Here is a 122,658-nt window from a genome sequence, read left to right as displayed (position 1 = left end):
CCATCATGCAGCTTCTTCAGCTTTGGGATGCAAAGACGGGTTGCTTTTTAAACTACAGTCTCTCTCCATAGCCAACCCGTTCATCTGTGTAGGTAGGTCATCCTCGTCCCCCATTCCGTGCCTCTGGAGGAGGAGACCCACCAAACTTTATGCAGGGACAGACTGGCTTGACTTTTAAGGTCTCTGGATCGGAGTCCTTCAGTTGTACGCATCTGCTGCAAAAACCAGCCCTTTGGGAAGGGCAGCACCAAGAAACCTGGTTTGTCCAGCACTGAGGAGAACCCCAAACTCTGGTCTGCCCCAAGGAGCGAAGGAGACGGTGTCAATAACCCACAAGGGAAGAATTTGGGATGGATCCATTCACAAGTGTCCAGGGTTGGGTGGGCTACACAGGGCCCCCAACTTCTCTTTTTTTTGCCCAAATTCCCCCTCAAGGCAGATTCCGCCCAGGGGGCTCATTCCAAACGTCGGTCCCGTCTTCCCTCCGCAGGTGGGCAGGGGCCCAACACCCAGCCTGACACGCGGTTCCTACCACCCTGGCCGGGTGTGAAAACGTCAATGCGCCCCATTCACCGGAGCGGGGTGGACCAAGGGCGGCGGCGGGCAGGGCCCAGCCGGGCTGCGTCGGCTGCTGGGCACGGAGCTCAGGCCGGGGAGGGAGGAGGGAGGGAGGCGAGGCAGCCCTGCACGTGGGGACGCTGCGCCTTGCGGGTCGGGGCTCCCTTCTTGACCGCCTTGGCGTGGCCTCTTTTCGCCGCGGCCTCCTGGGCTCTTCCGAGACACCCGCGTCCCCACCCTCTCCCTCGACAGCCGCAGCCTCAGTTCAGACTCGCGGCGGCGACGACGCACATTCACATTCACACGACGCGCGTTCCACGCCGGCCGCGTGCGAGCCCAGGCCAATCAGGGCGCGGGGAGGTCCCGCCGATCGAATAGGGGGCGGCCTGGGCCGGTTCCGGACAGACAGGCCCCTCCCACGCCGGGCTTCCCCCCCGCCCCCGCCGGCGGGGCCCGGGCGACAAAGGGAGGGAAAGCCGGCCGCTTGGACCGAGCGCGCAGGCGCAGGACCGCCGCCGTCTGAGGGAGGAGCGGCGTGGCGGGCGCGCGCGCGCCTCCTCCTCCTCCTTCCCCCGCCCCCGCCTTCTCGGTCGCGCGCCCAGCTGGCCTTTCCCTCCCGCCCTGCGAGGAAGGCCCGCCGCCGCCGCCTTCGCCGCCGCCGCCTTCGCCATGGTGCTGGAGTCGGTGGTGGCCGACCTGCTGAACCGCTTCCTGGGCTGCTACGTGGAGAACCTGAACAAGTCCCAGCTCAAGCTGGGCATCTGGGGGTAAGCGGCGCCGGGGGCTCCCCCCCCCACAGCAGCCTGGCCAGGTGCAGCGCCCCCCCGGGGCCTGGCGGGTCGGGAGGGGTGGGCAGCCCCGGCACCCCCACCCCCGCCCCCACATAGGGAGCCCCTTCTCCCTGGCTGGCTGGGCTCCCCCTTTCCCGGGTCGCCCTCTGCAGAAGGAGCCTGCTGGAGGGAGGGGACTTGTACTATCGTGGCCCCTCCCCCAACTTCAGGGCAGTGGGGGGGGCTGAAGGGGGGCAACCCCCCCAAATAAAAACAAAACCAGCCCAAAGCCTAAAGCCAGGCAGACCATAAGCCCAGGGCCATCTTTGGGCCCGTCTCGTTTTGTGGCCTGAAGCAACAGCCAACGCTTGTGACTCCTGGCCGCCTTCCAAGGAGCCGCCTTTCCACCCTGCAAAACTTGGTTACCTTTTCTGGAGGGCAGTTTGGCGGTTTGTGTTTTGCTTTCCTGTCAGCTTTGTCCAAAAGTTGAGTTCCTCCCACTCGAATTTGTCCTGATTAGCAGTAATAGTAAATATAGTACAATACACAACCACTTACGCCATATTTTTAATTCCTATTCCCAAAACTTGGCCCTTTTTTCTTGGTTTGTGTTCTTTGGACAATCTTAAGTTCTGCTATGGAAGAAGTCTGACGTAGCTTTTGAAAATACAGTGTTTTGCTCTCGTGCTAGATTTCTTCTAAGCACCCCGGCTTAAAAGTTAAAAGAATGTTATCATGACATTTAAATTGGATTACAACAGAAAGAGCACTTTAATGTCATTTGTGTTAGTCAGAAGAACCTTAGGAGGAAGACTTCTGGCATGTACAGAACTAAAACCAAAGTTGTTGCTTTGGTTGAGATCGATTTCTCAGTGACTGGATAATCCAGTTTTCCCAGTTACAATATAATCGGAAACATTTTCTTTTGCCATTCTTTGCATTGGAAAGTCTCCAATTAGAATCCTTATACCTTGAAGGTGGTTTTCAGTTGTAAGGTATTTACTTCACTTCTGAAAAATGGGCCAGGCATTCCTCATTAACTGCCAGTTCTATTTCCTCTTTTGAAAACGGACTCCGGAAAAAATATATATCTTAAAGTTAAAAATATATCTTAAAGTTTCCTTAGGTTGCATAAAGTCAAAGCTTCTTGTAAAAACGACTCTTGCTTTTATGGAGTCATTTCTGCGGAAAGTGTGTTTACTTTCTGCATTGGATTGAAACATCTGTTGGGTTGAAGCAAGACCAGGGGAGGAGCAGGGAAGGGCAAGAAAGAATTGAGGGTTGCCTTGAAAAATCACCTGACCAGCGGGAACTGCGTGTAAGTTTGCAGATCATGAGATAGCAGAGTTGTGAAACGATAAGGACTTGAAATCAGAATGGGTCCTTTCAGGGTCCCTATCGAGGTTGGCTCAAGGCTTTTCGTAAAGATGGTTTGCTTTTAAAATCTGTTTGCCATTGGTTAGAAAACGGTATTAAAAAGATAGGATGTGTTGGTTTTTTTTACAAAATGGCAGTTTTTCTTAATTCCTCCTGCGGGTTTGTGATAAGAGCTAAATACACAGTGCAAGGACAGAGTGCTTCAGACTTTGCCCCTTCATAGTAGCTTCCCCAACTTTTATTGTGATTAATCAGCATATTTAGTTTTTTCCAAAAAAGTTCATCCTGTATTTAATCAAGATAAGCGGCTGATAGTTTTCTCTGCTCTTTGTGGCTTTAGCCATCGTTTAACCTCGCACCTGTGGTCTGGCTCCACTCCTCACCAAAACTCCTAGAAAGTCTGCCTCTGGTTAGAGATAACGGATATGGGGAGAGCTGTAGGTATCTTCTGATTCAGGCTGCCAGAACGCGAGGGGTATCCCCAAGAATTGAAAAGTCCATGAAATGCGCCTTTCGTTTCCACTCTTCAAGCAGGAAAAGAAAGTATTTCGAGTACACAGCAGTTTGGTTGCAAGACTCCAAGTTTGTATCTAAGCTTCAAATTGCACTGCTGTTTTTTTTTTTTTGCTTTAAAACCCATGCCGGGTGCAGTAGGAAGTTGCACATTTCTAGACAATTGGCCCCGAGTCAAATATTACAATAAAATTAAATGTTAGTCTTTCCCAGTAAAATTCTGGTGTTTGTTTCCTGCCCAGACTGGGGAAGCTCTCAACCTCAGAAGAAGATTAAAAACTAAGTAACTGATTAATGTTAACTTTGTTTTTCCTCCTGGTCAATGACTTATTTGTCACTGCTCAGTTTATGGCAACCTCCAAATTTTGCTAGTGTTGCTGCTGTTGAAATTAGCATGAGAAAGTGAACACAACTCTTATACTGCGGGACTTTGTTTCTTTCATGGTTTTATAACAAGAATGAACAAGCCTGGAAACCAAATGTTTCTGCCTATTTCATTCCCCCCTTTTAATTTTCTGTTGCAATCATTTTTTTTTACACTTGTTTTAGTTTTTAGTTTGTCTTCTAAGACTAACAAGAAGAGAGCAGGCTACAAATATTGACAAATGCATAAATAAACCAACATTCCATAGTCACCAAATCTGCTCAATGCTCGTCGCTGGGGAGCCATTCCCCTTCCCTGACATTTAAAAAAAAAGTCTTGCTTTTGTTTGTGGATGGTGTCACTGTGGCTGTGTAAATACCAGCTTTTGTGATTAGGTGGATATGGTGGGAATGTGGCTCATCGATATCTCTTTTGTTTGTTTGTTTTATAGGCAATGTGTCCCTTGATAACCTCCTAATCAAGGAAAATGCTCTGGTAAGCAGCCTGGGAGTTATTGGCAAATTCTTTTCATTACCTCCATGGACCCAAACTATGATTTGCAAACTTGACAAGTATAAAATCCAATCTGGGTCAGTTCACCAGGACCAGAGCTTTTGGACCTGTGCTGGAGCCCATACGGGCTTTCAGCTATTCTAATATTATATTAGTAAGTAGTTAAAGCAGTTTAATCCTGGATTTTGGCAGTTTGCCGCTTTGAGGGTCACGCTGTGGGTCTCGTGGGGTTGAAGAGATGCCCACCCAGATCGTCCTGCAATGAGGAAGTGCCAAGCCAGAGCAATCCCTCCCCAGGAGAGCTTCTAGCACTTTCTCTGGCTTCCCATGGTAGAGCAGGCATGTGCCACGTTGCCCCCCAATCTTCACCCTGGCCTAATTGATCTCTCATCTGTAATGAGACCAGGCAGAGTTGAGAGCAGATTTATGAAAAATCTACTTTGTTCTCACCAAAAATATGTGAGTCATCCCCTCCTGCCCCTTGTCCACCACACCCTAGTTGCTTCTCTGAAATATGTTTCCACTCTTGCATGAATAGGAAGGAAAAAAATCCCAACCCCAGGACTGGCTTTTCTCACCCAGGGATCGCAAACCAACTATTGCTATAATAGGGCAGCTTGAAGTGGTTGGTCCCCTTCCCTGCTGGGACAAAGCCTGCCTGACCTGGCCAGTAAACTCTGACTATGATGGGTCAATGCTAAAACAAAGTCTCTTCTTTTTCTTGATTAGAGTGAATTGGACGTACCGTTTAGAGTAAAGGCTGGTCAAATAGGTAAGTCCTTCGTTCTCAGAATGGTTTTTGGGTGGTTCTGTGCATTCTCTGGGTCTCCGCTGGAAAAATACCTGGAGATTGAAGCTGGCCAACCTTCAACAGCCGCCCATTTTCCAAAACAGGCTTTGTAGACTTAGCTTCAATCAGGGATGCAACAATTTTACTATTGTTAGTTTGTTTCCAGGCACAGACCAAGTACAAATTGTGGAATAAGCAATAAGGTGCATGTGAATATTGTTGTTACAGGCAGAAGCCAGAGGCTGGTATAGTCAGTATCTGCTTGCTGATTATTTAATGTGCTAGCAGAACACATGAAACCTAAATAGAGATATTTTGTTTTTAGATAAGCTCACTCTGAAGATTCCTTGGAAGAATTTATACGGTGAAGCAGTCATTGCATCCCTAGAAGGCTTATATCTTCTTGTTGTCCCTGGGGCAAGTAAGTTTCTTGGGGTTAATTTACATTGCTCATTGGACCTGTATGGGGTAGATGCCCTGCCAAACTCCCTATATAGGATATATGGCCATAGAGCCCCGTGCAAAGCAGAAAGCTCTCAGCTGTTTTGAGCATAGAATGTCATAAATATTTCCACTTTGAATATTGATAAGTCTTTGAGGTTTGAAATGTTTTCAAAATGCTTGAAACAGCTGTTTTGTACTCAAAATAGAAAAGTGGGTGAAATTTCACACTCGGAACTAATTTGAAATCAGACATTGTTCAACCTTGAGTTCCTGGGGTCTTTTACAAAGTATCTATGAAAAGTAAAATGTTAGTTGAAGTAAGCTGATGCATAGCTGACTCTCTCATCACAATCCAGGACTTTCTAGGATCGAGTCCTGTGTGTATATGGAACCTGGCTGCTAAGTGAATCTGCATAGAATTACACTGTCTGTCCTTCTTCGTTGGTAATCTTACATAAAGCATCCTTCCAGCAGGCCGTGGTTACCCCGTGCCATTGGTCTTCTGTGTGTGGTTTGGATGAAGAAACTTGCATGTAGAAGATCAGGAATATCCAATAACAATTGGATGCTAAGAAACAAATCATACTGAAATTCTGAGCTTGCCCCAAAATACGATTCTTAAATTCTACTCTCTGGAGATTCTGCTCATTATAACCACGGGACTCATAATCACAGGAAAGGGGGGCTGCATAGGTGGATGTAAAAAGAGCAGGATGATCGTCTGATCAAGATGCAGGATTGAATAAAATATGACTTCCTTATTGTTTTTTTCCTTGCAGGCATTAAATATGATGCGGAAAAAGAAGAACAATACCTACAAGATAACAAGCAAAAAGAGTTGTCAAGAATTGAAGAAGCCTTACAAAAATCAGCAGAAAAAGGTAGATTATTTTTAAGAGATGAATGTGAGTGATGTGTTCAAAGCTACTTCAGAGTCCTAGTGAAGCAGAGCGATCCTGGAAAATCCCCAAAGGCAAAACAATTGCATTTTTATTAATTTTACAGACGACGTAAAAAAAATCTCATTTTCCATGCTCTAGAAATATCACCATACTGGGAATTTTATGCTTTCATTTTTGTCCTTTACATTGTCTTCAGACAGAAGCCCCTTGTCTTGCATAGTTAAAAACCAAATGGGGCATAGGGACTGTTCAGTTAAAGCATGGAATATCCCTGTAAAGTGAAGCTTTCAGCGACAAACGGGGTCGTGGGACACAGTTTTGTTTCTTGAATTGCGTAGGCGCTCTCTTGTCTCGGTGTTCAAAAACATGTATCAGTTCAGCTCCAAGAGCTGCTTCTCTGCTTTTGAATGTGTGCTTTTTGATTATGCTGTCATGTGGATGAAGGCGCTCCTTCAGATGTCATGCACGGCCTGGAGAACATTGTGCGCTCGCCCGGTGGGTATGCCTGCTTACGCACTCTAGTCAAGCAGTTGCGGGTGGGTGGGTGGGTGTTGTTGAATGGCTGGATTGCAGGTTAGCCGCCTACATCAGGGATCTCCAAAGTTGGCCTCTTTAAGGCTTGTGGACTTCAACCCCCAGAATTCCTCAGCCAGCCATGGACTCTCCGTTTCTGAGGGCAAAATCTTTTATGATGGACATTTGGGAAAAAGCAATGCTAGTAAAATATCTTCTCAACTCGGATTGAAATTGATTAAGTATTGTAATGTTTCAGCTTGAAGTCGCTTTGAAAATTAATCTTTGTTAGCTAGAAGATTAATCTTGACCACTGAAAGGGTTCCTCTATTTCATTTTATCTACGCTTGCATGAAAAATGTAGAAACACCTATAAACAATGTAGTGAATATTTTTATTGCAGGCACTTGTGGAAATTTAATTTAACCGTTCTGATGAAAAATGATACTTTCCTCCGTTACCTTCTTAATTTTTCTTCCTTTATTTCTGTTGCTTGCGTTATAAGACTTTCCTAACTTTAATTTATCCTTTTCCTGTAAAATTGCTTACATTATGAAGGACGTAAGTCTAAAAAGACTAAAAAACATTTTAAGAAACAATTTAAAGCTCGTGAGCACTCAAAAGGTACGTACAATGAGCACAACTTGCTGAATATTTCTGCTTGCTGCTTCTTTTTTTATCAATTAATTTTAATAATTCTGCATTAATATGTGTGACTTTATCTTTGCCAGTATTGTTTTCATAAGAAATGAATGTAAAGAGAAAAAACAAAAGGAAAACGAACAAAGCTTTTTCATGTTGTACATTGTGTTGAAAAGAGGACTGCAGATTTGGAAAAAATGTCCTCATAGCACTGGGGAGAAAATGGTTCATTTAATACACAATTCAGTTGTGTGTTCTGTTTGATATTCTCCATGTTGGCTATTTCTCAAAAAATATAAATAATCTATAATAAAGTTTAGCCGCTCTTTGGAGTTTGTTGTATGTTTTAATAAATTAGGTTAAGAACTAAGATCTTGCTTAGACTTTGCTGTGTAGCAAAGAAGATGAAAAAAAAGAGGAAATGATCAGAAGTGATGAAATCATGTGTTTAATCATGTGATATAATCTAAGTGTTTAATTGAAGGAATGCCATGGAAACTAACTTACAAATTATTGTTTAGATAAACCAAAAGAACAGAAGAAAGATACTTTCTTGGAAAAGCTTGCAACCCAAGTCATCAAAAACGTACAGGTCAAAATCACTGGCATCCACATCAAGTACGAAGATGATGTAAGTGGCCCGGAGGCTGTGCAAAACTGACCTAGAGTGAGAGGCAGGAGCGGCCTCTTCTGTGAAGAGCTGGGCTGCCTATCAAAGGATCGGGACAATAGTGTCCATAAACAATGGCCCAAATAGAAAATAAAATACGAAACACATCGTTTCTCGTAGAGGCTGGCAACTTTCCTGTACAAGATTTACAGAAGGTTGTTTTTGCTTCAAAATATGTGAAAAGAAAGGAATTGCAAAACAACTAAAAGCTGTATTTCATTTGCTAGCACCCATTTTGGATCTTATGCAGATTTTTTTTACATGCAACTAAACTGCAAATGCATTTATGTTATGCATATTCCTTATGAAGTATTTTCTTCTATACTTTAGATCACAGATCCTAAGCGACCGATTTCTTTAGGAATGACTCTGGCAGAGCTCAGCTTGCAGGTAAGGGAAAGGGGCTTTAAAACTTCCTGTTGGGCTGACGAAAGAATGACAAATTTATTTTAGGCTGTGTTTATTTTCACACTGGAAACCATTCTTAGAGACAAATGTTACTTAATGACTGTGGAACCCCCATTGCAGCTTTATTAACAGTGGGGAAATTAGTGGGGACGGTTCAAGAGACATTTCTAGCGGTGAGACTTTGACTAAATAAATCCCTTCCAGGTGCGAGAAAAACTTGACACCTAAAAGAAGCGTGAAGCCGGCAAAATCACGTTGATGTCTTTTTTCATTTCCAGACCACAAATGAAAACTGGACTCCTTGTATTTTAAATGAGGCTGCAAGGATCATCTACAAGGTACAGCCGCCCTTGGGTTCAAGCACAGCAATTTCTCTTGGGTAGCTCCTAGAGGTACTCGGAAAAGCACATTCAGGGACGTGAATTTTAGTGGCCAGGATGCTTAATGGCCAGGGTTGCACTCACCGTGGCAGGGCTTTTGATCTCTCCTTGCCCTGTGAATAGTGGGGGGTTCTCTGGGCCTCTTTCTTCCCCCAAAGCTCAGATACTGGTTTTTGAAGGCTGCCTTGGGCTCCGGTCTTCTGAAAGCATGTTTTGAGGCTCCCTCGAGCAAGCAGAACACCTTCTTAATTGGCTGGCAGCCCAAGAAGCGCTTCTGGCAGCTCGTCTAGATCAAGGCAACGCTCCCCTCAAACCAAGTGGTTCTGGCTGGCTTTGTATCCGCCTCGGTAAACGCCTGTCCTCTGAAGCGCTTCTGCCAGGGCTCCTCTGGCTTCGTTGCTGCCGGAGGGGTCCTAGGTGCTCACGGTTGCAGCCCCTCACCAGCTTCCCCTTTTCTTTCAGCTTCTGAGCCTGGATTCCCTCAGTGTCTACTGGAATGTGGAGAGCGAAATGTACTACCGCTCTTCCCGAGAGCAAATCTTGGTAATTGAAATCTTACTGCACTTTATATCTTTGCGAGCCGCCTTCTTCCCGCCTTTTCACTGAGAAGGTTGGCAGAGCAGCCACCTAGGATGGGATTAGCCACCGGGGAAAGAAGAAGCTTCCCCTTCGGGGAGTCTCCTTGGCACAATGACACCCCCAAAGCCCATGGCTGGTTCCCTTCTCCTTAGGCTGGGCAGCCTTAAGAAGAGAGGACTTCAGTTCCCAGCAGGCCTCAGCTAGCATTGGACACTGCCTTAGATAGAGGGAGGATTTAATAGGCAGTCACTTCCAATCAGGCAATTTTGCAGTGGGACGGTGGCCCCTCAAATACAACCCCTGACTTTTTTTTCCTCCATCGTTTCCTCTGATTGAGGCAAGAGAGAAATGAGACATTCTAACGCGTTTTCCTAATTAAAGCATCAACAGAACACCGGACCCATCGCCGGGTGGGCCTTTTGCAGCCAAAGGGGCGGATGTTGGAGGCGATGCCTGGAAGTCCAGGGAGGGGGGTGCCCGGCACACGGGGGTTCTCTGGGAGGAAGACAGCATCCAGGTGGAGCTCTGGTTGTGGCATGAGCCCTGCCTCCTTTGCTTTGCCCAGAGCATGTTGTCCTACGCATTTATCACTGAAATCCTTGAACGGTTGTGGGTTTCTTGCCATACACAGGAGCGGTTGAAGAAAGGAGTCCCTTCTCTGAGCCAAGAGCTTCCTGGCTACCAGTACAGTAAGTGAGAAGGACAGAAACCGGAGGGGGCCAGAATTCACCCCTGGGTTGGAAGAGGGAACAAACCTCAGTCCCCCTGTGAGGATGAAACGGGGGAGGGGGGGTGGTTTCTGCAGGGACTCTCCGAAGCCGGCCCCCAGGTAAAGAAAACGGGTGTGGGGTGGGTAAGGCTCTCTTGGCCGCGGAGTTGTGCTGGGGAAAGGAATTTAGGCCAAGAAGTCTAATATTCAGAGAGGAATAGAGACAGGAGGAGGAGAGGACAGGATGAAATAAATGGGTCAGGCAGCATCCGTGTCGTATCTTGTGCTGAAGTGAGTCCTTTCGGCACAGCCTGCTGCCTGAGCATCCCCTACGGGAGTGGTGATTCATAAGCCAAGGTTTTGGGTACAGCATGAGAAGTATCCTGGGCCAAAGCGTTATCTGTATAAACCCAACCAGTAAAGAGTGAAGTAGCATATTTTAATTCAGCAAATTTTAGCAAGGGTTTTACTTCAATTTTTTTTTATAGAGTCTAGTCCCTAATGTCTCTTTCTCTCTTTTTGAAAGTATTTAAACCCGTGTCGGCTTCTGCGAAACTCTACCTTAACCCTCATGCTGAAGAAGAACGGGAAACTCCCAAGGTTGACTGTGCCATGGAAGTCCAGAGCATCGCCGTTGAACTCACCAAGCCTCAGGTGGGGGGGGGGGGACGCGTGTCACCCACTCGGATTCCTCCACGGGATTCCCACCCCCCACCCCCTCCCAGGAACTCTGGGATCTTTACAGTCGTTCGAAACACTTGATGCATCTTCCTCAGCAATGCTCAGAATTCTGCGACTCTCTGCTTAAGATTCCTCTTGTTTTTTCCCCACTTCATTTAGTACCTTAGTATGATTGATCTCTTGGAATCCATTGATTACATGGTCCGAAATGCCCCGTATAGAAAATACAGACCCGGAGTTTCTCTCCACGGGAATGCCCAACAGTGGTGAGTTAGAGGTATTTCTGTGGTGCTTCTGATCGGGTTGCAAGGGTTCTCCGGGGCCGCAAATGGCAGCCTTTGGTGAACCCCAAGGGAGAGGGGCGGAAAAGTCCTCCTGAGCAAGGGGCGTTTTCCTGAGTACTTGAAAACATTGAAGGAAGAATTGTTTGGTCTGCTTTTTATTAAGATTTTGCAGTGGAACAATCGAGAGCCTGAGCTCCTTCAGTTGAGCAAATGCTGGGCCTAGAAATTCTTGCCTGCAAATATCCTGCCTGCCCCAGGTCTTGTCCCTGCTAGTTCAAATGGTTTCTTGTTTATTACTCAGGGCTCAATAATGTGACTGTTTCTTACAGGTGGAAGTACGCAGGAAATTGCATTCTTGACCTTCACATTAAGCGATACGCACAGATGTGGTCGTGGAATCATATAAAGAGCCACAGGCAACTTCTGAAAAGCTACAAAAACATTTACAAACTTAAACTGACGCAAGCCAAATTGTCAGAAGAAACTCAGAAACAAATCCAGGTATTTGACCCTAGAAGGGCTGGCACCTGCAGGCCAGAGCCTTAGCGGGAGGAGGAGGAGGAGGAGGAGGGTTGGAGGAAAGTCATAGGAACTCCATGTTTCTATGTTGCTCCACAGGACTTGGAGAGGGCTCTCGATGTTTTCAACATTGTTTTAGCCAGGCAACAAGCACAAACGGAGGTAGGTTCCCCTCCCCCGTCCCTCTTATAAGGGTTTTAAAATAGTCCATTTTAAACAAGAAGTGTTTTAATTTAGAAATGGCTGCACTGACCATCAATAGAAATACTTCCAGGGCAGGTTACATCGTCAGCAGAAGTGTTTAGAAGTATTTCTAAAAACAGCCCATGGAGAAGCTGCTTGTAACAAGCTAATACAACTTGGTGCCCTTTGCAAATGATTTGGTTTGAAGGAATCCTGCCCTTTTATTTCTTGAGCACTGATCCTAAACGGGCTATCGGCATACATACCTGACGTTTGCAAAATGGCCGTTTCCGGTTACTTTTCTTACCATTTTAGTGTTTGGGGGAATTGTTTCGAGTGTATAAAGAATACATTTCTTTCTGTTTGCTGAGCTTGAGGCTGGTGAAAGGGCAGAGCCTCGGATCCCTTGTCTCTGATTTGTAGGTTGTGAGGTCAGGACAAAAACTCTCCAAGAAATCCGCAGATAGGGAGAAGAAAAGTGGCTGGTTTTCTGGCTTTTGGGGCAGGAAGGAATCCAAGAAGAAAGACGACGAAGAAGAAGAAGAAGGAGACAAGTCGGTCCCTGAAGGTAAGTCTTGCACCTGCCCAGCAGCCCCGAGGCTCCAGAGTGGCTGCTTGCAAAGGACTGAGCATCCAAGCGGGATGCTGTCATGGAAGGAAGCTGCCAGACAGAATGGAAACAGCCGAAGGGAAGGCAAATGAGCCCCGGGACCAGCTCAGCCTCCAGCCTGCCTGAGGGGCAAAGTGCCAGCCCTTCCTTCCACTTGGAGGATCCTCCAAGGTAAAACCTTCCCCCCTTCCTGCAGCAATCGATGACCTCATGACCCCCGAAGAGAAGGCAAAGCTGTTCACCGCCATCGGATACAGCGACAGCTCCCACAACCTGGCTTTACCCAAAAAGGTAAGTACGCCCTTCGGTTAAATCTGGACCGTCACAGAGGCAGGTGAGCGTCTCCATTTCTCACCGGTGAAACTTGCAAGCGGGCTGTTATTCATCTTTCCCACCCTGCTTGGGAAGGGGAGCCCCCCCCCCCCCGAGTATCGTGTCTGCCTGACACTTACGACGAAAACTCCCCATTCATGGATAACGGCTAATGTTCTGCAATGCTTTTGTCTCCCGTTTAGTACGTGGCTCACGTGGTGTCCCTGAAACTCCTAAGCACTTCCGTTACTATTAAAGAGGACCGGGATGTCCCGGACACTCTTAAGATCCAGATCATTGATTTAAGCACCAAAATCTCGCAGAGGCCGGGTGCGCAAGCTCTGAAGTAAGTGCCGGTTCCACAAGTCAGTTCCAATTTCATTATGTGCGTTGTGTGAATCTGGGCTTCTCGGTTTATTTGAAAGGGTGGTGCCTTTGGTATCATTGATGACAGGCCTGTAACAGTTTGGCAGAACAAAAGCAGAATCTCGTCGGGTTTGGACCCTCTTCCTATTCCTGGATCCATTGGGCTGTTGGCCTTTTCATTTGTTTTTCATGAATTGGACAGACATTTTCCCCTCTTTAAGGCGGAACCTCGCACAGTTGCTTCCTTGTAGTTTGGGGAGGAGGAGCCAGTTGCCTGTTGATCATTTTCAGGATAGAGGCAAAGCTTGAACACTGGTACATGACGGGCTTGAGGCAAGAGGACATCGTCCCGTCTCTCGTGGCCTCCATTGGGGGTGCTGAGTCGTCTCTGCTGGAAATCAAATTCGAGACCAACCCTGAGGACAGCATGGCTGACCAGAGCCTCTTCGTTCAGTCGCAGCCCATAGAAATAATCTACGATGCGGTGAGTGGAATCGGCGCAAAGTGCTTCTCGGTTCCCAACATTTGACCGTCTTCCTTTCCCATTTCCCTATTTGCAGTTCCCTGAGAGAGAGAGAGAGAAAAATTAGAGATACAATCGATTCTTCTTCTTCCCCAGAGAACAATCAACGCCCTGGTGGAATTCTTCCAAACTGACCGAGGCCTGGACCTGGAACGCCTAACCACCGCCACCTTGTCCAAACTGGAAGAAATCAAAGAGAAAACCGCCACAGGTGTGTTTTAGATCAACTCCAGGTGATTAAATGGCCCTTTTTGGCCCTGGGGGCAAACGTCCCGGTGCAGGGGGGGGTTTCCCATTGCCCCCCCCCCGGGGGGAGGTAGTGATGTGTTTTAAGCAGAATTCTGCTCCGGTGGGGGAAGGGGAACCGGCCCACCTCGGCTCCGTTCTGTGTCCTGTCTTAGGGCTGATGCATATCATCGAAACACGGAAAGTTCTTGACCTGAGGGTGAACTTGAAGCCTTCCTACCTTCTGATCCCACAAACTGGCTTCCGCCGTGAACAGTCAAACTTACTTATTTTGGACCTAGGTACTTTCCAGGTAGGTCCTGGTGAGCTTTCTTAAAAATTGAAGGCAAGAAATTATCATATTAAAGCTTGGTGGAAGAGAGGAATGGGTTCCTCTCCGGTGTAACCTAATCCTCTCGGGGGCTGATGGATACAGCCATGGACACATTTGTGAAAACTGCGCGGCAGCTGCAGTTTAAGCAGCAGAGGACCTTCTCATTCAACAGCTGAAGAGCGTTGGCCAAGGTCACCAGCAGAACGCAAGCAGTTCCTTGGAAGAGATCATGGACAAAGCCTACGACAAATTCGATGTGGAAATTAAGAACGTACAACTGCTGTTCGGCAGATCAGGTACGATGCCCCTAAACCCAAAACGTTCTCGACTGCATATCAAGTGGCACACAAATGGTACAGTATTTCCTGTGTAAACTTTTTGAAATTCGAATTTATTTACTTCTCTGGAGTTTGGCAGACACGCATACTGAATTTTTCATATTTTTTGGGGGTGGTATCACTAGGGCTTACTAGACCTTTATGCATCCATGTTATTTATTATTGTGCTACAGTTACCAAAATATTAGCAACTCTTTAATTGTTTTGGTCACCACACTATAAAAAAAGGATGTTGAGACTCTAGAAAAAGTGCAGAGAAGAGCAACCAGGAGGATGAGGGGACTGGAGGTTAAAACATATAAAGAACGGTTGCAGGAACTGGGCCTGGCTAGTCTAGTGAAGAGAAGGACCAGGGGAGACAGGAGAGTGGTCTTCCAATATTTGAGGGGCTGCCACGGAGAGGAGGAAGGGGATAATGCTATTTTCCAAAGCACATGAAGGTCAGACAAGGAACAATGGATGGAAACTGATCAAGGAGAGATTCAACCTGGAAATAAGGAGAAACTCTGACAGTGAGAACCATCAACCCATGGAACAGAAGTTGCCCTCGGAAGTTGTGGGAGCTTCATTGCTGGAGGTTTTCAAGAAGAGACTGGACTGCCATTTGTCAGAAACGGTGGAGGGTCTCCCGCTTGGGAGGGGGGTTGGACTAGATGACCTATAAGATCCCTTCCAGCTCTGATTATCTGTTATCTGTATTTTAGGGGAAGATTGGAAAAAGGCCCGGTCTGAGCCCGCATCTTTGCTGCACATATTGCGTCCCATGGACCTGTGTGCCCAAGTTGCCAAATCAATGGTGGAGAAGGACGTCAGAATGGCAAAGTAACGTAGTAATTTTAAAAGCTGTAAATATGGTCCAGTTGTTTCGTGTTTCGTGTAAAGGTGGAACAGGCTGCGTTTTTGTGGCTAGGGAGCTGGCCTTTTATTCAGTGTGCTTGTTGCTGCTACAGATCTCTCAAAATGTTGCTAGTGTAGCATCCTGGGCAGGAGTGGAAATTCATGGCTCACTTTTCATTTTGGGTTTTTTGGGAAGAGTTATTTTTAATCACGACACACTGAAGCTACTGATCAACGCCATGAAATTTACTTATTCAAATCTTCTCAGGACCAGGTAGCTGGCCAGTCTCCCTGGTGACCTTCCAGTGTTTTTTTTAAAAAGCTTTCCAAATGTACCTTAGCATTTCTTGGATGTTTCTCAAAATCATCACTCTGGGCCCAATTGAAAGAAAGCCGTGAGCTGGCGGTTCACTTCATGTCCTTGTAGCCCGAGATCAGTGCGTTTGTTTGTAAAAACAAGATGTTAATTACATTTCCTTTGATGGTGCCTTCTGTGCAGAGCGTGCCAATTTCACAGCCCTGCTGGGTTTTGGTCTGTGTGTGTGTGTGTGTGTGTGTGTGTGTGTGTGCTACCCCTTCTAGATCAAGACTGTAGCAGAGTTATTAGCAACCTAGTTCTGTTTCTTCTACATCTTTTATATCCTTAGGTTTAAAGTGTCAGGAGGGCTTCCTTTGGTTCACCTGAGAATTTCTGATCAGAAGATCAAAGGCGTTCTTGAGCTTATTGACAGCATTCCCCTCCCACAGAAACCGGAAGTTTCCCTTTCAAGTGCAAAGGTATCATGCTCGTTGTACGTTTGGGGAAAGTGCAGTCAGCAATTAGCATAATTATTGGCATTTCCAAGACACAGAAAGGTTAAAAGTGTAATAAACAGCAGTGGAGCAGTCATGCCAGCTTGGCACTGCGGGGGGAACATTCCAACCCGAAGTGCTGCCTGTAGAATAATACGAGCCTATAATCCAGTGGTTTCTCAATGTCTCACATTCTTTTGCAGGCCCCTGCCATTCCTGTGGTTCCTGATGGAAGGAGGGACTTCCTTGGGGCCACACGGTTGCTGGAAGAATTAGAATCAGGTAAAAAAAGAAAAAGAACGAAAAAAAAAGGAAGGACATCCAAAATTACAGCAAATCCAGGGCGGTTTCTGCGTCCGGCTATTTTAGAAGGCATCCTTGTGGCTCAGACAACTTTGTGTTAAAATCTTGAAATGGGACATTTTTTAGAAAACCAAGTTATGGTACATGGAAATCCCCCCGCCCCCCCCGGCAAATGACTCTATAAACTCTAATTTTATTTAAATATTGATTAATTAGTCCATGCCAAAGTAAATATGTTGATGCCCATAGAATGTCCTAATTGCACTTTTCTTTATTCCTTAGAATCTGAGGATGAATATTTTGATTCTGAGGATTACCCCCAACAATCAGAGAAAGTGGCTCCCCCTCCAAAAAAACAGCTAAAGATTGAGGCCAAAACTGTTCAGGAAGAGCTGACAGACCTGCAATTAAAATTTGAAATTAAGGAGGCAAGTGTGGTGCTTTTTTCCCGCATTACTTAGCGACCGAAGTTCAGTTCCCAAATTGAGGACTGCCTGTATCTGAAGATGCCCAGATTTCAAAATTCAACAAGCGTCTCTCTTATTTAGGTGATTTTAGAACTGACCAAGCAGCTGCAGAGAGAAGAGACAATACTTGTATTTAACGTGCAGCAGCTCGGGATGGAAGCCATTGCTAGGACATTCGACCTGAGAGCTGAGACTTACCTGAGAAAGATTAGCCTGAATTATTATGAAATTCAAGGTAATTTGGTTAATCAGTTAAGCAGTTACCAAAATTTACTTTGGGGCAGGGGGTGAGAAAGAAACAATGATTTGATTTGTGTCCTTGATAAAAAAAAAAACTTTCTACCCCCCCCAAATCTGAAGTTTTAGTCTAAAATAAAAAATAAAACAAAGCAAAAGGTTTATTGGATTTGTTTAAAAGTGCTAATTATAGGAAAGACTTAGTTTTTTAAAAAAAACCAGGTAGGTTTTACATAACCCGTCATTTCTTAGATGTCGCGTATTTTTGTAGGTAAACGGCAGCAAGTTCATTTGATTAGTTCGTCAGACGTCTCTGGATTAGACCTTTTGAAAGTAGAATATATCAAGGTAAAGAAAGGCCTTTATAAAAAAAAGGGTGACCAAATGATGCGTACTGAACTGCATGCGCGAATAATTGCTTTTGTACAATAGGAAAACTGTGTTTCAATTTTTAGTCACCTATTGATGATGTTTCCCCCCCAGGCCGATAAAAATGGTCCAAAATTTCAGACCGTTTTTGACAATACCGAACAAAGAATGGAGGTAAGGAAAATGGAAGGAAACTCCTCCTCATCTTAATTGTAAATAATGCTTCTAAAGAAAACGCCCTCAACTCCCTACCGAGAGAGCAGGTTGGGTTGGCTTTTGAGCAGTGCCTGACTTTTGATAAGCTCTTGTTGCTGCTCTTGACCACGTCCAGGAAGGATGGCCCCTCTCTTTGCCCCCCCCCCCCCCCCCCCTTCATTTTGAAATAGCCTGCTGTGTCCTTAGCCTACTAAGTCAGGTGAAGAAGGGGCCTGGAGTCCTCTTGAGCCATCGTGAGGTGTCAGGTGACATTTCAAAGAAAATCCAGGAAGGGAGAAGCCAACCTGCTTTAAAGCGGGATACCCTTACCCTTGAGAAAATGGCTGCTTCTCTTGGGGATGTTGGCCTGAGACCCATGTATGAAGTGCCCAGGAAAGCCAGGGTGAAGGAGGGCCCTGTTCCTCCCCCCCCCCCGAACCAATGATGTAATCCCTGGGCATTTGAGAAGGTGGTTCTGGTGGAGTGGTGGGTGAATGGGAAGACCTTGCTTTTGAAGAGGTGCCTTTGCCCCCCCGCTCTCCCCCAAACCCCACAGGTGACCTTCTCCTCCCTCCAAGTGGTGTTGCACACCCAGGCTCTTCTCTCGGCCCTGGGGTATCTCATGGCTGTGATCCCAGCAAGGGAGAAGCAGCCAGCGGACCTGCAGAGGCAGGAAGAAGAGACCCAGAAGGCAGCGTCTCCTTGGAAGGAAGGTAACCGGCAGCCGCGCTTGGGCGCCATTTTCTCCCCGTTCAGGATGGGCCCTGGAGCAGGCCCACATCTGGCTGATTTGTTAAAAAAAAAATCTCTCTCCACAGTGGCAAAACCGAGCAAGGACAAGGGTGTGTTTAATTTCAAATTCTTTGCCAAGATGGAGGCCTTCTGTTTGAACGTTTGCGATGAGAAGAGCAATATTGCTGAAATAAAAGTTCAAGGTAACGGGAAAGGCCTGTTTTAGTCAGTTCTTCCAAGCGGTCAAGAACGTTCTCTTGAGCTTGAGTTATTGAAATAGGTCCCATCCATTGGGGACCTTGACTGCATCCATTTCTGATTTCTCAATTCTGATCTATAGCCGAAGGCCAGTTAAATAGACGCATTTCCGGTGGTTTGAAACGAAGGCGGGAGGGAGGAAACGCAACTGGTCACTACGAGCGGCCCACAAAGACAGAATGAGGTTAAGTTCCTCGCCTTTTGTCCCGATATAGTCGGTGGCCCAGACCTTAAGAAATATTTCTACAGCAGCTTCAAAAACTGCTGTTGGAATTTGAATAACACAGTAAAGGTTAGTCTATTTAGTTAGGGCTCTGTGATTTCATTTGCAGCGTTCTTAGCAAATAATTAACCGTTTCTTCCCTTTCAGGCCTCGACTCCTTCCTTTTCCTGCAGCCCAGTCAAACTATTCTCTTCGCACGGCTGAAAGATGTAGTTGTGATCGACGTTGACTCCAGGACAATTCATAGAAAGGTACAGTCACTACTAATCTGACTGCAAGTCAAAACTCTGACATTTAGGCCCCAGAATGGCTCTCCTGTATTCGCGACCAAGAGACGCCTGCAGGAAGTCTCTTCTCCAGTGGTTTGGAACAAGCAAACCCGGCCCGAGTCCATTGGCGTATTCTCCACGTCCACTTTGGCTTTAGCGCTGCTGTCTTTAAGAACCAGCGAGGGCTCCATGCACTTGTCGAGCATTGCAGGCTCGTCTTTTGGATGCCCGCCTGGCAACTACCGATAATCCAGCCTGTGATACATTTGCTTGCCCACCTTCTAGGCGGTTTCCATAGTCGGCGACGAAGTCTTCAGTTTCAACCTGGCCTTATATCCGGATGCAACTGAAGGAGAAGCTTATACGGATATGTCCAAAGTAGACGGAACCGTGGCTCTCAAAGTGGGCTGCATTCAGATCATATACCTACACAAATTCCTCATGTCCCTCCTGGTAAGACTGCCAGCTGCGAGTTGTTCTGTTTTTCACATGGCATGGAAGGAAGTCTTTCTGTTGGGATGCAAAAAACAGAGAATCTCTCTCTCTCTTTCTGTGTCATATGGGTAACAGGAAGCTTGTTTAAATACCACCGTTAAATATCATGGCCTGCTGCCCCCTTGGCCCATTCCTGACCGGCAAACCTCTTGCTTTGTCCCAGAATTTCCTCAGCAGCTTCCAAGTCGCCACCGAGGCCTTGAGCGCTGCTACGGTGCAGGCTGCCGAGAAGGCCGCCACCAGCATGAGGGACTTCGCCCAGAGGAGTTTCCGCCTCTCCATGGACATCCACCTGAAGGCCCCCGTCATCATCGTCCCGCAGTCTTCCGTCTCTTGCAATGCGGTGGTCTTTGACCTTGGGCTGATTAAAATACAGAACCAGTTCAGCCTGGTGCCGGCGGAGGACTGCTCGCTGCCCCCCATCATGGATAAAATGGAGGTGCACCTCACCCAGCTGAAGCTGTCCAGGTAAGCCCGTTTCCTCTCTCTCCCCATGGAGCACGGCGGGATCGGGCAGGGCTCCCTTACGTTTAACCCCACGATAATCGCGGGATTTCCTCTAGGACAATCTTGCATCGAGCGGCTTCGCAGCCTGACATTCAAATTCTGCGCCCGATTAATCTGGAGCTTTCGGTCAGCCGTAACCTGGCCGGGATGTGGTACCACAAAATACCCCTGGTGGAAGTCCGAGGTTACCTCGATACCATCGGCGTAAGTTAATTTCTCTTCTTGTCGTGCGGCTGGGACGTTTCTCCCAGGGTCCCCATAGAGGGGAAGCCAAGAAAGACATTTCTCCTTTTAAAGGGTCAGGAATGGCAGCTGCCCCCGGTTGGCTTCGTTCCCATTCACCAGAGGCTGCGGGCGGGAGGGGGCAAGGGGAATCCTTCATTGTACCTTCCTCCTCCTGTGAGGAATTCTTGGCTTTAATGCTCTTATTCATCCCAGTACGAAGAGAGGTGCCTTTTCTGGTCTACATCCTTAGATGGACGGTGGTTCTATTGTCAACAGTGGTTGCCCTCATGGTCTCGAGGGGACCCTTCCCTTTTGCCCTGTTGATGACAGAAGCAAGGAAAATCGGGAGGGGGCGGCGAATGATAAAAGCTGTGGAGGCCCCTTCCCAAAAGGCAGATGAATGGAGTTGTGTATTGGACGGGCAGGGTTGGAGTTAGTCCCCCTTGTTCCGTGGCAATTCGTTCCGTCTGAAGAAACGTGGAACCTGCTCCTCTCTTTAGATTATCCTGAGTCAGGAGGATTTAAACGTTCTGCTTAAAGTTATGAATGAAAACCTGGCTGAAGCAGACAAAACCGACCCTGGGGCAGAACCAGCAGCGTCGGCGGAAGGTAGGAAATCTTTGTGTGCGTCCCTGTCCCCAGGTTGCGTAGTTGGAGCGTTTTTCCTGCGGGGAGTGTCGGAGGGAGCTAACCTGCCAATGCTCTTCTGTGGACAGGCAGGCGGGTGGCAGCAGACAGGGAGGGGCTGGTGGCCTGATCCAGGCTCACAGCTCATGACTTAAGCTCTTTAAATTAAAGAAGCCCTGGTCTTGCATCAAGGGGGGAGCACGCCTTCTTTAAATGGAAGTCTCTTGTTTTGGAATGAGCAGGCAAGGCCAGAGAAACGGTGCCGTCGGCTGGAACTCCGAAATCCAGCATCTCGGAAGAAGCCCTGACGGACGATAGAACCAGCCTGCTGCTCAACTTCGAGATAAACAAGGTAGGAATTGCTGTCTCGATTCAGTTGCACTTACCCACGGATCCTCCTTTTTTAAAATTTATTTTAAATATCGCTTATTTGCTTGGCAGTGGAGCATTCAACTTCTGCATCAGCCTGCAGCAGCAGATTAAGCCTAATTCAGACCCAATAAGGTATCCCGTTTCCTGAATAAGTGCTGGCAAGAACAGCCTTATTTGCGCTCCTTCCTACGGCTCCTTTCTGGCTTCATCCAGACTGGAAGAGCGGGTTATTGTTAGTGGTCCACCAGTTGGTTCCTTCCCAGTGGGCTTTCCGTATTTCTCTGGAGAGCCTCTCCCCGCCCTTCCAGGTGATGCCAACAGCTGAACTTGGCAACGCTCCTGTTTTGCCCTCTTGTGGGCAGGAGAGCTGAAAAGGGACGGGGGAGTTAGCACCCCCCTTGCCCTGTTCTCTCCTGGCTGGTGAGGTGTCTCAGGACTCCTGAATCAGAGCCCACCTTAATGGTGCCTCCATCAGGACAAGTCGAGGTCATAACTCTGTTCTGATTAAAGGCTCTGTTGACTCCAGAATTTTTGGCGTATTTGTGAATCTGGCAGACCTGAGTTCTTGTTTCTTCCTACAGCACATCCCTGTCCTTGAAGATGGCTTGGCAAAATGGCAAATGGAGATAGACAACTGAAATATGAATGGCTGGTGGAATTTTATGTCTCCATGCTACCTTTAATCTACTTTATTTTCCCCCTTTCAGGTTGTAGTAACATTAACGAAGCAAGTAGAAAGGCAAAGCTTTCCTTTATACAGGCTCACAGTATTAAAACTCGGAAGTGAAGGTAGAATTAAAATGCACGATATGACTCTTACGGCATATCTTAAGAAAGTCCAGATGAATTGCCTTGAATTCACTGGTAAGTCATATTTAATGAAGGATTTCACCAATAAATGTAACTCAGATTACACGCAGGTTTTTAGAGGACAGTGTTCTAAATATTTCAATTTTGTGGTCTGAATTTTTATTCTTATTCGTTGTGCAAAGCTCTATTTGAGTTTTAAGCATTTTAAAGAGTCTCGTTTAACTTGCTATTTTTCCATAAAGACTCTCATTTTCCATGTTCCTCTAATTATAAAATTTAAAATTTGGATAGTTTAAAAAAGACTGTACAGAATGTCTGCAGCTAGAATTGTGAGAGACTGTTACTCTTGGTTAGTTTTGACTAAAAAAATCCCTAAAGAGAAAAACTAACATTGAAATATACGGTATAACTTTGTGAAATAATGATTATTGGAATGTAAATTTTTAATACTAAAACAACCCAGATTCTCCTCCTTAGGCAGGAGGACTTCATCAAGCTTATGAAGCATCTATTTATATGGATAATTTCCAAGTCTCTGACATTCTACCAATTATTCTTTTGAGGAACATCGCATCAATGAAGAAATTACCCTCCCTACTGTATCAATCCACTTTTCCTTGCTTAGGGGCTCCGTTGTCAGTGAGTGGCTTTGGCTTACAATGGTTTAAGTATGAATTGTATTCTTTCTTTCTACAGATTCCAAAGGAGATCCCTTAAATATTATTAGTTCTTCCGATGAATCTGGCAAACATCTTCTCAAGATGGAATATGTTAAGGTTAAGCATTTCTTTAAAACTAAAAATTACTGTGGGGTATTTTGAGTGGGTGCTTAAAACAAAATTGGCAGCGTATATTTTATACAGAGAATCAAAGTGAAATAATGCAAATTGATATATGTCACAAAAAGCCGAATGGAATCTTAGTTGCTAGAGGTCTCTGCTAGAAGGCTGGATGGTGTTGGCCTCTGTCTCTCTCATGACCTGCGTCAGTTACATGCGGGGGGGGAGGGGGCTCATCTCTTATTTCTACACGGGGAGGGCAGCGCATCTTCCTTCCCCCTTTTCTCTCTTGAATCAAACGGTGCCCGGCTTGGTCTCTTCTGTGGCATTTCCAGGGGTGACGTGGTGTGGGGCTTACTCTACTGAGATAGCAGCTTGCGGAAATAGTTAGATGTTGAACCCGGGGCCGCCTGCAGGATACAGTAAAAAAGAACAAGGAGCGGGCACGGGGGTGGGATTGGACCAAGGGGAGCTTTGATTGCAATGCTGTGTCCCACACCGTGAGTTTTTCAACCGCACGTCCCTGCCGGAACTTATCAGTTTGCGTGAAGATGTGTGTGTGCGTTGCCATTTGCTGCAAATTGAAATGGCGATTCTCGTTTAGGCCGCTGTGGATGGTCCTCACTTTGACACCGTTTACAACAGAACAAAGCAGCTGCTGAATGTGAGTATTAGGACGCCTTATACTCTCTTAACTACCCGGGGGAGGGTGTCCTTTTGAGGACAAATGCTAGTTTAACTCAAAGATTTCAGATTCCAAATGGATTTTTAAGCCAAATAACTCCCATTTATCCTACAGGGGCTGAAGGGCCTTTTTAAACGACAGAAGGAATGGAAATCTGCTTTCACACCTCCTTCATTTATCTCCTTCCTTTTTTTCAGGTATCCTTTTCTTCGTTAGACTTACTTTTGCACACCGAAGCCTTGCTTTCTATCATGAATTTTTTCACATCTGCCTCAAGTGGTCTCGTGCCAGCTGAGAAGGGGGCTGATGTAGAGCAACCACCAGAAGACCCCAAAAGAGGTGTTTCAACATCAGGTATCGGAGGGCCGACCTCTCTCTCTCTCTCTCTCTGCCAATTCTATTTAATACTGAGGAAACAAGGGGATCCCTTTGGATCTCGATGAGCTGATTAAATCCATTAATTTAAGAGAAGTATTTCGAATTTCCAAGTTTCTTGGCGTGGGTTTGAAGTGTCAGTGTGTTCCCTGCCACAAGACTGGGAAGGAGGAAGAGGAAGAACATGGCTGGGGATAAAGGCTCACCGCGCGGACCGATCTCCTCCTGTTCCTCAGGTGCTGCCCCTGCAGCCAGCCCGGATGACGCGTTTGACTTGAAGCTCACGGCCAAACTGAGTGCCTTTAACATTTTGGTCTGTGACCAGAAAGCTGATATTGCAGATATACGAATTCAAGGTAAGCACATTTGAAATAATGCACGGGAATTTAAAAAAAACTAAAATTCAGCTCCCCTCCTTCCCAGTTACTTTATTGCTGTAGGATGGGGTCCTTCTGGTTCCGTCCTTGGGCCAAATATACTTCCTATAGCAGCAAGAAAGGAGAGCTAGTAGTGGACGAAGTGTAAATTCCCTGAGAAAAACCCCCCGTGTCCGAACTCCCGTCCTCTTTTAGTTTGCCCCTTCTTTCTTCCCAGGCATGGAGGCCTGTGTGTTTACAACAACAAAGCAGACTGAGGTTTTCGCCCGGCTTCGGGATTTCATCATCACCAACGTCGATCCGGAAACGGTTCATAAAAAGGTGAGTGTGGCATTGTGAGTGCTGAAATGATGGAAGCGTTAGGAACAGAAAAGTGCACCTGAGTGCACAGAGAGTAGGATTGCACGCTCTGGCCTGTTCACACGTCGCCTTTTCCCCTCGAGATGGAGAAACCGAATTGGAGGGCAGGGCAATTCCTAGTGGAGCTGGAAGCTTCTGAGGGGCAGAGCCCGTTTTAGGTCACAGTCCGACACCCCAGGGGCCCTTTTTCCTTGCTGAGGGGCAGACCAGACCAAACCATGATGGGTGTTCTGTCTCACCTTCCTTCTTTCTCAAAAGATGAAAGGGTACAAACTCACACAAACACACAGGCAGGCGGGCTGGCTGGCTCGGATTTCACAGAGTTAATTCTTTGGAACTGATAACGTCCTTGGCATTCCAACACGCTCTGCCTGCCAAGTCCGAACTGATAACAAGTAAAAAGCTACTCCCAGAAAATCACAAGGCAGACCATAAAATCATTCACAAAGAAAACCTGAAGGAAGAGTAAACTTTGTCCCGTACAAAGTTCCAGCCGACAACACACCCACTTTTATCCCCCTGTGGGCTGTGGCTCAATGACTCAGCTCACTCTCTGACCCTCCCACGCCTCCTACGTTGCTGCTCACGTTTCTCCCCACGAGGCTGCCTAGGATCAAGCCAACATTCTTCCTCTTGACTCCCTGTCAGGGGCTGCTCCGATTAATGCCTTCCTCCTCCTGATTAATCTCAGGCTGTTCCTCTCGGTTGTCTGATGAAACCTGAGGCATTATCAGGGAGGAAGGTCCTGGGGAGGAAGGCAATCCCAGTTCCTCCTCCTCATCGTCCAAGTCCTCTTCCTCTAACAGCACAGGCTAGGGAATCGGAGCCACAACAATAGGTGATATCGAAGAGAGAGAGAGAGAGAGAGAGAGAGAGAGAGAGGCAGGCTCATGGTGAATCTCATCTTTGCAGACAGTCTCGATCCTGGGAGACGAAGTCTTCCGGTTCACGATGTCCCTTTATTCTGATGCCACCCAAGGAGACGCTTACATGGACACGTCCAAGGTGGATGGCAAAATGTCTCTGAAAGTGGGCTGCGTTCAGATCGTCTACGTGCACAAATTCTTCATGACGCTTCTGGTAAGCGAGCTGCTGCTTTCTGTTAACTTGCATCGGTCTTTCCCAACCTGGAAACATTCAAGATGCGTGGACTTCAACTCCCAGAACTCACTTCATCTCTCAGCCCCGGAAGATGAAGGGAATTCTGGGAGTTGAAGTCCACGTGCCTTCAAGTTGCTAAGGCTGAGAAACAATGGCCTACATTGCCGTTTTCAAACGTCTCATCACAAATGGTACAAAAGAAGAAAGTTGATCCCGTCAGTGCAGAGCTTGGTCATACCTTCTTCTTCCTTTACATTGTGACACTTGAGAATGAGATGGTTGGAAAGCTATAATGCTTGTTTTAAACTCTCTTTCTTCCTCACCTGGGGGATCCATGTGCAGCTTCCTTTCTTGACCTCCGGGCGGTGCTGCTTAATCAGGCTTGTACTTCTTCCCTTTCTTAGCATTTCCTCAACCACTTCCAAACGGCCAAGGAGGCGCTGAGCGCTGCCACGGTCCAAGCGGCAGAAAAGGCCGCCTCCAGTGTGAAGAAGAGCTTTCGCCTCTCGATGGACATCAACCTGAAAGCTCCCGTCATCCTCATCCCTCAGTCTTCCGTGTCCAATGATGTCTTGGTAGCCGATCTTGGCTTAATCAGAGTTTGGAACGAATTCACCCTGGTCTCCAGAGAGGAGGAGGAGGAGACGCCGCCTCCAGTGATTGACAAGATGGATATCCAGCTCACCCAGTTGAAGATCTCCAGGTATGTCCGTGGTGAAGCTCTTTCCCCAATGGCTGCCCATTGCGGGCTTTCCTTGCCTGCGGTTGCCGTGGGGTTTCTCCTGGCAGTGGGAACACTTTCCTGCAGCAGAGCAGCATTCCTTGGAGGCTTGACGGAGACCCTGCACGGCTCCGTGAGGGCGTCTGAAGTGCAACTGGTGGCTTTAGCCGACTCCCTTCACTTTGGGTTGAGAATGCAAGCATAAACCAGAGCAAGTGGCAGTTCTAAGCCAACCGCCTTGCCTTTCTTCCCCCCATCAGGCACAGGGAGGGCAGGGTAGGGCCCCTGTATCGAGCTAAATTGTGTCAGGGCAGGACAGCCTGTTGGACTGGTGGCTGCCTCAGCTTTAATCCAAATCCGGCAATGGGAACGGGGTGCCTGTTGAAAATGTCTAACAAACCAAAGCAGACTTGCCCCAGTGAAGCTCCACGGAAAGGCCCCTGTGGTGGGGTTTGCATCAGACCAGCGGTGGTCCAAACCTTGGCCACTTTAAGACTTGTGGACTTCAACTCCCAAAATTCCCCTGCCAGCATCCCAAGTAAGTGAGCTTGAGGCCTTGAGGGGCTATTCCCAGGGATGCCACGCGCTGCCGGCTTACTCAAAGGGCCACCCTGGGACTCTCCATCTGTTCCCCTTCAATTTGTAGGACTGTGGTGGGCAGCAGCCCTCAGCCAGACGTTGAAATTTTGCAGCCGGTCAATCTACGGCTGTCAGTTCAGAGGAACTTGGCCTCCGATTGGTATCTGCAGATTCCAGGGATCGCCATCCAAGGAGACTTAAAGGCCATGCTGGTAAGGTCACAAAAAGAGCCACCATCTCTGGGGAGATAAGCTGTGGATTATAATTATCACTGGAGTTCTGGTGGAGGTTACACCGATTTTGGCCTTGAAAGGAGCTTTGATTTTCCAGGCAGGCTGATCTCCGCTTAACAAGTTGAGGGTTTTTTACATAAGGTTTTTTTTTCTTTCCCTTCTGGGTGGAAGCATTCCTGCCTGTTTTGAACACAATAGAAAACCAACAATTTCTGCCTTTTTTGACAACGTTGCAATCACTCTGTGTGTGCGTGCACACACACACACGCACATTTGCTACTAGACACTAGCTAATTCATTCAGACCCATCAGAAGGACAGGCAGGTATTTCCTATCTGTGCTGGCAATGCAATGCATTTTCCCCCAGAGTTTGCAATCTGGCCTTTGGAGGTGTTTATGAAAAGTGTTGTGGGGAGACCTTGTGCTAGCCTAAGATTGATCTTTCGTCTTTGCTTCAGGTTGAGAGAGGGGGCAAAAAAAGCCAAAATGGGTAGCGTTGCCGGAGGAAAGCAGTTTAATAATAGACGCTTCTCTTTGCAGATCTCGCTCAGTCAGAACGACTTGACTTTGGTCATGAACATTTTGCTGGAGAATCTCAGTGAAGCCGTTGCCGATCCTAAAGTCACACACACCTCATTGCCAGATGCTCAGAAATTTAAAAAGCCCAAAGTTGAAGCTGTGGCCGGCCTGGATGAAGGTACATCTTTCCCCAAAGCTCAGCGTTTAATTCAAGGAGTCGCAAAAGGCATCGCTTGGTTGTTACCGCCATCAGAATGAAAGAGTTTGGGGTGTTAGCTCAAAACTTAGACATGAAAGTGGCTGGGTGACTTTGGGCCATTCACTCTGCCTCGGCCAGACGACCTCACAGGGTTGTCATTGTTATGGATAAGAGAAAAGTTAGATGGGTATGCTCCCTTGACTTTGGCAAGAAATGAAGGTGGAATAAAAAGAAACGGCGTAACAGTTTACGTCGGTCTTTGGCTCTAATAAAGTTTCCATTCGTGAAATGAGATCAAACAGGGTTGGCACTGAACGGAAACGAACGACCTCCGATACCCGTCTTCAGACAAGCAATAGGCTGCTTCTAAACCCCCTCCTCATTTCTCAATCCTCCAGGAGCCCCTGCAGAGGAAGCACCTGGTGAAGCCCAGCTGAGGAAAAGTGTGTCCCTGATGTTTCATTTTAACTTTGAATCGCTCTCCGTGGTTCTCTACAAGGGCGATAAGAACCAGGTTGGTGACAGTATTTTTGAAAGGCGGTTTCCTAGTGAAACCCGAGATACAGCGTTTAAAAAAGACCACGGGCCAACGAGATCAGTGTGGTCCAAAAACGGAGAGTTTGTTCCAAAAAACACGTGTGAAATTTTATCTTTGAGTTCATTCCCCATTTGTGTGTGCCCCTGCATATACGTGCACACACGCACACACGCACACTGTTGATCACTCCTCCAGCCTTCCCTGCCCCCTTCCAATTCCTGGCCCCTTCTGCCCCTCTCCCCTCTGATATTTGGGGGGGCTTTCTCTGTTGACCACCTGGGCATTACAACATCAAAGTCTTACGACTGTTTTTCGGAGAGAAAGAGATTTCTTCGATGTTATTTGAATTGGGTGGTTTTAATAGAAAACATTTCTCCCTCTGGTTCTTTCTCTGCCCAGACTGGGAGAAGCCCTGAATCTCTGGGCTGTGAGACTTGATCCCTTTATCCTGGGCATTTTTATATCTCGTAGAAATCTCAGCTTTCGCTTCACAATAGCCACTTACGCCTTGGAGAACTCCGGCTGCATTTCATGAGCTCATCGGGACAGATGTTTTCGGACGGCTCTCTGGATGTCAGCACTAAGATGGAAACTTGCACCCTGGATGATCTGAGAGAAGGGGTCGAGAAAGCAACCGCAAGGTCAGCTGTCCAGCAGTCATTTGAAACCCCACCTCTCTGCCATGGGCGCTTTGCTTGACACACGTGGTCAGCCATTCAAAGAATCCACCTCTTGCACAGAGGAGATTGGGGAATTTGTTTGAAGGTCTGTTGAATACGAGGCCTCGCAGATGGTGGCCTTCTCACTAGAAATTCCAGGAATCATAGCCTCGGGGTAATTGGAGGATACACAGCTGGATTAATCTGTTCCAAGTTCTTCCATAAGTCCGACCGTCTCCTCTACGGATGCATTATCTGTTTTGCAGGATGCTAGCCAGGAAAGACGGTAAAGCCGATAGCGTCATGATCGATATCGACTACAAGCAAAACAAAAACGGGAGCGACATCGTGGCTGTCTTGGATCAGCTGTATTTGTGTGCCAGCATGGAATTCCTGCTGACAGTGGCCGACTTCTTCATTCAGTCCGTGCCTGCAGCCAAACCGGCAGAAAAACCAGCCCAGTTCGCGTTGAAGCCGGCTTCCCAGGGAAAGCCCGAGAAAGGTCGGCAGACGGAAGGAATTCTGCACGGCTGTTTGAATATCCTTGATCCTTACTCCCCGGGGCAGCTTTGCACTCTTTAAGACCACGGGCTTTATTTTCAGTTTAGGCCCAGATGTGTTGCTCCGTGGTCAGAGCGGAGGTGTCAGAGCAGGGACTTGAGTGCAGGATGGCTTCATTTTTATTAGCCATGGTGATGGTGGTGTGTGCTGTTACCCTGTGGTGATGACCTTTTCCTAGATCCCTAACCTGGATCTAAACCTTTACAGCTGCAGCTGCACGACCGAACATGTCAGTGGTAGCAAATATCTTGGACCCAGAAATCGTGTTTGTGGCCAACTTGACCAAGGCCGATGCGCCTGCCTTGGCGGCTTCATTCCAGTGCAGCTTCATGCTGTCGGGGGGCTCTGGGGCGCAGCAGATGACCGCTCGGGTGGTGGACGTCAAGGTGCTGGCCTGCCCCTTCCTCCGGGGGACGGCAAAGAAGGATGTCACCACGGTGAGCCCCGTGCTGGGACCTTCCCCTTGGCAGGGGGCTGCTTTCCTGCCAGTAGGAAGGGGGCATTGACCCCAATATGCTGCTGGTGTTCTTTTAGGTGGTGCATCCATGCTCTTTGACTGTGGAAGCCGCGATGGACACTTCTGGAGTGCAAAGCGTGGATGTGAACATGGACACCTTGATTGTGAAAGTTAGTAACAAATTGCTGACCCCGGTGCTTAGGTAATGTCTAGAAAACTCTGCGGCTGACTTGAGAACTACAGCGTGTAGAGTAGAAAGTCCACTATTCCAGGGAGGATCCCTGCAATACACACACACACACACACACACACACACACACACACACACACTCACACAGAGTCTGAGCCTTCTGGTCCTCCATAGTAAAAACGTCGGTTTGATTTTATCAGGAACAATCTCACCATCACTCCGAATTTATATGTAAATAGCAGCTCTTCAATGCAAGCTGATACGTGGACCCCCCTTGAGTTCATTCAGACTTTGACAGGGAAAGTGGGGTCCTGTGGCTGGGGAATTCTGGGGGTTGAAAGGTGTCGGGTTAGAAAAACGCTGGCCTACAATTACTGCATATATCATAACCGAAACGCTCAGCTCTACTGTCCTTTTTCATTTTTAAGGTGTCACCAATAATTCTCAACACTGTAATGACTATCCTGGCTGCTATGAAGCGACAGGACCAGGAGGAAGAATCTGAAGGGACCCTTTGCAATCCTGTGGACCTCTGGAGCATCAAATCTGTTGACGAGTGCCAGAGTTGGTTCCTGGGCGTCGACATGGCCACAGAGGCCACGGAAGCCTTGCTAGCCAGCGAGCAGAGTGCCAAAAAGGAGCATTTTGGGGTGGAGGTGAAATCGGTCCAGGTCACCCTGGAGTGCGGCTTGGGCCATCGTACCGTCCCTTTGCTGTTAGCAGAATCTGCCTTTTCTGGAGCCGTGAAAAATTGGTCTTCTCTCATGTCAGCCCGAGCTGATTTGACACTGGAGGTATGTAAACAGGGCCGATCCCTCTGCGTCTGGGGCTTGACCTCGCAGTGGGTTTCCCTGACTCTGGAGTTTGTTAGTTGGGAAGAGAGAAAGCTCTGGTGTGCTTCAGCCTTGTGTTCCGTCTTGCATCCCAGATGAATTATTACAACGAAACCCACGCTCTCTGGGAGCCTCTGATAGAACAAGTGGATAGAGAAGGACATCGCTGGAACTTAAAGCTGGAAGTAAGCAATCGTCTCACGTTCCTTTTTAGCCCTTTGTTTTCTGCGCGTGATGAAAATGCAAAGGGTGTTTTTTTTACCATGCTTTGGGGAAATTGGTGGTCTGGAACTTCGTTAGGCAGCGGGACATTTAATCTCCTTGTTTCAGTTGGTCCTCTGTCGCACAGATGAATAGTTTTTCAGTACCAGAATCAATATTAATTCAATGCAAGCAATTATGCAAATGTTTTCTCTAATGTTCAAATAGCTGAAGAAAATGCATTGTTCTGCATTATGTTTAACACTAAAACACCACATATTAAATGTATTTAAGCCAGTGCTTCCCAAACATTTTCCTTCATCACTTTATCAAAAAGTCCTTTTTACGCACTGTAAATAAAACACCAACTGCACAGGAAAACATAGGGGTTTGTTTGTCACTACCCAAAGAAAAATCACTTTTATGCAATTTTGGGTAATTTACTCAGGAAATACTGCTTTAAGCACCGGGAACTTCTAAAGTAAGAATTTGCTTCCCTTTAAAATCCACATTTGCCTCATTGTGCTATTTTTCTTCCCACAAGATTAAAGGAACGCTTTGTCTCCGTTCATAGTTCTTCCTTTTATTTTGGGGGAATAAGCAAGTTCCTAATTTGGGTATAATGCTTCCTTTATTCTAGACTTTCATAGATCAGGGGATGAATTACTGTCCAAGCCAAACCTGGGACACCAAACTGGGCCTCCGCCGGGGTTCCGGTGGGCCTTTATTGGTCTTTTTCCTTTTCCTCCGTAGATGAAGACAAACCCGGAGCAGGACAGGGCCCTGTTGCCAGGAGACGACTTTATCATTCTACCTGAACCCCGGCAGCTGATTTCCATCTCTTCCAAAGACACCATGAACATAACAATGTCCAAATGTTGCTTAACGGTCCTTAATAATCTAGCCAAGGTGAGCGCGATGAGAGAGGAGGAAGAACCCTTCCCCTCATTCGGTTCAGATAGAATTCTCCCCTCTTTTAATTTCTTTGATGGGTATTTCACCACCCTTCTTCAAGTAGTAAATGTTGGCTTTGTCCTTAGGGCTTCTCGGAAGGAACCGCTTCTACTTACGACGCTACTTTGAAAGACAGGGCTCCTTTCACAGTCCGAAACGCTCTGGGAATCCCCGTCAGAGTCCACACCTGCAGAAGCCTCCAGGTGGTGGGATTCCCTAGAACGGATACTAGCCTCCACGAGCTCGGACTTGACCAGAGCTTAGAGCTGGAATATGCCACCTCGGAGTCCCTGGACAGAAGAAGGGTTAGCATCCTCCGTCGCCAAGACAGCTCTCTGCTAACGCTGAGCTTCGGTAAGGTACCCCAGCTGTCCATTGCTATAATGGTACGTTTTGTTTCTTGATCCCTTTTTTTCTGTTTTGTTTTTTTCACTCTTAAGCACTTTTTACGTGTAGTATATTTGTGGTCAAGCAGCGGAGAAATCAGGAGGTTCGGGCAGTTCGAATGAGTATAAAGATGGACTGCACGCTGAAGCTCCCCGCAAAAACCTGAGCTACGAACGGTCCGGGGAAACGAGCGGGAATTACGGAAGCATTCATGGCTGGGATGGGCGTGGCTCTCTTGCAGCTCCCAGGCTTTTCACGCGTTTGACCCCTCCCTGGGGCTCAGCCTGGTCATCTCCTCCCTCTGTGTTGTTATAATTAGTGGGGTTTTCCCCCCCTTTTCTGTTATTTTTCAAAAAGGAACAATCAGTCAAAAAACACTGAGCTTTGGGAAAATGAAATAAGTGTTTCCAAATGATTGAATGATTTTCAGACAAGAACTTTTTAAAATGCTTCCTTTGAAACTAGCGTGGTTTACCACAGTTCTGTGACAATAAAGGTTTCATTTTCCTTGTAAGCCGATCAAGTTACATGCCTTAGCTGTAAGCTCCTGGGGCACGAATTATAGTTGAGTTGTAAGCTGATTTTATGTTTTGCAAGAAACAAAGGTGAAGGGGTAACATAAAGAGTCGTGTTTTGATGCCAAACAGGGCCGGAAGGCTACAGTGAGATCTCGGCTGTCCCCATAGCCAAGCCAGGGCGGAGGCTCCATAGTGTGAGAGCGCCCCAGAGCAGCTCCTCCAACTCCGTCGTGGTGCAGATCGATGCAGAAGAAGGGAACAAAGTGATCACCCTGCGCTCCCCTCTCCAGGTAAATCATGTCGTTGTGATCCTGCTTCAGTGCGTGAAGCCTTGCACATCCCACTCTCTTCTAGCACTGATGATGTTCCCTAGTCGGGTCACGAAATGTCTGCAAGAAACCCACCAAGCCTAGAGACCATCAAGAACTCTACAATTCAACCCTGAACCACAGAAATTCTCCTCTGTTTTAACCATTAATATATTCATGTATTATTCATATTTATTTTCCATTTCAGATTAAGAACCACTTCTCTGTCCCGTTTATAATCTACAAGTTTGTTAAGGATATTAAACAACTGAAGCCTTTAGGCGTGTCTCTTCCAGAAGAGGAATTTCATGTTCCGTTGGATTCATATCGGTAAATATTTCACTTGTTCAGATACTTAAGCGGTTCTATTTATTGCAAAGTATTCCAAGAGTTTGGGCTCCCCCCCCCCCATGCCAATGTCTTCTGCTTTCTGTGATGGGCTTATTAGATGTCAGCTGTACGTTCAGCCAACGGGCACCTTGAAAGGACAATATGAGCCATCCACAACCTACATATCTTGGCAAGAAGAACTGCACAGGAGTAGCGAAGTTACCTGCATGCTTCAGTGCCCGGCCAGCGATATCAGTTTCCTGCCACTCCGCTTGAAAGCCACGGCCGAGCCTGATGAGCTCAACTTCATTGCGACTCACAAGGAGAACTGGGAGCCGGCCTACCTTATCCATTTCTACCCCACGCTTACCCTGCAGAATCTTCTACCTTACACTTTGCAATACATCCTGGAGGTACGTTAGTCAAGAGGGACTCTGGTGCAACTCAAAAATGGGCCAGGGGGTTTCAGCATTCAGTAAATTCCTTCCTCTTTTTGTTTTTGCAACACATCAAAGTTTGTCTTTCTTCCACAACTCTATTGGCTGATACTTAAACTTTGCCCCGACTGCTTTTAACTCTCTCCATCCTGTTGAAAGGGAAATAGTTTTAGAAGCATTTTAGAAATAGGGTGGTGATGAACTGAACAGCATATTATTTTCCTCTTTAAAAAAAGAAAGGGGGCCAAGTTCAGTGTATTCTAGGATACAGGTAGCACCTGTATCAGTCCAGGTGGGTGCACAAGAACGAAATCATGAGCAGTTGTGTCTGAGGCAAGTGTAGGCCGTCTACTCCAGATGTCTCCAACCTTGGCGACTTTACAGCTTGTGGACTTCAGTTCCGCAACCAGCGTGGAAGCGGAGGTCTTAACGCCTCTGAGGGTTGCTGAGGTGGAGAAAGGCTGGTCTAGCTGAAGCGGACAATCTTAGCCAGGAATTGCGCCGAGTTCTCGAAATTCTGCCCTGATTGATGATGGAGAATTCCTGTTGCAGTTTGTTTTTCATACTCTGCCTGGAAAAATTACGGTCCTTTTCTACTTCCGCGCTGTTACAGACAAAGGGTGTCCCCAAGTTGTTTTGACAACGTTTTAATTGTGCCTTGCCAAACCTCAGTGGTCTAATTCCGCCTCAGGGTCCCAAGAAGGGCTTTCCCTCCACACCAGCCCCACCCGATTCTGCTCGCCGTAACGGTTCCCAATGCTCTCCGCAGGGCATGGCTAAGGCCCACGAGCTGCACGAAGGAAGCGCTGCCGACGTTCTTCACGCGAGAATCGGCGGGGAGCTCATGGAGCTGATCCTGCTCAAGTATCAGGGGAGAGACTGGAACGGGCACCTGCGGGTCCACGATGCCCTGCCGGAGTTCTTCCCGGTCTGCTTCACCTCCCAGTCGGCAGAAATGGCTACGATGGACCTCTACGTCCACGTCAGGAAAGCCAGCACCCACACCACCCTCTCGGTGTACAGTCCCTACTGGATCATCAACAAGACCTCCCGGGTCCTGCAGTACCGCGCCGAGGATGTTTACGTGAAGCACCCGGCAGACTTTCGGGACACTGTCTTGTTCTCCTTCAAGAAGAAGAATATTTTCAGTAAAAACAAGGTAGGAGGCCAGGCTTCCGCTCCACTTGCCTGGAGGAGCTCTGGGCTTTGCAGCTCGGGTGGTTTTCACTAATAGCGTCGTTTGCAATTTGGAAAGGTCGGGCTCCATCTGCTTATAAAAATTGCCTGTTTCCCTTGGCTAATAGCCCACTGTCTTTGAGGAAGCTCCTGTACATCTAATCAGCTTGGTATTGATTCGCCCTCTAGACAGTGCTGGGCTAAATGTTCCCTAATTAATTTTATAGCTTTATTTTTTTTTTTCTTATTTGGTTTTCCTGATTCGCACTTTATTGCAGGTTTCCCCCCTCATTTTTCTTCATGGGAAATGGGCAATTTGAATGCTGCTTTGAATGGATCTCAATTTTCTTTGTTTATGCCTGCAGCTATCCAAGCATGGATCCCCTCTCTCTCCCTCACTGCCGCCTCAGCGGCGAATGAAAGTTTTTGCCTCTATCTTTTCGGGTGGTCAAGAACGTGCGAGATCTGATTTCTTTGTGATTTTCTGACAGTCGCCACTTGCGGCTGGAAACCTTTAAAGCATAATTGCAGCTGCTGGTTACCAGGAACAGACACTTGATTTTCAGTCCTCACATCCGTCTTTCCTCCCTTTTTATCTAGATCCAGCTGTGTGTCTCCACCAGTACCTGGTCAAGCAGCTTCTCCCTGGATACAGTAGGAAATTCTGGCTGTGTGAAGTGTCCAGCTGGCAACATGGATTTTCTGGTACTGTTGGATTTTTGCACTTGCTTCCTGCTTTGACTAATTGCCCGTGTAGGTAACGGAATCCTTTCCCCGTCCTCCTCCTTGAGGGGATGGGGGCAGGGTGGGGTGGTCCTTGGTCAGGGGAGCCCGGTTCCCTCAGCCTGGCAGCGGGCAACCACAACCATCCCTTCGATCGGCACAAGCCCAACCTGTCCTAAACTGGGTCAAAATACGCATGCTGCTGAAACATCAACGGTAATGTCCTCCTGCAGGTTGGCGTTACGATTCAAATGAGCAGCTTCAACCTGACTCGGATCGTCACTCTGACGCCCTTCTACACCATAACCAACACGTCTTCCTTGGAACTGGAATTTGGAGAAATGGGAGCGGACGGATCGTTTCCTACCAACAAATGGAATTACTTCTCGCCCTCAGAGGTAGCCTGGGGAGGCCGGGCGTGTCGGCTTAGCTGGCTTGCTCTCCGTGCTTGTGTTTTCTGAAATCAGGGCTTGTTCAGAGCTTCCCGCTGTAAAAGAGGGTTGCCGTGTTAGCGGTTGAGGGACCAGGAACATGACCTGGAAGGCGCTCTCTTGTTAAGAATGATCCTTGCTTAGGATTGCTCCCTGATTTAATCCGGTCTGCACATTTGGACCGAGATCAAAGTGCCAACAATTGATCACCAAACTTCACGACCTTCCTCTACAGCTAATGGGGAATCTCCAGAGGGCACCAGGCTGGAGAATGTGCCAACTCCCAACTTCTTACCAGAGATGAATCAAAATGATTGGCCCGCTTATTTCTTTATCTAACCCTGCTCTCTTTTTTCCCCCGCTAGTGTGTGGCCTTTTGGCCTGAAAATCCATCTGGCAAGCTGTGCATCCGGGTGAGCGGCTCTGAGCAATCCTCCAAGCCCTTCTTCTACAACCAGCAAGATAATGGGATGCTGCTGAGCCTGGAAGAAATGGTAAGATGGCAGATACGTTGGTCCTTCTCTTTTAAGGCACTGAATGCCAGCCTGGGGGCCTGGCAGGCCTCTCCCCCTGACCTTGTAGGTGGGAGCCATGACCAGGAGCAACGGCAGGAGGGGGCTCCCTGCCACTTCTGGAGCGCCAGTGAAACTGCCAAGATGCTGCGGGCATCACTTCCGTTCCTTCCCACAGAATACGGGCATCCTGGTGAACGTCAGCGTGGCCGAGCATTCCGTGGTTATCAACGTCTCCGATTATTACGAGGGGGCGGCCCCTGCCCTGGTCATCAATCAGACTTCGTGGGCGACTCTGAAGTACCAGCAGAGGTAGGTGGGAAGGCACCCGTGTCTTGAGCAGGAGGTGGCCGCTGTCGTAGAGCGCGGGTCGTCATCCCAGGAGTTTCCCATGGGTGTTTTTTAATCTGTGCAGCGGCCTGCAGGAAGCGATGGAACTGAAGCCGAAGGAAGTTAGATTGTTTGCTTGGGCAGATCCTACAGGGACAAGGAAATTAAGTTGGAACTATGCACAAAACACCGGTGAACTTGATCTTCTCAAGGTAATCTGTATCGTAGAACAGCCCTGTCAGTCTAGCGTTTCCACAGCGGCGTTGAACTTACAGCAGTCTCAGTCTTTGTATGCCACTTCCTTCCTTCCTTCCTTCCTTCCTTCCTTCCTTCCTTCCTTCCTTCCTTCCTTCCTTCCTCCCTCCCTCCCTCCCTCCCTCCCTCCCTCCCGAAAAAGCATTTTTGAATCCTAAAGCCTCATGCTCAAAATTGGAAAGCTCATAATTTCAGAGCCTAGCCACCCATTTTCAGCAATATTTATGTTACCGTCTTCAGTTCTTTTTCCTTGCTAACCAGCGAATGACTGTTTTTAAAGCTAAGCTAAAGGACCCCCAATTTTAATAAAACATCACGCAAAGGGGTGTCCATCTTGCTGCTTACCGTCCTTCCCCTTCCTCCTTCTTTCCTGCCAATTCAGGACGAGTGTGGTCAGTTTTCGTACAACGCCAACACCCCCGTCCACTGGGTCTCTTTCCTGGATGGGCGGCAGAGGGTCCTGCTGTTCACAGAGGACGTGGCCTTGGTGTCCAAAGCCAGGCAGGCCGAGGAGATGGAGCAGCCGGACCAGGAAGTAAACATCGCTCTTCAGGGCCTCGGCCTTTCCCTGGTCAACAACAACAGGAAGCAGGAGATCTCTTACATAGGCATCACCAGGTAAGGTTGGTCGTGGGAGGCTGCAGGTAATAGCAATAGCCCAAACTTATATATATATACACCGCTTCGCAGTGCTTTACAGCCCTTCTCTAAGGGTCGGCCTCTTGCCCCCAACAATCTGGCTCCTCATTTTACGCACCTCAGAAGGACGGAAGGCTGAGTCAACCTGGAGCCCGGGGAGATTCGAACTGCCAAATTGCAGGCAGCTGGTTATCGTCAGCAGAAGTGGCCTGCAGTGCTGCACTCTGACCACTGCGCTACCGAGGACCCATCACGCTTTTGCTGCAAAGCATCAGCCGGTTGCATTTCCCTAATCAAATGCCTGTTTTGGATTCCTTTAATATTAAAAAAAAGCGCTGCTGGAGGCAGATATGGGAGGTTTTTCTTTGACTCTTAAGTGACATTCGGTCTTGGTCACATTGCAGAGAAGCATCGCTAACGTAGAAATTAAATAATTAAGAGAGATTTCCTTTGACGGTGCGCAGTATATTTCCCTGTGAGGGTTTATCCGCTTGTTCTCGCTTTCCTTTTTGCAGTTCAGGCATAGTCTGGGAACTGAAACCGAAGCAAAGGTGGAAGCCCTTCAACCAGAAGCACATCAACCTCTTGGAACAGGTTTATCAGAGGCACATCTCTGGACCGAGCACGGGGCCTCCTTCTGGTTGGATTAAAATCAACAACAATTTTGAGGTATGGCTGCAGCTACTGTTGAAGGTCAAACCCTCCAAATGGCAGAGATACAGCCGAGCCAAAAGAGGCCTGGCAAAATCTCTGAGACTCTGGGCTCCCTTCCAGAAATGAGACACACCTCCAGCCGGTTCTTGAGTTGGGGGGTCTTGCGGACATTTCACTGCCGAACCAGGTAACATCAGTGCTAGGCCAATGCTAGCTCTGGAGTCCATGGCAGGGCCTTGGAGAAGCCCTGTATTAGATTCTGGAGAGCCAAGAGCGTATCTCGGCATTGAAGGTTTGTTGAGTAGCATCGAATCAAGCTTCTTGAAATTTGAGCTCCTGAACAATCCTGACTTTGGGCCTTGAAGAGAAGCAAAATAGTCCACAGCTAGGTTAGCCAGGTGTAGTTTTCAGTGAGGCTGAGGGGAAATCTGGTGTGTTTGTCATGGCTGTTCAGACAACAACAAGTGACAAACAACAACAGGGAGACAGTTGGGAGGAAGAAGATTCTCACTGTTTCTCAGGAGTCTCATTTCGGTCCGAAATATCCCTGTGTATCGGGGCATGAAGTGAAGGGCAATGCATAATAGCAGCTCTATAGCTCTACTTTCTATTTTCAGATAAACTTTGATAAGGTGCCAATGGAAATGCGCCTTCCATTCAAATGCATCATCAAGCGAGACTTTCTATCGGCCATCCAAATTGAATTCAAGCAGTCAGCGCATCAAAAGAGCTTACGGGCTCAGTTATACTGGCTCCAGGTAGGTGCCTGGGCTCTTAGGGAAGGCTAATCCTCTCCCGGGGATTAAGAGGCCGGGCTTCTTCAAGACAGTCACCCAAACGTCTGCCAGAGTCCCTGATCGCTGTATTTATCCAGGGCCGGCACCTAGAAAACCACTTGGTGACGTTCCTGAAAGAGAAAGGACAATAAGAATGTTACCGCTGTGTTTTGTGAAGAAACATTAACATCACAATTTTCTCCTCAGTGAATCCTCTAAGGTTTTCCTCTTCATCTGTTGTCTCGTGTCTACTCTCTTTCTAATTCATCGGCATTTTAGTTAAATAGATGCTGGCACACATCCCACCCAAGTAGGGCTACTTGTTTAGAAGTAACTGCTGGGCCGGCAGATGGGTTAATACTCTCCACCTATCCCTGTTCTCCTCCCTTGAAGGTGGACAACCAACTCCCTGGGTCCATGTTCCCGGTGGTGTTTCACCCCGTGGCGCCTCCCAAATCCATCGCACTCGATTCAGGTGAGATGAATTTCAAGCACCAACTGACCAACAAACTCAGCGGTGTCCAACCTTGGCAGCTTTAAGATCTGTGGACTTCAGCTCCCAGAATTCCCCAGCCGACTCCAGTTCTAGGAGTTGAAGTCTACAGGTCTTAAAGCTGCCAAGGTTGGACATTCCTGAACTAACCAAACCAGGCAAAATAGCCATTCAACTCATCTCTCTCTCTCTCTCTTTCTCTCTTTGACTTAGAACCGAGACCTTTCATTGATGTCAGCATTATAATTCGATTTAATGAATACAGCAAAGTGTTGCAGTTCAAGTAAGTACATTCTGTTCAGCCATGTCTGAAACAGGCATCGTCTCTGTCTGGTTCCCAGCTAGAACGACAGCACATTCTTCACATTCAGAGGAAAGGTAAAACCGAACCCCGATTTGTAGCTTTTGGCCCAAGGTTCCACCGTTCTCTCTAGAACAGGGGCCTCCAACCTTGGCCGCTTAAAGACTTGTGGACTTCAAGTCCCAGAATTCCTCAGCCAGCAAAGCAGCAAAGCTACCTGAGGAATTCTGGGACTTGAAGTCCACAAGTCTTAAAGCGGCCAACCTCTGCTCTAGAAGACGTGGAGCCTGGTGGCAGCCATCAGGTTCTGGCAGATAAGATCCGGGGGGGCGGGGGGGGCCCTCCCTGCTTTCCCCACCCCAGAGTCGCTCTCCTGCGGGTTTTCCTGTCTCAATTCTGTTTTCCTCCTGCCAGGTATTTCATGGTTCTCGTCCAGGAGATGGCTGTGAAGCTGGATCAGGGGTTCCTGGCAGCCGTGATTGACCTCTTCACTCCGGCCACAGACCCAGAAGCTGAGAAGCAGAAGGTAGTCACAGCCTCTGCTTGGGGGGTGGGTGGGTGGGTGTTTTAAAAACGGGGGGGGGGGGAATAAAGAAGAAAAACGGGGAAAGGCATCAGCATGGGAACCGAAAGGCTTGAAGACCTGAACGAAAGAAGTTTCAGCAAGCAAAGGGTGAAAATGCGTAATGTTTGACACCTGTTCAAGCTTCCTCCTGTTTTAACAGACGGGGTTGATACAGAAGGATATTGACGCCCTGAACACGGAGTTGCTGGAATCCTCCTTGACGGACGTATCCACTCTTAGTTTCTTCGAACACTTCCACATTTCTCCACTGAAGGTATCTTTTCAGAGAACAGCAGCTCCTCCCACAAGGAAGAGGAGGGGGGGCCCACACACACACACACACACGCTGGTCCCCCCCAACACGAGGCAGTCACAGAGGGCACTTAAAAGGGGCAAAGCATTTGCCCAAATGGCCCAGATTTACGTGGGAGCTTTGCGGTTTGCAGTTGGGCCCAAGTAAGTGCCCAGGCTTTAGCGCCAAAAGCACTTACTCCCTCCAGTGAGCACCGCCTGAGACCCCCCTCTGAGGGGGACACCAGAGCCCCTTCCTCATTTTCCTGTTTTGCATCCTTACGTGAGCCCAGCAGGGAGAAAATGGCTTTGTGGCGTTCTGGCTCTGCTTCCATATATGGTAAAGTTTAATTTCTTTCTCGATTAGCTAGCTAACTAGATGGAAGAAAAGATCTCTTGGGTTAATTTGGAATAATTTGTGGAACCTGCCTTAAATTCTGGTTGTTGTTTTTTTACACTTTTGAGCCTCAAAGCCTTGTTTTAGAGGACCACAATTTGCTTTTCATTATCACGGCCCTAATAGATGTGGAAGGCGCTATTTCTAGTTCTTAACAGTTCCCTGTCCCCCACTATTTTAAAAGTGCCTTTTTTTTATCAGATGGGTTTGCATTTAAATTTCCCAAGTTCTGTGCAGAAATGCTAAATTGAAAATTCAACAGATCGCTCCTTACGGACTTCTTTGATTCCCTCCTCAATTTAATAAAACGCAAGCAGGATGGAGAGCCAGCTTTGAAATAAGGTTGAGGTTGAACTTTTTGAAAGGAGACCACATGAACGAATACGAATATGAGTATGAAACTCGCCACAAGTAAAAAAAAAGCTGACGGAAATGCGCTAGCTGAAAACTCGATAGATTTTTTTTTTTTTAAAGGGGTGTTTAAATGAATCCGGCATCCAGCAAAGCTTGGTGACCAACCCTGGTGGTCTCCTTGTTGTGGCCGTTCAGTGGCTAAGTCGCATGCAATTCTCCGTGGCCCATGCCACGCCAGGCCACTCCCTGCCCTCCTCTGTTTCCCTAAAGTCACGTGTGTGGCGTCCATGACCTAACCCTTCCCTCCCCTCGTGTTGCCTTCCGCCAAGGCCCTTCCCCAAGGAAGCGCCTCTTCTCAAGGTCTTTGAGCGCCAGGGCTCTCTTAAGCGCTGCTTCCTCTCTCGCCAGCTCCATTTGAGCCTTTCCTTGGGCTCGGGCAGCGACGCGTCCGAGTCCGGCCAGGGCGACATGATCGCCATCCACTCCGTCAATCTGCTCCTGAAGAGCATCGGAGCCACCCTGACCGATGTGGACGACCTTGTCTTCAAGTAAGGGGCTTCGGGGTTTGCCTCGGGCAGTTCCCGGGGGTGGAAGCCTCCTGGGGACTCGCCCCGTTACTCACATCCAGCGGGACCGTCAGGGGTCAGGGGCCGGGCAGGCACGGACCCCTGTGTTCCCTGGGCTCTGTGCTGCTCCTCCCAGTGCAGATTTGGAGCAGCAAAAAAGGACCCATTGGATAAATAGGGATTAAAAAATCCATACGCAGCAACGATATCCAAATTACACTCCCCTTCCAAGGCAGAAGGTACAAACGCCGCTTAAGCCAGGTCCCAAACCACAAGAGGGATTAAATTTCATAACGTATCTATCCACAAAGCCGGGCGGTCATAGTTTTTCTCAAACGTAGCCGCCAAGATCTCAGGCAGGAGTTCAGGTCCCTGCAGCGGACTCTCCCTGCGCGGGAGGCCTGGGAGGGACAGGCAGGGCTGTCCCAGAGGCACCCAGACCTGAGCCACGAGCCCCTTGTCACCCTTCAGACCTGCCATAGACCAGGGTGAAGGTTTGCAGGGCTGATCGCTTCCTATTTCCTTGCCGTCCCGTGGGCCGAGTCTTGGAACTGCCAACCTGGGCTTGTTAGCAGGGAAAGGACCGTCGCCCACCCGGATATCACCCAGACTCCTGCCTAAATCTGATTTTGACCCCCCCAAATCTGCTTCCTGGGTGGCTTGTCAGCTCGGCTGGGTCTCAGTAGACGGTGGGGAGGGGTAAGATAAGCTTGCTCCACCAGGCCGCCCTGTAGAGTAGATTCCGCGAGATTCTTTCGGTGCAGAGGACAAGGGATTCCTGAGCGATGGGTGACCCTTCCTCCTCCTCCTTATCTGCTGATTTCAGGCTGGCTTGCTTCGAAATCAAGTATCGGTTTTACAAAAGAAAGGAGTTGCTGTGGAGAGTCATCGGCCATTACAGAGGGCAAGTGAGTCCTCCCTGTCCTTCACCCCTCCCTCCCTCCCTCCCTCTCCCCTCCCCCCCCTTGCATAAACCCCAGTACAGCCTGGAGCTATCGTGGCTTCTCTCAACCCGGTTAAAGTGCTGCCACTTTTGGCCTTTCGAGCATCTCCCCTCCTCGTACTCCCCGCCCCCCCCGCTTCCAGGATGGGCCTGCGCATCATTTCAAGCACTCGTTTTTTGTGTGTGTTCTTTTCTGCTCGCTTGTTTAAAGTTCCTGAAACAGATGTACATCCTTGTCTTGGGGCTGGACGTCCTGGGCAACCCCTTCGGCTTAATCCGAGGCCTTTCGGAAGGCGTGGAGGCCCTTTTCTACGAGCCCTTCCAGGTACGGCGCCAGAGCATCATGGCGGGAGGGCCGGCAGCAACAAACCTGGCAACCCGGTTGTCTGCGGAGCTGCCTTCCCACCCCACCAAACCCTCCTGCCCAGACGCATTTTTAAGAGAGCCGTATTTCGGACAAACAAAAACTGAAGACAAATAAACCCTGACGGAGCGGGATATCCGTCGAATCTCGGCCCCCCTTCGCGACTGCTGCTGCCAGTCGTGCGACAAGAGTCAGGATGTGGAGTCGACCCGAAGGCTGCCTTCCTCCTCCAGCGAGGAGCCTGGGCTGGCGGCCATGGAGCTTTTAGTAGCTTATTCCAAGGGCTCCGCGGCTGCCCACAGCCGCGATCGGCACGAGCAGGGGGCCGGGTGCCCACCGAGCGCTTCGCTTCGCCCTCACAATCCGCTTCTCTGCAGGGGGCTGTCCAGGGACCCGAAGAGTTTGCCGAGGGGTTTGTGATTGGCGTGAAGAGTCTCCTCGGCCACACGGTCGGTAGGTCGGGGGGCGGGTGGGGCCTTCGGTGGGTGGAGAAGCTTCCTTGAGCTGCGCCCCTAAACTCCCCTTGGCCGGCAGGCGGCGCAGCAGGCGTGGTGTCCCGCATCACCGGCTCCGTGGGGAAAGGCCTGGCTGCCATCACCATGGACAAGGAGTTCCAGCAGAAGAGGCGGGAGGAGATGGGGCGCCAGCCGAAGGACTTTGGGGACAGCCTCGCCAAAGGCGGAAAGGGCTTCCTGAGGGTAGGCTGCTTTTGGGGGGGGCTCTCCGTGGAATCCTGGGTGGCCCCTCTCCCGTATTAAATTGACTCCCGCCTCCAATCCGCGCTGCCTTTGTTGTGCTTGGGGTCTGTTTCATTCTCTCCCTGTGTGTGTGTGTGTGTGTGTGTGTGCGTGTGTGTGTGTGAGAGAGAGAGAGGGAGGGAGAAGGCAGCCTACCAAAACAACAGACACAGAACCGTTAATTAGATGCAGTAACATTGTGTTTTGATATCATTTTCAAGCGTTAGGTGTTTCCTAGGCATTTTGGAGGCAGGACGTCCCCTGCCCCTCGGTGTCCTTTGTGCCTGCGTGGGTGAGGGTGGCGGGAGAAGGTGGGGAAGGAGCTTCTCCATAGAGCCAGCTGGGGGTCCCTGTGCAGCCACCGCCTTCAGGGGCCCGAGACCCTCCCCCTTCAGGAGCAGAAGGTGTGATGTAGAATGCCCTTAGGATTGTTGACGTTACGGCACTGGCACCTTTTTCTATGGGCCGGAGTTTTCAAAGCAGGTCAGAAACGATGAAGCTGGGTTGGAATTCCTAGGGCTTGTTGGGCGTCTTCTGCCCAGCCAGCCAGTGGCCCAGAAGGCCTCCTGGCCCCAGAACCTGGCACAGGTTGCAGCTGTTCTTGAAAGGCTGGATCGTCTCCTGCCACGCAGGGCTCCGGCGCGCCTGCTGTCTGGGCTTTAGGCCGATTCTAGCCAGGTCCGCTGGATTCATGCTGAGGATTTCCTAGAATTGACACCCAACCTTCTCCTAGCTAATACGACGAGTTAGTTTCCCAAATTACTTTTCTTCATGAAAAGTGGGTGATAATCTTGTTTTTTTACAGACTGGGGGGTGCGTCTTGGCAGGCTTTGTTATCAGAAATTCTGCTTCTGGTGAATTGCCTCCAGATGAAAATTTGAGTAGGCCGAACCTGTTTTCGCCTTGAACTCAAAAATTTCCCCCAAGTGGAGGGTTGGGGTGAAATGAGTGGGAAACTTTGCCGTTCCAACCTGCCGCTCCGTCTCCTCCGCTTTCTTTTAGGGCGTTGTTGGCGGCGTAACTGGGATAGTCACAAAACCTGTGGAAGGTAAGAGAACCGGAGTCCAGCGGATTGTTGTCACGGAATGAAACGAAACCGCTTTGCATTTGGTGGCGCTGCCCGCAGTCAGAAGATGCCACCCTGTTCTTCTCACCCTGGATCCTGACAGGTGCCAAGAAGGAGGGTGCGGCCGGCTTCTTCAAGGGCATCGGGAAGGGACTGGTGGGAGTGGTAGCCCGCCCAACCGGGGGCATCATTGACATGGCCAGCAGCACGTTTCAAGGCATCCAGAGGTGAGTCCAGCCGCCGCCTGGGGGCTACTTCCCCGGCCTCCCTTTTCAGGAGGAGACCGGGGCAGCCTTGCATGTGAGACCTGGACCCAGGGGAGAAGGAGAACATGGGCACACACACACACGCATGAGAGCCCCATGTCGTCTTCTCGGTCGTGTGGATTGGGCCTTTCGGTGCAGAGCAGCAGGCTGCCTTCTGCTAGCTGCTGCTCTCTGGAAGAGTTTCTGGAACGGGCTGTAGAAGCATCCAAGGGATCTTTCCAGAAGGCCCCCTTCTCCCCCCCCCCACACACACTAGAAAGGACCTCTCTCTTCGTAGGGTGGCCGAGTCTACTGAAGAAGTCTCCAGCCTGCGGCCTCCTCGCCTCATTCGCGAAGACGGGATCATTCGGCCCTACGACCGAGGGGAGGCCGACGGTTGTGACTTGTTTGAGGTACAGCATTCAAACGTAGCTGCCTAGAGGTGCCTCTGTGTGCCTGTGTGTGCGTGTGCGTGCGTGTGTGCGTGTGCATCTCTCTCTCTATGCGCATGAAGGGGTAAGTGCAAGCGGCTTCTGTGGCTTTTGTGGACGTGGACCGTGGGGACCCCTGGCTGGAACGGTTCCTTTCCCCTCTCGTTGTGCGATCTTCGAACTGCACCCCACACCCCCTTTCTAACCTCCTCCTTCTTCTCTCTCCCTTTCTCCCTCCATGCACGCCCAAATCCTGGCTGGACCAACGGAAACACCTGTCGCGCTTCTCTTTTCCTGATTAACTTAACCGTCTTTACCTGCGTTGGTTTGATTTAAACGTAAAAGACTTAATTCCGGAGACGTTCACTGGCTGGGCCTTGTTTCCCTGAGCCTTTGCAGATTGTTAATACTCACTTTTGAGGGTCTCCCTTTTGAAAGGGGGGCCCCCCAATATTTCTTCCTGCTAAGAGTAGTGAGCTGCTAGGGAAGGGAGCAGCGGGAGAGCGAGGTAGGAAAGGCGGCCAGGAGAGGAGAAGGGCTCCCCTCCTTCCTCGAGGGTTTGTCGCTGAGGCCAAAGATGTTTTTGTGGGAGCCATTGCGGAGCATCATCTAAGGATATGCAAAGAGGGGCCTCTCTGGCTGAGGGTCTTGTAATAAAACCTCTCCTTCCACACAGGCTTCCCCAGGCAGGTGGCAAAATGCGCCCCGTGAGGCCAATTCCGCTTTTGGCCTCCTTGTGCGCAAGGTCACCATAGAAGCGCAAAAAAGGCAGCACAGATGCCATGATGTTCTGACCAAAGTTTTGTGCTTTCGCCATCACTACGGACGGAAGCAGGCAGCTGTTTTACTGTGGGTGGACATTTTGGGGCCTTCCTGGGGACCCTAAACCTGTGTGACTTTGTAGTAGTTTCACAATCCATCTTCCATCAGAATCTGACTGGACCATCGACTAGAAGGTTTGGAAAGGAGTCTGACCGTCTCCAACTCCATTAAATAGCCAGGAGTCCCTTGGTGGGCAGGGGCTACCCTAGGGGTCCTTCCAGGTCAGTCCGTTGATTCTCTTCAAACAGTAACCCCCGTGCCTTGAGGCTGAAAAGGAAGGACGTATTGGTAGATTCATCTATTTATTTTGACATTTTTAGCAATGCATATATTTCCTTTCAATGCACAGTTGTGCTACGTTGATTTAAAGGTGACAAACTATGTTGGGAGACATTTGGGGGGATAATGAAACAACGGAGGCGCATCTTCCCCCCCCAAATACGTGCTGAATCCGGTTCATACTGAGAGCGAGGGTCACCACTCTTCGGGGCGGCCCCAGCTGTGCACACAGAGGGAGAACAATTCCCACCCCCACCGCCCCTCTTGTGTGGGGTTGCTTTCCCTCTCGTATCTCTCCCAGCTCTGCTTTTCTGCCCCCTCAAGTGAAGCGAGTTCTTGGTAATATGTCCCACTTTATACGGGTGTTCGGTTTGTAATGTTGCAGAAATGTGTACCTAATGCTACGAACTGGTGAATTAAAAATTCGTTTTTCGTACCTAAACTTGTGAGAACCTTTTTTTTATTTTAGAAGGTGGGTGACGGTCGTGTCCGCTGCCTGGACTTTCCCTGAGAATTGGGCCCCCGTTTCTGCAGCTGCCTTTCAGCTAAAGAGCTCCAACTCCTCTTTTCCCCAGCCAAGATAGAGCCAGGGAGGAAGGGCTCGTGGTCCCAAGCATCTGGAAGGGAACTTCATTGCCTCTGCCAACTGCAGAGGGAAGGGGGGCCCCAATTGGACTTTCCCCTCCTGTGGTCCTCCGGGTGCCACCTTTGAACGTCACGAGAGGCTTTGGTTCTCAACGTGGCTGCTCCCTTCCGCCTGCCCTGCCCTGCCCTCCCTGCTGGCTCAGGACCGGAGGCCTCCGGGGCGTCTCCGTGGAGTCTCCCCTTCCCTCCGTCCCTGCTGCCCCTCCGATGGGGCTCCGTTAGCAGGTCAGTCCGGGAGGAGCCAGCAGCTCTGATCTAACCCGAAGCACTTTGACCTCCTCTCCAGAACTCCCACATCAAGAAACTGGAGGCCGAGAGTTTCCAGCACTACTGTCCTGTCCCAGGAAGGGGAAAGGCCTACATTGTGGTCACCAGCAGGTACGGCCAGGCCAGCAAATCGGCAGGAGTTCCCCCCCCCGCACTCATCCTAGCATTTAACAATCTAGGTGCTGCCCCAATGCATTCTCTCCCCATTGCCTAATTGAAGGGGATGGCAGGTGCTTTGGCGTTGCAAACTGTTGAGTCGGCTGAGTCGGCCTCAATGGAAGCTTATGCTGATAGTAGTGGAAGGGTGGCTGGAGACCCTTGTAAAGTGGGGTTGTGCTGTGCAGTTAAGCCGAGCCTCTCCACAAGTAGCATTGGGGCTTTCTTGGGGGGTGGGGGAGGGGGGAAGCATTTCTACTTTTATTCTTTAGTAGGACAGAAATGGTTTCATTCAAGTTAAAGGGCCCCATTGGTCTTGGCCCCATGGTGGATTGCTTCTTCTCGGTCACTCTAGGAGGGTCATCTTAATGAAAGAAGTGGAGATCCTAGGTCACATGACCACCGACTGGGACTACTTATATGAAGATTTTACACAACGGCCCCGGACAGAGGAGAACCTGCTGCAACTCTTCGTTAAGGTAAGAGAGTCGGAGCTCGGCACAATCAGTTTGACCGGTGCATAAAACAGCCCTTAACGGCCCGGGACTCTTATTAATCGGCCAACAAGCTTGCTAGGGCAACACGAACCCAGAACCAAAACCTCTCACTGTGTGTGAAGGGTATACTTTAATTTATCCTTGCGGTGTGGATTTTGTTAGTTGCTGCACCTCCTTTTGTGAGATAAGTGATAATTTTACTCCTGGAAATAATAAGGCAAGGAGTTCACAATCTGACCTTGTTCTCAAAGGGAGACCGAAGTCCGCCCTGTTCTCTCACCTTCATCACTGGAAGGCATTGCTGGAAAAACGTGGTCCTTTAGGCCCTAATAAACGCCTTCAAACTATCGGGAGACTCTCGGGGCAAAAGCAACAGAGGCGTTCCCAGGTGAAATCAGGCCAACGCAGAAACACCGTCTGGTTCATTTTCTGATACGTAGTTGAATATTTTGTGTGTTTTGTGCCATTTCTAACAGGACAAAGGGATGCTGCCATTCCCCAAAAAGGAGAGTTCGGGACAAGAATTAATAAAGCAAATCCGACTGCAGGACGCGGCTGCCGCAAAGGTACGGCTCCCCTGAAGCATTCAGACGAGGCATAGGCTTGGCGCTGACCATCGCCAAGGCCTGCGATTAGCCCTTCCTGGGCCGCCCCCCGTGACCACCCCGGTTGTGCCAACTCTTGGCTGCAGGTGGCCGCGGGCAGCACGGAGCCGCGTTTCCCCATCTTGGCAGGGAAAGCCCCCCCCTTTTTTCAGGGCAGGGTTCTAACTGCTCCGTTGTGCCGCTTTGCAGAGAATGTGCCAAGCCATCAATGTGGCCGGAGCCAGCTGGCACCAGCACAGCCTGGTCAAGCAAGCCTCCTTGAAAAGAAGCACTTCCAGGACGTGACCGGGACACCGGGGGCCTCTGCTCTGCCCCTCCTCGCTCAGGAAATGCCCTCCCCTGGGGGAACAATCGGTGTGGGGCCTCCGTTTCTCTCTCTCTCTCTCTCTCTCTCTCGATTTCAGCCGGTGGTGGGCTTTTAGAAACCTTGGCAATCAAGACCCCCAAGGAGAAACCCCGAGATTTCTCCTGCTTTAAACCCCCCCGTCTAATGAATCCAATCAAAATCCATTTTGGCTCCCTTGGACAGGAGATACTGGAAAATACCTAGGCTTAAAAGAAGGAACCGACTCTGGGTCCCGGCTCATTGCGTCTCGCACCACCAAGCACAGAGGTTGAAAGCCCACCGCCCTCCATTCCGACCGACTCGGAGCTCCCTTATCTCTCCTCCAGTGAATTTTAGGTTGGGGTTGAGGGACACCAGGTGCTCTCCAGGGATCAGGCCCTGGGTGGCTCAAGCCCTCCATCTGGACTCCAGCAGCTGGACTCTCCCTGCCAAAGTCCTCGTTGGAGGCATTTCTGCCCAACATTCAGTATTTCCGAGGCCCAATTATTGTTTTTGGGGAGATGCTCTCTTTTTGCACACTTGTTTTAGGTAGCAACATGCTAGTATTAACATTAACTGGTTAAGGATATTATTAGCTACGTTTATAGTGTCAGCACATCCAATTTATACCCCAGAATAATCCTTCAGTGCCAAAGAGTTTGCAATGAAGAAGATACAGAATTATATGCCAGCAGTTACAGTCAGATTACGGTAGAGTCCCTGCCTCAAGCAAAAACACAATAGCACAAACTCTTCTTTACAAAATAGCAGGTTCAATACCTAAATAATATCAGGCTGTAATTTAGAACCGTAAATGAGGCAGAAACTACTATGGTTAGGTCAGAGCCAGCTTTCAGCAAAACCGACCGAGGACGTGGACACGTGGCTGAGTCACTGCTGAACGTGGCCCAGGAAGACATCTTCAAACTTACCTAGTTCACTCAGGGAGTTTGGCGGTTGGTCACATAATAATGTACTATTTGCTGTGTTTACTTTTGTTACTTATATACTGCCAAATAAAAATATTTTATATGCAACTCTTTCTGTGATACCATCGAAGAACGTTCATTGTGCTGCACCGTTCACTCCACCTGCAAAGGGACACGTGGCTGAGCCATCAATCAAACCCTCGGAAATCGGGTTTGATTGCTTTCCACAAGAGGGTAGCATTTCCTTGCTTTTACAGCTGATACTTAAGCCTTTCCGCTCTGTGCTAAGAAGTTGCACAAAGCCACAAGGCCTGTGTGTAGTAGTTACAAAACTTCACTTCTTGTGATTGCACACGGATGTACCCGTGTCTGGGACTGGTCTAAAGATGGGAAGGCCTGAGAAAAAACTAGACAAATTGGGGGGGAAACAGCCCCCCCCCATTTTCCAAACAGCTTTGGAAAAAAAAGAAAAAAACCCTTCTTTTTCCTCCGATTTTTCCTGTTTTTTTTTTCGCCCCAGGCTTTCTCCAGAAGAGCAGTTGATAACTTTAGAAAATATGGCACACTTAGCACGGATATGTCAGAATTGTTTGGTTTTATTCTCGGACTTTTTGTTTACAAATTTACAAGCTGAAAAACAATGCATGGTGCATTATTGAATCAAACTTAGAAGCTGTACAAAAATTTGGAAGGAAGGAATGGAAAAGTCATTGGGGCAATGGAGATAGATTTCCACTTTTATAAAATAAAACTCATCTGTTGAAACTGATCAGGGATAAAATGATAGAATTTGTAAACCTGGCAAGCCAATGAAAAGTAAATAAATCCTGACTTGTAACTCACTTTAGAAATAATTAAAGAGGGACGGGAGCATAATAGCTATTAGCCATGCTGGTGGGCTAAATTGCGCCGTCGGAATGGCAGCTGTTCTCCACAGTTAAAAGAAGAGCCCAGCCCTGAAGAGTTCCTGGGGGCGCCTGGCATGGATAAAGTTGGAGGCACCGGCTGCTGTTTGAGGAGCAGGTTCCTTGAGCCCACATGCCCACAGCTGTCCTCACCCAGAAGGCTGGAGAAACCGGGTGGCCCCCTTTGAGGCACCTGAGCCGTTGTACATTTGGCCCTGGACGAGGAGACCCTGCGCAGTTTGCAAGCGGCATTGGGGAGGCTTGGTGGGACTGCACTAATCTGAGCCGCTCTTCCTTCATGGAAAAATCTTCCTGAAGACCTCTTCACATCTCAAATGTTCATAAATATTCAGAGGAAGTGGCGTGAGACCACGGGGGTCTCGGAAAAACTAGTCTGAATGCTGGTGCAGCAGCCTGGAGACCTTCCGTGCATTTTCATCAGGTGCAGAAATAGATTTTTACTTCATATGAAATGCAAAGTACCAGAAAACCACTTAGGCGGTATTTGGTGTGTTTGCATTGCCACGCAGCCTGAGCTCCGTGCCAGGGAAGAGGGGCAGGAGGAAGCTGAGGACAATTACCGGGGTCAGTCTGTTAAGAGAGGGGCAACCTCTGAATGGATGCAGCCCCAACGGGCTTCTTCAGTAATCAAGGTATTAGTCTTTGAACTGCCCCAAGAGGCTTCAGCACCCCGTGTTTTCTTCGGGGGGGGGGAGGCGGGGGAGGCGGGTCAGGCAGCTGAATATTCATAACGCCCACTCTTCTTAAAACGAAGGTATGCCTTTCCAAGGTGTACAGGTAGAGACCGTAAGGTAATCAGTTGCCCAATTTATTATGCATGCTTTTTGACATCCAGGAGGTGAGCTGGATCCTCCAGGTGGGAGTCTTCCAGGTCGCTGCTGTTTTGACTGAATAAAAGGATGGTGGTGATACCAACGGGAGGGAGTTTCATAACTGAAGTTGTGCTGGTCGCAGTCACCTGCCTGCATTTTCACAAGAGTTCTGGACTGGAAATACATTTTAAAAAGTTTTTGGCCCCGTCGCTGTTTAAAATCCAGGAATAGAAATCGTTTCGTAAGTTCAACGTCAAGATTGTTTACATCCTTTTCTGAAGAAATGGATGAACAATAATTAATAACATTATGTTTATACCTGTATTTTGTCATGCCTCCCACCAGTCATTTCCTAGCATAATTTCTTCAGAGGTTCCCTATAAACCTCCCAGACAGAAATAATTTGGGCGAATAAAAGCCAGACAGGGGGAAGACAGAATTTGGATCCTTCTGTGTGTCTGTGTTGCAAAGTGTATGTAATGCAAAAGGCTGCATTAAATTAAAAATGCATTTTTAAAAACGTCTTGTTACCACGATGGGAACGAAATGCTGGATTAAATAGGTTTTGGTCTGTTGCAACAAAGCCCTTGTGTTCTTAAATCACTTGGCCTGCAGTGTCCAGCACAGAAATCTGGACCCAGATTGTAATCCGAGTTGTGATGTGTACATTTTAGCATGTAGTACCTACTTCGAAATATTTCTGATTTGCTCCAGAAACAACATCCTTCCAGGTGGCTGGGTCACGGGAAGTGGAAACCTGTTTAATAGTCATTTCATTGCTTGTTTTCCATATCGGTTGCTTCTGAAAACTCTCTGTCACCGTGGCTTTTCTTCTTCCAACTTCACCCTTCCACCTCTCGGTGCTGTGATTCATCCTGCCCATTGGCTACGACAGGATTTTAAAAAAGGGAGAATTAGACTTCTCTTCAGTTTTGGACTCTGGGGAAAACCATATTCTTCTGTCATTTGATAAACTAGCCCCCAAATGGTTCAGGTGAGGCCAGGCTGCAAGGTGAGGCTGCCTCTAATTAAAAGCCAAACGTCTTGGGGCCGCCTCCCCTCTACAAGGCGGCCCAGCCAAGACCTCCGTGACTGCAAGGAGAAAGAAGAGCGCCTGGCTGCCTGGCCCTGCCTTGGTCTGCTGGAACACCCAGGTTTTAATGATGGTCTCTTGCAGTGGCCTTTCCACCTGTGACACCTGGATATCCATCTTAATTTGGGGATTCTTCTCAACGAGACAGTGATGAAAGATCACCTCCCCAGTGCCAGCGAGTGATCAATGGCAGCTGGCGCTCGGTGCCATTGTTTACTGCACCAACTGGAGGCTCGGGGCAGATCCGGGAGCGCAGGAGCCTCCTGTGGGCCCTACGTGGCTTTGATCTCCTCCTGCCTCCAAGGCAACACACTTTTATTAGTCCCTTTTGGTGCCCCCCAAAAAGATCAATCATGTTCCCAGAATGCAGGTGGCAGATGCTTGTCCCTGCAGTTCGAGACAATTGGGCTGGAGCGGTTGTGATGGGAAAGGAGGAGTTGGACTCCTAATTTTTATGTATTTCTTTATGGGTCCTTCTTTTCCTTTGTTTCGTGGGCCAAACCTCGAAATCCGCCCGGGTCCTTTGGCAATTAAGTCCTGCCTTCCCAGAGACCCCTTCCATGACCAAGGAAGCAGACGGTGCTTTATCCTGGGCCAGTTTGCGAGCGGAAAGGCTGGGATCCAGGTTTCCTCTCTCTTTCCGTCTCCTCCCTAGGCCAGCACCATTTGGTCTTCTTTTCTTTTCTTTTCTTTTCTTTTCTTTTCTTTTCTTTTCTTTTCTTTTCTTTCCTTTTCTTTTCTGACACTTCCTGTTCTGAGCATGGGTGGCTTTGTGTAAAAGTGAATCATTTGCAAGCTGCAATTTTTCAAATGTGTCAAACGAAATTCCGGGCAAGTCTCTTTTCTTTTGTTGAGAAGGCAAGAGGTGGAGAGTCATATTTAGCTAAAAAGTCCCTCTTTTGTTGAAAAGTTCAGCAAACTTGCTATTAATACGTTGCATCTGCCCTAATGTTTGGCCTGCCAGCCTTTTTCTTAACTTTGCAATGTTGGAAGTGACTTCTGAGCCATGTTGTATCCTTGCCTGCTGGCACCGCAAGTAAATCTTTCTAGTTTGGGACTTTGTGCAGCTGTCGGGAGAGAGGAATGCCCAATGTAAGCCCTCTGAGCCGAAGGAACAGTTCAGTTAAGCTTCTTATGTGAATTTCTTCCCTAGAAGAAAGGCTCCTTTCTGGGTACTTATTTTTAAATTTCTCCTCCATACAGAAGAGAATTGCCTGGGAAATGTGATGGCTTGGCAGTTTCAGGCCTGCGAGCTGTCCATTAATCCAGAGGAGAGAGTTGAATAAACTGCAGATCCCCTTTGAAGTCGGTTTTCCTCCCCCAGACCTGGGGGTTCGGCTGGAAACAGGGCCCCCTCGGCCTCCTTCCTCCTGTCCAGGGTGAGCAAAGGGAGGTCTCCAGCCTCTGCTGGTGGAGAGTAGAAGGTGGAGGGATCGGCGCTTGAGCTCAAGGGGAGGGCTGGGCTTTTCCTGGAATTTACCTTTCAATGGTTTCCCCTTTAGAAGGCCTGACCCACGGCAGCCTTTGGGGAATCTTGCCTGGCCCTCTTTTTTTACAGGAATTTCTCAACAAAGGGCACAGAATTCAGCACGGAAAGTAAAACCTTCATACCCTCTAAAGTTCTGAGACAAAAAACTCCTTTGCCTGTTTAAACAAAGAAAAGATTTGCGGGGGGAACGACTTAAGATATTGGGACCACTGCTTAAAAGATAGTCAGGTAAATAACCTTAAAATGGAATCTGGTGAGTAAACAGTACGTGATCTTTAAGCACAGCGTCCTACTTCAAAATATGCTGCAGAAGGTTTTCCCCTCAAGAGCTGCATCAGCACTTCCGAGCACCCCTGGCTTTGCCTTCAGCTAGAGATTATTCACTTACTGACATTTATCCTACAAGTGATTCAAACCTGTCATCAATCCAAAGTTGCTCCCAAACTGTGAAGTTAGCAAAGGAAACTGAGCTTTGCGGGTGAGGGTGAAAATGGGGGCCGCTCAGCCACGGCGGAGAAAATCGGGTTCCAATCCCCTCGGAAAGGGCCTCGTAGTCCCGGACTTCCTTCCGCGTTTCAAATGAAGTTGGGTCCCTGGAAGGACACGGACGGTGAGTCGTCCACTGGCAATGGACAGTGGGTCAGAAGAGGAGCTGCTGCCCCGAAGTCAGTGGCTCTCTTGGGCTTCCTAATCCTGGCACCTTGGAGATGTGTCAGCTTCAACTCCCGGAAAATGGAAAAGTTGAGCTGCGGGGCTGTGGTGACGGAGAACCCGGTGCCCCAAGACGGATGGAAATCTTAGGGACTGGGGCTGCATCAAACAGGGCTGCAATTCTACCACAGGGGTGACTTTTCCAGACCAACTAGCTAAAAGCCCGTATGCAAAGAAGCAGCTTAATGATTCTGTAGGACAAAGGCCTCTTGGCTTCTTCTCACGATTCCTACTCAAGGCCCACCTCAGGACAGTTAAAGCCCCTTCGCAGTGACGGAGTGTGCAGAGGCTTTTGGCAGCAGCTCCAGCTATCTGGGACAACACCAAAGCTTTGCTGGGTTGGAGTGGAACCGCCTGGACCCACAAACGGCAGGAAATGAATGTTGTGAATGACCGTGGAATTACAAGTAGGTCAGGAGACCGTCGTTAACTCTCATTAGCTGATGGTCAGTAGTCTTTCATCAGCCAAGCCTGGCCCTGAGAAACCCTTCCTAGGATGGTCACGTGCGAATGACCCACACTTTCGATCAGGAACAGGGACCAGGTTATTTCTGCTTCAACTTGGTTTCACCTTCATCCTTCGCTCAGGCGCTGCTTGTCCTTGTGGAAGCCACTCTGCCATGGCCGGAAGGGACAAAGTCCTCTGGTCGGCAGATGGCCTTGTGGTTGCTCTTTCCAACCTGCCTCAGCTGACCATCTCGTCCCAGTAGGACCAGCTGTTCCACTCGCTTTGGGGCCGCAACACCTGATTGCTTCTTCTTCTTCTTCTTTCTTGTGGCCAGACATAAACCCTTGTTTTTCCGAGCAGGCCTGTGGTTTCATCCACCTGTGCTTGCCTCGAGCGACGTATAATCTCATGCCAGGTTTCCTTCACTTTAGGTAGCTATAATTGCATCAGGGTTTGCAACCTGTTGACAGAGGAGCTGAACAGGTGTTTCTTAGGTGTCTCAGGACCGTTCCCCTGTTTGAAGAGAGGAAGCCAACATCTATCTCTACAGACCTTTCTAAACCACAAAAGCGGGAAGGAGTTGTCAAAACAGATCTTTGTTTCACACATAAGGGGAGGCAAAGCTGCAAAGAAGCACCCGATCGATTAGAATGTCCCTACCGCCGCTTGCTGTTAAAAATCACCATTTATGGGTGATGTTGGGTTGGCTGTACCTGTGTTAGGCCCTGAGCAGCCCCAGTCACAGCTGTGAACATCAGGAAGTAATGAAGGATAGTTCTTCGGGGGTATCCTCTCCGGTGTCATGCCAAAAAGCCAGTTCGGCCTTGTTGCTTTTAATAAACCTCCGAAGAAATCTTTCCGTTCTAGAAAAATAGAGTGTTTGCATTCAAGCTTTACCCCTCCGTTAGGAAAAGTCGTTGCACTGTTCTCCCTCCAGAATATCTGTACCAAAGGAGACCCCCCCCCAAAAAAAAAGTGGGGGGGAGAAACACTATTTGGGGAACCAGCTTGCAAGAAGGAAACTCAGGGAAGTCAAAAAGGAAACGCTCTTGTTGGGGTGAAAACATTTTCTGTGCTGACCAGCCCTTCCTTCCGGTTCCCCTTTTGTCAGATTTGCAGACAAGCGAACAATGAGGGGTCCCTGGTGATCTCTGGGCTTGGTTGCTTCCTTGCAGACCTTTTCCTGCCAATGAAGGCTAAAGTCCCTTTTAACTTACCCCCATTGGAGTCACACACACACCCCCGTGTAGCTGTGCTGTGCCCCGAAGGAGGGGAGGTGCCCGTTTGGGTTTCCAGACCAACGAAGGCCGAGGGAGTGTGAACAGAATAACAGAGTGGGAAGGGACCTTGGAGGTCTTCTAGTCCACCCCACTGCTCAAGCAGGACGGCCTCCATCACTTCAGACAAGCAGCTGTCCAGTCTCTTCTTCCAAGCCTCCAGTGGTGGAGCATCTCTGCAACTTCTGGAGGCAAGCCCTGCCCCCTGATGAATCGTTCTCAGGACATTTCTCCTCGGTTCTCTCCTTTCGTTCCTGTCCATTGCTTCTTCTTCTCCTCCTCCTCCTCATCCAGGGGCCATGGGGAACAGCTTGGCCCTCTCTTCCCTGGGTCAGCCCTATTGGAACCCTGCTATCTTGCCACCCCTGGGATGCCAGAGGGCAGAGTGACCCAGGGGTGAGAAGGCGGGGCCCTGCTTGCCCTGGACCCTGGCACACAAGAAATGCCCCGCCCTGCCGAGCACGCTGGGTGCCGAGAGCGATTTCCCAGCGCCCGATCTGGACGGCTGAGCTTCCCAATTTCTGGAGCCCTTGAGCTGAGGATGGCAAGCAGTGAAAAGGTCCTCAGCAGAGCAGGCAGGAGGCTCCAGAGCAAAATGATGTAAAGCTGAGTAATTCCATTAAGAACAGTTGTATTTACTGTGGAGCCACAGATGGTGCCGTTTCGCTTAGGGCCAATTTGTTAAGTTAAAAGGAATATAAAGAAAGGCAGGAAAGTATTCCAAGTGAGAGGTGGTTAAAAATTTAAACGAGGACCAGAAGAATGATCCTTCCTCCCAATTCGGTGAGGAGTAGGAGGGCTGTTTGGAGTAGGAGGGGTGCACGATTGGAGGGGTGTATATACTGGAGCCCTTGGAGGTGCCCAGCCTCCTTCGGATCCAGGAGGGAATCACCACATCTCGTCTGTCTGTCTGTCTGTTTTTAAAAAGGGCAAATCCTGCAGACTGCTCCGCTCCGCTGTGCTGCTTTAGTCACTTGGCCTTGGATGACTAGCAGGAAGAAACAAATTAGATCTAAATGTTGTTTTCCAGGGGTTTCTGTTGTCACGTCGGCATTACGTTTCTATTTCAGCGTGTGTTTTTTTAGCCTGGAAGCCCTTGGCCAACTCCCAGATCAGACAATATGGTTTTATCATCTTTAACAATGATGCAGCTCAAGCAATCATCCAATCACAGTTCCATGTCCTGTAACCACTGCTGTAGGACATTTGGGGATGACAATAAATTATGCTGTGCGTTGTCGGACTTCTTCTAAGGCAAGAGGTCTGGGATTCCACTGGAGGGCTTTGAAAGGCTGGATGAACCGAAGGGTTTCCTCTGGAGCTGAAGGAAGCTGGTCCAGATAAGGTCCAACCCGAAAGCTCCATAGCTGCTACCCGGGGAAGATGAAGAACCCGCTCACTTTTCCCAAGGCAGGAGGCCAATATTTCAATGGGTGGAAGTTGCTTCTGCTTAAAATCTGCAGTGCAATTCAAGGTCACCCTGAAAACATCTTAGTAAACGCTCATACAATTCCTTTTCTGCTCTTTTATGCTACCAACTCTAGTGTCTCACGCAGCACAAAATCACTTTCAGTCACCTGAACTCTTGTAAGAACTTGGGTTGGCCAAGTTGAGTTTGTCCCTAGGAGAAGACCCTTCCACGATGGATCCCTTTCACGGGTTTCCAACCTAGTTCCTGAATATTAATTCTAATACTTCTTTTCCTTTGGCAGGAAGATTCCACCCACCCCTCACAGTTTGATCTTTATAACCATCTTGGGAGGTAGATTGGGGTTAAAAGGGGGCGATTTAAGATCTTTCTTTCTTTCCTCAAGTCAAGTTCTGTTCAGCCAAATGCAGACAAAAATGCCTCTTCAATATTTTTCTCACAGCCAACACTGATAAGTCTGTTTGTAGATCCCCAGGGAAGGAATTCCAATGGTATATATCAAAGAGAATATATAAATACTGATTTAAGACTTAAATTATTATTAGAATTCTCTGGCAGTTCATATGCTTCCTTCCAGAAATTTATTTCTTCTATTAAAGAGAGAGGAACCACCGCTTAAAAAACGTATTATAGAGGAGGGTTTTTTGTCTCAACGTGAATGTAGCTCACATCTAAGCCATTCTTCCTACTGTTGTATTCCATGCATATAATATGAAAATGGAGGATTTATTTATATTTTGGTTTTAACCGCAAAAGGGAGAAAGGCTGGTATCGGATTCAGTGGCGCGGGTAGAAAGACAATGGAGGGGAAAACTCCTTTAGGCCATAATGTGTAGTTAATATTTCAAATTAATTCAGTTGATTATGCATCAACCAATAGGTCAAACTCAGCTTTAGGTGCCATAATTTATGGTACAGCATTTTGCCTGAAGCAATATGAAAGCCCTGAAGCAACGTGATGAACTATTAAACCAACACAATACAGAAAACTTCCAGGAAATGCAAGGTTAGTTTCCTGCCATTTCTTCCAAGTCCAAGAACCAATTGGGGGGATGTCCTTCCCTTGGATGAGCAGTAAATGAGGCTCCCTGTGAAGGGTTGAAATGGTGGAGCCTCACCTCTTGCGACGGGTGGGAGAGATGACAAAACAGGGAAGAGTTGGTCCCCTGAGAAGCAACTGAGGAGGACCATAGAGAGATGGATTTCTTGTTGCATGGAGGACCAATTCCTCCAGGACTACTAGAGACTCCATATTACCTCCAAGGGCTCTTGTAGCATCAGAACAAGCGTCGGAGAGAGAGCTTCGCTTCCATTTCCTATTTCTGAGTACCTTCCCTGAAGGGATCTGCTAGCCGGCACAAAAAGCAAAATGCTGGCCTGAGATGCTCTGCAACCTATCCTGCAGAACGCTTCTTACGTCCCCGTCTGCTTAAAGCATGGCAAAAGAGACTGCTCAATGCATGGAAGGAAAGCCCATCTAGGACTATCGGTCTTGAAGACTCCCTGTGACACTTGAGTGAGGAGTAGCAGCACGTCAAATGTCACTTGCAGGAGGAGAACAAGCCGTCCCTCCCCAGAAGAAAAGCCCCCCAGATCCACCCGTCTGCCACGTGATTCAATGGAAGGTCAGGCCAAGGGGGGCCTTGGTGTGATCCCACTGACCTTCTCGTACATTCTTGTGAATGTAATGAAGACGCTCTCTTTATTGTTTTAGCTATTATAATAAACGATTATGAAATTATTAGAGCATTTTGAAGCACAATAAAAACATTGGCGTTCATAATAATAGAAAAAAATTGTATCCGTTACAGCAGCAGGGAAGGCTTTGAAACCTGACTTGGTGCATGATTTGTGCAGAGAAGGGAGATGCGTCCTTTTCATGTGCTTCTTGAAAACCCTGCGTCTTCCCTGGTGGTATAATTCACACGCTGTAATTGTGGGTCCTCCTCCCCCTTTCCTGTTACAAAACAGGAATACTTTATTGAAGAAATAATTCACTCCAGATTATCCTGCCTGCTGTACTAAAAATTTCAGTCCTTGTGATGTCAAATAACATCTAATCGCTGGCAAGAGTCTGTGATTTAGATGAGAATCCGGAGGCCTCTTGGGCTGTTAGTGCGTTACATATGTTATTAAGAAATAATAGGGGCAAATTCCAAAGACAGGACAGCCGACGTAACAAGGGGACATTGATTGTCAGGGAGAAAGAAATTACATTTTCCCCTCTTTTAGCTGCACAGCAGGTTCTCAGACCTGCCAGGCAAGGCTTCTGCACAAATTTAGGTGCGCAGGCCTGACAGATCTTCACATCTGGAAAACTAGATAATAACAACAATTCAATTCAAGTAGAAGGAATGAAAATTACATTTTCAGTCTTGATGCCAGATAGAAGCTTTAGATGTTGAGACAGAATTTTGACTTTGCATGAATTGACGATTTGAAAAGCAAAGGGGAAAGGCATTGGATGGATGGGTGGGTGGATGGATGGATGGATGGATGGATGGATGGGTGGGTGGATGGAAACAGTAGGAAAACTCTTACATAAGTGATAGACACAGGTCTTCAACAAGGTTTGGGGGGCCATTGACAGATGCCACAAAAGCTGGTCTTAGAGAAAGATGCTGAACTAGCGCACTTGATGCAAATTGTAGGTTCGACTCGGTGTGTTTTCTCTGAAGTTAGTTTCTTCGGAAGTTACTCTCAGGAAAATGTGTTTTGGTTTGCAGCTTCCACTGATTTTGTTTGGTCTGGCCAGGTGTGTTTTAATGAAGATGCTGATGCATCGAAGGTGCACAAAATGCCACCAGAAAAGAAGTGACCCACTTCTTTGATAGATGACTCGGTCTAGTTTCTTTTCCTCCTTACTTCACACGCTTAAAAAAAGAGAGGAGCGATGGGGCTGTTGGAAGCACTGGCTATCAGGCAAAGACAATAGTTCTGCCTGAACACATACCGAGAGCTTCTCTTTCAACGGCTGCAGGCAGGGCTAGAAGAGGCAGGGAGAAACCCTTGGCTCCCCAGGTGTCTCTCAACCTCTCAAGTCCTGAGAGGATCTAGGAGTTGGGGGGGGCTATAAGATCCCTGAACCCTCTTGTACACACGGGGGAGGGCATTAAATCTGACAAAACTGGACACAATCCAAGAAGGCAACAAAGACTTTTGTGACATCTTGAAGTCTACTGTGGTACAAGTTCCCATCCTAAATTTGGCTTGAAGGTCCATGATCAACTCGGGGTTGCGGGGGGGTCTTTAGCAGAGGGAAAAAGATTCTAGATGGTTCACAGGCAACTGATACTCTTTAATCTTCTCTTAGTTCTGCATCACTGACCATATCAGTTCCTGGGAAGACGATGAAGGTCTTGGCTGCTTGTCTTCCTTCCTTATGTGATCCCCCCAGTCTCGCCCCTCGATGCAAAGCACCTTAGTTTTTCTCTGGGAAGCCTGAAGGCTATCAGAAATTCTAGGGAGATAGTCAAGGTAACCTTGAGCTTAGCACATCCCCAAGCTGCTCACCAACATTGGTGTATGCGTGTGTGTACATTTTCAACTTCAAAATATCTCCAAGCTTTAGAGCGCTAATTTGAAAGGAAAGGCATCAGAAGAGACAGCAGTTTGACTTGTACTGAAGCATAAAATTATAGGATAAAACGAAGACTGTCAGGGCAGCATAAATCCCCCCTCCTCCTTCCTAATACTCCTTCCTTCCTTCCTTCCTTCCTTCCTTCCTTCCTTCCTTCCTTCCTTCCTTCCTTCCTTCCTTCCTTCCTTCCTTCCTTCCTTCCTTCCTTCCTTTTCAAAGAATATGGGAGTAAAATTGTGCTCTCAGAACTGAAAAGAACAAACAGCGAGCTACCTCTCTATCCATTACTCAGTTGCATCGAACATTACGCATTTCCCAAACTCAACTTCCTGGCGTCTCGAAAGTCAGTTTTATTCTGCTTGTTTAAAATGCACGATTCCTAAATGTAGCACTGGAATTCATGGATGTATTAAACCAAAACACCACCAGGCCCACCTGGCTGGGCTTAAGAAGCTTTAAAAATAGAGCAGGGACACGGGGGAGGGGGCTGAATAAAGACCCCCCCCCCCCAGCTTTACTGAATTAAATCCCTACCCCTTCTTCTTTCTGGCTTTGGTTATTCTATGTTGGCAACTGAAGGGCAGGAGTGGTCTAGAAACAGGAAATATCAATAGATAAAAGATTTCTCCCGGTTGGGACCTGGAAGCAAAGTGGCAACCACTCCTATTGGTTGTGAGTCTAAAGGTGAATCTGTCCTGTCAGGTTTTACGCAGGTCCAGGAACCTACTCCAAGCACTTATAAAACAATTAAGCTAGATTTTGGGTGGGTGGGGGGTGAGGAAGACCTCTTGAAGGAATCCAACGGAGATTCATTGTTATTCATACCTTAGTTACAAAGCTCCAACTTGGATTGCTCTTGTCAGTGTTAACTTATAATGTTTGATGGTTATTTTTATTGCTTCTGCTGGACTGCTTTAAAAAAAAAAAATCACTGTTGCTGTTGTTGCGGGTTAGTGATTCTGCCTGAAGGTCAATCATGCGGTTTGGAGAAAGACTTTAGGTGGAGAGATTTGCTTTGGGGCATCTAATCTCTTGCCTGCGTGGCATGGAGAGACCCAGACAGGGGGCTGTTGCCCAAGAGGAAGCCAAGGCGCTTCCAGCCCTGCAGTTCTGAACAGCGGCGAGTCTCCTAAACTATTCCCCGCTTCCTTGGGTTACAGGCCTCCGTCCGTCCTCCCCAAAAAGGAACAAAAAAGGGTTTTAGCCTCTTCTTCCCTCTTTCGGCTTCTGGGCAAAATGGCAGCCACTTGGCTCTTGTCCCGACACACGACAAATTACGTCTCTGGAACCAAAAGAGACGCTCTGGTGGTGCGTGTGTTTGTGCATGTTTCCAAAATAGCAAACTATTTTTCACGACCACAATGTGATCCAGAGTAAGTTGAAGCAGGTGCACAAACACAAAGGCGTCATCTGCAGAATAAGGATTCAGCATGTAGCCTCATCTTTCTCCGTGTTGGTGTTCATATATATATATACACACACACACACAATCTCCTTTCACACCTGGCCAGCTGTTTTCTCCTGTGGGCCAGACTGAAGCATCCTGGAAGCACTAACATTTCAACCAACCTTTTGGACCCAAGAAGAACATTTCTACAGCCCCAGAATGGTCCAGGTGGGATAAGAATGAAAATCTTCGTGATCTCCCTCATATTTTATTGCTGGAAAAAGGAATATATTAGTAACCATATAATTATGGAGGCTGATTTCCTTCCCTGTTCATCTCTTCCTGGTAAGTTTGTTATTGATTATCCTGCACACCAGAAGTTTTATGTTGAGGGGCAATTTTGACATTGGAAGGGATTTCTGCACTGAAAGCTCTTGCCAACACCTGTCTCAGGTGAGTGGAGGAACCAGCATTAGCCACCACCTTTCCCAGAGGTGCCCACCTTGCCACATTGTGAGAGCAATTTCCACCAGGAACCCTGGCGTGGCTTGTGTGAAGATTGTGTGAAAAGTCAGATCAAAGACTACATGCACAACTCAGCTTCCAGGGAGTTTGAGTCCCCTGGGTTTTCCCCCCCAATATTATCTCCCCCGCTGCCTTCTCTCCCCTCTTTCTTTTTAAGCTCAGGCCGGCTTCTGGGATAATAGCTGGCTCACAGTATCAAATTACCCTTAAAGTGAGCTGAATTGTGTGTAAATCCAACCCATTTGTTTCAATTGTCCCATTTGACTGCACCTCGTCTCCAATTTGAAATCAATCCATTGTCCTTCACTCCTGCTCATTTGGCTCCAAGCCTTTTCAAAGGTTTGGCAGGATTGACCTCCAGTGCCGTGTCCCTTGTGCAAGACCTCCAGCTGCAGTGGCTGCCCTTGAGAGGACGGAGACCCTCCTCCCTTATTTCAGGACTTGGATGGGAAATCCATTTGTGGAGCCCAAGCGCTCAGGACAACAGCCCAGCCCCACCCATGCTCCTGCGGCCCGGTGTCCGGGCTTGGATTCATCACCTCCAATAGGGAGTCGGGTCTCCATGGGGTAGAAGCTTGCAAAAGGGTCACTGGGCGTACGAGGAGGCCTGTGTGGTGTCTGTCAAAGGCGCTGAGACCGTCCGGCCATGTTCCCTTGATAAATGCACCTGCTTAGTGATGCTTAGTGGAGAGGATTTGGTGCTCAGAAATTCAGGCCACACGTTTGGCTTCCCTGTCCAGACACCGCCTGCCTCCTCCTCCTCCTCCTCTTCCCTGGTCTGTCCTTGTCTCTCCAACTTACCTCATCCTCTCAGAGAAGGGCTCTTATAACAACGTGTGAGCAGCATCCGTAAATTGGATTCAAAAGCTCTCTTGCCTTCACCCCGGATGACCTCAAGCCCGGTCATCCTTCCCGTGGAGTTCACCCAATGCACGCATTTTATTTTACTCTTTGGGGAGGGGGGGGGGAAACAAGATTTTCAGAACTGTAGCTTGTTTCTCAGAGATGGGGACTCGGGGGTGGGGGGTTGCCTTTGGGGTGGGGGGGCTTGAAAAACATTTAAGAAGCATCCTTTTTATTTTTGCAGAGATCCACAAACCCCCTTTTGCTCTCAACGTTGTGGACTGAGCTTTTACTGTGTTTGTGTTTCGCAATTGTTTTTCCCCCCAATTGCTCATGAATATTGAGCAGCTCCTATTCAAAGAGATATTTATTTGTTTGTTTAGAAAATGGGTGCCCATCTACGTGGCTTACAACAACATTCAGTTAAAAACAACACTCAGAGGACCAACTGAACCAACCGATGCAGCCGAAGCAACAATGCTGTGAAGCCCCACTGACTCCACACCCTCTCTCGCTTTTGCTAAGGGCGAATTCTCTGCCTCTGTTCCAATGCTGGTTGCTGGAAGCGCCAGTGGTGCCCACTAAAGATGCAGGAGGCAGCGCATCAGGTAGTGCGCCAGAGCTGTCCACATTCTGCAAGCAGGCAGCGGAAACAAGCAAGACATCTTGGTCTCTGGACAGGCTCTTCCCCCAACTTCCATGGCGGCATCCCACACGTTTTGTAAGGGCAGCCTGGAAAGCATGAATTCTGCTAAGGATCTGGAATGGGGATGGGGTGGCTTTGCCTTGCGCCCTGGAGGGTTTCTGGCCGAACAACTTCCAGGTTTGTCTTTTGAGCCAGAGGTCGGCAGTTTCCTCCCCCTGCAGTAGCCATCAAGGAGCTCTCCGGCCCAACTGGGTTCCTCTGGCAGGACACTGGAGGTCTTCAGAGTTGCAGCGCATGTGACCTCAGGCCCCGTGTGATGTTCCAAATAAAGTGCCTCTCAGCCACCCCCTCGACTGATGTCAGACCCCCCTGAATCTTCCTGCCTTTTAAACAAAGTTCTGGTCACGTTGTTCAAGCTGCCGATCTATTTCTAGGTGTTTTCCCAGCTTCTGGCTTAGTCACTTTTTTTCCAGTTTTGTTCCTGTGTGCAAATCTAGCACCCCGCAGTCAGTAAATTGGACTCTGGAGGCTGTGTTGCTAACTAAGCAGTTTTGTCTGCTCTCCCTCCCTTGGGCTGCGGGGACCTTGACCCGAGCCCTGGAAATAGACTGCTCCAGACAGGTCCCCTCTGGAGCCCCTCCAGACCCTGGGAGGCTCGAAGAGTTTGAAGCAGACTTTTGCAAAACTTCCTGGCTGCTTATTTAGGTGGCCTGAACTCGTAGACCTTTCTGGGATCACTTGATGCCTCCAGTCTAGCACCATCCCGCAGTTGCTGCCTGTGCCTCCTCTTTCACAAGGTGCCAAGAGCAGCAACTTGCTCACACCTTTGATATGTGAGTCATCACAATGCCTTCTGCCCGTGTGATGTTTCAACGGTCTTGGATCGCGTCCCTTTTCCATCTTTAATGGCTGGGGGGTGGGGAAACCCAACCAACCACAAACCAATGGAGAAGGGCCGGTCAAGAGGCTTCCTGAAACTTTCAACTTCCACCCGTTTTGGCACTGTGTTCAGAATACTCTCCTCCCTGCGCGAAGAGGAGGATCTGAAGTCCGTTGCCAACTCTGCCAACCCAGATTTTGCACCAGCACAGAGGTGTTTGGTGGCAGGACCAGCGAAGGTCACTGCGGTCCCTTCATTCACATCTTCCTAGGCTCAAAGATTCCTTTAGGTGGAAACTGAATGGAAATGAAGCTGGGAGGAAAAGATCCACAGGACGAGACCGGGATACAAGTGAGGATTTGACCGGGAAGCCAGTCAGAATTATTAAAGGTCTCTTGAGTTGTCCCAACACGTGCAACCTCTCAACAGGTTGAGTTCATGGCAGTGGGAGGTGTGGATGGAATGATTTACACAATGCTGGCTGGCTGGCGAATGGTGGGGATTGAAGTCCGCCAGTTTTATAATTGCCAAGGTTGAAGACCCCTGATCTATGGGCTGAATCGGTCCATTTGGACCCTTGCAAAGCCACCTTGCAAGCCGCGGCATCAAGGACTTCAAGAAGCCAGCCATTGACACTACTCCCCAAATCTCTTGACGTGGCATTTACAGAGGGTGGAGGGAGGAGAGGGAAGAGCTTGGTATTTCAATATAGATCCTCTTTCTTAATAACCACGAACTTTTTACCTTTTTGCCTTTCTACCATGGCTGCGGCAAAATTGAGCTGACATTTTCAAGGCACTTCCAACCGTATCTCCCAGATCTTGGAAAATGTTAGCCAACGTTGCATAATTGCTATTACTTCGTTCCACTTCCAAAGTTGCAGGGCTGCGCTCCCCCTCCCCGCTTTCAGTAAAGACAATGTATTAATCTCTCAATTTACCTTTTTTTTTGGAGGCAAGGGTATCTTTAAAAAAAACAAAGAAAGCGTTGTGGCCTTCTTTGTTGTTGTTTCAAGTTTGCTAATTCAATTAATGAAACCTTTCGACCCAAGAATCTCCTGTGAGGTCTGGAGAACCTCCCTGTTTGATCCAGAGACTGGCTCCCTTCGCTTCCCCAAGCAGGTCCCCAAGGGGTTCACCCCCCCCCCCCCCGCCACGAAGCTGGGTTCTTTCTTTCCTTCTTTCGCTGCAAGGGGAGTGGAATGAGGCCTTATTAAATTCCTACAATTGAATTCGCTTAAATTCCCTCCAAGTACGATATTTTGCCTGACAAGCTCTTGTCAAGGAAAACGGCTTTCGTCTCACTAATTAAGACATTTCTTTTGACAGGCTGGATTGTGTTTAAGCTCAGTGTGTTGTACACAAGCTAATAATTTAATGTTTCTTCTTCTTCTTCCCCCAATGCAACTAAATATGCTGTAGCCAGAAACTGTCAAAATACTGAGGATTCAAACTTTGGTTTGAGTTTTGAAGAAATGTAAAACCAAAGCAGGGAAAGAGATTCCTCTGGGTTGTTGGCTCTGCCTCCCTTTATCTGAGAAACATGATGGGAAAGGGAAGCTTCAAAAGTTTGCAGCTTCTGGCCCTCTCGCGATGCACGGGGGCTCCGGGTTCCAGATGGACTTCTAAGGCCGGATGGCGCGAATGGGCATTTCAACCCATCTGGGGGAGGCCGCAGTCTGGTGATGGTCCAGGAGACAGCTCTTCTCAGGGTCTTCGGGGAAGACTCTTCATGTCAGGGCTAGACAGAGATGTCCCGAGGCTTTGATCAGCAAGTTAAGTTCTCAATATATTTTATTTTTCAGACCCACATAATTTCCATCTTATAAATTCTGCACTGGCTCTCAATTGTGGTCACGACGATGTATGGCGGTTGGACTGCGCTAAGGCCAGGGCAAGCAAACTCATTCGGGAGCTATTAAGCCAGCAAGACTCCACTTGTGGCCAATGGCCTGCTCATTCCTTCCTGCCATAGATCGAAGGGTTGCTTCTGGCATTGATTGACGGCAGATTTTAGGCCACTATTCTACCTCTAGGTTGACCCCCTGGTCTCTTATCATCCGTAATCTTCTTGGCGCTTCCTCCAAGGGCTGAAAGCAAGGCGCAGAGCGCACCCCAACAACTCATTCCCCCGGAAGAGCAGCCTGTGAGGTCAGTGGGGCTGAGGAAGAGTGAGTAGCCCACCAGGTAGGTTGGTCCAGTGGGCCGGCCCAGACCCCGTCCTGCCCTGCAGCCCCTGCAACCCCCAGGGCCCCTGGCATCCCCGTGGCCTCAGGTCTCTTCTTCTTCTTGGAGCTTCTTAGTACCACGAGCCTTGGCCCCTTCCTCCTCCACCACCCCTCTGCACTCCTCTCTTCTTGGGAGGCACCTTCTCCGCTTCCACTTCAGTTCTCCCTCTCGCAGTTGGCTTTACAAAATCTAATTCTTTTGCCTCTTTCTTTTCCCTTGGGACTGAACATCCTCTCCACTCAGTGTTTCTTTCTTGAAGGAGGAACCCTCCTACTTTTCCATCAGGTGCTAAGAACACGGGGGATAATCAAATGAAACGAAACGATGAAATAATCTATTGAGAACATACCGCAATCTGCAGACTACCTCCAGAAACCGGAGCCTCATTCTCGATGGAAGGAGGAGCAAGTGAGAAGCGCTTCCTTGCATATTTGCTCAGAGTAGATCCTTGTCTTTCTGCTCACAGATTCCAGACAGGTTAACAAAAAAAATTAAGCAGGGATCATTGAAACCGTAAACAAGAACAGCAAAAACCGGAAGCAGGAAATGCCCCTTTGCAGGTTTTTAAAATGCCAAAGGAAGTGGGAAGCCCTGGAGGGCATCCTGAGCTGGGGGGGTGCAATTCTGCAGTTCCCCCCATCTAGGTTCCAGAAAGAGGACCCTCGTGTTTTTTCTCCTTAAAAAAAAATGGCCCTTCGTGAAAGTGCTCGTGCTTCGCGCTGAAGTCAACGCATGAGACACTTCCAACCTGTTCCTAAAATTGTTGTGCATTATTTTATGTGTGCCTGTTTGAAAACGGATCAATAGAAGTATTTTGTTCTTGAGAAACACCAAAGCCTGTGCCAGCTTTTTGCCTCTGTCTATGGAAAAAGAAATAATGGCAGCAAGAAAAACTTGGATGATGGACTTTTCTTCTTCTTCTTCTGCTAGGATATGATGTGTCAAGGAGTCCCCAGCAGCCAGTGACAACGTTGCCTCAATTCTTCCAGTTCCTGGTTAACTATGTGTCTTTGTGTTTCCTCTGATGAATTTCTTGGTGGTGATGGGAAGGCCATGTTCCATTCTGCATCTCAGTTGCGCCACGGCTAGGGGCAAGGACACAGCAACTCAGTGACAGGTGCTGAGGCCCACTTCTCTGCTTCGAGGTGATACCATTGTTCATGAATTAAAAGCACCGTTTCTAAACGGGGGACAAGACGAAGGGTTGGCCTTCCGAACCCAATTGTAGAAGAAACACCCCCTCAAAGATAACAATGGATATTTCCTCCTGTTCGGTTACAATCTTGACGCTCTTAGAGTTTGTACCAATATTTTCTGTAGGGATGCATGACGGTACCCAGTTTTCTCCATGCCTCACTTTGTGATCCCGCAAAATCTGTGGAGCTTGACAATGTTTTATAGTTTGCAATAACATTTGTGTGCATTTTGGTGCCTCGTTCTTTAAACAAGTTTGCAGTTTGGACTATTGTACAGTTGGCACGTACCCTTGCCTTCATACAAGGCATTCTTCGACATTATTTTCATGGATATATGCAGTTTTGTATGCTTTCCATTCTATACTCTAAAAAAAAAAAAACATAGTGATGCTCCTTGCAAGTTTAAAGGGGGAGAATTCTGAGACAGTAACGTAAGCCTTGGCCCGTAAGCCTCGGTTTGCTTGTGAAGTTCCGGTTTGGCTGCTGGCATCCAAATTTAGCTTCTTCTTTTCTTCAGCTGGAAGAAGTTACATTATGGAAAATGCTTGCAAATCTTAGCTGTGTCACACCTTATTAGTCATACAAACACTTAGAAAGCAAAGGGAAGAAACGCAGCTTTCCACAAATGTGCAGAGGGAGGTTATTTTCCGTATTGATAAACGAAAAAGTGTCACCCTGAAGCTTCTCCAGATTTACTTCGGCTCAGACTGGACCCGGTTCGAGAGCCTTCTATTCTGCGAACGGTGCAGTTTTTCAGAAGGAAGATTAGATGCAGTTTTGAAAAGCAGCGGAGTAGGAACCTTGTGCTCCAATTTGGCAAAATCTTTAATTCCCCAGCTGCCCTGTTAGGCCTCTATCCTGGCATGGCATTTGCCTCCTTGGGACAGCTGCCTGCCTCCAACTGTCTCTCCCTTGAGTGAGATCGCACGCAGGTAGATGAAGCCACAAAGCTCTAACGATTAAGTAGGTTGTGGGCGTGAAAAAGGCTTGTTGTGTTTGGACTTTGAGGCAGAATCTACAGAGAACAATGGAAGGGAACTTGCAGGCCTTCTCTTCCAACCTCCTGCTGAAGCAGGAGAGCTTGTAGCATTCCAGACAAGTGGTGGCCCAATCTCTTCTTGAAAAACCTCCAGGGTTGGAGCCCCCAAAACTTCTGGGGGCAGGCAGCTCCACTGGTTAATTGTCCTCATCGTTAGCAAGTTTCTCCTTCGTTCCAGGTTGCTTCTCTCCTGGATTAGTTTCCATCTGTTGCTTCTTGTCCTGCCTTCAGGGGCTTTGGGGAAGAGCTTGACCCCCCCTCTTCTTTGGGGCAGCCCCTGAGATATTGGAAGACTGCTATCACGTCACCCCTGATCCTTCTTTCAGCTGGGCGTTTCTTGCTCTGCCATGCCCAGCATTGAGCATAGCTTGTCTCCTTTTTCTGGGTTTGAGGACCACCCTATACCCCAAAAATGGTTGCTTACATTTGAACGATTGAGTAGCCAAAGATGTTTTGCATTGGGGAGGGATCTGGAGATGGGAGAGGAACAGAGACTCTTCCAAGCCTTTTGACATTTGGGTTGGCATCTTCCAAGATGTCCTTCAAAGTTCAGCCATGTTCTTCTGCATGAATGGCTCAGAAGGGAAGTCCTCTTCAGTATTTGAGGGCCCCTTCTTTCTTCGGGACCCTGTGCCAGGTCTCAGGAGCCTCCACAAGAGGAGGTTCACCCCTTAACAAAGGGGATCCTTGTCTGCCCTCCTCCCCATAGCTCCTTACCTGAGGCGCCTTTCCTTTAATCGGAGCAATCCAAAGCCTCTCCTGGATTTCACCGCCAGCCCTTCTCTTCTGCTGAAACCGAAGGAAGTCGCAGCTCCAGTTTGGGGAAGTGTGAAAAGATCCATATCCTGTATGTTGAATGAGGTATTGGTTTTATCTGCACTCCTTCTCTTTCCATCTTCCCCTACAAATTCCCATCCCTGAGGGAAACCTCTGCTTTCAGTATCCTTGACAGGTGCAGCTTCTTCTGTTAGAGGATGCTAAGTTGGAAGCGATCCCTGGCCCTGCGTTCTCCGTCTGGTTATGGAAGCGCATCTTTCCTCGCCAAATCCCGTTAGGGTGGCCTCCCTTAACGGAGGACCCTGCCCAGCCTCCAGCCGGCCACAGAGACGATTCCCTCCCTTGTCTGAGCCACGTGGCTCCTCGCAATATAAAGATAAGACAGGCAACTGGCTTTCCTTTGATTTGTCCTTGAAGACGTTTCGCTTCTCATCCAAGAAGCTTCTTCAATTCTGACTTCAGTTCTGTCAGAACTGAAGAAGCTTCGTGGATGAGAAGTGAAACATCTTCAAGGAGAAACAAAGGAAGGCCAGTTGTCTTTTGAAAAAAAAAAAGCACTTTTGGGTCAACCGTGACCTGGATGACGGAGAATCTCCATAGACAAAATTAAGGCAGGGCAGAAGGAGCCTGCACACCTTTGATAGCATGTTCTGAGAGAGGAAGAGAAAAGTGCACCTTAATTTTGGGTTCCCCGATGCTGCAAGAACGGGCGTTGGCGCATAGCAACCGAGCGCCTCTCGTCATTTGGGACTTGGGGAGTGAGCAACCCAACGGCTTCGTATCTTTTCCTCCCTTTCCTTCTACAGCTTCTGAAGGCAGAGCTGAGCGAGCCATCCGCCTGGCGTGCAGAGCTGCTACGGAGAAGGTCCAGTCAGGTGAATTTTGCTGAACGAATGACATTGCCCTGAGCCATGGCTGGTTAAACAATGGTTTATGGAACAGCCCCATTAATAATTGGCTGGGCTCAAGCCACGTGCTCTTCCAAGGAGTCACTTTACAATCTACAGCTCTCTCAGTTCATTGAAAATGCTGACCCCGGAGCGAAACAAGACACAATATGGTTTAGTATAACATGTTAATACAGTCCCTGAATAAATAAAAAAACAGCCCTTTGCTTGTATTCGGGACGTGGGACCTGCGCTGCCTGCTAAGCCGTGGCAAAAATTCCAGTGGAAGCACTTAGCAAATTGAAGGTGAGATCAATTGATTAAATCTAATTTTAACCAACTAAGAGAGTGACCCTGGTTAACTGGAGAGGCTGCAGATGATTCCGTTTCTTTGCATGGGAGGAGTGAGGTTTCCGATGCGGTGGCTCTTTAGGCAAAGATGGGCTAAGATGCTCCTGACATCCCCAAAATGTGCCTCTCTTTCCAGGGAGGTAACGCCAAAAGCCACACCGATTCATCCAGGGTGTGTTCATTGGTGTGCGAATGAAGAGCGAGGGGGGGGTGGACAGTGAAGGTGATGGGCCCGGAGCGGAGATAGATACGGAAGCTGCCCCCCACCTTAGCCCTGGACCCACCACACCTGTCTTTCTTTCGAGCAGCACTGGGCCAGCCTCTGAGAGGGCAGTTCACCCACCTTCATTTAGGGACCCTTTGTCTTACAGCGGACAGATAAACACGGCGCCCCCTTCTCCCGCTTTCGTGAGATAGGAAGGGGTGATAGTGTGCCACCAGGGTGCTCAGACCCAACCTTCAGGGTTGCCCGTGCGGCCCTCCCTGCTGTCCTAGTGCTGGGGAAACCACACGGGTGCAGCTGCAACCTACAAGGGCTTTGAGTTGCATACGTGCAACGGCTTCCACCCCCTTCCTCAATCCCTTTCCGCCCCTTCTCTCTTTGGGAGCTCCCCTTGGGACGCTCTGCAGCGGGGCCCTTCCAGGGGCCCAGGCTCCTTCCTGCAAAGGACAACCACACAACTCTGCCTCACTTTGGTGACATATCCTCAGCCAAGCCCAAGGCTGGAGCGGAGCAGGTGACCAGGGCGGTAGTCTTGCCTTGCCCTCCCACCAAATGGCAGCTCTGCTGGTTGGTGAGATGTTGGTTTCCGCCATCTTGGAGATGAGCTTCTCCGCCTCCTCGTGAATGGAGAGGCCGCGTCTGCTTCAAGGGCGTGACAGCCACTCGGTGCGGACGGGAGTGCGGCTTTTCCCTTGCTGAGCTTCTCCCTCCTCTTCCCTCCAGGAGCCTTTTGGACTCCCACCCTTTTCTAAACCCTGCAAAACTTGGCTCCTGCATCTGGAAGGAGGAGGAGGAGGAAGGGCTGCCACAAGATAAATTGGGGGAAAAGGTGGTGAGAGATTTGAGCGCCTGAAGTGCTTTTAAATTGCTGCTTAAACAGATGTAACAATCTTGTTTGACAACCCAACCATAAAAACCTCCTTAATAACGCTGCTCGTTTGTATTCCAGATTGGATTAATAGATATAAATATTTCAGGGATTAAACAGGCTCTCCCTGCCGGCAAGAGCAAATCTTCACAGGATGCATGGAAACAGTACAGGATCCCTGCCGACAGACATTCCAGCAGCTTCAGGAGTTGCCTTCCTCCAGCAGGATGCCTTCAAGACAAAAACGCTGTAAATTCAAGCTCGTCCCTGAGCTGCATCACACAGAATTTGAAAAGGCGGCATTCCTTCTTCTTCTGACTAGTGATGCAAGCTACGGGGGACTTTACAGGAGAGGGTACTGGCCCAGAGCCGGCATGAGCCGCGTGGCGTCTCTGTCCCTCCACTCATGTCCAACCCTTGGTTGCTCTACTGAATTGCAGGGTTTCTTGCTTTGGCGCTTATTTCCCCATCCAGCTTGATCACACTCGCATGATTGTAGCGAATGCCCAACTAGCTCCCACTCTGGAATGTCTTCTTCCCATGCTAGCGGTCTTCTCTCCCAGCCAGCGTCCTCGGAAGATGCTTCAAGGCGCGGTGAAAAGAGAGGTTGGAAGAACCAGCGTAGAGTAGCGGCTTGGACTAGTCATCGAGCAAAGCCTGGGCTGGTTTGGCAGGGGAGGCAAGCTCAGAGGTCCCTAAAGCTAAGCAACTGGAGCAGGCCAGCCAAGACCTTGGTGGAGACACTGGAAAAAGAAGAGCAAATTGGCAGGGGAAAAGAAGAAAGAAAATGTATCGGCAGGAAGCAAAAAGTCAAGAAGACTTGATTAGTAATATCTCGAGCACAGAATCAGAGAGAAGGAATCTTCTCAGTTGTGTTTAGCACGTTGAGAACAGGAAAAATAGTCGGAGACATAAGATGCATTGGAGTCAATCAAAGAAAGATCTTCCCTTCACCCTCAGTATGTCTTCACCAGGGCATTTTTCCCAAATCCAGTTGAGTTGATCGGTTGGGGATTGGAGGGTGGATGATGGTCAGATTCCTAGGATTTTCTGCACCAGCCCCGTCTTCCATCTTGTCTTACTGGGAGTGGAAGTGGTTCACGAACAAGCAGAGGATGGTGCAGATAATTTAACAGGCTGTGGCAGCATTTTATACAAAATTATTTATGATGGAAATTACGGTCATCAAATATTCATCCCTTCCTTTCCTCGTGCAATATGGCGAGGGAAGCTGTGTTTTTCTCAGGCCAGGCAGGCGGGGAGGAAGGGCTCTGAGCCGCTTGGCTGCCTTGGGCAACGCTTGGCAAATTTTGAAGTTAGCAAAGAGGCGGCTGATAGGAACAGCCCTCCTCCCCCTTCCGTGCCAGAGAACGGGGACCTTCCACTCTCCTGGACATGCGTGTTGCAGGAGGCTGCCATTTTGAGTGACTGAAGAGGGCGAGGACCAAAGGCACGGCCCACAACATAGCTAGGAATTAAAATCTGTGCAGAGTCCTCATGCCCTTCAACACGCCCTTTACTTTCTCTCTCCATGCCAATGTTTGGAACGAAAAGGTGGTATTTTTTTAAAAAAAGATCCTGTCCCTGTCTCATCCTGTTTATTTTCAGTGCCTTGTGTTAGCGTTTCTCAACCGTGGCACGGACTTCAGCTCCCAGAGTTGAAGTGATGGTGGCTGGGGAATTCTGGGAGTTGAAGTCCACAGTTGAGAAGCTCTGCCTTGGGCTATGACACTGAATAAGCCATTGCGTTGAAGGGTGGTGGTGGTGATGAAATGGACAGCCTCCGTTTCTATGGCTCCTGATATTCGTGGCCAACCCAGAGTCTCAACTTCTGCAGCTGGAGGACCTACCTGTGCCCAGGACCAAATCTGCTCACCATGGATGCATTTAGACCTTCGCAGGTGGATGAGAGGGAACAGGTTTTCTGTATGCCTACTCTGCCTCCGAAGACCCTGCACGCACCGCGGGCCATGGACAGTCTCTGCCCCACTTTGGGGGCCTTGCATCCCTCCCATTTTCAGCAGGACTCCTCTTGTCGACTGGTCGAGCTCTGAGCCAGGACCAAGGGAAGGCCTTTGGGGTGTCCTGCCTCTCAGAGCTCCAGACAAGGCTACAGGCCCGTGGAGGTGAGTTGGCTCCCAGCTCAGCTCTCTTTGTCACAAGCGCTTGGTGTAGCGTGGATAATAAGCCCCCTCCAAATGCAAAGGCTGGGCAAGTCCCCTAAAATTCTGTGGCTCTTACAGTCCCAAATTCAGAGCCTTTATAAACCCACCCAGAGAACTGGGGGGTCTGTGGCTAAAATTGGAAAATGCACAGGCAGCTCAAGGATCACCAACCCCAAGTGATTTCTCAAGAAGGCTCATTTTTACGCAAAAAACATTAGACCAAGGGAATAAATAGAGAGAATAGAAAAGGCCAAACATGGAACATAGAATCACGGGGCTGGGTGATAATGTGGGAAAGAAAAGAAGTGGGATTAAATAATGCGGAGAAATGGAGGTTTGGTGTTTAATTTGAGGGACACCAAATATTTTAAAGGAAAATTTCACTCACAAGGGGAGCGATTATTATTTTTCCTTTGCAAAGAGATTCTTGAGAATTCCCCCCTTTTGAATTCTGATACGATCTGCAATCAGCCGTTGCTCGATTCCCCTGTTTGCATAGGGCAGCAGGTGAGAGCCGGGGCCACGTTTTTAGCGGGCCAATTCTTTATTTCTCCTTGCCTCCCTCGTGGGGCCTGCCTTCCCCACCACCTTGGGGGCAGCCGGGAGGGCCAGGCGGTTGACCCATCCGCCCGTCTGAAGCGCTTTGTTTGCTCATTCAGCGCCAGCCTCGGAATCGCTAGCTGAGTTAACATTACATGTGTAGCCCCTTTCATCTGCCAAATGTTGCATCCTGGGCTCCACCGGCCTCTGGATAATAGAAGCTCAGGTTTGATTCTCTCTCTGATCTCGCCTCAAACATCGCCGCTCCGTTAATCTGCTTTCTAAGGAGGCACCGCCATGACCCAGTGGGAATATGTGTCTTTAATTTGTCCTTTCACCTACTCTTACACACTTAAAACATCCGTTCCCGTCTCTCCCACTCAACTCGTCTGCATGGAAATGAAACAATCCTCCCCATCGCTCGGGTTTGTGCGGTTGGTATTTTCATGCAATTTGTTGTTGCAGACTAGATCAAAACCAGTGCTTTCTTTCTTTCTTTCTTTCTTTTTTGGCTTTTTAGTTTTGTTTTGCTTATGCCAGGATTCTGTGTCAAAGCAACGTTGCCTTGTCTCTACTTGAATCAGCCAGGCAGGCAAGAGGTTCACAGAGCGTTCCCAAAGAGCTGAAGAGCCGGCTTGGATAACAAGAGGCGCCATGCAGGAGAGCCTTGAAGCCGGTGGGTCCTCAGGGCCGTGAAGGGGCCCCACCGACAGATATGATCCAAACCGCCCCAGTTCACCCCTCCCGAACGGGGGGAGACGGAGGCTGCTTTGGCCAGATTGGGGGAAGGGTCTCCTCTCCCCCTGACCCCTCCAGTCAGGAGAGGCTCTCGGAGGGGCCCCTGAAAAAGAAAGGAAACGTATCATATACACGGCAAGGTGAAATCGCAGCTGCCCTCAGGTCTTTAGCTGGTGGCTTATGCTGTGTTGTTGTTGTTGTTGTTGTTGTTGTTGTTGTTGTTCTGCTTCGCCTCCACAGTCAGCCAGATGCTTGGACTGGATTTGATGGGGATTTTTTTTGTAAATTTTATTTGAGTTTTCACAAAGAGAAAAAAAAAATACCAATAAAACATCTTTTTTGAAAGTAGCGTCATCCCGGGTTACATTTCTTCGTACAGACACATATTCAGGTTCATGCTCATTTTTATATTCTATTCCATATCTTATTACTATTTTACGTTTTCTGCATAGATTCTCCCCTCTTTTAATTTTTCTCAATTTGATTTTAATTATCTCATCTCAATTCAAATCATTGTATTTATATTTTTTGTCTGTCCTGTTTCAATGATCTATTATCTTTTCTCATTAAACAAAATTTCTCCTGTAGTTACTGATTGGAGTATGACACCTTTATATCTTTTCCCTAAAGTTGTAACATTCAATATAATATGGATTCTGCTTGGTACACTCTTATAATACACACTGTATTCTTAAAAAAAGAAAAAAATTATAAATGTATATAATTAAAACAATTCCATTCCAATTCAATTCTATCATTAATATTAATATTCATTAAAGTCTTAATATCTTTAACATTACTTTTCAATTAAATATCATACTTCTATGGGAACAATTACAAGCTTTCCATAGTTAATTCCCCCCCCTTCACTTATATTTTATAAAACATTAACTAATTAAAATGTTCCTGTTCCTTCCTAATTCAATTTTCTCATTTATTTTATTTCACTTATTTTATTCACAAACATTTCACTAAATTACACTAACTATTTTATCCCTCATTTTAATCATACGTTGTTTCCAATTTTCTAAAGTTATTTCTATTACTAATATAACAATACAATCTTATGTACCTTTACAGAATCCCTTTTTCAGTTAGATTTTCACCCATTATCTCTAAATATGTCCTGTTTCTCTATATCTTGCTCCGGTCCTTTGTAACTTCTTTTCCTTTCCTTCTTCCATCTCTTCTTCTCTCTCCCCTTTTTACCCCCTTGTCTCTCTATCTCTATTTCTCTCTTCTGTATTCCCCTTTTTTATTGCTTTCCAGTATTATACTTATTTTTCGAATTATTTTTCTTTTCTTTGGTTGTTTTTTTAAGTCTTAAATTCTCCATTCTCTTTCCCCCCTTTCCTTTTTCTTCCCCACATAAAATTGCTTGTTCATTAAAGATGGCTTCTTCTTTGTCCCAGTCTTCTTGTTTTAAAGTCGATTCTTGTTGTTTTTATCTACCTGCAGAGTCCCCTTTGCTTCCACTGCGTCAATAAATCCATGTCCACCGTAGCTCCTTGTTTTTAAGAAAATAGGGCTGAAGACTAGAAACAGTGGCAGAATCAAGAAGGAGCAAAGAGCCATCGGGGGAGGCCTTTGCCACCACCACTCCGAGCACCCACAGACTCCCTGATATAACTGAAATGGGCTTTGGGGTCCTATGCAGGAGGATCCAGCGGTTGGCCTTGCCCCCAGCTCTCTCCTAAGGAGAGGAAGCAGCCACAGGGACCACCTTCCGGGCAGCCCTTTGGCCGGCTGTGACCTTCTCACCATCAGCCTCAGGCCTTCTCAGCTCCCAGGCTGGTACCACAAAATGGACACGGCCAAAATATCCAAAATGTCCAAAGGTCAAGTGCTGTTGCCGCCTTGGCATCTGCCAACCGGCCTGCCAAGTCAGAGGGTCCTCCTGAAGCCAAACAGGCCTACCCTTCTGAGAAGCGGAGTTGAGGAAGCAACTGTCTCGGCCTGCCTTTTCACCATCAGCTGCTTAGCCCATCATAGGTAGACCTGGAAGCTTAATAGCTTGTCTTCTCCCACCAATTACGCCTGAGAAACGGGATCGCCCAGGGACTCCTATCGAATTGTTATCAAAAACATTTCAATTCAGATTTTGACAGCTTCTGCGGGAACGAGTTTCTTCAGGCCAGAGTAAAGACCAGAGAATTGGACTCCATAACTTTCCACTCAAGGTATGGATTTCCTGTCAGGAAAAATAAATCCATGCCCGAATTCATCTACAATTAAAGCATCTGAATCGCCTCTCGCATCTCTTTGTTCTTCAATTTGGATTGTGAGCACGGAAAGGGAGATTCACCAAGGTGTTGGGCTATCGAGACCACTCTGCTTTTCGACAATTCATTTCTTCAGAACGGCTAACGTTGCCATGATGCTTCTTTCACAACGGTGCTGTTTGGGGGTGTTTAAAAAGTCGCTTTGCAAGGGACCGATCACAAGCGCAGATGCCGTATGCCAGGTTTCTCAGCCTTTGATGAATGCATCGCTTTCCAGGGAAGACGTGGCATAAAGATCTCAAAGGAGGCTTGAAGTTGAGCAGGCTTCTAAATCTCTTTGTGATCTCAGCTTCCAAACACAAGGGACTCACACGGTTGGGCCTCATTCTGCACTGTGCTATTGAGTGAATAATATATAACCTTGGTCCACACAAAAGGGAAATTGCGTTTGGCTGGATAGCGATGCAGGGAAGCAGATATTCTATTGTGTAAATCATGCTTTGTAATCTGTATTTACCAGGTGCAAAATGCAGTCTGTATTTACCAGCTTAGCCAGACCTAATGTACAGATTGAGGCAATTCTCAAATTATTCAGCATTAAAAGGCTAAAAACCACGAGTTGTATGGCCTTGGTTCAAATCTCAGTATATTACGCTATTATCTGGGGAAAGCGATTAACTTTGTCAGCTGATGGGAATAGAAATCCTTACCCAGTGTAGTTATTATACACTTAAAAGTGTCTGTCCTGGTTTTCCAATGCTCCCAATCCAGACTGATTTAAAGGCCTCAAAAGAAAGCAGCCATGAAAAGCCCCCCGTCATCGGAAAGGGGTGAAGTTAGACGGTGTTTTCATGGCGGCCGAGGTGAGGCCCTCCACTTCGTCAGTCAGTTGTGTTAAATGCTCCAGCCTGACACGCTTTGAGCAGCAAGTGTCCTCTTCTACTTTAGATGTGCAGATTTGCTTATTATAGGACTTGACACAACCACCTTACGTTGCCACAAATTCTTTGCAATCTCATTCTGGTTTCCCTCCATTTGTGGTTCTCGGTGACTGCTGCTTCCGAACTAGAGCCCTGCCTCACAAAAGTCTCCCCGAATGGCAATTCTTTGGTGAGATGTGACGATGGGGCGGGCAGATTCCACCTTCTGCTGCCTGCAGGCGTGTTCAGACACTGCAGGGAGGGAGATTTGGTCTGCTGAGATGCAATGGTGTGTGCAGGTGACCTTGGGAGGCAGGAGGAAGAAGCGCAGACTGGGCGACCGAAGGCTGTAAGGCAGGGCTCTCCAACCTTGGCCACTTGGAAGACTCGTGGACTTCCAGAATTCCTTTGCTTTGCTGGCTGAGGAATTCTGGAAGTCCACAAGTCTTCAAGTGGCCAAGGTTGGAGACCCCCGCTGTAAGGGATGCCTCAGCCCCACAGAAAGAGACCAGAGGTGGGAAGCATCTCCGAAGGGACCCTTCCTGGTTTTGTAAAAGGAGAGGAGGAGAAAAAGTCTTGGGAGACTGATGTCAACCCTTCAAGGGAGTCTGGACAAGAAGGCCAACAACGAATCCTAGCGGTGTTTTTATTGTAGGGTTCCCAGAACCTCACAAAACTCCAAAACAGACGGGCGTCCAGTGGATTGTGCAAGTGTCGCTTTTCCGTTTGTCTCCAATAGGGGATAGGGGAGCCTTGCAAAGCCCAGGCAAACCCCCTGAGGTTGTCACCAGCACAAACACCTGGTTTGCTAGCTCCTCCAAGTAACCAAGGCAGGAGAGTTCTAATTATCCAGGGAAGTGCTAATTATCTAAGGTATTTAAACTATAAATATAGGAAGCTGGGACGGGCTTTATACATTTTCCTCCCTAAGCATTTTCCTCTCTGTCTCACCTGTCCTCTCCTCCTTTCTCTTTTCTCCTCAGCTGTCCAAAAGCTCCACCTTCTAAACGAATTCTGGATTCCACAACCTTATTCTTATTCCCGATTCCTGCCTAAGAAATACATTTCAGGATAAGTGGCAACAACAACAACAAAAACAACAACGGGAGGTCTTGCCACACTCCTCTCTCCCTCCCCTGCCAAGTTTGTTGGCCAAAAGACCTTACGGCCCTGGTGCCTGGCTACCCTCCTCTCTACCTTCCAGGACAGGGGTCTCCAACCTTGACCCCTTTAACCCTGGAGGACTTTAGCTTTGCTGGCTGGGGAATTCTGGGAGTTGAAGTCCTCCAGGCTCAAAGTGGCCAAGGTGGGAGACCCCTGTAATCCAGGAAGCTGCCGGAGTCTGTTTGCAGTTGCCCCCTTCCCAACCCCTGAGGGGGGAGCGGGAGGTACCCGTACAAAAGAGCCCCACCCCCCCAACCTGGAATCATTATCCTGGTGTGAATGGCCGTTGCAAGCCCCTGGCTCGACAGGCAGGGTCACTGCCACCCTTCACCCTGAGCTCTTCTTTCCCGTGTGATCTACGGGGATCCACCCACCAGAACTCCAAATGCAAATAGGAAAGAAACGGGAGGAATAAAAACGCCAGCCAGGCCGGCGTTTTGCCTTGATCTCGCCTTTATTGTGCTTTTGCAGAGCCATTTCATTTCCTATTCTTGTCAAACAGGGAATAACTCCTGGGATCACGCTTGCTCAGTGCTGCGGCTTTACAGCTTGTGGGGGAGGGGAGTGGGGGGGGGAAGGAGGGAATAAGAACCCAACTGCAAAAGGGAAGCTCGGCTTCCTTCAAGTCGGTTCCCTGTGGGTTGCAAGGGTATAAAGAGCCCATAGGACACGAAGGCCGGATCGGATGTAATCATCCCCGTCTCCAACGCTCATCAGTCTGAGTTAGCAGAACAGATGCGGGCAGCTGGCTTTGGATCGGAGAAGACGCACCAAACATCCTCATTGCAAATACGGATGGATAAAATGCGGGCGCAGAGCACACCGGATCGAACTGTGGCTGCGAAGGAAGGAAGTACGGAACCTCGGTGGAGCAATAGCCCTGGAACAGAAGAGAAAAAAATGGCAGAACATCACCCAAAGTCAAGACCTGAAAATCAAACTTGAAAAATCCTGGCAGGAACCGGCCACGGTGGTCCCAGGGGTTATTAGCTCACTGGGTGCCGTACCCAAAAACCTTGGAGGCGGCACTTGGGAAATCTGGGCATTGACAACGTTACCATCCGTCAGTTGCAAAAGGCAGCCCTGCTTGGATCAGCCCATAGACCACGCCGGTAATTTCTTGGGAGGAACGTATGGAGGCCAACATCTGCTAAAGGGACCGGCACCTCTGCTTTCGCATTGTGCTATACTATCATAATACTGCTTAAGTGCTGCAAGGAGATTGCACAGACTGATCACAAATTATCATTGCAATAATGTATTTTTTTTTTCTATAGAACCACCAGCTGGAATTGTAGGAGGAAAACTGGATTAACTTATGATGCAAACTATTGCGGAGAAACCTGGTAACACCTTTTCTGGCTAGCCAAATGTATCAAAAGGCAGCAGCGTTTGTGAGTTGCAGCTTCTTCAGACGCATGGAGTGGCTTGACGGGTGTGATGAAGTGAATGGTTCCGATGGAAGCTCTAATTCCAGGAACCGTAATCCCATTAACTGTGGTTGAATCTGGCATCTTCCTAGCTATATCCAGGTGGTGGGTGGACTCCTTTGGAAAATGGCTAGTCTATAAATCGTTAAGGCAGTAAACAGTTAATGTTTTGAACCACAGAAAGAGCTGAGTCGCCTTCAAAGTCTGGCCAGCCACATATAAGATGTGGAAGGAAAATGAAAAGGGGCTTGGGGTACAGTGACAGTTGGGGGCCCATGGGGGAGTCAAGTTGGCTGATGGCACGAGTAACCTTGATAAGCAGCTCCTTTGGGGTTCGGAGTTCAAAAACAGCAATAGCCCTTAGTCCTACAGACTACCTCATAGTGCTTTACCGTACCTTTTGGGCAGTTCATATGCCAGCCTCTTGCCCCCCAATGATCTGGGTCCTCATTTTACCGACTTCGGAAGGATGGAAGGCTGAGTCAACCTTGAGCCGGTCAGGATCGAACTCCTGGCAGTAGGCAGAGTCGGCCTGCAACCATTCTGCATTCTAACCATTGCAGCACCACAGCTCCAGGATGCCAGTGCAATGGAGCGGATTCCTTTCTCGGAGGTTGACATGAGGCCTACTGTCCACTTTCAGAGGAGGCCCATCAAGCCCGCCTTGGTCTAGCCTCAGATCTCAATTTAGATCATCCCAGAAGGGTGAAATCAGCTCCGTGGTCCGACTGGTGGCCCCTTCTGCGGGCCTTGCTGTTCCTTCAAGGCTGCTCTCTGTTCAGAGGCATTTATTTTGGGGGCCACCTGGAGCAACGGCCTTCTCTTCCCCTGCTTTCTTTGACCCCCTCCGCAGCCTTGCGCAAGGCCTGCATTTGGGGTGAAGGGGATTCGTAACAAAGCTCTCCCTCTTGGGGAGCCTCCCTCCTCATCCTGCACCCCTTGGAATATTCGGAAGACCTCGGGCGCCCTCTCCTCTCCAAAAGGATATTCGATTGCTGGAGAAAGTGCCCCAAAGCGCAACCCCAGGAGCCAAGAGGCTTGTACACAAGGAAGAGAGCAACATCATGTTGCAGACAATAAAAAGAAATATAGCAGTATGATTAGAATTAGAAGGCAGGCAGGATATTACCGGGCACAAACTGACTGTTCCTGAAATCATAATGATCGCTAACACATAAATATTATGTAAGGTACCAGCATGGATCCTGCTGTTCTCTCTCTTCCGCTGCTGCAGGACTAATTACCTTCTCTGTGTGCTGCAGGAGCCCTTTCAGTGAACAAGGCCTCCCCGCCTCTGCCTCGAAGACGCCCCAATTTGCATTCCTGGTGGTCCGTCCCAGGCTGCCGGGACGGCCCCGTCTCCAGGTGGAGGTCCAGGCCCCGCTCTCCACTTGGAAGCAAACAGGGCGCCTCCAGATCAGAACAGGGGCTTCTGGAGCGGCCTTGGGGAAGGGAAGCACAAGAATAAAGGCGAGGTTCAGCTTTTGAATTAAAATGGTATATTCGGCCTCAGGGAGTTTAAGCTGCCTGATAAGAAGTTTTCAAGAGAGGCGGAAGATCTTTCTCCATCTTTGTCAAAAGAGAATTGGAAAGGAAGGAAGGAAGGAAGGAAGGGAGGGAGGGAGGGAGGGAGGAAGGAAGGAAGGAAGGAAAGAAGGATAGGAAGGAGGGAGGGAGAGGATTTTGTTCTTGCAAGCTGTTCACACCTTGGTTGAGCATCCCTTGGCTTCTGGCACTCCTTGGAGTTTGCACCTCACTTGCCATGGAAAGTGTGTGGCGATGCACACCTGAAATTATGGAAACTGTGTCCCAGCACACCTGGAGACCACATGCTGTTGAGGTTGAGGGCTACTCTGAAGGCAGATCTGGGCTGGCAGACAGATATACAAATGGGCAAGAACATGACCGGGGTCCTGCCCTCTGCAGGCGCGATGCCCTGGGGTCTTTCGGAGGGGTGTTTCGTGATGGACTAAAAACTGGGCTCCCTCTCGTGCTGCAACTCACTCTGGGAGGTGGGGAGGGGAGAGAAGGGGCTGGTCTCAGGTTTACGCCATGGATCCCTCTTTGATCTCTTCCCGAAGACCAGAGAGGAAAGTGAGTCCTCGCCCAGAATGATGAGATGAATCCGCACGCACACACGTACACACGCACGCAAAGCCCCAGACCTTCTGTGGATGCCACTCCTCTGTCTCGGCCTTGTTAAGATGCCCCTTAAGAACTGCCAAAGGGCCGTGTGGCATAGGGCTCCTGCTCTCAAAGGAGGGCGGAGCAGAGGGCATGCCAGAGAGCACCCACCGAGGCCCCTCGGATCAAGACGGGCGCCGTGTGGCCCAAAAGGCTGCAGGTCCACCCAGCTGGGACCACAGCTGCCCTCGGTTTCCAGAGAGAGAAGGGAAGCATGAAGCAGACCTGTCCCCTTGGGGTGGGGAGGGGGTGGCGGAGGGACTCCCAAAGACCACAATCTTGCCCCCTTTGGGGCAGCTGCACCCCACCCTCTCCGCCTCCTCCTGCCTCGTCCTCGCCCACGAGCGGAAAGTTTAGGAGGCCTGACCTTCCCCAAGGAGGATGTGTCAGCATCCGTAATAAGGTAACGCCTGGTGTGAAGGCTGCTTCACAGGTACGGCAAAGCTGGGAGCTCGGATGATAATAGCAGGTGTGAGCCATTGTCAGCGCCACCCCCGTGTGCCAAACTGTACCGAGTAAGGCCTGGCGACACTCCATTTACATTCCTGGCTCCGGTTCTGTGGTGAGATAGGGAGAGAGGGAGGGGACGGAGGTGCCTTTTAAAGGCCATCTTTGTCCCCCAGGAAAAGCATTCGGCTCAAAGTATGGATTTCCAGTCCCTCGGTACAGACAGCGGTGGAAGCCCTGCCTTCGTCCCACTGGACCTGGAGAACCAAGCCAGGCATGGTGGCGCACAAGAGGGCTAAGGGAGAAGCCAATTTCCGGAAACACACCAGAATAACTTTGCACAATGATTTGCTTGGATTCCTACACAGGTGTCTTAGTCCGCATTCCTTGTCTTTGGATCCCTGCCTCTGCAGTAGCTTATTCCTTCTGTCCCCATTTGCTTCATTGCTTTCTATGGGAAAGCTGTTCTGTCCTGTCATTTCAGGCTATTTTTGGATTAAAGAATCAGAACCGCCACGTTTCAGGGCCGTTGAACGAAGGTTCTCCCTATGGGAAGCAATGAATCCAGGCAGAGATTCCCCACAGCTTCCCAGGAAGGTCCAGCTCCTTCTCTTGCTTAGGATTTCGCTGCTTTCTGACCCACTACTACACTTTGTACAAGATCTCAGAAGGTTGCCTGGAGCAGGGATCTCCAACCTTGGCTCCTTTAAGAGTTCCTCAGCCAGCCAGGAATGACAGAGTTGGAAGAGACCAGAAGGGCCATCTAAGTCGGGAACTCCAACCTTGGCTCCTTTAAGACTTGTGGACTTCAACCCCCAGAGTCCCCCAGCCAGCCAGGAATGATAGAGTTGGAAGAGACCAGAAGGGCCATCTAAGTCGGGGTCTCCAACCTCGGCTCCTTTAAGACTTGTGGACTTCAACCCCCAGAGTCCCCCAGCCAGCTCGTTCCTCTTAAAGTTGCCACGGTTGGAGACCCCTGCTCTGGAGGGGCTTTAGGTCAGGACGATTTGGAAAGAGAGACACACGTCTTTGTAACATGCAATGGTGGGTATGATTTTCACCTGAGGACAAGAATAATATTTCTTGGAGCTTCAGGACCAAACAAACGAACACTTGCAGAGGGTCCTTGCTGAGCCCACCGCCCTCTTCAACCCATGGGATTTCCCTGCGCCTGTTTGCACAATGCGCTCACTGAAGACCGGAGAGCCCTAGGCAGGAGAGCGCAAAGTCTGACTTTCCAAAATCCAAACTTCCCCTGGGGGTGGAGGAGACGAGGTGCCCCCTCCTCTTCCCTGGTGCCGTTTTCTCAGCCTAAATTCCTCCCCCCGGCCTGCTCCGGTCTCTGCCGTTGGGGAGCCTCTTCAAGCAGGGACATCCTTCTTTCTCTGGACAGGGACCACGCCGCCTCTTGCTGCCTGGTGTTATCTTAATGTTCTGCCTGAGATTTATTAATGGGGAATGGAGGAAGGACAAGATCATTTCCCATATCACAACCACTTGGCAGAGAGCCATAAAATAACGGGGAGGTTAAAAAAAAGAAAAAAAAAATCCCACCGCCCAGATACAGTCCCCATCGTTTATAGCCTGGCAAAGTCTGTCAAGGGAAGGTCACCCGAGATTTCTCACCCATCAATCCAGGAAGGTGATAAATGTGTCACTCGCCACCGTCTTAATCTGGGCGCTGGGGTGGGTGGGGGGGCGGCGGGCAGAGCTGGGAGAAGGTGCTTCTTCTTTCAATGGAGATTGATTGGAACAGACTCCTTGGCCTTCACCTCCTAGGATCGGGGAGGCGGCCTCCTCCAGGATGCCTCAAAACCTGATGATCACCCACCGCATCCACTCGGGGGTTCCTTCTTCCCCCAATTTGTCACCTCCTGTTTCTCGAATCACAGAGCTAGAAGCCCCTGGCGAAGTCTTGCCCTGGCGGGAAATCCTGGTCAAGCCTGCTTGGAAGGGGGCAGCCGTGGGGATGCAGAGTTTGAAGAGGGCGACCGTAGGGCTTCAGGGTGTGTCCTGGAGGGGCATCTCAGCCAGTGTCGAGGGGGGAGGCAGAAAGGAAGGTTCCAGAACACCTGAGGATGGCCAAGGCAGAGTCCTCCTCGAAAAAAGAGCCTTGTAACGGTGAGGAGGCCAAGATGCGGCTGACCAGCTCTGTGTACACCCAGCCGAGAATGGCTCTTCGGAGCAACTCCCAGCTGCAACCTGGGAGCGGCTGCTTTGTGATGGGGAGCCCTGAACCAAGTGCCACAGGCTGGGAACTCTAGGAAGGCTCCTCGGGAAGGAAGCAGCGAAGGCTTTGAGCACGGAGTCAAGATGAGCCCAACTTCCGGGGGTGCCGCCTGCTGTTTGGGGAGCCCCCCCCGAAGGGCTCAGAGTCGAGGATCAACAGGTGGATGGTCCAGGAGCCGGAAGCACCAGGCCAAGGGTCAGAGGGCCTGGGGAGCGAAGGCCAGGAATAGCCATGCGGAGGCCTTGTGGCTTCTCTTCTTTGCTACTCAAGAAGAAACATGGGGTGCAATTCCACATGCAGTCGGAGGCTGCGGGGAACCAGCTCTGCAAGGGGAGCCCCAAAACAGGAGCAGAAACGCCCCCAGGTAGGTCCAGGAGGCGGCTTCTGTGGGTCTGCTGCTGCTGCTGCTGCTGCTGTGGAAGGAGGTCCCAGGCGCGCAGGGGCATGTGGGTTGGGGAGATTGTGCAGAGACTTCACAGATGCTCCTGAAAATCCGCCCTTCTGGCCCTGATGCTGCCATTAGCGCAAAGCTGGGCTGATCCGAGAGCTCTCCAGAGGCAGCTGCTGCTAGAGCCGGCTTTGGGCAACGCTGGGCGGCAGCGTCTGAAGGACTTTGCTGACTGGACTCGAACCCAGGGGCCTCCTCTTGACAGCAGACACCACAGAGAGGGAGCCCACTTAAACCTGGCCAGCGTGGTCTCGGGCGAGAGCAGCTTGTGGCATCCGGGGCCTCAGGAGCAGGCAGCAAAGCGGTCATAGCTGGAGCTGAAGGCTGAGCTAAGCGGCTGCCCTAATCCTGCCCTCCCAGGCGCTGTGGGCAAGCCAGGAATCCGTGCCATGCACCGGCCGCCCGGCTCTCAGCTCCAAGGGGAAGCGCACTGAGAACAGGAGGTGGATCGGAGGAAATCCCTCCCGTTTTTAATTCCACCAGCAAAACACTCCCTGGATGAGCTTCCCCCCCAGCCTAAACCTGGAGACCTAATCCCTCTCTTCCCATGTGGTGCCTCGCTTCCAAATGGAGACGGCAGGGATTTGGGGGCAGGGATGGGCCGGGAGGCGGGGGGCACAACACATTTGTCTCTCGGAGAAGAAGCAACCAACTGGCTGGTGAGCAGCCCGTGAAGGTCCGTATGTCAGTGAGGTTTCACCTGCTCTCTGTGGCTCCTTTGTGCTGAGTAGAGGCAGGCTGATCCAAGCCTCATTTCATGTGTGTGTGTGTGTGTGTGTGTGTGTGTGTGTGTGTTCCTAAGCTTCGTCTGGTTTAGGTCCATGGCAAGGAGGCCTCTCTGCCCCCAGCATCTGCTGAGAGGGACCACCCCCATTTCCCTTCCCGGTCCGCCCATCTTAAAGTGGACGAGGTTGAGGAACCAGCCAATCAGACAGTCCAAAATCAGACCATGACTCGGGAATATCCAAACCAACAACATTCGGACTAAGTTGCATCTCAGAAAAGGTAAACAGCTGTTTTCTGACAGACCAGCGCAATTCAAAGTACACGGACAACGTCTCCTCGAATGGCGACGAAAGGTTTGCAACCCAATCGCCACGCTTGGAGCTCAAACCAACAGCCCGACTACCAACCCGAGCTACTTATATTCAAACACATTTCAAAGGTTGAGGGACGCTGGACTGGACCAGGAAGCTCAGAAAACACCCTAAAAACATAGCAGTTCTGGAACTATGGAGTGGCCGGCTACATTCCTATTGAAGTCTGGGGTGAAAAAAAAGTGATTTTGTAGATGCCAGGGGTCAAGAATCTTTTGGATTCTTTGCTGAAAATTCTCCCAGAACAATTCCTTAGATGTGTTTTATTGAAGGACAGGCATATTTTTATATTAAAAAAAACACCTGATTTGATGTCTGTTTAATCTTTTCCTTTTCCCCAATTCGCCTTTCCTGAACGATCCCTTCGATTCTGCTCCAGGGTTCCCGGGGGCTGGGCTGGTCCCAGAGCGCCGGGCCTCTCCCTCAGCTGGCACCAGCCACCGCCCCCTCCTTAAATCTGGGTGATTTCCTGGCTACCAAGCCAATGACAGACAGCTGGCCTTATCTGTGAGAAGCAGCCGAGATAAGATAGCCTGTGGGGTTTTTTGTTCTCCCGCCGCTTGGCCCTAACCTCCCCAGAGGAGACTGGATTAGCAGCTTGTTGGGTTTCTGAGAGTAACAAACGCAGAATTTGGAGCTTGGAGGGGGGAGGGCGCATGGCCACAGGCCTGACTTTGGGCTGGCGTCCCACAGCGCCCTGGACCCAATCGCAGCTTAGCCAGACAAGGGTGCTGCCCTCCCACCTTGGCAGCCTGGGTGAATCGACTTTGTGTCTTGTGTGGGGCGAGGGTCCCTTGCTTCCCAAGGAGCGGACACACCGCACAGCATAGCACACCTTCACCCTTCGGGGCAGCACACGCCCTCCCCAATCACAGGTGATCGCTCTGCTCACCTCTGCCCTTCTAGGACCGTGTCAGGTGATGTTGCCACTTAAGGAGGCCTTTAAAACCCAAGTCTGTTAGTCCAAAAATGCTCCCTCCGTTCCTCCCCCATCTTCTCAGTTCGGGAAAGTCCCCTGAGGGGAGTCCAAGACGGGGCTTCCGCTCTGGCCTTTGCTGGCTCCTAGTTTGTCCCGGGGTGGTGGGAGGGCGTTTGGGGAACCGCAGTGGCTCCCTTAAGAAGGCCTGGGTGATGTGAGAGTTCGCATTTCCCTTTGTGGGCTCCACAGAGACACCTCCGAAGAGCACCACCTGAGCAGGAGACGTGGCTTCGTAGCCCTGAGAAGCAGGTGCAGGGACAAATTTGACACACGCTGCAGCTGCTCAGGTATATTTTGAACCGTTGATCACATATTGTCACGCAGTTCTGTTTCTGTCCCTCCTGTCACCGCCTGTCATCTTGCTCTTCGAATTAGCTGAAAATGGGTGACTGCAGAGTCAGCTAAGGGAGCCTCCAACAGAGATCAGCCCGATCGGTGCCCCCTGAAAGGAAGAGAAGGGAGAAGGATGAGGGCCCCCCCAGGATATCATGTGGGTGTCCAGATATGGTGCCCACTCCCTGTAAAGCCGGCCAAATCGTCCAGCTTCCTTCCTCTCTTGCCGTTCCCGATTATACGGCTGTCTGATCAAACTTGGATATTTCCGTAGCCTCTTCTTTTGTAAAAGCTACTATATTTCACTCCGGCACTTTTGATTTATTTTGCCATCTGTTCAGAACAGTCTGTTATCGATAGAGATAATTTCCCATTCTTTTCACATCCCTGAAGGTTTGGCAGGCAGTCGATAACCTTGACAATGAGGTGGGAATGGCCTCTTTGGCATATCAATTGCGCTTTCCCAAGCGGCTAATTGATTGGCTCCGACGTCCAGCCCGGTTTTCTAGATGGGTGCAAAAGAGAAGCGGTGGAAGGCCCAGGGAGACTGCACCGCCCCGAGGCCCATGGAGAGGCTCTGTGCAACTGGCACCCAAGCCCCGGCCTCCACCTTGGATCGGGATCCCTGGTCAGAGAGCACCATGCGCAGGGGAACCTGGTGGACCAAACAGTACGAAGAGGAACTTCACTTGGCGAGTCATCCACTTTCCAGCTTTGAGTTTCCGGACAGGATCCCCCCAATTCCTCTCTCCCCCTCCCCAAATTTTGAAGCCAGCCTTCTCAGGCTCCCTGAAACCCTCTGGCCCCTTTCGACGGGCTGCGTTGGAGGGGGTGGCTTGTTGTCAGAGCCAAAATGGCCGGAGGGAGGCAAAGCGGCTGCTTGGAGCAGTTTGCCAGGAGCCGCCTGTCAAAAGGAAGCGGAGCCTGGGGAGGCCGAAGGGGGATGGCGACAGAAGGCGGGTGAAGCCTGCAGGGGGACGGAGGTGAGGAGAGCAGGTGAGCAGCAGAAAGGTAAACAGCTTTGGAGGAACTGGGACTGGAGGAGAGAGCAGAGGCCAGGCCCTGCTCCGCACTTCCTGCCAGAGGTAAATATTGCGGCAGGTGTGCCTTGTGCAGGAGGGGGAACTCGGCTGCCTGAACCTGGGGCTGCTTCTCCGTCGCCCCCCTTCGTGCTTCTCCTCTCAGAGGGGTTGGACTTGGGGGTCTTCGCTCTGTTTGGGGTCCCTGGCTGGAATAACAGGGCGGCGGCTTTCGGAGTGAGGTTGGAAGCACTTTCCTTCTGTTCCCCCAAACCTGCAGGCAGATGTTCTCAGGGGGCAGCTTAAGCAAGGTCGCCTCTTTGGCCCCTTGGCTTCTGGGAGGAAGGCCGGTGCTGCACCTCCCGTTGGCGGTTTGAGGAGGCATCTAAGGGGGCCTTTGGTTTTCTCTGCTGTGGCAAAGGAGGAGCAGGGACTCCTCCCTTCTTTCTGGGTATCACAAGACAAGGCCGGGAACTTGGCACATCTCTGCCCCTCTGTAGCAGGGAGGGGGCTGCCAGAGAGAAGCCCCCAGCCTTGTTGCTGCATCCGACACAACAGTGGTTGGAATATGGAAAGACATTTCAGGACTTCTGGCAGATGAAGCCACTACGGAACCCAATTCCTGAATTGCCCCTTGCCAATGTCCTCCAGATGCCCTGGGCCTCCCCCCCAGTCATCCAGGATTCAGGCACCCCAACATATTCAGAGGACATCACTTGGAAGGCCATCCCTGGTCCTTGAGACCGTTGGCTCTGGTTGATGGAAGTTGCAGCTCCCGAAACCTCAAGGGCAGCATTTGGGGGGAATCTTGTTTTATGGTGGTCTCAGATCCAAGTCTTCGGTGCGAGGGAAGGAGAGTCGAACACCCATTTCACAAAACCATAGCAAGCCATGATGGGATTTGTTGGGATTGATGGCATGGTGGCTTGTTCAGAAGTTCCAAGGGGTTCCCTGGTGGTGCTGGAAGATCGCAACAAGGCCAGGCCAGCTCCCCAACAGACGGAATCGCATCCTCCTCTCCATTTGGCGGTCATGAAAGAGGGGGTGGTGTAGGCCGCCGTTTAAATCGAATAGCGAAGGAGGAGTTTCGCCGGAACCCGAGTGCCGTAGACGAGTCTAATGAGCTTGGGTGGGATTAGTGACTTTATTAAATACCTTTGGATTCCAGCCCAGTTTTCTCTTCACCTTCACAAGAGGTGAACTTCTGTCTCTGAAAAATCTTCCATTGATCTTCTCGCTCTTTAAAGTTCTTCCGGAAAGAAAGACATGAAAAGAACTGGCAAAATATAAATGAAGCATCGGTTTCTGTTCCTTAGTGAAACCAGGGATGGTGTAAAAGCTTCCCGTGTGTGTGTGTGTGTGTGTGTGTGTGTGTGTGTGTGTGTGTGCGTGTTTGTGCTCTTTGGGAGGGCTTGTTTCCTACCTAGATATTGCGTCTTCGAGACCACCTGGCTTTCATCAGATTGTCACAACAGACAGAAGCCAAGTTGGTCTAGGAATGACCATCCTTCTTGTGTTGGCGGGACTTCAGATCAGCCACTGGCCCCCAGCCCAACCTACATCCGGAGCCCCCATCCTGCGTTCTCAAGAAGATATAAAGGCAGCAATAAATAAAATCAGCTGTTGGGTGGCGACCAAGTTGGCCAGGTTCACACATGAGGGATGATTAACCAGGCTTTACTGAAGAAGGTACAATTGGCTGGGATCACACAGCATCAACTCTGGCTTGAGAACTACAGTGGCTGGCAGTGCTATGCTGACCCCATTATGGTTCCCATAGGTTCTTTTGCAAATATCTCCTATAGATTCCATAGAAGCAGGCACCTTCCTTGAATAAACCGTCTCAGGCATGGCTTGTCAACCCCAAGGCCAAGGGCCTTAGTTCAGCTTCTTCTTGAAGCTTATGCTAACAGCAATTCAGCAACTTGGAAAGTTTAGAAGCCAGCTATTTAAAAACTTATATTTTCCAAAACTGACAATTTTGAGGGGTGGAGATTGTAACAAGCAACACCTCAGGGATTTTAGCAGCTCTCTGCCAGACACCTGGAGTGAGATGTAATCGGAAGGAATATGGAACAAGCCCAGATAGTAGGAGGAGGAGGAGGAAGAGGAGGAGGAGGTTGGCATATAATTGTTTGTGCCTTCGAACATGTTGTGCGAATGCAGCTCATTGTGGTTTATTCTATAAACCATGCTTAAACAAACCATTGTACTGCTTAACTTGCTGGGTGAACCAGGTCACTGCATTATAATTTTAGCTACAGCTATAGGCCTAAGATCCAAACTGCATGTCATCTCCCCTTTTACAGTTCAGAAAGATTAAAACTAAATACATGCAGGATACAGCCCTTCCCAAACTTGCCAGTCCGGAGCTCCAGGGGAGTGATTAAATCAAGCCAGGCCCATTTGAAGGGGAGGCAATGCCACCAGCCCACCACAAAGCTAGAGGCTAATTGCCCAAACCTCCATCTCTCGCATTCCTTCAGAACTTGGCATGGCCAAGAGATCTAATCTAATCCTAATCCTGCATAGTTTTTCTCTGATAATATCACACTACTAACTAGAGCATACAAAACATTTGGTAGACCAATACTTGAGTACAGCTCATCAGTCTAGAACCTGCATTACATATCTGATATTAACCCAGTTGAGAAAGTCCAGAAATATTTCACAAGAAGAGTTCTCCACTCCTCTCCTCGTTGCAGAATACCTTATGCCACCAGACTCGAAATTCTAGACCTAGAAAACCTAGAACTATGCCACCTTCGGTCCGGTCTAAGTATAGTACATAAAATCATCCATTGCAATGTCCTACCTGTCAATGAATACTTCAGCTTCAACCATAACAATACAAGAGCAAACAATAGATACAAACTCAAGATTAACCGCCCCAAACTCGATTGCAGGAAATACGACTTCAGCCACAGAGTGGTCAATGTCTGGAATACTCTACTTCACTCTGTGGCTTCTTCCCCAAGCCCCCAAAACTTTAACCTTAGACTGTCTACTATGGACCTCCCCTCCTTCCTAAGAGGTCTGTAGGGGGCGTGCATAAGCGCACCAACGTGCCTACCGTCCCTGTCCTATTGTTTCTTTTTATTTTTCTTATATGTATCCATTTCATGTATCCATAACTATGCTTATACTTATACCTGTTATCTTATAATTGCTTGAGAAAATAAAATAAATAAATAAATAAATAAATCCTAGATTACCCTGGAGGGTCTTTGCTGGAGCAGTTTTAGAGACATAAAAGGGTGCTGGAACCGATTGGGTGGGGGGCTTAGAGAGCTCACCTCAGCATTTCACTTGGCTCCTCTGAGCCCTTCAATCACTGCACACTCACAACCGCAGCCTCCCTGCACGGCCCCCCTCATTAGCAGCGCTCCCCGAGACTCATCAATCAGGCGGGGTGGGCTGGGAGCGGGAAATGTTCAGCCCCCAGTAGCTTCTGCCAAGGAGATCATCACTCTGCCCTGATGCCAGCTGCCTTGCCGCCTTCTCCCCTTTCGGGTGACCTTCAATGTTTGAAGGGACGCCTACCGTTGCCTTAAAACTGTCCCAAAGGTTTAAGGGTTCTCTAGATTTTTGGGTGCGTCCAAGGAGCCCTCCAGTTCCCCGCAGAATTTCAGAAGTGACAACCAGTTTCCCCAGTTCTAAAGGTTCTGATGGGTCACCTTTTTGTGTGTGACGCCTACGGTTCCTCAGCCAGAACCTGCTGCTGAAAACCTGGATAGGCCATTCTGGAGCTCTTTGATGTAGGACAATCTGCTCTTTGGTGGTTTGCCATAAGATTCAGAGTGTGACCTTGTGCCTCGAGTCCTTGGTGAACCACTTTTTAGGAGTGTGAAATGTCAGTTTGCCACCCTTTAAATAACACTATAATGTTCTCAAGGTGTTCTGAGGGGAAGCAGGCCCACAAAGATCTGTACAACCTACTTAAAGCTTCTGCTCCCAACTGGTTTCTTTCGGGTGTTGGTGTGCATCTGTGTGCGTGTGTGTGTTGATTTATATTAGTATGGATTCCGCTGGTGTTAGACCAGAGCAGTTGTCCTAACTTGGTTGGGCCAATTCCCATCATCTTCTGGGCAGAATGGCCAAGCAGGTCACGTACTGCCCAGAGGATTCTGGGAGCTGAAGTCCAGCCGTGCAGACCAGGGCTCTCCAACCTTGGCACCTTTAAGACTTGTGGATTTCAACTCCTAGGGCAGCTTTGCTGGCTGAGGAATCCTGGGAGTGGAAGTCCACAGGTTGGGGAAGAGCCAGCAGCCTTTCCTGGTAGATGCTCCTCTTCTAACCCTTGCAGAAAACTTGGCTTCAGGGGCCCTTATCTGGGACCACTTTTATCCCCCCCCCTCCCCCCGGGGGTGGGTGGGATGGATTTCTCTGGAAAGTGGGCAGCCACAGGGTGACTGGAGCCTTCTGGCGTCCAGAGGGAAGACTCAGCCCGGGGGGGCTTCAGCCTCTCCCCAGGTTCTTCAAGGGGAAGAAGGCAACTTACTTGGGCTTGTTTCCCCACACAGCATCTCCCCGGGTTGGTCCCAGGGGCGGTTTGGACCGAGAAGATCTGCTTTTGAACTGCTCAAACTCTTCCGGGAAGGATGAAGCCTCGGAGTTGGGGCAACACAACCTGTTCTACCTCTGGGTTGTGTATCGTGGTTGTCGGGCATTCCTGCCACGTGCTCATCACAGAGGCCCCAGGGGCCAAAGGCCAGCAGCTGCTGCCCCGGAGGGGGAAGGGCGCGGGCTGGGGCGGCGGTGCCAGCCGGTTCTGCTTAGATCAGACCCACCTGGGTGGCCAGAGGTCCGGGCGGACTCCGGGCGGGGCGGGGGGCGCGGAAGCCGGGCTCCACTTGCCGACCGAGCCCCAAGACGCCCCCCGCGGTCCCGGGGAAGGCAGAGCCCGGGCCGGCGCGCGTCTCCCCGGGCGCCGGCGGGTGGGGGCCGGGTGGGGGCGGGCGGGCGAGCGCGAGCGCGGAGGGGGCCCGTAAAAGCTCTCGCTAGCGCTGCTTGTGGTCACAGCCAAGCAAGCTCGCCGCCTCTCTGGATCAGGCTCCGCTCGGGCTCCCGCCCCGCACCTCGGCGCCGCGCTGCTCCGGCTGCGCCCGGCCCGGCCCGCCCGGCCCGCCTCGCCGCCCTGGCCGGGCAGCTGCCGCCGGACAGCCCCCGCCAGCCAGCGCGCCATCGCCGGGCCGGGAGGGGGCAGAGGCGGCCCCGGCGCCGCCGCCGCCGCCGCCGCCGACGAAACATGGAGTCGGCGCCGGCAGCGCCCGAGCCCAGCGCCGGGGAAGCGGGCGGCGGCGGCGGCGGCGGCGGCTGCAGAGGCGGCGGCCCCGGAGAGGCAGAGGCGGCGGCGGCGGCGGCAGCGGCAGCTCGAGATTCCCGGCCGGCGCGGAGCAAGCGCGGAAAGGCGATGCGCCGCCGGCTCCCAACCGCAGCAGGCACAGCTGTTCCGGCGGCGGCGGCGGCGGCGGCCGAGGTAGGAGCCGGGCGGGGCGGCGGGCGGAGGCGGGGAGGGGCGGGCGGGCGGGAGGCGACATGGGGCGGGCGGGCGGGGGGCGGAGAGGCGCTGCGGGCGCCTCCACACGTTACGCCGCTCTTCCACGTGGCAGGCGCGCCGCCTCGCGGGGGCTCCCGACGCGTCTCTGGCGCGCGAGGTTGGGCCGCGTCCCGGGCGGCGGGGCCGGCAACTTGGCCGGGAGGGGAGGAACTTTCTGCCTGACCCGACGGCGCCTCCCGGCCCTTGGATGGGGGGACGGGGGTCGCGGGGGCTTCCTCCCCGGACGGGACGGGCCGCCTCTCCGCCCGGCAGCCGCTCGCTCCGCCAAACGGGGCGGCGGCGGCGGGGGTGTGTGTCTGTGTCCCGGGCTGGCCGCCCTTTGCGCACCTTCCTGGCGGGGAGGGGGAGATGCGGCGGCGGCGGCGGCGCTGCCGGGCAGGTGGGCTGCTGTCCGGGGCTGGGGTCCCCTGGGCTCCCCGCCTTTCGGCAGCCGGCGGGGGTCGGGGGCGGCGGCGGGGCAGGTGCCGCTGGGAGGGGCGGGGAGACCCGTCCTGCGGGGGAGGGGGCGCTTGGCGGAGAAGCGCCGCAGCCGCTTTTGTAACCCCTTCAATCCGAAATACGGTCGACCAGTGACCGGGGAGGAGAGGGGGAGCGGGCGCCAGGCTGCCTCGGGGTGGGGGTTGGGCCTCCCCCGCCGCCGCCTCTGCCCGGCCCCAACTTCTGCGGCCTCCCCCCGCCGTCCTCCTCCGGCTGGGCCGTTTCACCCCGGTCCCTGCTCTCCCCTCTCCAAATGGGGGGCGGGGGCAGAAAACCCTGCTTGGTGGGTCCAGCTCCATGGCCGCCCAAGTGGCTGGGGGGCGTCGGGGGCAGGTGTGGGGGCGCCCGGTTGCAGAAGCGCCTCTTTCAGCCCCGCGCTCGGCCTCCCCGCTGAAGCCCAGCGCCGATTACATAACCGGGCGGGCGGAGGGGGGCGCCTCTGCCAGACGAGGCTGCTGCTTCTTGCAGAAATCCGGCGCTAGCGGGCCCTGGTTTTTATTGGGGGGTGGGGGTGGGGGCAGCTGTTTGAACCTTCTTAAATGGGTTAAGCTTTTGATACTGGTAACCTGCTGACCCAAATGTGTGGTGATGCCGCTTCTGTCTCCCTCCCCTCCCTCCCCCTTGCCCCCCCAGTCCTGCTCAGATTAATCGGGGAAGCGCAGGCTGCCGCCCGGCTGCTCCCTCGCCAAGGCGCTGCACGCAAGCGCTGCCTTATGTAAGAGCCCGGGGGGGGAGGCAGGCAGGAAGAGAAAGGAGGGGGAGGAGGAGGAGCGCTCCTGAAAGGGGGGCCAGAGCCCGCTGGGGTCAAGGTGGGGGGGGAGTCAGAGCAGCCGGGCCCTTTGCCTCCCCAGGCCCAGGCGCTGGCACTGGGTCTGGCTTGGGGGGCCGAGGACAGGGAGCAGCTGCCCTGGGAGGAAGTGGGGGGTCCTGTGCCAGCAGCGCCATGCCAGCAGGACCTCCCTGGCCAGCCCCAGGACGGCGTCACCTGGGGTGGCTGGGATGCTGCCTTTTCTTCCTCTCCGGCCCCTTGGATTTCGCTCTGGCCCTGCTGAGCCCCCTCCCACCTGGCACGGGCTCCCCAGAGGGCACGCCAGGGGTAGGACGGTCCTTGTAAGGCCTCCCCCTCCGTCTCTGGAGTGGCCAGCATCTCTGGCTTCTCTGGGAGAGGGGAGGAGGGGTGATTCAGACCTTGTGGTGGGGAGGGGCTGGGCTGAAAGGACAAGACTGCAAGGAGTTACAAGAGGGGGGCAGCCGGGGTCCCAGGTCTTAAGGGAACCTGTGTTCCCAGGACCCTTGCAGGGGGGGGGGCTCTGGGCCCTTGTCCCAGGCAGGAAAGGAGAGGGGCCTGAAGTCTTCCCCGGCCGAGCTCCGGGATGCCGGCCGATGTGTGGCCTGGCCTGGATGTTTGTGACGTAAACCTTCCGCATCGGGCAGGCCGAGTGGCCCTGGAGCTGAACCCCCCCATGCCGAAGGGCAGAAACACAGGACTGCTGCATGGGAGGAAGCCGTTTCCGTCTCTCCTTCTTTCGGCTGATCTAAACACTTTCGGGGCTGTCAAACCAACCCGCTAGGACAGGGCGGCTTGTAGGAAATGGAGGCGCTGGCAGGAGCCACGGCAGGGCTGGCGTTGGAGGCGGTTGGGGAAACAAAGTCAGCCACAAGCGGGCACCCAAGGCCACCCACCCCAAGGCTGGCCGAGTTCATTGCTGGTGAAACTGCCCACGGCTCAGGTCGTGGCTGGCGGGTGGAGCCGTGGTCGTCTTTCTCGGCCGGGAGACGGATGCAGTCAGTGCCTCGCAGCACAAACTACTTGCAGCGTTGGGGGTGGGCTTTCGGGGAGGGGTTGGCCCCCCTTGGGTTGAGGGCAGGTCTGCGGCGGTGGCACCTTGGGCAGCCTGTGGGCAGCCTTGGAGCCCCCTCGCCCAGCCTCTAACGGTGTGCAGGACGGGCACTTCTGCCCCAGGAGTGAAGACCCCGCTCCCCCCGTGGGGGCCATCTTGCATAGTTGGGGAAGGAGGGAGGGAGTGAGGGGTGTTAAATGTCCACAAACCCACCGGCCCCCTCTATCCTCTTGCTCGGCGGTCTGGCCATCTGTAAATCCTGCCTCGCTTGGCGTTGCTCTCCGCTTCTCTGGGCGGCATTTAGAAACAATCAGGAGTCTGTGGCGCTTAAAGACTAACAAATTTATTGTGCCACTTCATCAGGAGCCGGGCTGTGGTCCAAGAAGGCATCTGTCAGGATAAATCTGTGAGTCTTTAAGGGGCCGTAGGATTGGCTACGCTTCGAGCGCCTCACTCCGGGCCTTCCAGGCAGCTGGAGTTGGGGACTGCCAAGGCCCCGGAGGGCGCAGCTCCTCCAGTGTGTGTGTGTGTGTGGGGGAGGCTGTCTCCCCTCCCCTCAAATGGGAGGTGTAGCGAGATGCCCAGATGTGTGGGGCTGGTTGTTCCGAGAATTCCCCCCACAACATGGAGGATTTGGGGGTTTAATCGGTCTTTGGGTCCCTGGGAGGGAAGGGGGCTTTTGTCTAAGGAAGTCACAGAGGGCGGGGCCCAGCTTGGAGGACTTCCAGCCTCAATTGGGGGGCTCAACCCTATCCTATCTCGGCCGCCCAGGTCTGCTGTCGCCATGCCCACTCCACTGCGGCGTTATCAGCAGCTCCTCGGGCCGAGGGATGCGCCGCGAAGCCAACCAGCCTGGGCAAATCTGAAAGGGCCTCCCGCTAATCGCTTGGGCCACGTTGGCTCTGAGCATCAGCTGGGCAGGTCTGAAACCCCCACGGGGTCAGGTGGCCAGGTGGGCACGGCCTCTCTTTCAGCTCTCGGCCTCCGCTGCCCCCTCCCTGAAGTGGGGAGGTTGAGCCCCCCGCTTCCAAGGGGAGAGTTTTTCCTTGGCACCCGTTTCCTTTCCTGGAGCATCATCAAATAACCTTCCCTCTCCTTGGCCAGGAACCCGGCCACGCACGGAAACCCCACGTGCAGGGGGGGGCCCCTTGAGGTCAGGGGTTTGGGGGGCCCAGGGGCCTCTGCCTCCCCTGCAACCCTGGGACAGAATCCGAGACTCAGCTTGAATTGTTCAGGCCCCCCTGCAGGGCCACTTCCTGGCCCAGAGGTTGGGGGTGTCTGGGGGGGGGGTTGTTCCCAGCCTCCCTCCCCGCTAATTACTCTCCCGTTGCTGATGGTTTTCCGGAGAGCTCAGCTGCCTGGTTGCCTGGAGCCAGGAAAAGCCCAGGGCCTTTCCGAGGAAAGCAGGCCCGGCGTTGAGCGGCTCCTGGTTTATGGAGACTTGGGTTCGGGGTTGGCAGTTGGTGTGTCGGGATCAATTATCCCCAGAGAGGAGGAAGATCCGCCCTCACCTTCCTCCCGTGTCTCCAGTGGAGGAGTCTGTGGCCCAGGCTGTCTGTGACTCCCCGGCTGATGCCTGCTTGCGTTTACCCAGCAGCTGTCAGGATGGCACCCAACCCAGTGATGATTGGATCTTTTGGGGGGTGGGAGGGCTGCCTTCAGCATCCCAAAGCTGCCATGGCCCCCCGGATCTGGCTTCACGCGGCCTCCTAAGACACCGCTGGGCACGGCCTTTAATGGGGATGCAGGCTTGACAGGTCGGGCGGAGCCACTGATTGCGGTTTGTGGTGGCGGAGCCGGTGGAGGCCGCCTTTTGAGGGTGGATTCTGTCGTCTTTGAGCTTCGGATGAGTCCAAGAAGGGCACCAGAGTTTGGAGAGGCTAGAATTGAATCCTGGCTCAATCCTGAGGTTTCACCCCATATTGTTTGCAAATATCCAGAGCTCTTCTTGTATCCAAGCATTCTTGGGGACCAGAAACTTGGAACACAGCTTTGACTACTAGGGTGTCTTTTATGTCTCTGTGTAGAATGTACACTTCCAGCCTCATCACCTCTCCGGAAATAACCGCTTTGGGGGTCCCGGGGGAAGGGGAGGGCTGGGCTTAGCCGCCCTGCCTTTTCCCGTCCTGGAGCAACTTGCCCCCCCCCGTGCCCCCCCCCCGTTCAGCCCCTGCCTTTTGCACCCGATTCCTTGACTTTATTCCTTAAATATCCTCTTCCCCGAGTGATGTGCAGAAGGCTGTTTTTGCAGCACGAGTTGAACTTCTTGATAGCGTAACAAATTTTAGCTTAGCTTGCTACTATTCTAATGAGCTTCCTTCTGGCTAGATAGGGGGGAAAAAGGAGAAAAAAAAGAAAAAAAGAAAAAAGCTTCAGCCTTGCTGGAAAAAAGATTTCTGCCCACAGATTTGACAAGTAAGTTTAGCCGATTGTTGAAAAAGCAAGCTATGATTACAGGCTGGCAGCCGGCACGGCACGACCAGGGCTGAATTTTAAAGCAGGCAGACCCAGTGCTTATTGGCAAAAGAAGGCACTGGGATGAACGGGGGCTTTTCTGAGGGAGGGGGCAAGCTGAGAAGGGGCTGATGGGCTTTGGGACTCCCTGGGAGTGGGGGGGGGGGGGGGGAGATCTGCGCACTAAATAAACCCGCCTTGGAGTGGGGCTTCCTTGCTAGGCCGAGCACTGCAGCCTCTTTCGTTCATTCGTTCCTGCATTCATATATTTCTTTATATGCCGCCCATCTTACTGTCAGACAACTCAACGTCCTAAAACAAGAATATAAAACAATAACAACATTACAATTACATGTATATAAAACAATTAGAATACAAAACAATTACAACATTAAAACCACTAAGCATTAAAACTCAAAAGGTTAAAAAGAAGGCCAACGCATAAATGGGGCGGAGGAGTGACCTTAACCTCCTAACCGCCTCCAGAGTGGGAGGCTGCAGCGGGGGGTTACTTTGCTAACCTCCCAAAAGCCTGGGGGAATCTCCTGGTGGGGTCCCATCCAGTCTGGCTCAGTGAGGCACAGCCACCTGAGATCACAGGAGATGTCAACGGGGGATAACTAGGTTCTTGTGAATTTGGGTATCCAGGATGACCGCAAGTCACATGTTTTCTAGGCGTAGAAATGCTACCCCGAGCATTTCTGGGATGTAATGCTTGCTTATTGGTGTTGCATCCAAAGGGGCTCGGCCCCTCCCTTAAAACTGCCCCTTTGATGGTGACAAAAATGGTTTCTGAGTTGGAAGCTCCTCCTTCGACTTGGGATGAGTGTGTGAGATTCATAGAAGGGTCTCAACGGCCGTGATGGAGCGGGAGGGTTGGAAAGGCCAAGTGCCAGAGCTCGCTGTGGTGCTGCAACATGGAGTTTGTAGTGTTCTTTCAGTTAGGGGAAACGGCCGACTGTTGCCCTGGGCGATTTTTTTTCAAAGAATCGATTGTGCTTGGAGGAAGAAACAAAACGGTGCAAGCTGTCCGGTTGCGGGGCAGCGGGGATTTTCTTGGCAAGGGGGTGCAACGGTTTCCCCAAGAGCCTCCTGCATTCTAGCAAGCTCGGAAGGCCCCCCCTTTGAATCCGCTTCCGTGGCACTTTGGAGCCAGCTCCCTTTTTCTAAGGAAGCTGCCTTGGGGGTGTGGAAGCCCTGCCCCTCCCCAGGCCACCCCGGGCAGGATGCGGCTCTTCAGAGGAAGTTTTTAAACTTGGCTTGGATTCGAGATTTGGCGTGCTGGAGAGGCTCTCCTGCTGGACAGCCACGGACAGCCCAATAAGTTGATCTGGGCCGCTTTTGTCACACGCAGCTCCTTCAACAACAAGGACAGACACAACTTCCTTTGGGCCCTGTGGGACTAGCATGGCGGGAGGAAGGCTCCCTCTGAGGTCAGTTTGTTGGACACATAATCCAGACTTGCAGGCTTCCAACTGCCTTTTGGTCCTGTTGAGGCCGAAGGAAGCCACTCTGGTCAGGAGGATTTGAAGTTCTGGGTTCAGATCTCCGCTTGGCCATTCCAGGAAGCTGCTTGGTCAATCTTGGGCCAGTCTAATCTTTTGTGCCACCCAACGAAACGACTGTTGCCATTAGTGTCTGGGGCGGGGGGGACACCCTCATTTTAAAGATGGAAACGGAGCATGAAGGCAAGGCGATTTTGGGGGGAGAAGCAGTTTGGATCAATTGATGGACAGTCCTGCTTTGGGGACACCAGATTGTAGCTGTTGAGGGCCCACACGAGGCTGAGCCCCTCAAGAGGTCCCTGGTCTGCCATTTGTGGCGTCCGCATCTGTTTTCCACGACGTTCCAGGGTGATTCTTTGATCGTCCACGAAAGGAAAGGCCTGGAGCCATGCTAGGTGGACTGTGGTCCTCTTCTGGATCAGGGATCTTTTAGGGAGTATCTTGTGGCTGGACTTTCCGAACTCTTGTCAACTTCTCCGTGTGAGTTTTTGCACAAGGCTCTTTCCTCTTCCTTTCCTCCCTTCTCCAGATGTTTCCGCCCAACCATGGAAATGTGTTCTGGTCACACTGAGCTGTGGAGAAGACCGTGGTTGTGCCCTATGCTCTGTGTGTGTGTGTGTGTGTGTGTGTGTGTGTGTGTGTGTGCAAACTTGGCTACTTTTTGTGGACTTCCAACTCCAGCAAGGCTGGTTGGGGAATTTGGGGAGTTGAAGTCCACATGCCTTAAATCGGTCACTTTAGGAGGCCCTGGACAGACGGTTCTGGAAAAGGCTTTATTCTGGCTGGCAGTGGACGCAGAAGCTTCCCTGGCGGGAGACCTTAAACCAACCAGCCCACCGTGATTGGGATGCAATTCTCAGCCCTGAGGGACCTGCCTGCAGGAAGAGATGGTCTACCCCCCCCGGCCCCCCAAGGCTTGTTCTGGATCCAAGTTTTCTAGGGCCCCCCGAAATGTGCCCGATAAGAGGGGGGGATTTCCTATTGAAGCCACCCCTTATTCCTGCAAAGCAGACAGCTGGGCCATTCAGTGGTTCTTTTTTCTGGCTCTGAGTTCGCCTTGCGCCATCAGGACAGTCTCAGGGTAGCGCTAGGGAAGAAAGCAGCCGGTCCCTGGGGGATTCTCCGTTCTAATGTAGGCCGCATTCTCCCCTTGCACGTTCCCTGCGAACGTCTACCCCACTCCGAACGTTGTTTTTCCAAGCCGGCAAAAGCTTTCGTGAGACATTAGTGTAAAAGCCTTTATAATCTCCGCTAATTAGGAACATTACCATCCTATTCCTTGCTCTTGATTGTGCCTGCATGGGGAATATCAAGGTAATGATGATGGACCAGGGGTGCCGTTTTACATGCATGCGAGCAAGCGAGCTTTCCTAACCAAGCCCGCTTCTCTCTCCCGCAGACTCCCTGCGTTGGGCGCATTGCGGAAGCCTCAAGGGCAGCGCCTGGCGCTCCTGCCCAGCATGGGGGCCCTGGGGCCCGCCAGGTGTCCCTTTCAGAGTGGCCTCTTCCAAAATACATTGTGCTCAGCCACAGGCCAGGTTCACAAGTGGAAAAGCGAACCTGGTTAAGGGAGGCTGTGGCCAGCCAAAGGCTCCCCTTCAGAGTCGTCGGACGTTTGCGCCAAGCGCCTCACACAGCTCCACCCGGCTTCAATGTGCATCTCCATTCAGGATCCTTGACAGCTCCTGGGTTTACCTGTCCTGCCAGCATCATCTGGTTCGTTTCATTTTGGCTTAGCAAGGTGCATTAAACCCATCTCTGCAGCTCGTAGATCCGTCGAGGTGGCTTGCTGCACAGTTATGGCTGAGTCACCTTGGTGTAGCGAGCCCAGATGGTGAACGCAACCCATTTGTGGAGCTGTGGGGACCTCTGCTCCTTCGGCCCTTTCTACGCCATCCTAGCTGGTCGCCCTTGCCCATGAGCCCTCTTCAGGGTGCAGGAGGTGAGAGTTTGGGACCTGAATTCGGATTCGGAAGGGTTCTCCCCGGACCCTCCTCCAAGTGCACCGTGGGCATGGGGTAGTTTTTTTGGGCTGGGCTTCTCAAAGCTGGGAGAGGAGAGATGGAAGCGGGGGTGGGTGGGGGTGGGGGGGGTCAAACAGCATCTCTGCCAAGCCAGGCTCTGCCTTGAATCCATGCCTTGCAAAAGCCAAGATCCAAGTCCTTGGGTTTGCATTCAGACGCGGACCGGAAACCGTGAAAGAAGGCAGCTTTTTCGCTCGCATGAAACAGAAAGGACCGAGAGCGGGGTCTGGTTTGGGCTCTTTATTGATTCTTCTGAACAGAAGCTGAGTGGCTTTTCCAAGGCCTGGAATACATTTGTCACAGTACAGGCAAAAAAATAAAATAAAAAATTTGCTGGCTGTTTTTCTCCTTGGGTTTTTTTCCCCTTTGGTGGGGGCAGGGGGCGGGAGAAGCAGAGTGGACAGAGAGGGCCAGTTTACCTGTTATTGCTGCAATTTGACATCAATTGCTGCAATTTCAGGATGGGTGGAAAGTGCCAGTAGGCCCTGGGACTGAATCATCTTTTTAATAAAGTCGTTTTTTTGTCTGGCTCGGCTCCTTTGCGCGGATCAATTTTCTGAAAGGAAACCACCTGGAGGTTGTTTTTTTTCTCCCTGTATTACGTGTTTTTAGTCCAGTCCAAATCCTGCGACATTCTTTGCTGCACCTCGCCAGGTGTTGAGTGTTGAAACTCAATTTTGGAGCGATAGGTTAACTTGAGGGGCTGCATCTCTGCCTGGAAATAAAAGTTTGCTTTGATTTGTTTACCATTCCGTATTAATGTGCCCGCTTTAAATGTGGCGGTAAGAGGAGCGTTTGGGGCCGAAAGTGCCTCCTTCCTTGAACGGGGGTCCCACAATCGCGGCCTCCCACCCTCCCCCCTCTGGATGGCTGGGCGAGTCCTGCTGGCTTTCCCCTCCTTGGCTCTTCAGAGAAGCCAACCTGGCTTCTCCTGTCAGCGGGTGCAGTGGCCAAGGGTGGGCCCAGGACCCGGAGGGGTTTGTTTAGCAGGCCTTCTCCAAACTGAAGCCGAATGAAAGGGGGGAAGAGAGGAGGGGGCTCCTTTGCTGGCTTTCTTGAGGGGAAAAGCTTCTCTGCCGGTCAGCTTCCTCGAGGCAGATCTCAGTACAGGTATCCCTCAAGTTACGACCGTGACCGTTGCAACGATTAGAATTCCTTTCGGCTCTGGCTGCCCTGGTTTTCCTCTGGCAGGCTGTGGAAAGCAGCCTTCAGCATCGTTGTCTGAAATCATTAACGTGTTTGTTAAATAAGGACGTGGAGTCCATTATCCTGTGAATAAATTATGCAAATATGCCAGAAAGCAGAAGAAATTCAGGATTTCTCCTCTTGCCAAAGTGAAGGCGTTTCTGGGAATGGTAGATGGAAGTGGCGATCTGGGGTTTCTTTGGTTCCTTTTGTGCAAACCGGCTTCTCCAGAGAACTGCGTGTGGGTGTGCGTGCGTGCGTGCGTGCCTTCTTTCCCTAAATGAGCCCCCTCAGCTGCCACAGCCCAGGAGAATCTGGAGGCTGCCCGGTTCAAGAAATGGCAGAGTCTGGATAGCAGAGTCAAGCTGGGTTTGTGGACCACGGCTAGATCGAACTGCGGCGCCGTCCCAAAGTATCCCATGAACTGAGCCAATGGTCGCTTACCTAAGGAACCGGGCCTTCCTAGCTTGCACGAAGGGATTTGGGCCCTTCAAGATTTTGTTCAGCTCTCCGGGAGGCCTCCGGGATAGTTGGAGGGTGATGTGGCTTCAGCTGCTTCCTTGCGTTCCAGATGACGCAATGGCCTTGTTAGAGTCAGACCTTCTCCAGACCTTCCAAGAGCAGGTTGGGCCAAGAAAGGCTTGCCTGCTTTGGAGCTGAGCCTCTCAAGCTAACACGGGATGACCTGCTGTTCTCCAGAAGCCCTATCCCCCCCTCCCCCTCCCCCTTTTAAGCCCTAAAGGAGTGGGATGTAGCTGGAGGCTCTGAATCTTGGGGGTGGGGTGGGGGGTTGTTATCTCGGGAAACTTGACTGGTGCCTGTTGGGTGTTTGTGGCAGAATCTTTCAGCTCAGTGAAAACACACAAGACCTCAGTCTAGTCTACATCGCTGCCCAGCGCGAAACTCTCTGTGGCATAATCAGAGGGGTGGATTTGCCATCTCTGAAAGTTTGCCCTGGCCAAATGAATTGGGGGGAAGTTTGGGGTTTTCCTTCTCGTGGGTTTGTTTGGAAGGCGCCGTTTCCATTTTCTCAAGCACCTCTTGGCCTTTGAAGAGGAGGAGAGGACTTCAGAGCCGTTACGGATGTGATTTCAACCAGCAACAATGTAGGAGGATGAGAAGTAGACTTTGCGGTGTAAGGTTAGGAGGGGGAGGAGGGGAAGAGCCAGGAGGGAGGAGCGGGCGGGTGGGGGGGAGGAAACGGTCTTCCTTGACAAGCTTGTGTGGCTCAGTTTTCAAAGGCAGCTGCTTTGATTCATTATTCCTGATGCCAACTGCCCCCGCTCAGATGGGTGGGAAGGCTGGCATAGCTGAGAGACCCTTTCTACGCCAGGAGAACTTGATCCGTGGAGAACTTTGGACCTTTGAGGAAAGTAAAAGCTCTGGGCTTGAGAGGAAGGATGCCAGAAGAGCCAGGCCCTGCACGCCGGCCCCCTTGACCAGCTTCTAATGGTCAACCGGGCTACTCCAGATGCCCCTCAGCTGAACTGCTCCAGTGTCCCTTGTCCACTCTCTGTGCAGAGGGAGCCTCCAAGCAGCCATCATAAATCGATCAAGGATTGCTTCTCCAGCCAGGCTACTGCCTGGTCGATATTTTAGCACGTCTAAAGGACGTCCACGTGGCGCACCTTCCTCTACTGTATCTAAGCAACAACATCAGATGTTGAGGGAAAGGCCGGCCTTTTCAGTTGACAAGAGAGTCATTTTGGGTTGTCCAGCCTAGAGAAAGCTGGAGCCCAGGAACCTCTTGGAGATGCCGTCTCCTTTGGAGTTCTCTAGAACTATGGACCAGCTCTTCCCAATTTGTCGCGTAACAATCGGAGCTGTGACTCTGGGGGTGAAAAAAATGGATCCTTTTCTCCCCGATGGAGGGACCTGCAGTTCACGCTGGGCTCCTCTGAATTGGCCTCAAATATTTCCTCTTCCAGTTGTGGCAATGACAACAGTAAGACAAAGGAACGGAACCGACGCGGCAGTTTGAGATGCAAAGATTTGTGAGCTCTGCTACTCTCTCCTTTAAGTAGTCAGTGGTGGACCTTCGAACCGAACAAGGTGGAGAAATTGTGGACATTTTGGGGCTGAGAAAACTTCTCCAACTTGCCCAGCTCTTGGTGGGCATCCTGGAGAAAGTGTCCAAACCTGTTTTTTATATGGGCCTCCAATTCTGAGTGCTTCCCCTCCCACCAGTGTCCTCTTAAACTATCATGCCCAGTTTTTGAGCATTTCTTGCCTCAAAACAATAGAGATGCAGCTTCCAGTTGGTAATTCTCAAGGTTTGAAGACTTGAAAATCTCACCTTCTTGGGTGGGGATGCTCCGATGGGACGAAGCCTTTCCCAAGAGTGGGTGAGGGCAGGATGGCACCTTTGAAGCTTTTCAGGAAGGGAAATAACACGGATGTTAAGCACCTCACCCATGTTCCAGCCAAGTGAACACAGGTCCAGTTTGATGGGACTGATCAAAACCGTTTCAGAACTAGAAGTTTCCAATTTGTTACATCCGCTTTCATATGGAAATGTATTAAAGATTCTGTTTAATTACCAGACATTAAAGCTTCAAACAGATTCTTCAAAGGTATCAACGGGTAAAATAACTACTGACTTAGCTGAAATTCAGCGTCATTAAGACGGTTCATATAGCAGATGGAGACCTAAGAAGATTTTGTTCAAAGATAAAGATCTTTGGATATTTCCTTCCATCCTGGTGTCTCGGCTTTGATAATATCTAATTGAAGATTTCTATCCCAATTAAGGTTCATTGACCACAGAATTGGCAGGGGGGGGGGGGCTCACTGTCCTGGCTTTGAAAGGGGACCCCTCGGGGGCTGAGTGATCACAGAGGCGGGAGGTCACCTGCCATGTTACATATTGAAACAAGGAATTTGGTTTCCCTGCTTCCGGTTCTGCACCTGGAGCTCACGGAGCCCTAAAAACAACCCTGACAAAAGCATCGGGTGCCACACAATAATCCAGACTCGCCAGCCAGCCACCACATCCTCGGGGTAGGGAGGGAGTCCGTGGCCCCCAGAGTTGTTGAACTACAAGTCACGGCCGTCCTAACCAGGGTGTCCAACGGGAGAACCTTGGAAGGCTCCAACTCCACAAGCTCAAGACCGTTGGAAGAGGGTCGTTCGCCTAAAAAGAAACTAGAGCGATCTTGGAAACACAACTTGCTCTTAGAAGGCAGTCGGGGGTGTTTGTGGGCTATCTCTGAAGGACAGAACCACAGGGGGAATCAGACAGCACCTGTGATAAGGTACTGCAGCTCTCCTGGACCTGCTGGCCATCTTTTTCTTTGAGTTACCGCCCCTTTTTTTTTTGCTCTTTACCCCTTTCTTTTCCAATCTGCCCCCTTCCACATGGGGTCATTTTCTTCCTCTGAAGGTCTTCCTCCCAAAATGCGTACATTTCTCCAAGGGAAGATGCTGGCTTGCGCTGGCTCGAAGGTAACTTTCCAACCAAAGCCATCTTGGCTTCGTGGGTGAGCCGATGGCTGAGAAAGGGGCCTCCTGTGTGACCTTTCCCAGGAGGGCACCTAGCCTGAAATGCCGCCTCCTTTCCCAGGCCTCTTTCAAGGTTGTGGCTGTGGGATTCTGGCCTCTTCCTTGGCGATAGGCGCAGGTCTCTCCTTTTCCCTCGTGTCAGGTAATCTCCAGGTGGTCTTCTGTCCACTCCCTCCTTCCCTCACGAAGAAGAGTTGCTCATCCCAAGAACATGATGGCTGCTGTTTTTAATCTGCAAAAAGAATCCTCTCTGGAGGATAAAAATGGGAAGACAACAAACAAGATTCCCGTTATTATTTCCTGATTGGCTTTGGAAACACCAGATGTATGTTTTGGTTCTCAGCCCAGCTGGAAAGCTGTTCAACATTAACAAGAACTTACAATTTTTCATGTTCCTCTTTATTCTTGCATTATCTTGTTTTAATTCCCAGTGTCGGCTGATCATAGAGGAGAATCTAATCTTTGCACCAGCTTTGTTGCTTCCTTTCTCCGCATGGGGCACATTTGCCGCATGGGGCACAACGGCAGGCTGGAGCAGATGGCCCGAGCTGGGCATTCGGTTGCCAACTCTGGGCAGACTCGGGGAGGTTTGCAAGAAAACCTCTTGGAAACTGTGCATCCCTGGCTGGCCCCGAGCATCTGCGCCACACTTCAGCTCCGTAGAAGGGCAACCCGTTCATTTTCCGTTAATTTCCTAGTTTAAAGAAGCGCATTTCTCAAGCTACCGCCGTTCTTCAACGGGAGGTTGTGAAAACAGATCCCAAACACTGGCCTCCTTGCAGTGCTAGGTCTTATGGCTGATTTGATGACGAGTTGATGCGGGTGGTAGTGCCGTATATTTTGGAGGAGAACAGATTAGGACGCTGGGATCAGATGCAACCAGGCATGCAGGTTGTCCTTGACTTATGGCCATAATTGGAACCAGAATTTCTGTTGCTAAGCAAGGGAGGGGTTCATTTGAGTTTTTACAATCTTTTGGGCCACAGTTGTTAAGTGAATCACTGCAGTTGTTAAGTGAATCTGGCTTCCCCCATTGACTTTGCCTGCCTGAAGGTTGCAAATGGCCGCAGGATGCTGCAATTGTGCTAAATTCTTGCCGGTTGTGCCAAGCGGTCAACTTTTGATCATGTGACTGTAGGGGTGCTGCGTTGGTTGTAAGGGTGAGGCCTGGTCATAAGTCGCCTTTTCCAGTGCCCTTGTAATGCCAAATGAATGGTTGTAAGTCGAGGACTCCCTACATTTGTGAGCGGGCTCCTTCCAACTCATTTTTTTCCGCAGCGCTTTTGTTCTTGTCTTCCCGGATAATCTTTTCTCATTAGATTTTAAGGTTTATTTTATTATTTTCTTTAATGAGCAAAGCCCTCAGGTATCAGATGGCCATAAGTGCTTGCAGCTGTTTGTGTTGTAAAACTCATCAACCACAATTTAGGCGCCTCTCCGAAGCGATCAACATTTGCAGGGAACAAGAAGGCAACGGAGCCACTAATTGAACGCTGGGCCAGCGAGGGCAGCTCAGAACCAAATCTGGGGATGAAAATATATTTGCTTACCCAACGGCGGCACCTTCCAGCTTCTTGTTGGAGTAGCCTGTTCTCCTCTCCTCCGTTCTTTGGCTGTGCAAAAGCTTCCTCTAGCAGGCATTTTCTTGGCTGCTGTGTTCGGACCCTGCCTTGCTGGCCCAGGTTCCACCTGATACTCAGCCGTGGAAGTCCCTCCTAGAGAGAGTGGGGGGGGGGTCTCTGGCCAGGTCCTCCCTCTCCCCCAAGACCCAGGATGGGCAGTGGTGCAGGTGCTGGACTGGGGTTGGGAGGACCTTGAGTTCACCCTCAGCCAAGGAGGACTTGCGCCCGTCCTCCGCTCTCCACCCTGGAGGTTGGAGTGCTGTGCATACAACCTTAAATTCCTGGAACAAAGGCAGTGTGTAAATCTAAGCAAAAGGGGGAAAAAAATCTCATTTTACCACTGTTCACCTTTAGAAGGGAACTCGGAGTTCTGAAGCCAGGGGAGAATTTCAGAAGTTTTCGTTGCAGGAATGAACTTGGGTTCCATCAGCGGCTGTGGTAGAACCCCCATTGTTTAACCACTGTTCCCATCATGGGTTTTGAACCAAGGTCCTCGTGCTTGTGGCACTCCAAAAGATGATTTGTTTTAAAACATTTGGATCTGAAATCACCTGGTTTGGTAGCTCCTTGGGTAGATGCTTGGGTCAGTGCAGGTTCTTTGGAGAAGCCTCGGGTCTGCTCCTTCACCTGAGCGGGAAAGGAGAGGTGCCTTGTGGTCAGGTGCCAGGCAAACCCCATCCATGAGCAGATGGGAGGGAGGTCAGCCGGGGTCTCCCCCCCGGGATGAGTCGAGGATTGCAAAAGTCTGGATGACCCCAACTTTTCGGAGAATGAGCAGTTGACGAGGGACATTGAAGCTCTTCCTGGGCTTGGACGATGCTTTCTTCTGCTTCTGTTCTTCTCCCTTCCTGCCTTCCTGACGGTTGATCCTTCCTGCTGCCCCTAGTAGGTGTGATTTGCCAATGTCCACCCACCCTTGAATCCCCCACACCCAATTGCTCTCCAAGCCGGCTTTCCTCCTCTGCACGCCAACCCTCTGGAGCGCCACCCGTGGGATCCCTTCCTCTCCCAACTCCTCCACTGCCCCCTTCTACCCCCCTCCCCCGTTTCATATTTGCCTCATTTGAGTTGCTTGTATCAACTGGTGAAATTAATTGGCCTTTGCCAAACAACTAATTACCATTAGGCAATGTTTGATTCTTTGTTAAGTGCTGCTGTGCTAATTACTGTGACTACTTAGCTTGTATTCTTTTGATCCTTTGGATTGTGATTTATTTACTTCTTTGGATTCTACATTCCCCCCCGCCCTTCCCCCAGGATTCCCGAGAGGGTTGGGCTGCCTTGTGCTGCATTCAGAGCAGGGAACGGCAGCATTCGCCGCGACCCGATTGAAGACCCAGAGAACGGAGGAAAGGCCTTTTTTGTGGTGTCTGTGGAGCCTCTGCAGGAGATGGACGTGTTGGCAGCCGCACAGTTGTGTGGATTTGCGGAGCTGCCTGGCTTTTAACCCGGGCCTCTAGCAGGAGAGGAAAGTAATCATCCTCGTTTCGAATAGGAGCGTCGTGACTTTGTGTACCTAGAAACTTGACTGTGCTTTGAGTTGTGCAGAACAGAATAGGCCGGTCGGGAGGTAGACCTGGAAAGGAACCAAAGGCCGCCAATGAATCTGTGCCCGAAATAATGGCGCACTGAACGAGTCAAGCCAGCGTTCTCTCTCGAGACTCATGACCAGGGTCAAAGTGTCCTCCTTCGGTGCAAAGACCCCTCAGCTCTCCGGGGAAGGCTCTGAAGCTGGGAGAGGGGGCAGGAGAGAAGGGGATCACTAGCACCAAGATGGGGGGACTGGGAGGCAATGGGGGCACCATGAGAAGAGCTGAAGGGCCAAATTGGGACAGACCACAATGGCAGAGGTCTGTCTGTGCGATCACCAGGAGTTGCCATTGACTTAATATCTGTCTGTCTATCTATCTATCTATCTATCTATCTATCTATCTATCTATCTATCTATCTATCTGTCATCTATCTACCTACCTACCTACCTACTTTCATATTCTATCCAACTGCCATATCATCTGTCTATCTGTCTATCTGTCTGTCTATCCGTCTGTCTGTCTGTCTGTCTATCTATCTATCTATCTATCTATCTATCTATCTATCTATCTATCTATCTATCATCTATCTATCTATCTATCTATCTATCTATCATCTATCTATCTATCTATCTATCTATCTATCTATCTATCTATCTGTCATCTATCTATCTCCCTCCCTCCCTCCCTATCTTCATATTCTATCCAACTGCCGTATCATCTGTCAATCCGTCTATCCGCCTGTCTGTCTATCCGCCTGTCTGTCTATCCGCCTGTCTGTCTATCCGTCTGTCTGTCTGTCTGTCTATCTATCTATCTATCTATCTATCTATCTATCTATCTATCTATCTATCTATCATCTATCTATCTATCTATCTATCTATCTATCTATCTATCTATCTATCATCTATCTATCTATCTATCTATCTATCTATCTATCTATCTATCTACCTACCTACCTATCTGTCATCTATCTATCTCCCTCCCTCCTCCCTATCTTCATATTCTATCCAACTGCCGTATCATCTGTCAATCCGTCTATCCGCCTGTCTGTCTATCCGTCTGTCTTCTATCTATCTATCTATCTATCTATCTATCTATCTATCTACCTACCTACCTACATACCTATCTGTCATCTATCTATCTATCTATCTATCTATCTATCCATCCATCCATCCATCCATCCATCCATCTATCTATCTATCTATCTATCATCGCTTTCTTGAAAGCTAGGACAGAATTGTTGGGGACTGACACATCATGTCTAGAGAATTGTGGGTTTTTTTTACCGTGAAACTCTCTTTGGGAAGGGGGAGATCCAAAGGACAGTCAACGGTTGCAGGAATACGCTGGAGGAAACGTCCAGCAGCTCCCTCCCCCCCTCTCCCCCTCCCCCTCCCTTTGTATGGACTGAAATTGGCAACTAGAAATCATAGAAGTGGTGGGGGTGGGTTTTTTGCCCCCCCCCCACTCAAAAAGATAGATCTTGACATTTTTGCATTAATGAGCCCCAGGATTTTTTTTAAAAAAAATTGGTTACAGCTGCAAGGCAGCTCTGGGCTGGGGGAGGCATTAAGTGAGAAAATGTGAAGATACATTTCATGCCAACTGAGGGTTTGTTGGGGAAATTTATACTTATCCTCAGCATGGATGAAGGAGAAGAAGAAACGCATCTTGAGCAGTACCAGTAACAATGAGAAGGGGAGGATGCTAGAGAGAGATTGGGTGGGGTTTATTTGGGGGCAGAAGGCGGAGTCGGCGGTATGTGGACCCTCTAATGTTTCCCCTGCTTTCCTTGTTATCCTATGGGAATAGTGGTTGGTGCGGAGATCCCCAATGCATCATGTGGAAGACATCTTGAATGTTCTAGCCCATGTTTGCTCCTAGTCCATCCACGTTCACCGTGCAACATGGCAGGATGAAGGGACATGTGCGCCCTTAGTGGAAATTGCAAAATGTATGGGGTTTTTTTGAGGACTGTGGGGTGGCGCGGTTTGGTAGGCCTTCCCTTCCGTGACTCCATGGTCAGCATCTTACTCTTCATCAAGAGCTTGGTGGCTCTCTTGGGAGTCCTTCAGGCCTTGTGGTAGAACAGCCCTGGATTGCTTGATTTTGGGAAGCCGGCTTCCCTGGTTCCTGATCATGGGCTGTCCCCTTTGAGTGTCAGAAGAGGTTTTTGGGAGAAACAAGGCCATCTCAACCCCTTTCCCTGGCAGGAGGGATGGGAGTCTCGCCAAAGCTCTTGGGGCCGCTGTCCATTTTCCCAACCGTGATGGGCCTCATGAAATCCCAGGAGCACAAATAGGAACAAGGCCGCCCTCAAGAATGTCCCACTGTGGAAGACCATCTTCTCCAGGACTTCTGAGAAGCCTCACACACACCCACCCCCTGGGAAGGGACCGTAGAAAGTCTAGTCTGGCGACCGCCACAACCTTGCCTCCTGTCCTGATCTCCAGAGGTCCTGGGGATCCAGAAGAGCCCCCCCCCACTTCAGCTCAGCTGCTCTTCTGGCCCCCACATCCCAAGAGGTGCTTCTTCCAGCCAGCATCTCTGCTCGACAGCCTTCTGCTCCTGCTTGGAGCCCACGTGATTTGCAAATGAAAAATTTCATTGGAAGAGAAGTTGCCTTCAAGGGAATTTGGAGGCGGGGGAGGAGAGAAAGAGGAGGTGGGGGTGGAGGAGAGCAAAGTGCTCGGTGCTCTGGCAGAGGCACTGACAATGGCTTGGTGGGGGTGTGTGTGGAAGAGCGAGATTTACAGCCCCCTGTTTGCCGTTAAAAGAACAATGGCTTCTAAAGTGGCACTTATTATATTTAAGAAGGGTGCAGACAGTCCAACAATGCCGGCGAAAGGAAATAAGTCGGCTTGCAAGCGAAAACACGCCAGAGATAATTGGCAAGGCTCACTTAACGCATCTTGTTTAGCATCCAAGAGCTATTCAGTGGGAGCCGCCGTGGCAGGAGGCTGTTGGTACAACAGTGATGACAGTTTGCGGAGATGAAAGCAAAGAAGAAGCAGCGACAAGAGGAGGAGAGAGGGAGGGGATTCCGCCAGGCAATCTGGCAGGGATGGGGCACCGTTCTGCCCTCCTCCTCCTCGCCAGCTCCGGGGCTCAGGGATCCCTCTTGTCCCTCGTTAGGCTGCTCTGGGCAGCTGGTGGCACCCCTGGCCCACCAAAGGGCTGGCAACGGATAGGGCAAGGGCTGCGCCCCTTCCTCTCCCAAGGGGTAACCATCAGAGCTGCACAGCGGCTTTAACCCTGCTCCTATGGGAAAGCAAATAGACCCAAGTAGGTTCCGGTGGACCACAACCGAGAAGGCCCTGTCGCTTGTTCTTTGGGGGGTGGTCTTGTCCTTGTCCCCTCCCCCACTTTAGAATCACAAACTGGCAAAGAGCCCCCCTGCTGTCCATTTGAAGGCAGGAAGGGTGCAGAGAGCGATCGGCTCCCACAAGAAGTTCTGGTTTGCTTAGTTTGAATTGCCTGAATAAGCACACAGCTCCCCAAGCCCGGATCCATGACGGACAACTCCCAGGAGCAACGCATGTGTCAGATGTCGGGTCACAATCCAACCCCATCAAGCCTTAACAGTGTGGGGACAAGGAGACTTGCAAACTGTTGAGGAGGCCACTTTAATCCCAGGCCTTTCTCGGTCCTTTCAAATCCACGTGGGGTTGTTCTACACAAAGGCTGTTCTTGGGAGATACAGTGCAACAACTGAAGCAAGGCCCTTTGTGGGCTGGTGGCTCTCAAAGGATGGTTGGGACTACAATTCCCATCCATCCCGGGTACAATACATTGTGCCACCCGATGCCCAAAGTAGTGCTGCAGAATATCTAGAGGAAGCCGTGTTGGGAGAGGTTGCCTTAGAGATGCTGAAGGCCAACTTTCTTCAGAATTTGTTCTTGCTGGTTGAGCAGGAGGACCTTGCTTGGCCATCGCTGTGGCAACATCTGAGGATGATTTCCGAAATAGCCAAAAGCTTCATGGCCCAAAGATTGATTTATCTGTCCCCGGAATATTAAGGTTGGGTGGTTTTTAACGAAGAGCAGAACCCAAACGAGTGATTTTAGGATGGAGAAAATGTTGGTCGTTAGCTGGATGTTATGAGAAGGTCGTCTTTTGGTCCTATTTGGACTTTGTCACCAAGAACAGGTTATTAAACTCAGCTGTGCCCCAAATCCTGGCCCTGAGAATTTAAGAGAGCGGAGGAAGAAGGCGAAAGCCAGAAAGAGCAGATATTTTTAGCTCACATGAGATTTCCCAAGATGAAGGCGACCCCGTCGCCTTGGCTGGGCTGCTCAGCTTTATTGATGGTAGCTCCTCTCCTCCACATTTCCCCGCCTTCCCCCGGGGCCGATCTCCAGCTCGAAGTTTCCTCATTACAAGGAACCCTCACTTGGCAGCGCTGGAGAGGAACCAGCCCTCCAGATACACCCCAGACGGCTCGGTTGGCCTGGCCTGTTTCTCTACTCTGGAATCACGAGATCCAACCTTCAACACGACCTGCTGTAGCTCAAGACAGACACAGGAGTCCGTTTGGTCAACCACCCCCGGAGGTCCCCTTTTTTCAGAGCCTTCTCCCCCAAATCCTTTGGCAACCTCCTCCTCCCTTTCCTCGTCTCCCTTTAAACAATTAGCAGATCAGAAGCTGCCAGGATTGCTCAAAATGGCCACGGAGTCTGCAAAGACATTTGGGAAGCCTCCAGCCACAAGGGAGTCACAATCCCTGGAACAGATTGTTTCAATTAATGGCAGAGGAGAGAGGAGAGGAGAGGAGAGGAGAGGAGAGGGAAACTAACGTGCAGAGCCAGGAACTTAATCTAAGCTTTGGCTACCAAGGGACGTCCCAGGTGTGGTCTTAAGAGATTGGCCAGCCTCTATTAAACCATTTGGGGTTTCTGGCCATTTGGCCAATGAAGCCTGTGATCCTCCTGAAAAGGGGCAGGCTGAAAGATCTAAATTGGTCCAGCAAGCCGAGCAGATTCGTAGGTATTTTTATTCCACTGATCCTTGGACTTCAGTTGCTGGAAGTTGGTTTTAATCAGTGAAAGCTCAACTGTCGTGGCATTTTCCCGGCAGTTTTCTGAGGGGCGGGACGAACAGGGTTCAATGGACTAGCGGGTGGGATCTATTCCAGGTGGAATCAGGAAGATCAGCCCTCCCAAGAGCTCCCTCTAAACAGCACACACACTTTGGGGGATTCCCCTGGAATCCGATTTCCGGTTCATTTGCAAACTCATCTTCGTTGCATAATTCTGCATCGCGTGTCGCTCTGAGGCTTTGCAGCCGGACAAACGCAGCAGCCATGTTGGTGAAATTTCCATGTATTTATGCATTATTATAGCCTGGCAGTCAGGAATAATTCTGTCTCTTCCTTTTCATCCTGCGTTTCCTCTTTTGAATCTTACTTTTTTTTTTTTAATGTAAAAAAGGCACGTCGGAAAGAAAGACTGAATTAAACCCAACTTAGGCTGACGTTGCTTCAAATAGTTCCCGAGTGCTTAGATCTTTTTTCTTCCTCTTCTTGTCTACGGAGGCTTGGCAGCCTGAGAACCCCTTGGGTCTTCAAAGGTAGATTGGGGTGGCCTTTGATGTTTTCACCTACAGTACAAAACTGTCACTGCGCAACTCGTGTGTAATTTCACATTGCATGTGAAAGATTCACTAAAAAGGTTAATTTCAAAGCGTGCCGAGTTTGACGCCATTAAAATCCTTTTCAGGAACGTTAGCAGGAAGCGATTTGTCGAAAAGGAGGTTAGACTAACCCCGACTTCTCCCCACTCATAGCTCATGTTGTCCCTTGAGGTCCACCCCACAATCTTGGCATCCACCACCCCAGAAGTGGGCAGCACCACAGCCCCTCGGGGAGACGCTTCGGGAGTTTTAAGGGTAGCTGAATAACTTGGACACCTGTAATCTCTCCTTTCACACCTTCCAGACAAGTCTTTGGCCATGTGCATCAAGTGGAAGCCAGTGGGTTGCGTTTGTAAGACCCCCACCCAATTTCTATGCCCCCAACTCAAAGGCATCAGAAAGGACAGCAATGCAGTCCTCATTCATCTGAGTAGTTCTGCCAAATGCCCATCCTTGAAGGCCTCCTTCTATAGATGTTGTGTCCTCACTGTCAGTTAAGCAAATTCCAAGCAGCTGATCCAGAGGCTTGCTTGAAATCCATGTCCTCATAGAAGCTGGGTCAGCAAGCCCATCCTTGCTCCACCATGGATGGAATGGGTGAGGTGGAACCTTCCCGGCTTTCTCTTGGAGCATCCCTGAGCATCTCATTTCTCTTGAGCATCCCTCAAGAGGGCCTTCTCCCTACCGTTCCTAGGTTGAGGACCTCCAGGTGGATTGGATGTCCACTCCTAAATCCTATGCTGGCTGGGAATGATGGGGATTGAAATCTACTGCATCCAAAGGGCACCAACTGGAGAAAGGTGGTCTCTTGCTCATTGGGCTGTTGATGTCCAGTAGTCCTCGATTGTAGTGAAAACTAGCAGATGTTTGGGTCAGTTCTTCACGCCCTTTCTCCATAGTCTGTTGATCATACTGAGGCCATCCTTACGGCATGTTCTTTTGTGTTCACTGGCAAGATGTCCACTTGGATGAATTCTGACATTGATTCATTCACTGCTGAAGTTAACTTGAAGTTTCTACCCAAGGTCAACTCAAGAGTAGATTCCTGGACTTGTGTTGAGGCTGTAGAACCCATATTTGTGGTCTGTTGACCAGGAATTGTGGAAGCCGCAGTCTGTAGAGGCCGTCCCTACAGTATCTCATCAGCCACCGAAAAAGCTGTTCCTTTGTCACCGCGGCCCTTCAGGTGGAAGAGGAAGTGGTAGCTTTTCCTCTTGTGCAGCCATGGATAAAGCTGTTTTCCCACAGCCACTTTTTGGGAATTGCAACTCGGATGTTGGACTGTTCCTGTCACCAGAGTGTGAATAGCAATTGACAATGCTTAAGCCACATTCTTTCAGATTTTCCAGCCCTGGCTCTGTGGAACACGCTTGTCACATTCCATTTCATTTTCTTTCACGTTTAAGTCCCTTGCTGGGCCAAAATAATCCTCACACATTTCCCGTAGCCTTGCATTTTCCTCTCCTAAAATAGCAGCTTTGGGTTCCCCATTTCTCTCCCAATTAATACTTGTGGAATTTGCGCAAAAGGGCCTCTTGTAAGTCAGACTTCCTAATAATTGGAAACTATTGCGGTTAAACATGGAGCGATGAGCTCTTAAAACTGCTTGGTGAAGTAATCAAGATTTGCATTTGTGGAGCAGACAGTCTGGAGTGACACATTGGCTTCCTTTGTGGCTTCTTCTCACATGAGGTGAGGACCTGGGGGTTCTTCTGGTGTTCCTCATGCTGGTTTCCTGCATCATTGCCAACTGGTATCTCCATTGATTGCGGTTGCTAAAAGTCATGGATTCTCAACATGTGGAGTTCCTGATAGGAGTCCCCTCTCAGCTTCCATGGAATATGAGTTCATGATTGGTTGGTATCAAAGGTGATGATTTAGATGTTAGGAGTCTGAGCACTTCTCCTTATGGGGTCTCTGGACGGTTGCCTCGTCCAACCTTGCAGTCTACCCTCCATCTGCTGGACCAGGACCCTCTCCAGACCTTGGTCATGCCTTCTACTTCGCCTCTCCGTCCGGCTGTTGGTCTTTCAGCAAGGTTCACACAACACTAAGTCATAGCGTGGTAGGTTTGGCGGAGACGTTGCCAGTCGGTGGCTTAAACCAAGCGTAAGCAAACCACGGCCAAGTGTGATACGGGGAAATGGTCTTCATCTAGGCTTCTCTGGGTCCTCTCCATGTTGAACCCCAGCGTCTTCTGCTTTCAGGAAGGTAGAGCTTCTCCTTGATTAGTCCTTGGTGTTCTTTCTTGACTCATTTGTACTCACAAGGAGAGGACATCTTCATACATCTTTCAGTGCAATTGTCTCCTCGTGGGCACTTTTTACCATATCAGCAATTGCTGAAGGGCCACCCACGGAGATCAATTCAGTGAAATTTGTGGAATTCAGCCATTTGAAGGCTGAATGGATAAACCAGCCAGACTTGGGTGGGGGCTCCTTCAAATCGATAGCTCATCCTCCCTCCCTCCCTCCCTCCCTCCTGTAAATGGGAAG

General features: G+C 50.1%; 1 protein-coding gene across 2 annotated transcripts; it reads left to right on the top strand.

Moving 5' to 3' along the window:
* Positions 1-1,144: 1,144 nt before the first annotated feature.
* VPS13C (vacuolar protein sorting 13 homolog C) lies at positions 1,145-51,408 on the top strand. 2 transcript variants are annotated; one of them, XM_087941945.1, is made up of 83 exons: positions 1,145-1,326; positions 4,033-4,077; positions 4,825-4,867; positions 5,211-5,306; positions 6,109-6,210; positions 7,908-8,017; positions 8,387-8,446; positions 8,743-8,802; positions 9,307-9,387; positions 10,055-10,112; positions 10,659-10,786; positions 10,973-11,079; positions 11,427-11,598; positions 11,716-11,778; positions 12,223-12,367; positions 12,606-12,700; positions 12,925-13,067; positions 13,379-13,571; positions 13,707-13,821; positions 14,012-14,148; positions 14,342-14,465; positions 15,212-15,329; positions 15,992-16,121; positions 16,340-16,418; positions 16,722-16,867; positions 16,988-17,141; positions 17,415-17,491; positions 17,627-17,686; positions 18,264-18,420; positions 18,526-18,642; positions 19,068-19,171; positions 19,475-19,642; positions 19,848-20,152; positions 20,248-20,395; positions 20,917-21,025; positions 21,286-21,395; positions 22,123-22,279; positions 22,922-23,001; positions 23,609-23,668; positions 23,887-24,043; positions 24,301-24,420; positions 24,659-24,762; positions 25,714-25,881; positions 26,307-26,605; positions 27,270-27,414; positions 27,976-28,132; positions 28,552-28,667; positions 29,163-29,332; positions 29,617-29,852; positions 30,119-30,348; positions 30,446-30,538; positions 30,987-31,352; positions 31,487-31,576; positions 32,346-32,501; positions 32,633-32,900; positions 33,581-33,741; positions 33,968-34,089; positions 34,208-34,502; positions 35,296-35,685; positions 36,303-36,407; positions 36,659-36,823; positions 37,222-37,350; positions 37,547-37,680; positions 37,784-37,910; positions 38,336-38,571; positions 39,108-39,261; positions 39,864-40,004; positions 40,416-40,497; positions 40,729-40,798; positions 41,231-41,342; positions 41,542-41,655; positions 42,832-42,971; positions 43,816-43,897; positions 44,144-44,257; positions 44,674-44,749; positions 44,831-44,994; positions 46,036-46,081; positions 46,203-46,326; positions 46,643-46,757; positions 48,808-48,899; positions 49,300-49,423; positions 49,918-50,007; positions 50,236-51,408. In XM_087941945.1, exons 1-83 carry the CDS (start codon positions 1,228-1,230, stop codon positions 50,329-50,331), a joined length of 11,130 nt encoding a protein of 3,709 aa, XP_087798071.1. In that variant the 5' UTR covers positions 1,145-1,227; the 3' UTR covers positions 50,332-51,408. The 2 variants fall into 2 exon arrangements, with proteins under 2 accessions (XP_087798071.1, XP_087798072.1); XM_087941946.1 differs by lacking the exons at positions 48,808-48,899; positions 49,300-49,423; positions 49,918-50,007; positions 50,236-51,408 and adding an exon at positions 47,121-48,318 and having other exon boundaries at positions 1,149-1,326.
* Positions 51,409-122,658: the final 71,250 nt, after the last annotated feature.

The sequence above is a fragment of the Pseudonaja textilis genome, chromosome 13, assembly GCF_049901715.1.
Source record: "Pseudonaja textilis isolate UNSWEBS1 chromosome 13, rPseTex1.2, whole genome shotgun sequence".
NCBI classification, from domain to species: Eukaryota; Metazoa; Chordata; class Lepidosauria; order Squamata; family Elapidae; genus Pseudonaja; species Pseudonaja textilis.
Note: the sequence above shows the minus strand (reverse complement) of the source record. Positions and strands in the feature narration are given on the sequence as shown.

Coding starts and splice junctions, on each gene's coding strand:
- VPS13C (XM_087941945.1), top strand. CDS start 1,228: ATGGTGCTGGAGTCGGTGGTGGCCGACCTGCTGAACCGCTTCCTGGGC. Junction 8,447..8,742: donor TGGCAGAGCTCAGCTTGCAG/GTAAGGGAAAGG, acceptor TTTCATTTCCAG/ACCACAAATGAAAACTGGAC. Junction 28,133..28,551: donor TGTGGCCGGCCTGGATGAAG/GTACATCTTTCC, acceptor TCAATCCTCCAG/GAGCCCCTGCAGAGGAAGCA.